Here is a 106,712-nt window from a genome sequence, read left to right as displayed (position 1 = left end):
TTTAATAAAATATTTTATGCAAAAGTAAAGGGTGGGCGAGGACGGGCACATAATCTCTACCCACTACCATTACTTCATGAAATGAAGACCAAACTTCATACTTAGGTAAGTACTCGTTTAATATTTCCATTTCATCTCGTAATACGTGGTTACGAGATTATTGTGAGATATTGAAAGCTACTCTGTGGTCATCTCACCAACAATAACCCGTAATAGAAAAGCACTATATACAACTTTTCGTTTTTTAATGAATGTCCATTTCAATTTATTCATCAAAGATCAACCAATTCAAAACAACACTAAAACATGCTTCAACAGAAATCTGTATGCAAAACCAAGTGACTAAACTACATCTTAAGAATAGCCTCCTGAAACTATGCATTTTCTACCAAAACTGGTTTATTATAAAATTTACGAAACGTGTGTTGACTTGTCCAGCCCGCATTAGCATAATTTGGGTAACTGGCACATTCTTAGTATTAGCGGCGGACGCCGCCGCTGCCCTTACTGAATGTGGTTTGTATTTACTATCAATTCCAGAGTTTAATAAAATTGTTTTTATCCACCTTGCTATGGTATCTTTTGAAACCTTATCATGAGGTTTTCTATAACTAATAAGTAACTGCTGTTCATCTTTGCGTAACATTGCGGTCTTTGCTTAAGGCCGGTGCACACCGAACGCGAAGCCGCGAAGCGTCATGCGTCACGCGTCATTCGACGGATCGCTTTGAAAGTTGAATTGTCATGCGTCTATTAGTTTTTCTTGTCGGTTCCCACTAAACGCGTCACGATGTGCTGATTCGTCGCGATTGCTAGGCCTAGGAGATAGTGGGTTGGCCAATACAATGCTACATTTAAAATAATCAGAGAAGATGACTCTGAAGTATTTCCTATGTAAGTTTAACCAGAGAAGAGTTAAATTAAAATGTAATTTAACTCTTCCCTGGTTACACCAATCACAGTGTTTGGTTTTGGTGGGAAAATGTTATTCTTTTCAAAAGCCTGAAATGTGCATGATTGTATGTATATATCAGAAGGAAAGAAGATGTATCCAATATCAATACAGTTACAAGAATTAAAGCATTTATTTCATGTTGACTACACGTACATGTGATCTGCTGACTGTATTTATTAGTGGTGTTACAAATATCTTTCAACAGAGGTTATTATAACCATATAAAAGATTTCATATAAACACGAACTGGGAATCTTCATGAGTTTGTCACTTTCGAATATAAACTATAGGCCTATATATTAATGTAAAGTTTTCACATTCATTTTCTAATTATTATTAAATATTATATTATTCATGACAAAACATACAGTTTTTTTCTCATTTAAATGTAATAAATATCCCAAACTCATATTTACACTGTATATTATCTTATGACTTTTTTTTCAAATAAATACACTTATTTAAATAGTGAATCATTGTTTTTAAAGGTATCATTAAATATCAACCAGATTTTCTTTTTTACTACTCCTGAATACTTTCGCAAAATAATAAATTTAAAATGTATCATCCAAAAAAAAAATGAAAATTGAAGAAATATTATTATTGTTAAAAGTGAAACTAACCCTAAAGTGTTATACTGTATTACACACAACGAAAATGTTTTAAATTATATTTTCAGGAAGACAATATATCTTGTCCAAAAAATGACACTAAACTTAAAGATGTATTGTCCCATAGAATCATGAAAAATGAAGATGATTAAAATCAAATTTGAATAGGACATTTTGTAGTTTTAGCTGGCAGCCAATTTGACTATTTTTTTAGTATTGGAGTATAACAAAACATATATTTCCATGTGTTCTCTGTTGCTAAAAAAAGACATTCAGTTCAGCTTTCCTTCTATAACCACTTAATAAATACTAGTTACAGTCCAACTCCTCCTTAATCTCTTCCATTTTCTAAAAAAAAAAATGAAATAAGTATTAAAAAATTGCTATAGTAAGGCATATTGCTCAAATAATTTTTTTCTGGCCAATGTATGTCACCAACTGACATACCCATTTGAAAAAAGTCTATACAAACCTGTATCAGCCTCATAATTGCCAGTCCACGTTTTTGAGGAGCAATTGCTCTTAATTCCATGGCAATAATATACTGGCCGCTTAAACTACTAGCTTGGTCATTGGTGGAGTTTGTAACACTGGTAATAGCCTGAAGGATCCCATTTATCAATGTTCATCTAATTGGCCTAAAAGAAATAAAAACAACAGTATTTATGTATTAATATTACCACTAGGCCTATCCTAGCCTTACAACACTAAATCAACTAAATATTAGGCCTATAAATATTAATTAATAATAATAAGTAGGCTAGGCCTAGTTAGGCTAGCCTAGCCTAGTACTGTACTCATATTTAGTAGTAGGCTTAACCTAGGCCTAGGCTAGGCCTGGCCTAGCACATAGTAGACTAGTAGGGATTAGTAAGTATTATGTAGGCCTATAAGTACTACTTGGCACGGCCTAGCCTACTAGGGTATATGTAGCCTAGCCTAGGTAGGCATAGCTAGGCGCTAGTATGGCCTAAAGCTAGGCCTATGTAGGCTAGAAATAGAATAGAAGGCTTGCCAACTCACTTTACAAATTGATCTCTGACGCGTTTTAGGCCTAGTTTTCCTGGCATTCTTCTACACAGATGTTATGTTTGTCTGAAATTATTGTCTTCATGCAGTAATCCTTACGTTTCTGTCTGTGTATGACTTACTTCCCTTATCGTTAAGACAAGAAGGGTAATGACAAAGTATTTCCATAAAGACCTCGCTCGTCAGCCACCATTTTTTAGCCGTCGGTGTCGTCGATGAGAGATATTCCTGACTTCTGATTGGTTGACGAACGCGAACCGCGCTCGCGACGCCTCAAAAAGTTGACCACGGTTCAACTTTTGAAAATTCGCGTGCGAAGCCTTCGCTGCTGTCGTTTTCAACGCGTTGAAGTTGAAATTCGACTATCGTTACACTGTTCGCTTGTATGTTCACACTGGAAGCGTCCTTGCCTGCCGCGTGCGTCACTTTTTAACGCGAAATTCGCGGCTTCGCGTTTGGTGTGCACCGGCCTTAAATAACATTGCAACACATTTACTATGCACAAATTATCCTCAGCCTGATAAGCATCTAAACGAATCCTTTGGCCATGGTAGCCTGGTCTACTTTGTTTGATTAACTCATTTATTTTAAATTCAACATAATCATTCTCAATAATCATATTATCTATACGTAGTAAATGAACTGTCTGGATTCGGCTAGCTGTAATCAGTGTTATTAATGCTACAAGTTTATAAGTTAAGTCCCGTAACCTGAGCTCACAAGTAGGCTGTAATGTTCGAAGATATTTCAGCAAATCACCTGCATTCCATATATCATTATATCTTGGTTGGGGTGGTTTAAGATTAAATACGCCTTTCATGAATCGAGACACTAATGGATTATTACTAATTGGGATATTCCCCTCAAGAGTAACAAAAGATGATAATGCACTCCTTGCTGTATTGAGTGCACTATAACCTATCCCACTTTCAAAAAGATTTGTGAGAAATAGTAATACATTATTTAAATCTGGTTGCAACGGATTACTCTGTTGTTCACTACAAAAGTCACACCATCTATTAATGTAGGATCCATATTGTGATTTGGTTGCTGTCCGCCAAGATGCCAGTAAGATGTTGACTGCTGCATCCGGTACGCCTCTGCTTTTGAATGATCCCCTGATAATCTACAAAATAATAGTTGTAATTTGTGTGATAAAGGATAGGTTTTGTTCACACCAAATAATGTAAGGAGGTTCTTTGATTTTGGTACTACAATAGGATTATCAATTAAAATCTTCAGTAGTTTAGCAAACCATGCCTGGGTTGGCCAGTTAGGGACAATTAAAATTCCCTCTGCTTTATCTTTGATAATTTTTTGAATACACCTTCCTACGACACAAAATGGAGGAAAGGCATAAAAGTTAAGTCTATTCCAATTCAATGAGAATGCATCCACTTCTATTGCCCCTGGGTCAGGGTACCAAGACACATATTTTGGTAATTGTGTATTCAAGCGAGAGGCAAACAGGTCAATATCAGCCTGTCCCTGTAATTCATTCAGTTTCAGGAATATTTTTGGATCAAGTTTCCACTCCAATTCATCTTCAAACTGTCGGGACATTTTATCTGCCACAATATTCTGCAGGCCAGGTAAGTGCACAGCACTTACCCATATGTTACGTTGAATACACCATTCCAATAGATTTTTTGCTAAATCATTACATTTTTTCGATTTAGTGCCTCCCATGTTATTAATATATGCAATTGCTGTAGTGTTATCTAGTTTTAATCTTACATGAATATCTCTTTTTGAATTACAAAATGATTGTAGCGTTAAGAACGCTGCTTTTAGTTCCAATTGATTTATATTAAATATAGAGTCCTGGTCAATATCAACTGGTCCCCAACGACCTCCAATATGAGTAATTCCATTAGAACCACCCCATCCTAATCCACTAGCATCGGACTCTAGTGTCAAACCTGGATTTTGTCTATGAATATTTCTAACTACCTGGCCGACATTCATATACCACCATCTAGCTTCTTCTCTGGCACATATACTGATCTTTATTTTTGCTTCAAAATTACCTCTATTTATGGCAAGATATTTAATTTTCTCTCGTTCTAATTCTCTATAATGTAACTTCACATACTCTGCCCCCGGTAATGATGCTACTACTTTCCCAATATAACATGCCAATTGTCGAATTGTTATTCTCTTTGACGTCATTGTTTGTTTGGAAAATTCAGTAATTTGTTCAATTTTGCGTCGAGTTAATGTAATTGTCATGAGACTGGAGTCAATGACAAACCCAAGAAATTCAATTTTATGAGTAGGAATTAAAACAGATTTGGTAGGATGAATTACAAAACCCAATTTTTGTAGCATCCGAACAGTATCTGATACTGCTTGTTTAGCAGTAGATTGCGTTTCTGCAATGATGAGTGTATCATCTATATATGCTACTATCTCGTGACCGATAATCCTGAGGATGGACATTGGCACTTTAAGAATTTTATTAAAAATCCTTGGACCTGATGTTAAGCCATTTGGCAATGCTTTAAATTGCCATTTCTCTCCCTTCCACAGAAAGCGAAGGTATTTCCTAAATGATTGGTGAATTGGTATTGAATAATAAGCATCTTTTAAATCCAAGGAAGCAAAAAAGCAATTTTTTGTAACAAGGTTAATAGCTTGTTCCAGGGAATCCATCTTAAAATGATGGTAAACAATGTGCTCATTTAATTTTGATAGATCTAGGATCATTCGGATTCCCCCATCTTTGTTTGTCTTGTAAATATGTTAGAAATGAATTTGTGGTCCTCAGGAGTGGCCCTTTCAATCACCTGTTTTTTGATTAGGGATAATATCTCATTATCCACAGCACTAACCTCATAGTAGTTTAACTTATAGGGATATGGAATCCTCTCCTGAATTGGTGGAGAGCTAAAAAATTCCAACTGGTATCCCTTGATAATATTAAGCACAATCTGATCAGAATTGTATTTATTCCACTCTGATTCATATTTTCTTATCTGTCCCCCAATAAACTGATTGGGATTTAAGTATATACTTACCTCATTAGTTATTTCTTTTCTTGTGTTGTCAACGGGGCTTTGGATTTTGTGAATGGTTTCTTGTGGCTTGACCACTGCCCTCTCCTGAGAGGTTGTCCTAAAAAAAGGACCCCTAGAGTATCCACGGCCTCTAGTTCCTTCATAAGGGTTAAACCGCAAAGTTCTTCTACCCCTGTTCATGACTCTTCCTCTGAAATGGGAACCCCGGTACACATTATATGGTTGTCTTTTAGTTACGGTTTGGATTTTGTCTTTCATGTCTTTGACTCTTTTTGCCAAATCATCTCTAAATAACAATGGAGGCCCTACACAGCGCCTGCTTGTATTTTTCATCCAATTCAGGTTTTAAATTCTCGCGTCTGATTAGACTTAGTTCAAAGTTGGCATGTGCCATCAATGCTATTATATCTTCCTTTGTTGAGGAAGGTTCGCGTTCTTGTTGGTTCACCATGGCTGAAATAGCCCCAATCATGCTTCTCTGCACCCGTTGTATTTTCAAGTCCGACGACTTTGATGCAGCTGAAATATTATCCCATATAATAGGGTTAACCTTTGGTACAATCAGGTTTTCTAGGTTGGCTGGTGGTGGGTATTTATCGATTGTATCATTAATTTTATCATCTTCCAATTTTTCAGAAATCAGTAACTAACACTTAGAGCCTATCCTTCGTTAATATTTGACCCTGTGGGTCTGGTCGCCTTAAATTGCAAATATTGGGCCAGTGGCCTTGTTGCTTTCACTCCCTGTGGGAGACAGGTGCTGGTCACCATCTTTATCTTTAGGGTCAGAATTGAATTCACTCCCTGTGGGAGGACTCTCATCATCATCATAATCATAGTACTGTGTACTACCAGTGTTATAGGCTATTTCCTGTAACATGTGACATAGATTCGCATTTGAATCTTCTTGTTTTTCTAACGATTTTTCAATAGCAGTCATTCCGCTTTCCAAACCGGCCACCTCATTATTCGACCGTTTCACTTTTTTCGTTTTAGACACACTGCCACTACTGCTGGCATTGCGTTTTGTATTTGACTTTTCTTCAGACAAAAACTCTTTCATGCAAGCATGATTATATTGTTCCACCTCTATAGGTGCACCTAGGTCTAAGCCAAGGTCTAATTCATCTGTCAATACAGACTCTTGTCTATCGTCTGCCGACATTTTTGATACTGACTGTACTTACGTGTACGCACACAACGGCCTTGGTTGGTGCTCCGCGGAACACAATTCCTTCCCCAGACGATGACAGGGAGTGTTGCCAAAGTGCGAGTCAACGAGGCACGAAATGCACGCATAATACACGCAATGCATGCAATCCACGACGGTAATTCAACGGAAAAAATACCAACAGCGAGCGAGCCTTCGAATAATAATAAGCCTTCGTTTTCGTTAATATTTGTGTACAATTCATAAACATTTATGAATCACCTACCGTTAATGTAATTATGTTAACAATTTCGAATATCCAAATGCGACCTCGATGTTTACAGTTAGTTTTAGGTGGTGCCTGGTCACCGTCTATGAAGCCGTGCTAGCTAGCCAGCCTAGGCCCTATATAGTATACTGTAGCCCCAGTGGTGGCGCCAGCGGGGGGGGGGGGGGGGCTACGGGGGCTCTAGCCCCCTCGTCGGGGAGCCTAGCCCCCCCCCCTCCGTCGGGGAACACGGGTACTTTTTGTCGGGGAATAAAATATACAGTAAAAAACGTTCGCGTTCACTTCATATAGCTTCAGCGCCTAGAAAACCACGACGTTCCATTGACCGTGAGAGTACAGTACGTCAGAGGGCTATTTATGCACTTTTATCGCTGGCAATAAATGAATGCATAAAAGTGTTATGCATTCATTTATTGCCAGCGATTTAACTTACTACTAAACATTAGCTAGGTACGCACTTGTCTAGCGGTATCCCTTTGAACGAATCGTTCAACATTGGGTCGAGACGCGTGATATCAAGTTCCATCCAGGGACCAAAATGTGTAATGTAGTTATTTTCCAGGCGAAGTTTACCGACGGTTACCGAAGGGAACACGGGTACTTTTTGTCGGGGAATATAATATACAGTAAAAAGCGTTCGCGTTCACTTCGTAGCTAGCTTCAGCGCCTAGAAAACCGCGACGTTCCATTGACCGTGAGAGTACGTCAGAGTGATATTATGCACTTTATATGCATTCATTATTGCCAGCGATCTAACTTACTTCTAAACAATAGCTAGGTGCGCACTTGTCTGGCGGTATCCCTTTGTACGAATCGTTCAACGTTGGGTCGAGACGCGTGATATCATGTTCCATCCAGGGACCAAAATGTGTAGTTATTTTCCAGGCGAAGTTTACTGACGGTTACGTCGTGTACTGCGTCGACGTACGCTACACTACAGCAAAAACGAATTATGTTAATTGTTCGTATGTTCACCAATTTTTTAATTTACAAGTAACCTTCTGTACCGTGGGGTAATACATTTTTCAACCATTACTAAACAAAAAAACATGCCATTTTCGCTTAGCCAACATCTGATTATAGCTAAGTTATTACATTTTCAATGTCCTGTATGTCATGAATTTCTCACCACTCGGAAGTCCAGATGGTACGCACGCATACACTTGGGAGGAAAAAACTTATTTCCCCGACTGAAAAAGGTCTACGCTTGCGTTTTTTAAGCCTCTAGGCCTGATGTTTCCAAAGTATAAAATGCAATTTTTTGAAGACCTGCAGGTCTAGTTTTAAACATTTTTAAACAGTATAAATTATACTTCAAAACATGAAACAAAATATATAAGTCCCTATCATTGTTGTGACTGAGCTAAGAAATGTTTGAAAAATAAAGATGAATTAGGTCCCGGAAAATGCACATCTTGTACTTCGAAATATGACCAGCTTTATTGTTGGGGCTAATAAGTCCAATTTCCGGGACCTCCAACTCTATTTTTCTAAATTTTCTTTGAACTTTTATTTTTTAAATTGAAAAATATGGATTGAAACAGTCATCGCGCATCGTTTTTTTTGCACGCAGTTTTTTATTTATGCATTATAAAAAATGGAAAAAATGGCTACCCTAAATCTGATTAAAATGACCTCAAATTAATGACGCTAGAACGCGTTGCTTCCGGGGGCTTCGCCCCCTGGACCCACACCGGGGGCCCTTGGCGGCCCCCTGGCCCCCAGCCTAGTGATGCTCGCATAGCCCCCTTGTCGGGGAATGTAGTCCCCGCGTCGGAAAGATCCTGGCGCCACCCCTGATAATTTAGTATGTTTTATGGTGCCTCGCACTTTTGGTACAATAGTGTAGTTACACTTCGTACTTACTCGATTGAATTGCAATTAACATGGTCACGTGGGCCGTTGACTCCACTGACTCCAATGAATCCATGGCTTGCAGTTTGTCAATACCCGATGACAGGCCACACACTGGGTGTCGAATGGCGCGAATTGCCTGCCACACTGTGTAAAAACCAACCTGGGTATCGACAAATTGTTTTGGATTTATGTCAGCTAATTGAGCGTAGAATTTATAAAAAGACTTCAGCAAACAAACCCAAAAGTTTAAAGTTGTATTGTCCCCCAAAACATGAAAAATAAAGATGAAAAAAATCAAATTTTGAATAGACCATTTTGTAGTTATAATAAAGTTATTCACTTTCGCCGAAAAAAAATCCGAAAAAAATATTGATTTCGCTTATAAAAAATCAAAATAAGTTTACCATTTTTTCGAACTCATAAGTTCAGAAATTCCAAAATAACGATGGTTAGCTAACAGCTCATAAATATGCATGATATGTTAATGAGTATCCAAACAGGGGAGATCCGATCTGTTCACCACGTAAACAAACATGTGCGAAGAACAGAAGAAAGTGCTGGGGTTTCCCTGATCGTATGATGTAAAAAGCTCTGCCGTTAATTTGCTGGTAAGTAGAATTCTATTTTAGATGAATGACACATCCTCCTATAATAGTTTTTGGCGTATAGTTATAGGCTTAGCTATCTAGGCTAGGGCTATAATATAAGCCTACTTCTACTATCTAGTAGGGCCTAGGCCTAGTTAGTTACTACTGTGTAGGGTAGTGTATCAGCAGCTGTAGGCAGGCAGATAATCGGGTCAGAAAAGTAGACGGGAACCCACTTTGAGGCCTAGCTAGGTCCTATATGTCGTACTCACCTAGCTAAGCCATCACTCCACAACTAGCTACAGGAAATAGACCTACTATGTTGATGTACCACTGATATACATTTGGAGCTCGAATTAATTTTAAAGTCTAAAAAAGACTAACTGATGACAAAAAACGAACATTTGGAAAATGATCAGCATACAGTACCAAAGAAGTTGACGGTAGAATAGATTGTTGTTGATAGCAACCAAAACGAAAACACTAGTAATTAGACTAGGCCTTTTTTAAGGAGGAGATGCACTTTTCAGGGATTCCTTACTGTACATTAGTACCCCAAATTGAAAACTTCAGATTCATGTACAGAAATAATAATTATATGTATGCAATAAATTGTGAAATATTTAACTTTTCTATTTGACTTTTGTATTTATACATCATTGTTTTTCAATTTATAGACTTAAGCTAATAAAGACTGGAACAGAAGTTACACCCATACAGCATTTTAAAGGCAACTGGCAGTAGACTCGGTAGTGGAACACAAGATAAATATTGGATGACTATCATAAAGCATTAGGCAAATGTGTTGGTTGTTTTCCAGCTTTTAAAATGTTGTATAGTTTTCATAATTAGAGCAATAACATTTGTATACAGCATTAAATAAATAAAAAATACTACTACAGTACTGTGTACATGAGATAAAATCACCATAATTTTAATGTGTGAAGATTTACAGTACAGTACAGTAAAAAATGAGTTATTAATTACTAGTATATTTCATTGAATTTCTGCATTATTGTTGACAATTTATTTTCAACTATTAATTGATGTGTTGATTGTGGCATTACAGCAATAGCTTGTCTTCTGTGATTGTTCATCCATTTTAAAGTGTCATAGTAAGAAACGTTCAAATAAATATTGTGAATGTTGCTACCACATTTTGTGTTGATTTCTTCACCATTTTCCACTACTTGCTCATATTGTTCATTCAAGTGTGTTAATACCTATTAAAAGAAAGACATTATTTATTAAAATATGTACATAAAAAGTTTAATTGTGTGAATGTTGGTTTGAACGTTATTGCTTTGGAAGAATTTTCAACATAACGGTACTAAGTACTGTAAAGTACACATTCCAAAAAATATTCAACTTAGATTATTTGGTCATTTTCTCTAAAATAATTACATTATTGGATGTACAGTATAGGCCTAGTTACAATTTTCACAAATTTATATTAGCATTAAAATCTAATTAATCATGAAGGAAAAACCAAGCACCATAATCTCTCCTGGCCCTGGTGGTGACCTTATTTTCTATTTTTGGCAGCCATTCACAAGTTTTCGCTTTTTGAGTTTCGCTGCTCTTATGTATAATTTTTTTTAATCACAAACTCCGTACATAGAAAAGAAAATTAAATGTTTTAAAATGAATGAAAAGTGATATGAATAATGATAAATTAAAGACTATTATTAATATTATAGTATTATACTAAAAATAAGACGAGTTGGTGGTGTCGAAATTCACACAAGTCACAATAAAACCATGGAGGTATAAAATATTTTATTTTTATACCTCCATGCTAAAACCTTATTCCTTACTCCATGCTCACAGATGAATGTTATAGGCCTAATCCTATTTAAAGCTAGGTTGGCAATAACTATTAATAAGGCTTACAAGTTGTATCTATTAGTATTAGCTAGGCCTGCTACTCACTCAGGGTGAACCCTCACTCAGGCCTACAACTAGGCCTAGTACTACTACCACTACTAGACTAGCTACTACTCTAGTAGGCCTAGCCAATAGATAGGGGATAGTACACTAGATAGCCAGTACAGCTGTAATGGGCTAGCTAGGCTTCCTATACTAACTAACAAAGCTGCACCATAGAAACTACAGTTCTTACTTACCAATCTGCTAGGGCCTAGCCATAGTCTTTTCTTCAAGTAGGAGTTGTTTTTTTTGTTGTTAAACTACAGAACTTTCCCACATCGTCGTCTCGCCATATCACGTCGTATTTTTTTTCTGATGACCTAGAGGTCACATACACGCACAAGAATCATACAATATGCATAATTCATAAGCTAATTCAGGTCAAGGGTTAAATTAAACCGGAAGCCAGCTGGCTGCCAGCCAACCGACTTCCGGTTGACTATTTTTTACTTTAAATTACGATTTTCTAAGGTAAATAATTTTTTTTTTTGATCCAATTTTTTTTCAAAGTGAATAACTTTTATGTATCATTAAAATGGCCTTTAAAAAAAAAAAAATTTTTGTTCAGGGGGACAATACATCTTTAAACCTGTTATTGGTCCGCAACTTCGTTGATTTCCCACGCTAATTATGTATATTTTGTAAGTTTCTTCCTCTTTGGAGTGCAAGAAACGTTCAAGAAAACTGCATGTACTTGCTCACTGCTCTACGCAATCAGTCAATAAAGTGAAGTAAAATAAGACACCAATCAAAACTAGGCCTAAGCCAGTCAATTCAATCAAATCAAATCACAACCAGGCAACTGTACCACCACCAAGGGTGAGAGAAGGTAGTGAAGCAGGTAAACAAAGCAACACAAACAATAGATACTGGGCCTAGCTTACAGCACAGTTTTGATACCAATTTTTAAGAAAATAGTTAATTAACAAAATAATTAATTAACAAAATACTCCACAAGGTGTAGGAAATGATATATATCAACTCCAGAGGAAAATAGATACAGATACAATCAGCTACACCATTATGTTAACATTATTGTGCTGAAAGAAGACTCAAAGGTTATGTAGCTAGGCATATGCCATTCCTAGGGCTAGGCCACTAACTCATAAGTCACACATTAGACCTAATTAATGTAAATAACGCCCTAGCCCTGTCACATGATTAACATTTTGATATTGATATACATACCTAATTAATATTATCAACATTTGTACCAATCACCTACAATACCATTCTACAATCTCGACCCACAAATTCTGTCAAACATGTGATTAAAAACTTTTATCCTATCAGAGCAGACCTTTGACTGTCACTTGACAGCCAGAAATCCACATGCATAATTATGTTAGTATGGAAAGCTAGTAGTGTCAAAATTACTTCTAGTTCAAATAAAAATATATTATTAATTATTGAATCAGCTACGATTGTAATTATAAAGCATTTATAACTTGTGTGTATTGTCTAGCTATTATAAATATAATATATTGCATATTTAAAAAAATAAAAATGGTGGCCATTTTGGATTGAATGGCGGCCATTTTGGCTTGTTCTGTTACAAGAATGATGTGAAATATTATTACTTATGCGAGTGATTTGTTTTCTCAATAACATCATTTACTTACAATATTTACTTACTTGTATAAACAATGTTGTTAAAAATGGCGGCCATTTTAAAATCTCCGCCAAACCCCCTTATGTATGAAAAAAATGGAGCAAATACTTTTTGGATACAGTGATGTCTATTCTACAACATATCCAATGTTTACCAAATATATGTAAATAAAAGTTTAAACAAAATTTTTGATTGATATATGTGGCCATCTATATATAAATTTACGTAAGGGCAAAATTCGGTAAATCGCGCCTTACTTCTAGAATTTTCACTCGATGGTATGTAAAGTTGGTTCGTACTTTCGGTACTTATTTTAACCGCCTGATGTAACCCTGTTTACTAATTAAATTGAGTTAGATAATTAGTTATTGACGATTAAAACGAATTTAGGTTCAAAGATTTGCCCCAAATAGGGGTGTTTTCCGATCGTGGTATACACTGTCTAATGGATGTCCATCTTGAAAAATACCCGCCAAAAAAATGCGAGGAGGCTTCGCATTTTTCTATCTCCTCCTACGATAATTGTTTTTAATAGCTGAAAACCGGTTGAACAGCTAGAGTACACCATCATAATGTTGAAGACAGGCCGATTTTCTTTAAAAAATACTATTTTGATAGATTTAATATACGATTATACAAATGTATTGATTTGCGATGAATGGAACATCCCAATCTCTCAGTCTGCCAGAGTTGGTTTAACACAAGTACTGTAGGTAAATTTATGAGCCCTTGGTTTAACACATACGGTAGGTAAATATATGGGCCCTTTGAGAATAAACTTGCAATACTTTGACAATACTGTAAATACCTATTAACTATTTTTCATTTGAATCGAACATTTCTTACTGTGAATGTTCGTACTGTTAGATGTAATATAAAAATATATACAAATAAACTTTATTACTGAGACTGTGGATAGGCTCTACTGTTAGATATACAAATAAACTTTATACTGACAGTTCCTTCTCAACGTTTGTATTAATTAATAATTACCAAAAATATAAACGTCGTAGTGGTGTATCGTGACATGTACTTTAATATTTCAATCGATTATGACAGTGACAATTTTAACAAAGTATTAAATCGCAAATGTTTTAGGCCTACTGTATTTAGAGGTATATTATTTATAGGCCTATAAAACATGAACAAAATATTTCGTTACTCAGTGGATAAAGAATATATTTAAAAATTGTTCCTCTTTGTACCTATCTGCTTTCCCATCCCTCAACCCTAATGTTACATAGCGAGAAGGCTTCGCATTTTCCTATCTCCTCCTACGATAATTGTTTTTAATAGCTGAAAACCGGTTGAACAGCTAGAGTACACCATCATAATGTTGAAGACAGGCCGATTTTCTTTAAAAAAATACTATTTTGATAGATTGCTAGAGTACACCATCATAATGTTGAAGACAGGCCGATTTTCTTTAAAAAATACTATTTTGATAGATTTAATATACGATTATACAAATGTATTGATTTGCGATGAATGGAACATCCAGTAGTTTGGTTTAACACAAGTACTGTAGGTAAATTTATGAGCCCTTGGTTTAACACATACGGTAGGTAAATATATGGGCCCTTTGAGAATAAACTTGCAATAGGTTCGGAAAATGTTAAAAACCAATTTCTATTATTTGAATCGGTAAACAGTTTCCATTTATTATACATTGATAATGAAACATGAAATATTCCTATTTATGTCCCTCGAGGTTCATTACAATTTATATTTAGTAGTCCCACGGACTTCATCTTAGCCACTCCCCCGAGTGCTAAGGCCAAATTTATGATACCCTACTTTCTATGTAGTTACAGTTAGTTCTAGACGATAATAATAATACAACGAATTTAGGTTACACCCTTCGGCCGCGAAAACGTTTCTGTACAAATTAGTACCAATTGGCTTTATTTCATTCAACAGCGACCATAATCTCGGCAATTACAGGATAGATAAACTATTTTATTATTGATGTGCTTATAAATTAAGACTCATGTAAACAGCTTGATTACATCATTTTACAGACAAACGAAACTTTTTTAAACCTACTGTTTCAATAACTGAGTATAATACTGTATACGTTTTCATAAGTAAGTGCATATACATTTTCGTGTTTTCATTGACGAGATTGTAATAGTAACTTCAGTAACTATTACAGTACTTATTTATTATACGACACAAGACAATTGTATCTGACAGGTACGTACATTATTCTAAAAAATAAGTCTAGATAGATCCCTTAGGCGTCATAAATCACAGGCCAACAAATCAGTACTCATGACAGAAATTCGACCCAGTTTGGTTCACACAAATGTTTACAGGAAGTTCAACACCACAACCGATGATTTGCCCTAAATATTTAGGTAGACTACAGTTTAATTTTTCACTGAATAGGAGCTTGAATTTCCGATTTCCATTTCGCAGAATGTCTAGGTCTATTTATTTAGTTTGGTTCTTATAATATATAAATACAATCAACTTTATTACTGCGGTTCCATCACCACCACCACGTGCTGCCGCCCAATTCCCGTACATACATTTCCATTTCTCCCTAATTTCTTTAATCCACATAAATTAATTGTCCTTTATGGAATCCAGTATTGGTTTTGTTGTCTCTATTTCTGAATACCCCAATTAGGGGGACACTTCCGTTTTTGTTTAGTGTCCCAAAAAAGTCCCCGTCCGTGGATTCTACTGTATTCGAGAACCATCTGTGAGCACCCCTAGATGGTACGCGAGCGAAGCGAGCGTGCCATCTAGTTTTAGATAAAATGGCAGCCATTTTGGGCATAATGGCGGCCATTTTGGCTTGTTCCATTACATAAATGATGTGAAATATTATTTGAACATTTGTTGTTACTTTTATGATTGAATTTCTATCTCCATAACATCTTTTAATGTCATAAACTTAAAATATTTTTTCAAAAATGGCGGCCATTATTTCATAAAAATGTTTAACGTCTGGTTTATTTAAGCTTGCCTCATTATTATCATACTCTACCCTATAATAGTTTCGAGCCACCACATGTTCCCTTCTTTCCTGACCCTCAACTTACACTTTAAAGGTAACAATTGCGTGGTCACTTTTCCCTAAAGGTGGTTTAATATTTATATCTTCTACATCATCTGCATTTTTGGAAAAAATTAGATCATATAGACTTGGTTATTGGCCAGATCGAGTGGGTACTGTAATGTGCTGGTACCAGAACAGATCTTTAATAATATCAAGAAAACGTTGACTTTCAATCTTTTCGCCTTAATAAATTTTCTCGTCTGGCCAACAAACGTTACCAAAATTGAAGTCACCGGCCAAAATTAAGTAATCACATTTGATCATATTCACTCTGCCAAATTGCTCTCTAATTTTTAAATTATTTTCCATGGTGCTGTTGGGGCTTCTGTACATGCAACCGATTACCATTCTTTGACTGCCATCACAGTGATTCTTCAAAATCGCTCTCAAAGTCAATAACAGAAACTAATAAATAACTTTTATTCTCAGAATAAAACAAATTATACTTTTCAATATCCAATTAATTTTTTTTTACTTGGTACAGAGAGTGTTTGGGCAATATTTCGGTTAGCAAAATTATATCTGGACTTAAATTCATCTCTCTTGTTTAAAATTGAGTCGCAGTTTGTATACATAAATGTAATGTTACTATTTCTTTTTCTCTTTTCATTAAATGATATTTCTTTAACAAAAATAGTATTTATTTTTTCTTGACGGTTTTGTGATTTATGAGAGTTGAGGTCTGTTTTTTCCCCTCAGAACTGTTTGTGGTACTTGAAACATTAAAACTTAAATTTTTCTGTAGATTTAAATTTCTTCTACTCGGCTCTGTCAGTGGTCCGAAAACTACGATGAACTATTTTATAGTTTCTAATTCCGAGATTTTTTTCTCCACTATCTAATCTCTCTTTAAGTTCCATTCTAAGTGCTTTATATTTCTCAGTTTTGTTAAGACTTCATAACATGTACTGACTTGATCCATCACTACTTTCAACGGTCTGCATTTTTCTGAATCTCTTTTCCCAAGTCAGTAAACTGCTTTAACTTCGTACTTCTGTAGGCCTACATCTAATTTGCGACGCAAGGTCTCATTCAACTGATCTGTGTCGTCCTGTTTTCTTGTGTCTGGGTTTTTACTTTGGGATTCCTCAATTCAATAAAAATAAGATTATTCTTCCTTCTTTCTCCCCTCTTGTATTCACTTATTTTTTCAAACACTATTTCTTCTACATCAGGTAAATTTCTCGGCCCATCATGTATTATCCTGATACAATTCTTCCCCATAGTTTCTTAGTAATACTCATTACTTTACAAAATCCATTTCTTTTTCCTGACAACAATATTTCTTTCATTCATTGTCATTGATAATTGGAAAGTCTTCTCTTATCTCACGGCACTTCAATGTCCTTATGGACTAAACGGCTAGAAAAAGTTGGAATAATTTATTTTAATTTAATTGATTTCCACATTATAATAACGTACAGGATAATAAATACAATGAAGTAATCATGTGTCATAAAGACTTTAAATTTGACCCACCCCAAGGTATAACATTAAATACGAAAAAGAAAAAAAAAATTAAATAATAAATAAAAGAAAACAAAGCTACAATATTTATTTAAACAACTTCGATCTGATTCAATCTTAACTGGTCTTATGAAATATATATTTAACGTTTGTACTGTCGCACTTTGTAATATACCTGTCGCACTTTGTAATACCTGTCGCACTTTGTAACAAAACTTTCTCACTTTGTAATAACCTGTCGCACTTTGTAATACCTGTCGCATTTTGTAACAAAACTTTCTCACTTTGTAATAACCTGTCGCACTTTGTAATAACTGCTGTAGCACTTTGTAACAATCGAGCTGTCGCACTTTGTAATAACTGCCAGTCGCACTTTGTAATAACAAAAGCTGTCACTCTTTGTAATAACTGCTGTATCACTTTGTAATAACTTGTTTAAATTAATTATTTCATAACCTTTATGAATGAATAATCATTACCGCAAAACTATTACGCGTTTCATCAATTTTGTTGCGACTCGACTTAACCCTCCGAGATGCGCTATATGTGCTCGTGCATCATAATACACTATGAGAGCTAAATATTGTAATATAATGTTTGGGTTGTTGAGGTACTAATGAAAGACTCTAACTCGCTTGACTGTCGTAACACATATATTATTTATTCAGTATAATACTTCAGTACAATATACAACTATAAGTATAGATAAGGAACGCGGAGGATCAATGATGCTGTCGGTGAGGTGTGAAGTGTGTTAGTCTGCTTCTGGAGAAGTGGCTGTAAGGTGTGTGCTCCGTGAGGTGGCTGTAAGGTGTCTCTAGGCCCTTCTGAAACTTGGGAGTATATTGGCTCAGTTCATTTGCATAATGTCATTACATCATCTGTGAGGGTAACGATTGGTCCTAAGTTGATCCAGGGGTGTTTAAGTGGGAGTGATTAACGGTATAATAAGGTATTTCTGTGATGGATGACACTGTCAAATCTGTACTTAAATAGTGTCGATCACTCCTGGTTTAACGATGGGAAAGTCACAAAATTAAGCTAAGTGTTTTCTTTAGGGATTCTATTATAAACTAAATGGTCATTAAAACATCTGGACAAACTCTCCTTTGGACTTTCTGGGTCAAGTTTGTGAACCTACTTAAATTCCGATACAAAGGTCAATTTCTTAAATATAAAAGTATATCTTTATATCACATCCCTCTGTTTCCCTTTTTTTTTTCTAATCTATTTAACATATAAAAATGGTTATAATAGTGGCATGCAAAATTAAAGTTATATAAAAGAAAAAAAACATTATACATATATGCAAAAATTGAGTTAGCCAAAACCATTGACTCTGAAGTGTAACCTTATCACTTTCACTCTCTCTCTTCTCTCTCTTAAAAAAAATTAAAATCAAAAATGAATTTGGTATAAAATTCGCGTAAATCAAACATAAATCAGTTAAAAATAAAAATACAAAACTTAAAAAAATAGTATGTTACATTGAACATACATCAAATTCGTGCGACAACTTATCGCGTTCTAATGGTCTTCAAACATAAATCATCAAATTAAAACATAAAACTCAAGAAACTGTGGCTGATTAGCCTAGAATCAAAATATCAAACTTAATCACTTAAAACTTTAAAGAAACAAATGTGTGTGTCCCGTTGACACAAACTTATCCACAATATATCGTTATCGTCACAACTTTATCGATTTAAGCATTTATATTCACAGGTAATTATGATTTCAATCGGTCGGCAAATTCGACCTTTGTACTCAATGTCAAAAAAAATTACAATTAAAAGTACTAAGAAAATCTCCTGTTATTGTATATCAATTAATTAATGCTTGAGATTAACGACTCAAAGGTTAAACAAAATATTTGTTACAAAATGATTGTCGTTCCTTTTAATATCTCAATATATCGATCATTCAAAATTCAAAATTAATCATTATCAAACTCGTTACAAAATCAATACTTAATCATAATTTCAATTCTCTTTTAACTGAAATCACATCATTACTAAACAAATCTCATCAAATACGTAGACTATGCTATCACTAATTTAGCAAATGTCGTAATTTAAAAAAATCTTGCAAAAAAAATTAAATCAGTAATTCGTTGCATTATACAAACGTTTTATGAATCGTTTTGGCGATCCACTTATCGGTATCTGTTTATCATTAATGATCTCTTTAATCAATTTATCTGTATCGTTATATCTGTCAATATTCCACCAAAATTTGCGATCATTAGATTCGTGTTTTGTTTCATCAGTGTTACGTTTGGCTGAAGTCGGTTTAGAATATGAAACTAAAACTTGGAAATGTCCTGCTTTAAATCTACCTCGGTTTAATGTCATATTTGAATCATTAGGTGCTGTCATAATTAAATTAGTTTGTTCCTTAATTTGTTCTTCTTTCATTTGGAATGGAGCTGCTAATCCCATGTTATTCTCTACACAATCAATGTAAGGTTGCAAGTTAAGGGGTTCTATCTTAGTTGGATGTGTAAGGGTATCTGATTGCAATCGGGTGGGTGTCCTATCATGTTCGTCTACAAATTCAACATTGATTTCGTCATTTACTACATTAATGGTGTTTTGGATTTTATCGTTATTATCATCAGTTGGTTCATTCAACAATTGTTTAAGTTTTTGGAGATGTGTAAAATTTTTGCGTTCTTTGGGTGTTCTCATAAAACAGGGTTTCAGTCTGTTATAATTGAATACGTCGCGAAGTATTTCTCCTTTAATCGTCGCTAGGATGTAGTGTGTTCTGTCTAGTACTTCATGAATTACTAATGGTCCGACCCATTCTGCGGCGATTTTCTTTGAATTTGCTGTTAGTGATGATGATGTTGGCTTGTATAAATATACGAGTTGTCCTACTGAGTAAATTGGACTTTTTTCTAAGCGTTGGGAAATTTTTGAGTGTTGGACGTTTTGTTGTGTTCGCTGTAATTGTAGCATTGTCTGTGAAATGTTTTGAAATTTCTTCTTGAGATGTTCAAAGTATTCTTCATAGGAATGAGACAATCCTGAAATAGGGTTAAATGCTAATGAGGTCAAACTTGGAGGTTGGCGGCCAAAAACTAATTCGTAAGGGGAGTGGTTTCCTAGATGTGGGGATGAAAACGAGTTATAAGCATAACATGTTGTTGATACAAATCTAACCCAATCTGTTCCGAATTGGTTAAGGTTGACCTTTAACAGGTCCGATACGGTGCGGATATGACGTTCAACTTGTAAACTACCGTGATTGTGGACGCTGATGATTTTCCTATCAATATTAAGGGTGTTACATAATAGTGTTAATAATTTTCCTGTAAGGGAGGTTGCTGCATCTGAAATAAGACGAGATGGGGGTCCAAAAATACTGATGACCTTTTGAATTAGTGCTTCACAAATTGTTTCGGCATCAATGGATTTCAAAGGTACACAAATCAAAAATCTAGTTATCTCATCACATACTACCATAATATGTTTAAAACCTGAAGGTGATGTTGGCATACTCTTAAAATCTAGACTGAGTGTATGAAAGGGACGGTAAGTTGCTGGTACTCGATCGTGTAAAGGACGTAATTTATCGGTTTTGGGACGAAATTGTTGACATCTAAGACACGCTTGGGTATAATTGTTGACTTTCTCAAACATAAGGGGCATGTAAAATAATTTCCTAATAGTAAGGTAAGTACGCATCGTACCTTGGTGGCTACTTAACAAATTGTCGTGATACTGAGAAATAACAGTCTCTGCTAAGTTTTCAGGAACAGCTAATTGCAATACAAATTCTCCACCTTTATCTTGGAAAAATAAACGGAATAGTAAACCGTTGCACAATATGTACTGCTCTGACTTATTCTGAACTGCACGAGCTGCTTTCTTATCAGCTGGAAGGATATCATGAACTAAATAATCGTAAACTGGCTTAAAAAATGGTGAAGTTTCTTGTTCAACACGTAATTGTTTAACATCTACTGGGAGGTTATAATCTCTAATTATCTTTCTTTGAATAACATCCATTAATCTATCCAAGTCTTGTTGTTTTGGGATGTGTGCTGACTTAAATTCAGTTATGTTTGGTACTAGTGGTTTGGGCGATGTATACAATTCAACTGGTACATTTCGATGTGTAGTATCTTTGCTTTTCTTATTTTTGTCTATTAGTCGTTTCTCTGGAGGTTGTCGAATGTTTACATTACGTATTGGGGGTGGTGTTACGATAGGTGGCGTTATGATAGGCGGTGATCGATGTGCGTTTGTTTGTTGTCTCGTGATTATCTGTGGTGTAGTGGTAGGTTGAGGTGTAGGTCGCGTGTTTGTTGTCACTGGATTTTGATTAATGACGGGCGTTTGTACTGGTTTGGGTTTATGTAGGTCAGGTATATTTATTCCCATTTTCTTGGCGTATGACCTTGTTACTGGTCTGCTAGTAGATGTGTTTGTAATCGGGTTAAGAGATTCAGTTTCTGTAATATTAAATGCAATGGGTACAACTTGATCAATTTCGGAATCGTCGTCACGAGGGGCACGGGAGAGAAAATCTGCTAGAACTAATTCAGTTCCTTTCTTATAACCAATTTGGAAAATGTATCCGGACAATCGTAATATTAGCTTCTGTAAACGGGGTGTACATGGCTGATCTTTTGAATTCCAAATTTGTACAATTGCTGAGTGGTCTACGAATGCATCAAATTCGCAACCCTTTAGTAAATGTCGAAATGCTGAAACGTTAATGTAAAGTCCAAATAACTCTAATTCTGTGACGCTATATCGTTGACAGGCTTGTGGTAAGATTTTGGAATAATAACCTATTATGTGTTCTTTACCGTTTACTGTTTGTGTTAAATATGAACCTGTTGCGGTTCTTGAAGTGTCGCTATATAGCGTAAATCTACCTTCTTTTCTAGGCATTTGAAGAGTAGGTGGTTTAACCATTAATTGTTTAATTTCGTCAAATGCTTTCTGGTGTTCAGTAGACCAACAAAATTTTCGGCGTTTGCTTGCGAGTGTGTGTAACGGACGTAAAATTGATTGTATTTGAGGGAAAAAATGGGATACATAATTTACTGCACCAATAAATCGTTTAGTTTCTTTATGGGTTCGTGGGACTGGCAAATTTCGGATAGCTGCACACCTGTCGCCTAATGGTGTGATACATGCGTGTCCTGAAGAATTAATCAGGATGGTGTGTCCCATATATTGCACTTTATTCTTGAATAACTTACATTTCTTTGGACAAATTCTAAAACCATTTAATTGTAGGGCTTGTAAAACGGAAACAAGGTGCTGCTTATGAGCAAATTTGTCTTGGCTAAATAAAATAATATCATCATGATGGGCGATACAGAATTCTCTAGAATTTGGGATTTCATTTAAAATTTCGTCAATCTTTGCTTGAAATATACCTGGTGAAACGTTTAATCCTTGTGCTAATCTCTTATAATAATAATGCTTTCCACCATGATATGAAGCTATACCTGTAAATTGTTGGGCATGTTCGGCTAATGGTACACAGTGGAACGCTGATTTCAAATCAATTACGCTAAGAATCTGTGCATTAGCGTTACCTATTGTTTTCAGAGTTTCGGCTAATAATGGGAATGGGTGATTAATACGTTTTATCCTGGAATTTAGATAGCGAAAGTCTGTGACAACTCTTTTATCTTTTGAATTTTTCTTTGAAACAAGAAGGACAGGGGAAGTATACGATTGGTGTCCTACTGCTAAGATTCCTAATTTGACTAATTTGTTCAATTCGGCCTCAATAACATGTTTGTCTTTGTCTGTCGCGAAGTATGGGCGAATAAAAAATGGTTCATCGTTAGAGAGGTGTATGTCAGCTTTGAAGTTTGGGCAGCTAGATAGTTCACCATAAAGTGAAAATGCGTTTCTGTTTTGTTGTAAGGTTTTATACAAATCTTCTTTTTCTCTATGTGTTAAAACGCTGTCTGTTAAATCAACTTGTTTTCTAATTATTTCTTCCTCGGTTAAAGTTAGCAATGGGTCTGTACGTTCTAAATGTGGGTACTTGTTTGCGTTGTCATTGGTCAACTTTATTCTATCAATTGGTAGGTCGTTAGTAACTGTTACAAGGTTGGTTAAGTGAAGGCTCGCGATAGGTTGATGTGTATTTAGAGATACGTTTCTGTTTGTGTTGTTAGTGATATCAATGTTGGTTTCTCCTCTATGTAATTTTACTAACATGTCTGATGGACAAAGTTTTGAAATATGGGTGGTTGCATGTAGAACGACATCGGAATTGCGTACAAAGGCGGGAACCCTTCCTTTTAATTTAACTGTTTTAGTATCACCGGGTTTAAGAAAAATCTTGTGTACTGGACGAAAGCTAAAAATTTTTGGTCTAATGCGAAATGTGTTTTCCTTAAAATTTAAAGTACCGTCGAGTTCAGACAATGTTTCGGTTCCAAGTATCAGGTCAATACCTGTCAAATTTTTAACGATTAATGCTGAAATTTTAAATTTGTGTCCTTGGATAAATAATTCGAATTGCACTAAGTGGTTGGCATATAAGAAGTCACCGTTACCTAATCTAAATTTAGTTGTGTTCACTTTAACTGGCTTTAAACGCGATAAATAAAGTGAGGAATTAACGTACGATTGTGAGATTATAGTTCTAGTTGAACCACTGTCAAATAAAGTTAAAACATTTCTACCATCTGGTAAATTTCCTTTAACGTAATTTCTGTCGTTAAGTAACAAATCAATATTATCTGAATTCCCTAAGTATTTTGCCTTAAAATTGTCGTATTTAGTATGGGAGGCCAGATTATAGGCGGCATCTAGTCCCCTTTTTAAAAATCCTGCTGGTGGCTAGGGTAGTAATTGTTTGACTGTTGGTATGGGTATGGCGGGGGATAGTTTCCGTAAGAGCGGTTTTGTTGTCGGCAGTGCCTTGCTATGTGGCCTGGTTTCCCGCAGTAATAACAGGTTGGGGGAGGTTGTCTATATCTTGGGGTCGGTGGGGTCTGGAATCGGGGTTTGTATGGGCTTGGGCTTCGGTTTCGTCTTGGGATATAATTTCGGGTGGGGGAACGTGAGCGTCGAGTATCATCATTAAGGGATCGTTTTGTTGTGGCCATGTCTAACTTGAGAGAATTTATCTCATGTTGGAGCGATTCGAGACTATTAGGCCTATCTGTTTCCTTATTGATATTGAATGAAACTTCCCGTGTGGCATCATCTACGGAAAGGTCAAGGTAATTTTGTGTGCTATTTACGATATTTTCAATAGTGGCATCGATTGGGGTGGACATGGCTACAGCTGCTCTACATTTTGGTGGAAGGGTCGAAATAAATTTATTCTTTATCTGCTGGTCAGCGTATCCAATTCTGTCTGCGGCTTGTTTGATTTTGGTTAAGTGCTTTTCGGCGTTGTCGCCAGTGGTGTATGTAATTGAATCGTATTCTCTTATGTGCGCATAGATTGATTTGTTTTTACTAAACCTGTTGATGAATTGGGTTTTTAAGGATTCCAGAGAATCGAACTGCTTTCCCTCAATCCAGAGTCTAGCTTGGCCCTGAAGGCTACGTTTAAAAATACTTATTACATTAATTAATTGGGCATTGTTTACTGGGTTTTCTAACGTGTGGGCCTCAAGGTAGTCGGTAAACGATAAGTAATGTGCACTACATTGGTCGTGATCGGTTATGGAACCGTCATATCTTTTGGGAAGGAAATCGGTTTGTCTTAGGTGGGGCACGGGGTGAGGATTGACAGGCTCATTTAAAATTACTTCGTTATCAACAACGTCGACCATACTTTATAATATTAATTATTAATCAAATATCAAAAACAATTTAGTGTATATATATGTAAACTCTCACTTTTTCAATCAAGGTTACAAATCAAAATTCAAAATGGTTTCGACTTACCCCAAATGCTTCGGATCCAATTAAAATGAATTAAAGGAATGCAAAAAGTGTTCAAAAATGTCTAAATGTTCAAACAACGAATTAAAGAAATGTTAAAGGTGCTCATCAATGTTCAAATTTTCAAACAACGAATTAAAAAAATGCGAAAGGTGTTCATCAATGTTCAAAAAAGTAAATGTTAAAAAAAACGATCGAAAAAAAAACGGCGTGAAGTTGAAAGTCTCTAAACGAAACAGTTCTTGTCCGCTTGCTTCTGTTTTGATTCTTCTTGGGTCTTCCTCGATTATCTTCTTTGTCTTTATCCAATGGTTATAATTTCATAAAATTTCTGCTTGTCTCGATTTCATTCAAATATAATTTCAGCTTGTCTTTTGTGTCTTCTTCGATTATCTTCTTTGTCTTCATCCAATGGTAATAATTTGATAAAATTTCTGCTTGTCTCGATCTCATTCAAATATAATTTCAGCTTGTCTTTTGAGTCAAAGTAAATTTCTCTCCTTTCAAACAAATATGGTTATTTTTGTCTTTGTCTTCGTCTTCGTGTCTTGTTAAGTGTTTATTTCTTGTTTTCTCACTCCGTTCCTTATGAAATTTGGGTCTTCCACCATGTAATATAATGTTTGGGTTGTTGAGGTACTAATGAAAGACTCTAACTCGCTTGACTGTCGTAACACATATATTATTTATTCAGTATAATACTTCAGTACAATATACAACTATAAGTATAGATAAGGAACGCGGAGGATCAATGATGCTGTCGGTGAGGTGTGAAGTGTGTTAGTCTGCTTCTGGAGAAGTGGCTGTAAGGTGTGTGCTCCGTGAGGTGGCTGTAAGGTGTCTCTGGGCCCTTCTGAAACTTGGGAGTATATTGGCTCAGTTCATTTGCATAATGTCATTACATCATCTGTGAGGGTAACGATTGGTCCTAAGTTGATCCAGGGGTGTTTAAGTGGGAGTGATTAACGGTATAATAAGGTATTTCTGTGATGGATGACACTGTCAAATCTGTACTTAAATAGTGTCGATCACTCCTGGTTTAACGATGGGAAAGTCACAAAATTAAGCTAAGTGTTTTCATTAGGGATTCTATTATAAACTAAATGGTCATTAAAACATCTGGACAAACTCTCCTTTGGACTTTCTGGGTCAAGTTTGTGAACCTACTTAAATTCCGATACAAAGGTCAATTTCTTAAATATAAAAGTATATATATCACAATATGCTCCACGAGGAGCTCATTCGTTATTTCGGTGTTTGCGTTAAGATAAAGTACGTGTTATTAAATTACCGTTCGTTCTAACGCGCGTGCATGAATTTCAAGGTCATCTAAAAAAGTACTTGAAATAATACCATTTTAAACTCTTAAACTTAATTTAACTTGTATATAATTAAGGATCGGCGTTGTGCGTGTTGCAAGATACGTAAGGGTAAAATTCGGTAAATCGCGCGTCACTTCTAAAATGTTTACTCGATGGTATAATAAAAGTTGATTCGTAGTTTCGGTACTGATTTTAACCACCTAATATAACCCTGTTTAATAATTAAATTAGGTTAGATAACTAGTTATTGACGATTAAAACGAATTTAGGTTCAAAGATTTGCCCCAAATAGGGGGTGTTTTCCGATCGTGGTATACACTGTCTAATGGATTTCCATCTTGAAAAATACCCGCACACAATAATACGAGGATGCTTCGCATTTACCCATCTCCTCCTTATGTACGATAATTATTTTTGATAGCTGAAAACCGGTTGAACAGCTCGAGTACAGCATCATAATGTTGAAGACCGGCCGATTTTCTTTAAAACATACTATTTTGATACATTTAATAATACGTTTATACAAATGTATTGTTTTGCGATCATATTGAAATGGCGGCCATTTTTATATAAAATGTGCATAAAATCAGATCTAAATAAGGTAGATACACAATCTTGGTGTCTAAACACATGTACTTCAGACACGGAATCCATTAGGCCTTGTTGACACTTCAGTTTTTGCCTCGTATTTTTATATAAAATGTGCATAAAATCAGATCTAAATAAGGTAGATACACAATCTTGGTGTCTAAACACATGTACTTCAGACACAGAATCCATTAGGCTTTGTTGACACTTCAGATTTTGCCTCGTATTGAACTGGCGGCCATTTTTCAAAATGGCCGCTAATTGTTTATAAAATGTGCATAAAATCGGATCTAAATAAGTTTTTTGGACAAGTAGTTCTCGATAAAATGTAGTTTCAGTTTTACTTATTTCTTTAAGACTTCTCGCCGGCTTTTCAAAATTCTCTCCTATCTTTTAACACTAGCAGGTCTGAAAATAATACTAAAAAGTGGTCGAAAATTGGGACCGTGGTCCGGATTGCCTCCAAAATGTAATGGAGTGGAACTTGACCACATATCTATCTAACCCTAATGTTGGTAAAGATCTTGCAATAACTTTTTGAGTAATCCTGCTAACAAACAGACAAACAAAATGAAAGTACTCAGAAACTGAGTGAAGTACTTGGCAAAATATATCCACTGATAGGGAGCATGTTGAATGATACATTTTTTTGCTTTAGATATTAGCTGTACATAGTTCAAATCCTGCTGGGGTTTATAATTTGGGTACGCCATAGACTACATATATCTCCTTAGCGGAGGTAAATAATATTAGTTTATGTAATAGGAGGGCCTACAGTCAAGCTGAAACATCTGCGAAGTTACATGCAAATGAATTCAACAAAAGCTGAGGCTTTAAAATCCTAGTCATGGCTCTATACAAACTAAACATTTACCAATTTGTAATACAAATTACAGATTTTTGATTTCATGAACAGATAAATTAGGTAACCATTTTGAAAAATGTTAGCTACTGTGCATTTAATCCTAAATAAAATTTAACTTAAAAAATTAATTAATCAAACTATCTAAATTTATTTATTATATATTTAATGGATTCCTTGCCTGAAAAAACATGAGTTTAGACACCAAGATCATTTATCTAGCCTAATTAGTTCCGCTTTTAAGTACTTTTTAGAAAAATTAGGCAGCCATTAAAAAAGTTAGCAGCCAGTTAGGCCTAAATACAATTAGCTTTTAACCTAGTCATATTTATTATAAATCTAATGGATTTCTATTTGGACACCAAGATCGTGAATGTACCATATTTAGATTTTAAGCATATTTTATATAAATAGGTCGCCATTTTGAATCCAAGATTGTGTATCTAGGCCTACCTTATTTAGATCCGATTTTAAGTACATTTATATAAAATTGGTCGCCATTTTCAAAAATGGCTTCCATTTCATTATAAAGGGAAAAAGGAAGTTTCAACAGGGCCTAATGGATTCCGTGTCTGAAGTAAATGTGTTTAGACACCAAGATCGTGCATATACTGTACCTTATTTAGATCCGATTTTATGCACATTTTTATAAAATTAGCGGCCATTTCAATACGAGGCAAAATCTGAAGTGTCAACAAAGCCTAGTGGATTCTGTGTCTGAAGTACATGTGTTTAGACACCAAGATTGTGTATCTACCTTATTTAGATCTGATTTTATGCACATTTTATATAAAAATGGCCGCCATTTCAATACGAGGCAAAAACTGAAGTGTCAACAAGGCCTAATGGATTCCGTGTCTGAAGTACATGTGTTTAGACACCAAGATTGTGTATCTACCTTATTTAGATCTGATTTTATGCACATTTTATATAAAAATGGCGGCCATTTTGAAAAATGGCCGCCATTTCAATATGAGGCAAAAAATTAAGTGTCAACAGGGCTTAGAGTGATCAAAAGGGTTTAATTAGGATATCTGGCTATGTAGACAGCCTCTAACATTCCACTCCCCCTAACTAATTTTTTTCACATTTTTTGCCTAGACTAATATGTGAGCACGGCCTAGATGATACGCGAGCGAAGCGAGTGTATCAATTGTATATTAATCTTATAATAAGATAAGATAAGATAAGATAAGATAAGATAACTTTTATTGATCCTCAAAAAGGAAATTCATTGCTCGTCATAATTACAAAGAAAACACAATAAAAACAAATATAGCATAAAACCATTCATATAAAAACATCTAAAAAAATACAAGATAAAGTTATCTTCTTGACTTCCTGTTGTACTGGATAGTACTAATAGTAATAGTAATAGTATTTTTGTATTGCGTTTTCTAAAATTCTAATATCGGTTTTACATAAGGTACATAAACAATAATGTAGAAGTCCTAGCTACGATATCATCACCGTGAACTTTACATTTTAAATCATTACTAATTGTTACGTATAATAGTTGAATGTGGCTAACCTTCTCAAACTCAGTGGCATAAATGAAGGAACCGGGAGGCGAACATCTCTACGGAGAAAACTAATTTGCATAGACCGACATTTCCGTAATTATAATATATGTCCCAATTTGGCTCCCGAATAATATTAACCATAAATGAAAATTCATTTCTATGTTTAATGTTAATAGTGCGATTACTGAGAGGTAATAAAATGTCTTGAGATGGCTTGAGATTACAACATTTCTAGAGTTTGATATGCCACCTCGAAGCATCATTAAGTTTCAGGTTAGCAATGGAATTAGTATAAAACGAAGCCGTAGCTTGACTGATTGTTTCTGAGCTGCGTTGCGAGATTTCCTCCAATGTTCAAGTTATTTATTTATTATTATATGATTATGTGAAGCAAAAAGGGGTCTTTCCATTTAACTTCTTCAATTTCGTGAATCCATTTGACTTTTGACTAAATAAGGTGCAGTGAGGCATATTTAGACTGGCTTCTTCTATTGTGCGGAAAAGAATGCTTCCTTTAATTCTGTCCGGGCAGTTATTTCAAACAAACCCATATAGGCCTATTATTTTTATTTATTTAAAATCAGGGGGTGAAGGTAATGCAGAGAATAAATGGTTGGTAAAATTAAACTTTTAACAATAAAAATGTTTCCTGCGAATTCTACTTTTTCTTTTGCTTTTCGAAATACAAATTTTCAATCGAATTTAGTTTGGTTGAAAAAATTATACCTATATTCTGTATATTGGAGCCATTGAATATTGTTAACAGTTTGTTTTTTGCTATGTTTTAAGAGAGCCTATCCATACTGCTTTTGTTTTATCTAAGTTACACTTAACCCTTTGAAGACGTGGCCCGTATGCCATAAGAGGTAATTAATTTACTGTCCCAGGACGCGAGGCCCGTATACGGGTTGACTTTTTGGGGCTGAAAATGCACTTTTTGAGCATTTGACCTTTGACCTGGGTCAACAAAAAATGACATTTTTCGGTAGGCAAAAACATTTCACATAATAACAATGAAACTGACAATTGCAGAAAGTTACAGCCATAAATATTTTTTTGCATTTTTCGTAAACTTATTTAAAATACCTTATTTAGCCTCAGTCACTTGGTGTTTAAGACCGGATACTGTATACAAATTTGTAAAAACATTAAAACACAAAAATCCAGCCATTAAAACAGGTGCAGTTTAAATACCCTTAGTGTATGTTAAAATTGATCTAAACACAGATATATGTATATAGACTAGGCTATGAATGAGGTAGGTGCCACCCGGAGAGGTAGAAATTCTCATATGACTTTTCTAGACCAGTTTTTTCTGGGGAATCCAAATATATTGGGTAAACTGGCTGTAACTTGAGAACTTTCGCGTGAGGGCGCTTTTTTCAAAATGGCTGCCAGTTACAGTAGACTATGATATCTTGGCAACCACTGGTCATAGAGAGTTGATTTTGGTGTCAAATTGTTCGGAATGTACATGTTCCTATTTGATGTAATAGAACATTTTGTCAGAAAATGGCCGGAAATACCTCTATTGACCTTTGACCCAATATCTAACAGATATCATATCTTCGTAACTACTCGACACAGAAAGTTGTAATTGGTGTCAAACTCTCCAGAATATAGATGTTTATATTCAAACTAATAGAACATTATCTGTAACAATGACCGGAAATAACGTTACTGACCTTTGACCCAAAATGCAAGACATTTCTCCCATCTGATCACGTTAATCTTGTCAATTAATTCATTTTGTGCCAATTGGAGGTTGAAATTCTCATATTATTTTCTGGACCAGTTTTTCATGTGCAATCCGAATATATGAGATAAATAAGCCATAACAAGGCCAAGAATTTAATTCTCTTTTACTACATACATGCTTCCCTTTAGTGTTTCAGACTGTATGTCGTGTATTAATCTTCAAGATCGCTCACATCACTGCAATCTGAAAAGTCTTCATATTCATTATGTGTAAACAGTTCCTGGACATCAGTGGGAATCACTGTCTCAATCCATTTAGGCTCCATTTGTTCGTTCCATCCATTGTGTGTACTGTTGTTGACAAAATCATTGACGTCTGCTGATTGCCATTCTTTAGTAATAAAGTTTGCTCTAAGTATATGAAACTCAAGGGTCTGCTGACATAGTGGCAGTAATGATATATCTGTAATCTTGTTGTGTCTGGAAAACTTTCTGTTGAAGGTATCATATCTTGCTTGATTTACACTTTCCCCCTTCACTCCATACAATAGTGAAACATACTCTTCAAATTCCTCATACAACTCTTTTGATGGAACATCTGACACTCCAAGGTTGCAGAATGCGTCAAAAAATTTTGCTTTTGATTCCAGAAGCTTCCAGCAGGTACGTTTTCCTTTCCGAAAGAAAGCGGAGTTATAATCGTTACCTGTGAAAGCATGGAATCCAATAAGGGATGATTTCTGCGCTTTTGTTAAATCAATGTCACTCAATTTCAGTACCTTTCGGTATTTCCCAGTGTTTGTATCAATAATTACCCTCTGCCCATCATCTATGAAATGAGATAGTGTAATGACTGGAATATCAATGTCTCCAGAATGGGAACGAATTATTGCTACGCCTTGATTGTTATTTGTTAAAGCATGCTTTGCATGCAGGATGACTTTCGTGTAGGCTTCTTCTTCCGGCTACTATTAAGCCCCGGAACCAATACAACATCTCAGTTAGTAACGTAGATGCATTCTTTGTACGATGAAAAGTAGGTAACATCAATCCTCATATCTGTTGGAATGCTTTCTTTCTTTGATACTAGTACACAGCGAATAAGCTCAATCAATCTGGTCTTGTTCTCGCCGTTGGCAAGGGAATTGTTGAAATCACGGCCAACTTTAATATTGTTGAGCTTACAATTACTTTTGGTGCAATACCGCGTATGTTTCTCTCAACAGACTTAATGCTTTTTGGCAGGTATGCATAGGTAACAATATCAACACGCTTGTATCCTTTAGGGATGCTGTTGAAAACCTTTGCTACAAGATCCTCGTACGTATCAGGGTAAGATGTAAATGTTCTGATTAATGACATCAAGTCAACAACATAGGCAATGACAGTAGCCTTTGCTGGCAGTGCCCGACCAGGATCTATAACATCTGTTGAACTTTCGATGAGAATTTCCATTAGGACACTTTTCTGAGTTGTTCGTCTTGTCCCATCTGCATTAGCAAGGCTTAGCGGGACAGGGGTAAGTGGATACTCAAAGGCTTTCTTAAAGTCAATTATTCTACCATGCTTTGTTGAGGTGGCAAGAAGCTTTCCTAAAACATCCCGATTAGCTTATATTACTTTTACTTTCCCATTTGCCTTGATTTCTAGTTTCTTCCCACTATTCGAAAATAAAGTGAGATGATGTTATGGATCCTGGTCGAGCACTGCGAGAAACAGACGCGGTATTGCAACAAAAGTAATTGTAAGCTAAAAAATATCAAAGTTGCCCCGTGATTTCAACAATTTCCTTGCCAACGGCGAGAACAAGACCAGATTGATTGAGCTTATTCGCTGTGTACTAGTGTCAAAGAAAGAAAGCATTCTAACAGATATGAGGAGTGATGTTATTTACTTTTCATCGTACAAAGAATGCATCTACGTTACTAAACTGAGATGTTGTATTGGTTCCGGAGCTTAATAGTAGCCAAGAAGAAGCCGACACGAAAGTCATCCTGCATGCAAAGCATGCTTTAACAAATAACAATCAAGGCGTAGCAATAATTCGTTCCCATTCTGGAGACATTGACATTCCAGTCATTTCACTATCTCATTTCATAGATGATGGGCAGAGGGTAATTATTGATACAAACACTGGGAAATACCGAAATGTACTGAAATTGAGTGACATTGATTTAACAAAAGCGCAGAAATCATCCCTTATTGGATTCCATGCTTTCACAGGTAACGAGTATAACTCCGCTTTCGTTCGGAAAGGAAAACGTACCTGCTGGAAGCTTCTGGAATCAAAAGCAACATTTGTTGACACATTCTGCAACCTTGGAGTGTCAGATGTTCCATCAAAAGAGTTGTATGAGGAACTTGAAGAGTATTTTTCACCATTGTATGGAGTGAAGGGGAAAAGTGTAAATCAAGCAAGATATGATATCTTCAACAGAAAGTTTTCCAGACACAACAAGATTACAGATATATCATTACTGCCACTATGTCAGCAGACCCTTGAGTTTCATATACTTAGAGCAAACTTTATTACTAAAGAATGGCAATCAGCAGACGTCAATGATTTTGTCAACAACAGTACACACAATGGATGGAACGAACAAATGGAGCCTAAATGGATTGAGACAGTGATGCCCACTGATGTCCAGGAACTGTTTACACATAATGAATATGAAGACTTTTCAGATTGCAGTGATGTGAGCGATCTTGAAGATTAATACACGACATACAGACTGAAACACTAAAGGGAAGCATGTATGTAGTAAAAGAATTAAATTCTTGGCCTTGTTATGGCTTATTTATCTCATATATTCGGATTGCACATGAAAAACTGGTCCAGAAAATAATATGAGAATGTCAACCTCCAATTGGCACAAAATGAATTAATTGACAGGATTAACGTGATCAGATAGGAGAAATGTCTTGCATTTTGGGTCAAAGGTCAGTAACGTTATTTCCGGTCATTTTTACAGATAATGTTCTATTAGTTTGAATATAAACATCTATATTTTGGAGAGTTTGACACCAATTACAACTTTCTGTGTCGAGTAGTTACGGAGATATGATATCTGTTAGATATTGGGTCAAAGGTCAATAGAGGTATTTCCGGCCATTTTCTGACAAAATGTTCTATTACATCAAATAGGAACATGTACATTCCAAACAATTTGACACCAAAATCAACTCTCTATGACCAGTGGTTGCCAAGATATCATAGTCTACTCTAACTGGCAGCCATTTTGAAAAAAGCGCCCTCACGCAAAAGTTCTCAGGTTACAGCCCGTTTACCCAATATATTTGGATTCCCCAGAAAAAACTGGTCTAGAAAAGTTATATGAGAATTTCTACCTCTCCGGGTGGCACCTACCTCATTCATAGCCTAGTCTAATACGGCCATACTGCGTTGAAACACCGGTTCTCGTCAGATCACCGAAGTTAAGCAACGTTGGGCCCGGTTGCGTTCTGGATGAGAGACCGTCTAGAAATCGTGGCGGGTGCTGTATATACTGGAGAGTGATGGTGTAATGGTAATATCGGACTAGCATGTGATAGGCATTGGTTCGAGGTTATCTGTACCATACTAATTGCATCCTTAGGCAAGATGCTTTACTCTCATTGCCTAATCTGGTAGGCGCTGCACTGCTGGCTGCCGTGGGTCCGTGGAGGGCCTAATCCTAATTTCCTCACTGAGGACAAATATTAATACAAAATACAAAAAAAAAAAAAAAATAATAAGGTATATTAGTATTAAGTAGCAGAATTTATTAATATTTTTATTATACAATTCTTTAAGAAATTGATATCCGCGTCTGCTTTTGCGACCTTCTTGTTATGTTTCGTCGTATTCTTATCAGTGAAGTGAGCTGTACGCATTTTCACTTCACTGATGATGTCGTATAAGAATACGACGAAACATGTCTGACATTAAAAGTTGTTATGTCGCTATCAAATTCGTGTTAATTTTACATTCTGTTCGGAAGTTTGGCCACATCATTAATGACTTTGCTTCGACTAGTACAGTAACCAAGCAGGACCTTAGACAGTTTGAGAAACTTAACAAGAAGGTCGCAAAAGCAGACGCGGATATCAATTTCTTAAAGAATTGTAAAACGTTCGGCGTGTTTCCCAGATTTATTTTTATTATAGTTATAAAGCAACTTTATTTCTGTCAGAACGTTGACTTTTTCATCTTTACTTCAAGGCAAGGCAAACTTTAAATCGACTGGATAACACAGATCTTCTGATAAATCTTTTGAATCCCAGCATGATGAATAAATCGTCTGTTAGTTCCTGAATAAGATGATCCTCCACTTTATGCTTTGCATTGATGTATTGTGTTAGACCACCCTTTGTTTTTCAGACTTTCTTGCATATTTTATATTCAAAACTACCATTTTCAACCTGTGAACGACTTTCGATAAACAATAATTGTTATAGCGAAACACATCAAATGTGACTGCCTGCTTGATTGGCATTTCGAGCGTGTTTATTTTGAAATTAATTTAACATGTCTCTCGAACATAGCGCGCCTCGATCCGGTAGACATGAGAGATGGAAAATCCCTCTTTACTATTTAGTAGGTAGCGGGAAGATTCTGCCCTGAGAGGATTCGGCCTTGGGGCGATTCCCCTCCTATAGCGCGTGGTTTCAGCAGTAACGCAGACTTCTCTCTGAGCGGCGTGCCAAAGATATTTTTCACATTCCATTCTCTAGGAAATCAGCATGTGTACCTCTCTCGCAAATAAAGTGAACAGCGATGGCCAGGAAATGTTCAATAACTGGCGGTGAATAAAAGGTAACTGTTATGCCGATCAAATAACATGCCGCAAAGAGACTACGTCCGAGAATCGTAATACTAAGCCAAAAATTTAACATTAGCTAATATGCTTAGCCCCAACCTAGAGGCCTATGTAGAAAATATTTAATCAATTTTGATATAATAATAATTGGTGTAATATTAATAATCATACACTATTGATTGTGCTGGTTTGTGACTTTAAAAAATAGTCATGCTCCTCTAGGTGTTTGAATTTGGCATCTTGTGTGCCTGTGTAAAAAAGATAAACATATTAGCTAATCTGTCTTTTACTTTTAAATATAGGTACTTTTCCTTAATAATACTGTACTTGCAATGAATTGGTCTATTATAGTTGTCTGTGATACCTTTTACCTCTGAACAATAAATGCCCGGGGCGTTTATTTGTTATAAGTTACTTCTAGCATTCTGAAAAGAACTGTTGAGTTCGACGTTGCTATCAATATTTGATCGTCCTCGGGGTCAACAATACTTTCTATCATTATTATAAGCAAAAATACAATTACAAACAGTAAAGGACTTGTTTTACATCCTATAATGAAACAATTTAAAGCAAAAGTTATTGCATAACATTACTGTCCAAGGATAAGTTTCTCAATAAAATGCCCAATTAGACTGAATATGAATGCATGCCTTCTGAATATTTTGAGACCACAATTCACTTGCTGCGACCAGTGGTTGCCGAGATATAAGTACCTATTTAAGATCAAATAAGTTAAAACTGCCTCAATATAGATTTATTTTAACGACATGTTTCGGGCATAGCCCATCATCAGGTGAAAAGAATTGTAACAAAGGATAACATATATAAGTCACAAAATTACATAATAAAACAAATCAGCCAATCAAAGATGTTAACAAACAAAAGGCATAGTTATAAAGGCACGCCTCCAAAAGCTATGGTGTACAAAGCAGGAATGGTTGCTTATCAAGCAGGAAATTTAAAACAAAGACAAAAGCTTCAAGTGTAAATAATTGTTAATATGTGAATGTCTCTGGCAAAATTAATGTTTAAAGGATCTAAATTGTACATTTATGCCGGTAGGGGCAAGAGTGCCAAGCTTTTCAATTATTCTTTCTTCTATAATTCTACGAGATGTCTCAGAACCATTACATACTTTAACACCAGAAATAGTAATATCCGAAAGGGAATGTTCATTATTACAAAAATGGGTGGCTACAGGTAATCCGGGAGTCTTTAGTTTAATAGACCTTAAATGTTCTACAAACCTATCACCTAACCTGCGTTTAGTTTCACCAATATAAAGCATATTACATTTAGTACACGAAATACAATAAACTAGATTTCTAGTGGTGCACGTAATACGATCTGTGATAACATAATTACCAGAAGGTCCTACTATTTGGTTTGAACATGAAACGTAATTACATGTCGAACATCTATTTCTATTACATTTGAATGTTCCAGTTGATTCATTACCTTTGTTTTGTAATTTAGATTTAACTAAAGTGTCTTTAATGCTTTGATCACGTCTATAAGCTATCATGGGTGGTTCTTGAAAAATATCTTTTGTAGCGGATTTATCTTCAGTCAAAATTGAAAAGTTATCGCGGACAATGTTAATAACCTTCTTATTCATAGGATGATACGTGAGGACTAGAGGTATGCGGTCACAAGCATTTGTATTATGTGTAGGTTGCAATGTGTCCTCGTGCGTTAACTGGCAAACTTTTCTTAGAGATTTCACAGTAATGTCAGATGGATATTCGCGTGCATTGAAAAAATCGATCATCTCAGATGCTTTGATGTTAAAGTCATCATCATCGCTACATAAACGTCGAAGTCTAACAAGTTGCGAATACGGTATAGCATTCTTACAAGCTGGAGGATGCGAAGAGTTGTAATTTAGATAAGTGTGCGCGTCAGTATCTTTGTAGTGGACGGATGTAGAAAGACCAGGTTTATCAATAGATAAACTAATATCAAGGAAAGGCACACACTTGTCAGAAATTTCATGAGTAAACTTTATAGCAGGATGAAAATTGTTCACAAAGTTAATGAACTCATTAAGTTCATCTAAAGTTCCCGACATAACACCAACACAATCATCAATATACCGTTTGAATAAATCTGGTTTCTTCCCCTTATAATCTCGTAACACATTCTGCTCAAAATACCCCATAAAGAGGCAAGCAAAGTTAGGTCCCATTTTTGTACCCATGCTTATCCCAGAAACTTGCCGAAAAAACTTTCCATTGAAGTTGAAGGCTGTAGTATTAAGTACAAGTTCAGCGAGACGTAGTATTGTCGATGCGGGATATTTAATTGAAATATCTAGTTCAATAAAATGTCTCATTGCGCTAAGTCCATCTTGAATAGGAATTGATGTGTATAAGGCCGTAACATCCATTGTAAAAAGATAAGCACTCTCAGATGAAAATGTATAATCTTTAAACAAAACTACAGCTTCTTTGCTATCTTTGATGTAGGTTGGCAAAAGTACCTATTTATATTTGTTCATATAACCCTTGACCCTGACCCCTTTGACTTTTTGTAAATATGTAACAAATAACAAAAATGTATATTTCGAACAATTTAAGACCCAATTCTAGTGTCTAAGACCAGTAGTTAGGAAGATACATATATGCCCTGGGTTGTGGGTCAAAGGTCAGAAATGGCATTTCCGGTAATTTTTGACTAAAATGTCCCATTAGACTAAATATAAATATATATATTTTGATCAATTTGAGACCAAAATTACCTTGCTGTGACCAGTGTTTGTCGAGATTTAAGGACGTAGTGCTGTTTGGTCTTATAACTTCTCACCCTGACCTTTTGACCTTTCGCCACATTTTCAAAATGTGTAACCAAGCTAAAATTGATTGTTTGACCACCCTAAACTAATTTCTGAAGTCAAATTCTCTCGACCTCAAAGTGCATACGAAAGTTGATCAAGCTACTAGAGTACATACAAAGATCGTTCACAAAAATGTTAAAATACGACTGTACATAACATTTTTAATAGCGTTTATCGAACGTTAAAAGGACAATCACAATCAATGTAAAGGTAACTATTAGAGAACACTTTATAAAAATTCATCTAACGTTAGATTAACATTCATAATAACGTTAGAAGATTGAAAAGAGCGGCAATTAGAACCTTCAAATATAACATTTTCATTAACATGCATCTAACGTTATAATCAAGCTGTGTACACAACTTCGGTAATTCGATAAACGGTAATAGAATGTATGGAAATGCACACATATATAAATGTAACTTTCACAGAACTTTTATGATGACGTTTATCTTAAATTAAAATAACGTTCACAAACATGGGACATTAAATACTGTATTACAGTAGGGTATATTGAAATGTTGCAACAGATTAGAAAATACTACAGTTTTAAGCTATGACCTACAATAGTTATACAACTACATTCTTCCCGGGGGGTAAAGTTTAATGATGCGTTACGAGGCCTAGCCTTGGGTTCCCACCAGTTTCCATCTCTTCATTCACTCTCCTACAATCACTTCCAATCCTTTATCTCCTGTACTGGTATATGGCGGATATATTACTGTAAGTCCATTGGGAATGTATAGACTCTTTTTTACAAGTCCTATTCCACAACCTTCCTGTGGTACCCGCCGTGACTAACTAGTTTTGAGACTGGTGAAACCGATGTGGAAAGGGCTACGGAGGAACAGGGAAAAAAACAAAACAAAAATACAGCTAAACATCGACACGTTTCAAAACCTTCTTATGGTCACTTTGTAACAACTAGGCCTAGTTGTCCAACATCTGCTTGGTCCCGGCTTCGTTTAGCACTTACAGATAGTGCTCTTAGTGCTTTTAGACAGTGTTCACGTAAGCAGCCACATTGGTTCATTGAAAATGCTGAAATATTACTACCAGCTCTTCATGTGAAACGCAGAGCAAGAGATAAGATGCGGACGAAAAACAATCGTTCTGCAAAAGCTGATTACAAGTCAGCAAAGAGCATGGTTCAGCGTCTTAAAAGAAATGCTTTACATCGCTACTGGACTAATCTCAATAAACGAATCCAGATGTGCTCGGATATTGGTCCTATTCCAAAGAAAAGCGCACCACTTCTTTCAAATGATGGTGTTGTGCTCACCGAAGCTGCAGATCAACTTAAACGATGGTTGGAGCACTTCAGCTCTATTTACGCTACAGACACATACATAAACCCTAGTGCACTTCAGGAAATGCAGCAGCTAACAACCATGCATGACCTTGGCAGAAATATCACCAAAGAGGAGGTAGAACTAGCCATTCATTGTTTGAAGAACAAAAAATCTCCTGGGCCTGACGGTATTTCACCAGAGGTGTTTAAAATGTTTTTATTTATTACACCTTATTTATAGAGGGTGACCCTAAACAGCGTATACTGACAATCAAGGTGACCTCTTGATGAGCGACAGTGGCTGTGTGTATACTAGTTCACCGGGGTAACCCCCCTACTCGTCTCGAAAGGTGTACTAGGTTCTTTAAAGTGCACATGAGCCAGATGTGTACACTGGACCTACGGTTTATAGTCCTTATCCGAGAAAACTCGTTCTACCACCAGAACCATGGAGCGAGTGAGGCTCGAACCCTTGCTGATGTTAATATGGCAAGGTATTGCGATTCCACTGTCTTAACCGCTTGGTCACTCATACAAAATAGGGGGGGATGTCCTGACAACTGAGCTTCTTGAATTTTTTAAAACTTGTTGGCATTCAAGGTGTATTCCGCAGGACCTAAAGGACTCCAACATCATTACACTCTACAAAAACAAGGGCAGCTGTTCAAGTTCATGTTAAAAAACCCCATTTATTTATTCAATAATGGCATATTATTGTACAGTATAACATGGGTGTGTATTTAAAAGAACATGGTAATAAACCATCATTTGAAACCGTCACCATTGCAATAATTATAGGGGCATCTCCTTGCTTAACATAGCTGGTAATATACTTGCACGTGTACTTCTGCCTAGGCTTCAAATTATTGCATCTAGAATTCTACAAGAAAGCCAATGTGGTTTCCGACCATCCCGTTCCACAGTTGACATGGTATTTGCTCTGCGACAACTTCCAGAGAAATGTGTGGAACAGCAACGACCTCTGTATGTTGTCTTTGTTGACCTGTCAAAAGTTTTTGACAACGTTAGTAGGTCTGTATTCTTCTCTATCTTAAAACATTTAGGCTGTCCCGATATTTTACTCTCATTATTGATTGGGTTTCACCAAGATATGAAAGCCACAATCCAATTCAATGGAACCAGATCTGAGGCAATTGATATCAGCCGTGGTGTGAAACAGGGCTGTGTCCTTGCACCCACGCTCTTCGCTATTTTCCTTTCTGTTCTTCTCAAATATGCTTTTCCAGAACATTCTGGTATCATCCTGCACTCTCGAAGCACAGTAGTTTTTTTAAACTTGTCTAGACAAAGAACTGTAATGTTTTTGAACTGTAATGTTTTAATGATAATCAATATATCACCATAGTTGATGAATTAATAAAATAAGAATTATTAGAACAATTAGTTCTATTTCACCAATTTCAATAGTACAGTATTATTAACCAAAACATTTTAACTTCACAGACTGGACCACTGATATAGTTGGATAGAATAGGAGCCATGTACAAGAAGTTGAAATATAATACAATTGCGAATAATTATAATAACTAGATGGTCGTACGTGCACACAGACACCCGATTCTCGTACGGTTTATGTCTAACAACAAGAAACTGCTGCGCTGTTCCATGTCAAGCGACGATAACAGGCCCATCCATATCACGCATGTGTCACTGTTGCATGTCCCAGTACTGTACTACAGTAAAACTTCATTCATCTAATGTGAAATTGTCCGCCGGCAACCAGAGTTGAGTCGTAGGCCCAACCAAACAATGGAACTCGCTCGCATTATAATTATAGACCTAGGTTATACTACTAGGAGGCAGTGTATGCAATTCTAGGATTTAGATTTTATTTTTGTTTAAGTAAACTATCGGGATATTTCAGTAAATATTTCGATGATTTTCCACCAAGAATTTTATGCCCAGTCATTGGTAATTAGTTATACCAAATTTGGTACGGGTTGACCTGATCGTCTCTAAAATGGGCCCGATATCGTCTTAGACGAGTCCTCCTAAATACCAAGCCCCCCCTATCAATAATTATCACTGGAGGACCCTCTTGAACCATGGAGGTAAAAAAATAAACCTCCATGCTTGAACCGACCCGATCGATCTAGCCTGCCTAAGGAGACCGTGCAGTTTTGTACTAAGATAAGTATAAATAAATATATATATTTCGTTTTATGTAGGCTAGCCTAGCTAGCTAGGCCTAGCCTTTTGTGCAGCCAGTGGTGGCCTAGCTTGACCTTATCTAGTAGTAGTAGTAGGCTAGGCTAGCCGTGATTATTTACCCATCCATGCATCCGCCTCAGGATGCTCTAGCTGATTGCTCTACGAGGCCAGGCCTTATTATACCCCCTTATTATAATGATTCATACCCAAGTTGTATTAAATGCTAAAAAATGCCTAGCCTAGGCTAGTATAATGTTCGATTCGGGTACGAACTGACCATACAATTTGGCATGGGTACGAGTTTGTTATGGTTTGTGTGAGCCAGTATCACCTCCCCCACCCACTAGCTAGGCTAACCAATGGCGATCCACCTATGGCATGGCTAGGCCCAGTATCAACCATCATGATGTTCAACTACATTTTTGCTACAAATTACAATTATAATAATTGTAACTATACATTTCTACTAAATACAGGTCAACCCCGTCCCGTACCTATACCAACTCGTACCCATGGCAGCTGCTGACGCGTATCCAAGTAAAGTTTAATGCTATGTAAAACATTTATTTTATTATTAATTTTCTTGAAATGGGACCCTCTGCCCACTTTACTTCACAGCATTTTTCTCGCTCTTCTGTGGTCGATCTATAAAACATATGATAGAATTCAGGATTTCATATTCTAGATAACAATTTTTTAAAATAAAAAATGTTATTGGTTAGTGTGATTAAATTTATATTTGTACGTATGTTTCCAAACCAAATACAGTAGGCCTACAGTTCTGTATCAAATTTAAAACATTATATTTCCAGATGGTTGTAGCTGTACTTTCAGAAATAAAAGATATCGTCATGAATTTTTCCCACCCTCGTACCTCCTAGAATTTGATACTACGGTATTAATGCTGTATGAAAATGTAAGAAGGGCATTTCCATGGTGAGAAATTTCAGTGCATATTTATTTAAATTACTTGGATCTGGGCAATGTCATCAGATAATTATTTGCACGTACAGTAGTTACACTAACCCTATTATCAACTAATAATGTGATTTAATAATATTTTTTACAGTTATTTGAAGAAATACATGATTCATTGTGGAAATCGAAGTGATTCAAATACAATAAAAGAAGATAGAACAAAGTTGTTAAGAGTGTGAAATGATGTCCACCATTATTCAGATGTACATTGTGCAAAAAAAATATCTAGACAGTAGGGTCGTTCTATGCAAAGTTTGATTTGTTTATTTTCAAAAATGAAGTTTTAACTGGGGTTAGCAAAAGTCACCATAATGTCACATATTAATAATGCATACAAAATAGAAAGTTGTTTGTTGTTTCATATCAAATATAATATGGTACTTGGTTCGTATATGATTGAACAAATATCTTGTACAACTTTAACTTTATGTATTGTCCATGTGTTCTTTTTTTAATGTAGAGTGACACTGCCACACCCACCTCAGCCAAAACATAGGTGAAGTTACAATTGTAACAAAATAGCACCCTTAGAAATTATAAATGCTTTTTCAAGTAAAAGTTTTAACTATGAATTATTTTACGTTCATAAAGTTAGGGGAGACTGTACTCAATAAAAATATGTAGTTCCCCATAGTATCTCAATTGTATGTACTTTTCATTACCCAAATGATATCGGACCTATATTTTAATGTATAATGATAATGCAACTAATGTACATTTACACAATGTTTATGCAAAATGTTTTACCTCTATAATATAATTTCAAAAGCTTTTAATTGATTGATACATAATAAATATTATTTTATTAATTTTGATTTCATTTACTTTACAGTAGTATCTTTTGTTTTTTATTCAATATGTTAATTAGTAACCAATTGAAATAAAATTTAATACATGTTGCGATCCGTGAAATACTAATAATGTATTTAACTTGTTTGCTTTAATTAATTATCAACAACATTTACACTAACACCAAATTGCATGTCAGTCAGCCATAACAGGTAATTTTATGATGGTACGGTACACTTCGTTCAGCTACCATATAAAGGGAGAATTTTCAGTATACAGAAAATGCCACTGGTAAACACTCTAGACTAAACTAAAGCATTTTGAAGAATACAGTAAATAGGATGTACAACAAACCAAGTTTAATTGTTCTAGATAATTATTCATTTAAAATACCATTTACATACGGTTATATACAATAAGGATTTAAAAATATTACATACGCTATGACTATATAACTACACAGGCTTTTGCCAGTATTAATGTGCAGCAATCATACCAACTCACCCAGCCTGATGAAGTCATGTTGATAACATAACATATTACAAAATAATTAATATGTACAGTAGTGTATACAATATTAATCATTATAAGTTACCAGAGACAACTTTCAAGTTTGTCTGAATTGATCGGGGCTGCAATCAGATAAGTAAACATGTTCCTGCTTTTTTTATTTCTTGCACACCCCCTTAAATGTCGTGGAATGTTTTGCCATGGTTCCCAGGTACACTCGGACTCGGGAACCCAATCCACTTAATACCAAGTATTCCTTCTTTTTTCTTCTATACCGAGTTTTGACAATGTGCTCCAAATCAAATACACCTGAAAAAATGCAATTAATAAAATGTCAATTACATCATATACATGTAGTCTGTGTGAAAAAACAGTCCTATTAGCTCCTAAGCAAGTCCCCTTTATCTTAGCGGCAATAAATTCTGGCTTTCACCCACACCTCACAGGTTCAATTCCCCGTCCAATAGGAAAGTGAGTGGCAGCGGTTGGATGGATTTATCTGAGCTAATAATTAATGCTCATATCAATAACAATGACCAGATTATTTTATTGTTGATCAACTTCACAATTTACAAGTTAAAGGGCCAATTTCATTATTGACTGATCTGGTAAAGGGTGGTGGCACACCAATAACTGTTTCTACCTATCTTAAAGATGCATTGGTTTTATAGTAGATTTATTTGGATGATGCTATAATATTGTACAGTTATGTATATGTTATTCTACATATATGTTACTCTACATATACAAACACATTACCTGGATTATTCTCATTGATGGGTACCCACACTTTTACATAAATTTTCCATATCTGTAGCTGAAAAATATAAATACGTCACTGCATTAGATATTTTAGTAATGATACAATAAAATTAGCTTTTAATGTTACCATGCAGCAAACAAAATATATATATATATTTCTCACAGAATTTGTTATAAAGTGTAATAAGTACTTTTTAGGATGAGAATTAAGGTATAATCTCTGAGAAGCTACTTACCGCACACAAATGATGTGAACTGATAAAAATTGCTTTGCTTTGGTGGTATTGTACCTCTAAATCATGCCGCTCTCTGCGAGTGGTGCTAAACCATTCTAAGGTTTTCAAGAGACCTTCTAAATCATGAGAAATTTGATTTGATACACTAATAAAGATGCTTAATAATATTGGCTGCTACCATCTTGACTGCAATGTAGAAATTGAGACGGACAGTGAATTTTTTATAGGATTAAACATTTCATAAACTGTAACATGGCTTTTAGTTTTACAGTGGTCGTCCGGTGGTCGTACAGGTAGGCCTATAGAATATATAATAATGGATGGTTTTAAATTTGTATAACGCATACTAGTACAGTACTAGTATGTAGTAGGCTAGGCAGCCTTCATCATTAGGCCTGTTTTTAGTATTCAAAGAAATTATTTAGACTCAAGCTTTCTTTGAGACAACTTTGCTGTAAGTATAAGAAGAGTTAGTTTAGTTAGTTTTTGGCCAGAGACTCGTCAACTTTATTGTTGATATTTTTTATTACTCCATGGATAACATATTTTCCCGTAACAGTAGGCCTAACTATTATTTCATTTCATCACATTTCATAATTTGTTTCTGTTTAGGTAGTATAAATAAGTGTTATTATTTGATTTATTAAACTAGAAATAAATGGAACTACTAGTAACTTCCCTATTTAAAAATGGTCTTGTCTAGCATCGGCCTTGCCTTCTGGGATGCTAGTCAAGTCGCCCCATCGCAAAGTCGCCCCATACAAAGTCGCCCCTTACACAGTCGCCCCATCGCAAAGTCGCCCCAAAACAAAGTCGCCCCGACACAGTCGCCCTATCGCAAAGTCGCCCCATCGCAAAGTCGCCCCAACGCAAAGTCGCCCTATCGCAAAGTCGCCCCATCACAAAGTCGCCCTATCGCAAAGTCGCCCCAAAACGTTAAAAAATAGTTTACAAGTGCGTAAAATGTTGCAATGATACACAAAATAACACAGAACGTGTAGGCATAAAAGGGGAAGCCCCGCCATGTAGTCTCAGGTCACACGATCGGCACGCACCCCCATATCAGAGAGGAAGCCCCCGACTAATCACTCGGTCGCACTCCGCGGTCGCACACTCTAACGTGCTAGCTTACCAGAGGGAAACCCCCGTAATTACTCCGCCGTTGCCGTTGTCGCACTCTACAACGCACCATCTGAAGATGGGGAAACCCCGCCAGAGTTTTACGATGATATCATCAGTCGCGTTCGAAATCGGTCGCGATAAAATGATGTTATACGATCTAGATTATTTTTACTTTGGTCGATGAATATTTATTATTATTATTAGGCCTATATTAATAATTGATTTTGTTTTTATTTTACAGGTCAGTAGGTCTATGATGAGAAAGATGTGTGGCTTAAAAAATGACAATTTGTAAACATAGTTTAAGATATAGTATTATCCAGCATAATGTCATTTAACAGTACATAATTATTTAAATGTGAAATATTTTATAGGAAACGTAGGCTACGTCTGTGTCTTTTATTTTATATGCAACAAATTACGTAAAACAATTCATTTATAAACATTCAGTTTACTATTATATACATAGTATTACAGTGAACATTGATTGTAAGACTCCTGGAAAGGCAATCCCATCATTATATCCCATTATAAAATTGCATCATATCACCACTATATGTCGTAAATGATAACGTGCGTGTGTGTATTTGTCGTACGTCCGTGTACGTATTATTCCGTGCCTCTTCACTGTCTTGTTTAATTTAAAATTAAATAAACACCTGATATGAGGATATTTATTAGGCATTATAATTAGAATGTTCTATAACCAAAAGGATTGAAAAAAATTTCTTCAGTAAAATGATCATTGTGCTGTTGAATAAAAGGCGACTCGCCATCTGAAACATTCTCTGAATCCAATCGGAGCTGCGCCTTCTGGTATCTGTTTCCTCACAGCTGCTACGTCTTTCTGCTGACCGTCGGGGATTCCCCTTTTTAAAAAACACGCACACGATACTGTACGATGGTTTTTCCATGGTCAAAATGTCGCGTTTTAATTTTACTAATACTTGCATGTAAAACAATCATATTCATTTTGAAAAGTCATTATAAAATTAAGACACATAACTTGTCAATAAATGCAAAATGATCAATAAGTAGCCTATAACACTCGTCTTACAACACTGTTATTGTTTTAACTACTGTAAATCTATACGAAGGCCTACTACACATTTATACATTTATTATAGGCTATTATCCTAAAAAATGAGCTGGTATCGCGTAGGTTGAAGAAATTGTAATTGTGGCTCTGGTAACTAATTTTAAAATCATATTAAATTAACATTTTCGAAACTATAAATCAGGGATAATCTTTTTAAAACTTTCAAACAAGGGACTATTTTTTTAATGATTTTTAAAAAGCACATCACTCCATTAAAACCTGTAAAATACAAATTAAAACACATATTATGTATATAATAGGATAAACATTAATGTATACGACATTCAAAGTAACAACGCAATCGATGTCAAACGCAACCGATATGATTAAAACCGTGGGCGACTTTGCGATTGGGCGACTTTGCGTTGGGGCGACTTTGCGATGGGGCGAATTTGCGATGGGGCGACTTTGTAATGGGGCGACTTTGAAATGGGGCGACTGTGCCGGGGCGACTTTGTTTTGGGGCGACTTTGCGATGGGGCGACTTTGTATTGGGCGACTTTGTATGGGGCGACTTTGCGATGGGGCGACTTGACTGGATCCCGCCTTCTGCTGGGTATAGGTAGGAGGTAGAGCCCTCAGAGCCCGCCGAGGCACTCTGGTAGACATGAGCTAGGCCCCCACTAAAGAAGACCGGCCAAAAGACCTACTCGTAGGCCGACCTCTCTCGCGGAGTGACTAATAAGCATACGCGGCTAGAGCGAATCTCTTCCCGGTTCCCCATACACTGAACCACCACTAGCTAGCCTACAATATTTAGTGAGACTCGTCAATTTACTATTAAGGCATGCATTGCTAGATATTTTACACATTGATAATATATTTTCTCATATTGGAAGTACTTATTATTTTAATTCATTATGTTTCATACTTTATTTTTTTAGACATTAGTTTCCTTTCTTGATTAAATGAATTGAAAATAAATAAACATATTGCATTAATTAACGGTTCCTTTAGCAAAATGGAATATCCTTTCCTGTAGTGTAAGAATACAAAAATAATTGGGAGCTCCGTACCTGTGCGATGAAGTCTGTGAGTTAAAGAATACTCGAGCGGAAGAATAACACACACACTAACCATATCAATTTACCAGCAAAACAGCGTCCTCTCCGATTTTTTCGCGTAGATTTTAAATAACGAAAAAATAAATGTCAAATAATAGCTAATTAATGACTAATTAGTACACATACTTAATATTTAATAGTGTAAGTTTGTTCCACACATAAAACAGCATTTAATTCCAAAATTGTAATACAATTATATTGGAAAGTTAGATTTGTATTGGTAATTGAAATTTATATTATTTGGACTAATAATAAAACTGTAAAACAGCATTCAAAAACTATCGCGGAAAAATACTTAATCAATTGCAATTTTGTTCAAATTTGGTACAAGCATTTTATATGTATGTGTTCATCTTTGGTAGAAAAATTGGGTAATTTACTAAGATTTTAGATTGTTTGGACCATTTGTATTTTCAAAATATGATGCCTATGAACACACTATGCAACTTGAACTCATTTTTTAGTGAAAATGCTCCTATTAATAATGTACAATTAAAAAAACAAAAAGAATGACACAGTATTATTCTTTTACAATAATAATAGGTGAAGGCAAATCTTACAACTTTAAGTGACACAACATTTTTTTTTACGGAGACAGAGTATTATTCTAAATAAAAAAATATGTTACTATTATTAGGCCTAATGCCTTATTTTAAAATGTATTAAACTTAGTTGATTGAAATTGACCCTTTCAGGTGTAGCTACACGTCTAAATGAACTACCTAATATCATTTTATTAATTACACATAAATACGGGTACATGGGAAGAGGATGTTATCAAAAACAGTTATAACACCCTACATAGTGCACCCGTGGCCATTTTTTTTCTTTAAAAAGGGGAAAATGCAAGCAACTGAAGAAAAAATATATTTAAGTCTACCTACTGTAGTAGATGAAAAAAATGTCTGGCTGGCTAGGAGAATTGGCCATAATTCTCATGAGTTAGGCATTTACTAGCAATTTCGCTGATGGTCTCTGTGTGAAAAGGGCACTTTGTGGTGGGTGGAGTTGGGGGGGGGGGGGGTAAGGGGTTATTCGAACCCATTTGTCGAAATAAATGAATGAATGAATATTCGAGTGGCCATTATGACGACGTTACAACATTTTTCATGAACTCTCGATTTTCTTCATTTCAGCCTTTTAGTGGAATATTTAACAGTAACATGACTAATAATGCTTATTATAACCATTATTATTTCGCATAATGTGCAACATCCATCAATTGGTACAAGGGTATTACAAAGTGAACATTACTAAAAGTAGGCCTGTAATAATGCATTGCTCTGTTGCAAAATATACTCTCAAGAAACTAGGAGTGTTGTATACATTTTATTGCAATACCATATAAATCAATAGTAACAACAAGACGTGTAATTTATTGTATTGTTAATTGATAAAACAAAATATTAATTTGTACTATAAATATCTAAAACATCTCTGCGAAATACAAAATTATTTTATTAACAGTAATTTCTTTGTCACACTAAAATATCACATACCACTAAAATTATTTGATATTTATTTTTGAAATGTTTATTTGATAATGCTTTTTCATAATTAAGGAATATTTTTAGGTGCTAAATTCTGTCTTGGACGGGTGATGGCATTTCATCCTCAAACCATATTTCTTCATATGTCTGTTTATGTATTCACACGACACAATCCTGTATTTTATCCTGTAACAATAAATACAACTGTAATTACATGATCACCGAAACAACACATTAATAACATACAACATAACATAAAATGATTAGTAAAAATGATAATGTTAAAGAAACCAACTATTTAATTGTGTAAAATAATATGCCATGTACAATGTTGCCGTTGCAACTAAATAAAAACACAGAAATGAATACAAGTGTATCTACACATTAACACAAACAGTGGATAGGGGAAAATCTGGCTTTGTACTAGGCTGCTGTATTGTAGACTTACTTTTAATCTGCACAAAAATATCCCCATCCTCATGATATTTCATATGGACCACTACTGTAGCTTTAAAGATTGATTGAAAATAATTGTTAAACATATCAGCCTTTTGTTAAGCATCTCAGCTTAAAAACAGAAGTACCTCCAAGATTTAAGGCTGACGGTTAAGAGTAATTAGATTTATAAGACTTCTTCATCCAAGACCAAAATTTGTTGTTGTTACATTTCATTTCATTAGCAAGTGCTTGTAAGTAAGAGTAGTACTTGCTCCTACAAAGGTTTTTTGAAATTTGCAAGAGCAGTAATACAGAATCAGTAAGATACTTCTTCTTGAATTTAAGGATTTTTCTTTGGACTTAACACTAGCAAAAAGTTCAGCATCAAACAATGGAGGTAGCTTCCTACGAGGTTTATACATAGGAACAAGATCGCAAGCAGTAGCTAAAACAAAATCATAGAAAAGGTCACACAGATTCATCAACATTATTGCACAATTCCAAGAGAATACACGGTATATGATACAAAGTATCAATTCAGTCAGCATTATTTAGAAGGTCACACAGATTCATCAACATTATTGCACAATTCCAAGAGAATACACGGTATATGATACAAAGTATCAATTCAGTCAGCATTATTTAGTCTTTAAAAATTGAAAATTATTCAAAATGATCAACATCACGTATGCTATTACAATATGTATAAGTACGGTTAAAGAAGAATGATCAGAATTAAAAATGTCATCATTACAATTAACACTATTAGAAATATCCTTATTGCAACAAATCAGGTCTAAAACATAAGTAGGTTCTTTATTAATTACATTGAAAAAAACCAAAAAGGATTAAAAACAGAGTCCAAGAAACTTAAAATCGACAGCTAGTAGACAAACCATGTAATCATTATGTTAGTTAATATGTACAGCAAGTTGCACTGGCAATGCAACAAATAGAAAACACTGGCATCAATACCAATACAACTACACAGTACAAACAGTGAATAGAGGCAAATTGGGCTGTCTACCTGACTGTGCACAATACCACAAAGTGAATAAGTGCAAATTTGGCTTTAAACTAGACTGTGCTGTAGACTCATAACTTACTTTTAATGTGCACAATATCAACATCCTCATGACATTTCTATGGGAATTTTTTCCAATAGCATGCATGACAACCTGTGGATAGAAGCACAATGACTGATTAGGACATATTTCTTAGTTAAATCATGGACCTATAAATTAGATTAATTTATAGGTCCATGGTTAAATTATGAAGTTAAAATAGACAGCTAGTAGTAGACAAATCATCTAATGATATTATGTTAGTTGATATGCTATGTAGGCCTACATCAAGTTGTACTGGCAATGCCACTAATATAAAACTACAAAGCACAAACAGTGAATAGAGGCAAATTTGGCTGTACATGGCTGTTTAGTAAAATCACAACTTACTTTTAATATCAACATCCTCATGATATTTCTCTGGAAATGCTGCAAGTTCAATAGGAACAAACTGTGGACAGAAACAAAATGATAATGCCTAATTAAGACATGTTTAGTAATTAAACTATGAAGTCTAAAATAGACAGCTAGTAGACTAGTATTTTAGAGCTAGTATTTTATCTTCAACAAGTTGTACTGAAAATGCAACTAATATTAAAAACCCAGCAATTTATAGCTTGTTGACAAACCATCTAATCATTTTGTTAGTTACATGGCATGTACAAAAAGTTGTACTGGCATTGTACTAATATAAAATAAAACTCTCAGGTACAGTTACAATGATATACTGTAAAATCTTTTATTTTCATGGCACTAAATTTTTGCAATATCATGATTTCAAGCATTTCGCCATTTTGATTTTTATAGTGGAGCCTTTTTCGTCCATAAGTTTTTCAACATACACTTAATAATTGTAGCAAAACCATAATGCTAAGTTTTAACCAAAATATTTTGCTTAGATTAAAATTGTTATTTGGCTAGGGCTAGCTTAGCAGCCATAGCCTGCCTAGTTTTCAAAGCATTTTAGTTAAAATTTTACTCACTATGCCTAGGCCTATGCTGGTATAATATTCATAACAATACAGTATTTCCCTCGATTTGTTTTAAAAACTACACATCAACCCTACCATATATATTAACTGTCAATAATTACTGTTTAACAAGAGGTCAAACTATAGCCTGAGAACACATCAACACGGTATCGGCTAAATTTATGATTCTTTAACTCGCTTCTTTTTTTCAGAATACCTTTTTTTCAGATTTTCATTACACGTAATCTGTGTATTTTTAGCGTGTTAAACATAACTGTAACCTCAAAAGGTTTAGCAGAAAGCCTTAGCAGCAAGTAAGTTGGTAGGTCTAACAAATGTTCCATACATTTAAATGTTAAATCAGATTATGTGAATCAAATTTGCTGGCTTATAATTAAACACGATAGTTGACATCAGACATCAGCCAACACGTAAGTTTGGCACGTGTAAACTTGGACACTGGGGAAAAACAGTAAAACTGTCATAACTTGTGAATGATTTTACTTACTTTACAAATTTCAAGAACATGAAGAATTTTCTGCCGGTGTGTTACCAGCAGACATGACTGGCAGAAATATACTTTGGACCACAGTCCAAACATAAAAAAAAATGTTCATTATTAAAATCTGCACCACATGAACTGTGGGCCCGCCGGCCCATCATCTTCAGTTTTGGGTCAGTCATAGGCGTTGGGCACAATAGTCTTACCGTTGGGTCTGATAGTTCTAATGTTTAGCTGGGCTTGGTTGTTTTATATTCTGGTTTGAAAATCTTTTTCAATATTTTAAATAACCAATATTCCATGATCAACTGTTTTATGAGTTCTTATACAGTACCTACTTTTCGACATGCCATGGATAATAAAGAGAGAAACAACTTAAATTTATCGTTATAATAATAATATTCATTTTTTACCTAATTTACATTTGCAATCTTCAATTTAGTTGAGTACTGCGTTTATTTATAACATCATTTGACCTCATTTTTCAAAACTGAGGGGAAAAAAAATGTGCAAATTTGTTTAATACAGTAGTACAAATAATCATCTGTTTTATAAAATGTTGTTATTATGAATGAACTGATTGTCTTTTCCCATTTAAAAAAACAAATTTGCGGCCCAAACGTCCTGAATTAGTACATTAATTAGTTTGTCATGATCGTCTTGAAATGACCCTCATCATCTGTGAACCTAATTATTAGTTTGACAACCGGCTATGCTTAGCTACTAGCATAGGTTTAATAGGATCCGTTACGAGTAAGCCAAATAATTAGGTACTGGTTGATTTGGGTACGGGTTAGCCAAAGTGAGTACGAGTTGACCAATTTGGCCCTTGTTGGGTACGAGTTGGCATCCGGGTACGAGTTGGTTTGGATACGGGTTCACCAGCATCCTTCCTACTAACCTTTTTGGGGCTATGGCATAGGGCCTGTGGTAGGCGAGAGGGTCTAGTAGGCTAGGCCTGGCCTACCTACCTAAACAAGGCCCAAAGGCCCTAGACTAGGCCTAGCCTAGCTAGGCTATATAGGCTAGTAGTAGTACTAAACTAGGCTAGCCTAGTAGACTAAGACTATCTAGGGGATTCTAGAGAGCTATCATAACCTACTACCAGATGGTCAGTTTATTCAATATTTAATGTACATTTAATAGAATTTTAAGGGACAAAGACAACCAAGTAGGAATTGATCAAGCAGATAGATCCTAACTAACATTGGTACGAATGAGGGACGAATTGACCAGACCGATTCAATCCAGCAATTGATCTAGGTGCACACGGCACGTACGTAATGTGGTAGCTGGTTGATGGCCAGCAGGCGCGACAACTTGTTAACACAGTTTTACATCGCTATAATATACAATATCTACTATACAATTAAGTTTTAATATAACTAAGCTTATATAATATTATAGGCAGGATAATGCATCACTTGATATTTTTTATACTTAATTTAAATAGTTTATACGTAAGTATTATTTTTAATTTATGTCAAAAGATGACCTTTTGATACGCGATTTTTAAAATAAAATATCACTTAATCTGTCAATAAAAAATTAATAGATATAATATGTCAGGCAAGTAAAAAAATATAATAATGCATTTAATAAAAGTGTAAATGAAATGTCCATGCAACTGATATTACAATATATTAACAAATATGATCAAAATAATATCAATTGAAATTATTCATTCAGTCTGCTGGTTGCCGGCGGACAATTTCACATTAGATGAATGAAGTTTTACAGTAGTACAGTACTGGGACATGCAACAGTGACACATGCGTGATATGGATGGGCCTGTTATCGTCGCTTGACATGGAACAGCGCAGCAGTTTCTTGTTGTTAGACATGAACCGTACGAGAATCGGGTGACACAGATTGTTCTCGAATACACAGTAATTTCAGCGTAAAAAAACTGGCAATTTAAAATGTACGTACCGCCGCAGGACTATAATACATTGTCGTTTACAGAAACGAATACATAGACAATGATTTATGTACTCAACTGAAATTAGCACCATGGGAATTACTTCCGAAAAAGAAACTTGAGTCTAAATTTGTTATTTGGACTCATTTAAACAAGCCCAATTTGTGTTTTGTATGTAACATTAGGGGTGAGGGATGGGGAAGGGGATGGGTACAAAGAGGAACAATTTTTAAATATATTTTTATCCACTCAGTAACCAAATATTTGTTTCATGTTTTATAGGCCTATAAATAATATACCTATCACTAAAATACAGTAAAACACTTGCGATTTAATACCATGTTAAAACTGTCACTGTCATTAACTACTGAATAAAGCATAAACTTGAACATAAATGTAAGCAAAGGTTTTTTGTTTTTAAATGAGTGTACATATGGTCCTGATCACACACAGAAAATCAACCCTCTGAAATCTGATGCCTTCATATGCAAATTAGCATAAATATGCAAATTAGGTTGAAACATCCTATCTCGGTAACTACTAGGCCTATTTCAGCGATTTTAAACTACTCAGAAGACCCATATTCATATTTACTATAATGGAAACATTTGACCAAAAATGACCGGAAACCATTATTTTGACCTTTGACCCATCATCTTTACCGAATTCATATCTCGGTAAAGGCAGGTCATATAAAGTCATGGTTGGTCTTAAATTACTCAGAGCATGCATATTTATATTTCCAATTTCAATTCAATTCAATTCAATTTAATTCACATTTATTTACTCATCGTTTATAAATACAATTTCATAATATAAAAGCAATGAGCAATTTGCATAATTAGCATAAACAAAATGGCTGCTGGACGTAGTGAGATCATTCTGGTGTCAAATTGTTCACAATGTATACATTTATGTTAGCTCTAACAGAAATTTCTTTGTAAAATTGACCGGAAATACCATTTTTAGCAATTTTGACATTTGACCTCTTTTCGCTATATCTAAGTAACGGCAGGTAGGAGAGAATTAAAAATAGGTTCAAATTGTTCCCAAAATATACATTTATATTCAGTTTAACAGATGATATTGCTTGAAAATGACCGGAAGTTTAGTTATTGACCTTTGACATAATTTAATACGTTTATTCTATATTATAATAACATAAATTATTAAATATTTCTCGTAGGGAGCCAATTTTGGTGTAAAATTGTTCACAATATATATGTTTATACTTGTCATAGTGCAACATGTTTTCCAAATGTGACCGGAACATGCATTTTTTGGTGTATTAGCATTTGACCCGCTTTTCTCATCTAAATAACGACATGGCGTAGAGAGTTGAAAATAGGCGCACATTGTTTATAATAATATATCTTATATACTTATATTCACTCTAATGGATTATAATGTTTGAAAAATAACTTGTGTGATTAGTGACCTTGTAATACTATAGAACCTATTGATGGATTGACCTATTGACTGTAACACTTTGGTACTGTATGAAGAGCCCACATCGAAAATAATTATGTACAGGAAAGGGTACCTTCTCCATATGAAGGAACCTATAAAGTTTTCCCGAATAATCTCGCATGCCATATGGGATCCTTTTGGGATTGGATCTTTTCTGTTCTGTATGGGTCATACTGGCTCTGTAATGGAAATGGGTAAAACATTTGGTCCCAATAAGTTGGCCCATACAGGAAAGAGTTGCCTGTACACAAAGGATTCTAAAATAACCCATGTGGATTTGTCCGAATGAACCCTCTAAGGACCCTTTTGGGATTTCTATGTGGTGTGCTACATAAGGCCCTGTATTAGAAATTAATATGGGGTAAATAGTTCATAGATGAACTATGGAATAAAATTAAATGTGCACCCCCAAGCTTTAAAAAACATTTATGGATTTATGGATGGAAATGAACCCAAAGGGCCGATCCTTCATGGACCTTTCGGGGTTCTCTATGTGGGGCTACAAGATACCCTATATTGGAAATACTGTATGTGGGGTGAAAATGTGGGTTCATAGATAATCTGAAAAAAAGGAACATTTATGGATTTGACTCCATGGATGGACATTCAGCCCCATAATGGAAATATAAGGGGTGACACTGTGGGTTCATATAGACAGGCGCGGCCCATGGAATAAAGCTGCCTGTGCACTCTCGATCCTTAAGGAAAATTTATGGATTTGCCCAAATTAACCCAAGGGCCGGTCCTCCATGGATGGACATTAAGCCCCATAATGGAAATTTAATGGGTGACACTGTGGGTTCATATAGACAGGCGCGGCCCATGGAATAAAGCTGCCTGTGCATTCTCGATCCTTAAAGGACAACTTGACCGAGGACCATGTTTTTACAACGTATTAGGGATGTACACATATAATTTCAGAACAATCGCGAGATTAAGGATATCGCCACACGTGCTCGCCGTTGCCGTAAATTGCTGTGATGTCATAGGTGCATCGCAAAATCTATTTAAGCCATGGGAAAAGCCTGTCTGTGCACCCTGTGATGGGTTTTTCACATGGAAGTGAGCCCTCTAGAGTAAAGGGGAGAGAGGAATAAAGATGGACGACAACTACAACGTGTTTTGTTATGTTCTTGTTGTTGGTTTCAGCCTGACGAGCGAGCCCGTAACAAATTGGGGGGTCATCCGGAAACAAAGTACGGAATTGTAGTTGTAGATCGAACTGATGGTAATTTTAGTTACTTATTCTAAGCTGGTTTTAGGTTTAGAGGCGTTTTATAACGAACGAGGTTTGGCGGTCGTCGAGCCAGTACACTGTGTTGTTGTTTTAGGCTTGTGTAGGCTTGCCTGTGATACTAGAAGTCGGTTTGGCTTTGATTTTAGGGGTCTAGTTATTGAGACCACGGCGCACGGTAGGTTTAATACTGTGTGGGCTTAACTTGGCAGGTAATTTATTACTGGTGCCTTAATTATCGTCATATTGGTTATTATTTTAACCTGTGTTTTTGTTTGTTTGTTTCAAATAGAAACTATGTCAGAAAGTGATTTTGACGAGGAATTTTTGGATAGAATGTCCATTGAGGTGGTAGCTCAGCTATCAGAGGAGCGTTTGCGACTCCTAGGTACTAGGGTTGGAGCATCTATAAATGTTTCCATGAATAAATATGACTTGATAAATGTGATTGGAAGTCATGTTGGTTTAATAGAGAGAAATGGCGAACCGCGATGACGTCACTCAAATTTCACCGAGTGGGTATAGATTGTAAACAAACCATTTCGCCACATGTTTTTGTATGGGAAATTCCGATGGGTTGAGTTAAAAAAGTAGGTAGAAAAGAACGTTTAAAACACACATAATAGCAGTATCTTTTTTTTTTTGCAACCCCTTAACAATTTTAATGTTATATGGGCAAATCTTAACATATTTTATTTTAATTTGGATTGAATTAAGACGCGTTTTTGTTATATACTGTACCCAGCTCTAGGCCCTAGATAGTTGGCCTGTATATGCTGTAGTACCTCGAGTACTCGAGCCTAGCACGGATTATCGGTTATTATAATAATAATAATAATAATCATAATAATAATAATATTGGAAATTCGTTATTGCATACTGTACTACTACTACTACTACTTTAGCTAGGGTGCTGCTAAGCCTCTCCTAGCTAGGTAGTAAGACTAAATAGAGCATCTCTAGTAGATGTAGGCCTAGCATTAGTTTCAGCTTGACAACTGCCATTTTGTTATGTGGCTAGTGATGCTTCCTTCCTGCAGGGGGCTATCGCCAGTAATGAATACTTGATAACACCATGTTATGCGCGATTTGAACGATTTGCGCAATTTGAAATTGCGCAAAAAAATCCTTGCGCAATTTGAAATTGCGCAAAGAATTCTTGCACAATTTAAAATTGCGCAAGGATTTTTTTGCGCAATTTCAAATTGCGCAATCAACTTGCGCAATTTCAAATTGCGCAAGAAAATCTTTGCGCAATTTTAAATTGCGCTGCACAATTTGTAAATTGCGCAAGATAGTTCTTGCGCAATATGACACCTTTGCGCAATTTGAAAACGAACTGTAAATTTTCAAATTGCGCAACAAAATTCTACCAGACAATCGGTATTATAATAATTTATTGGAAACTAAATAACTCAAAATAAAACATAATAAATGCGAAGATGTGTGTAATAAATACATAACTATTATTATTACAATTAAATAATATTATCACTGTAACTTGAAATAAATCAAAATAAATGTAAAAATTAAGTTTTTAATATTAGTTTAAGCTAACCTAGTCAGTATCAGTAGTCCAGACCCTAGCTAGGCTAGAGTAGTATAGCCGGCCGCCCGCGCCGCGCCCGCCTGGTGGAACACCACCGCTTCGTTTTCCTTCGTCGGTTCTTCGACGGTATGCTAACTTATAACAATATTTGCACTACTAAAATAAGAAAATGCAAATATTTATCTTTAATTTTGAATCATTCTTAGAAATTACTATAAAAATATGGGTATGCATGATTTCACAATCTGTCGAAAAACCTTGCGCAATTTGCAGATTACTTGCGCAATTTAATACGTTGCTTGCGCAATTTGAAACACATGTTTCAATTCAAATTGCGCAAGGATTTTTTTTGCGCAATTTCAAATTGCGCAAATCGTTCAAATCGCGCATAACACACCATTCTACTATAATATTATAGGCCTAGTCTAATGTAGACCTACAGATATGAGATATTTTTAGGAATATGATTGTGAATGATGGATGACTTTTATACATAACAAGAATTATGAGCGTTACAGCAACAACATTGGTTAGACGACGCCATATTCACGTGTATAAACATAGGAAATGTGCCGCCCTCAACGGTTTGTTATGATTTTATACCCACTCGGATTTTAGACGCCGGTTCGCCATTTCTCTCTATTACTCATGAATCCGTTAAAACTGCGGGGAATGAGGTCGAGTTGGCTAGAATCGAGTTGGAACGTGAAAAATTAATTTTTGAAAGAAGAAAAATAGAGATTCTAGAGATGCAAACTCAAAGAGAAATGGAAAAAGAAAACATGAGTTTGAGTTAAGGAAATTAGAATTAGCTAACCAAATGGGTCACACACGGGTTTTTACACCTAATTATTCAGAGATTACTCAGAATATTAAATGGGTTCCCAAGTTTAATGAAGACGAGGTAGAGACATTTTTTTTAGCTTTTGAGAAAATTGCTAATAGATTAAAGTGGCCTGCTAGACACTGGACTGTGTTGTTACAAACTGCTCTTGTGGGTAAAGCCCAAGCGGTATTTTCTGCATTGGCTGATGATCAATGTGAAAGCTATGATGCGGTTAAAACTGCTGTTTTGTCAGCTTATGAGTTAGTTCCAGAGCCGTATCGTCAGAAATTTAGGAACTTAGGTAAACCTTATGATCAAACGTTTACAGAATTTGCACGTAAGAAGCAGATTCTTTTTGATAGATGGTGTAGTTCGGAAGGAGTAAACGGTGAATTTGGAAAGCTTCGTGAGCTTATGTTAGTTGAGGAGTTTAAATCTTGTTCCCCTACTGAAGTTCGTACGCATCTAGAGGAACAGAAAGTGGATAATTTAATGAAAGCGGCTTCTGTTGCCGATAATTATGTGCTCACGCACAAGGTAGTGAATACCAAATCGGTTTCCAAATCTGTTGATTCTAAGGTCCAAAGTCAGAAAACTACAGTTAATAGTAGTAGTAACTACTTATTCGTTCATTCATTTATTCCTTCCCCGAAACCTTGACTCAGAAATACCGGGATGGTGTCCGGCGGGCGATTTTTTTTTTCGTACATAAGTTGGGGACCCCCTCATGAAACGTCACAAAATAATCAGTTAAATTTTCTTGTTCCGTGTCGTGTGCACGCAAGCGTATAGCAACAAGAAGTGATTACAGTTTACACAAGTGCGGTACGATTCTAGGCCTATCTCCGCTGTGGTTGCCGCGTGCGATTTCATAATAGAATAGCGGCGTTTTGTGTGGATTGTCGAAATAATCAGCCTTTAGTTTATGGTGTTTTTAATTTATTACTAAAGAATTACGTGTTAAAATTATAGTTTCTATTGATACTATTAGGCCTAATTACTAGTCTCTAAACCCATGTCTATTCTATAGTAGCTGTGTTGGTGGTGTGTGTGACGTGTGTGTTAGTTAGGTATGACACAGTCCGAGTAATAAGTCAGCAAAATTAAACAATAAACATTACACAAAAATACATTTTTTATTCTCGTGGGTCTAATCTTCCCATCTCATGTGTTCATATACGCGCATTTTTAAAGTTCCTTTGAGTACATGCATATTGTTTGATAATAAAATAGCAGAATTAAAAAAATACAGTACACAAATTATACACATTCTTTATTCTTGTGGGTCTAAGCTTTCTTTGGGCTATGTCCAATTACTACTTAGTTTAATGTCTTGCCTAGCTGTCGATTAGCCTCGACACGTTTTGGATAGTGGACGTGTGTGTGAAGAAGAGTGCGCGAAGGCAATCACGTGAATTGACCTAGAATCCTAGGCCTATTGTAGATAGAATCGTATCGCAGTTGTGTAATCACTTCTTGTTGCTATACGCTTGGGTGCACACGGAACAACAAATTTAACTGATGAATTATTCATGTTTATTTTGTGACGTTTCATTAGGGGTCCCCAACTTATGTACGAAAAAAAAAATCGCGTCCGGCGGGGGATAGTTTAACCCTAGCTTAAGTTGTGCATGCTTCATTTACTCTCTATTCTTAATTCTGGCCCCGAAACCTTGACTCAGAAATACCGGGATGGTGTCCGGCGGGAGATAGTTTTACCTTAGTTAAGCATATTTTTTTTTCACATTATTGATTGTCTCCATCCCCGAAACCTCGACTAAGAAATACCGGAATGGTGTCCGGCGGGGGATAGTTTATTACCATTAGTTAAGGTCCTATGTAAAGCACCTAGAGGGGTCAGTGATCCATTAGGCGCTATATAAATACTGTTTATTATTATTATTATTATTAGTAAATTTGTCAGAACTTGTTTTTACTGCAAGAAAAAGGGTCATATAAAGGCAGATTGCTGGCTGTTTCAAAGCAAAGCTAAAGGGGATAATAAGAAACCCCAATCACTTCCAAACACGTTAGTAAATACAGTCCCGTTGGAAGTGACAGAGAGTCATGACGTTGATGAAAGTGAGAAGTTGATCCAATCTTCAGGTCCGGAAAAAGTGCGAAAGCTATTTAAGCCTTTCCTCTCTAATGGTTCTGTAGCATTGATCAACGATGTGAATCTGAGTAAAGTTCGTGTCTTAAGAGACACAGGGGCGTCACAATCCCTGATAATAGAATCGGCATTGTCATTTTCAAACGAGTCTTCTGCTGGAGCAAGTGTGCTCATTCAAGGTGTTGAAGGGGGTTATAAGGAAGTCCCACTTCATGTAATTCGGATTGAAACAGATATTGTTAGCGGAGATTTTGTTGTCGGTGTCGTTCCGAGTCTTCCAGTATGGGGTGTCACACTCCTTTTGGGGAATGATTTGGCCGGAGACAGAGTGACAGTAGAACCGGTTGTGTGCAAGACTCCTGTTGAAGACGAAAGCACGGTGTGTTTAGAGAAAGAATTATCACATGTGTTTCCATCGTGTGCGGTGACGCGATCTATGGCAAATAAAACCATAGATGAGGATGACAGTATTGACTTATGTGATAGTTTTTACGGAGACATTACGGATCGCGTTTCCCAAGAGGCTGTCTGCTCAGGTCCCGAGTCACACACTGCCCAAGCTGAACAACAGCACCCAAAAGAGGAAATGTCTATTGTTCCTGTTTGTTATTATATAAAGGATGGTATACTTATGCGTAAGTGGAGGCCACCAGATATTCCAAGTAGTGAGGTTTGGAATGAGATTCACCAGATAGTTATTCCTAGTGGATACCGTGAGGATATTATTGGTATTGCGCATGATGATCCTCTTTCAGGTAATTTAGGTGTCAATAAAACGGTAGACAAAATTCTCAGGCATTTCTTTTGGCCAGGTCTTAGAAAAGATGTGTCTAACTATTGTAAATCCTGTCATGCGTGTCAGGTAGTGGGGAAGCCTAATCAAAAGGTTCCAGTAGCCCCACTTAAGCCTATTCCGGCATTCGGTGAACCATTTTCAAGAGTTAGTGTTGATTGTGTGGGACCATTACCACGTACTAAAAATGGAAATGAGTATCTATTAACAATAATGTGTGCATCAAGTAGGTTTCCAGAAGCGATTCCTCTTAGGCGTATTACAGCTAAGAATGTAGTTCAAGCATTGGTGAAATTCTTTACATGGGTAGGATTGCCTAAAGCTGTTCAGTCCAATCAAGGATCAACATTCATGTCAAAGATATTTAAACAAGTCTTAGAGCAGTTAGGTGTTGCCCATATAAGTTCAAGTGCTTACCATCCACAGTCTCAAAGGGCACTTGAGAGATTTCATCAAACACTTAAGAATATGATTAAAACCTATTGTTTTCAATGTGAAAAGGAATGGGATGAGGGAGTTCCCTTATTGTTATTCGCTGTTCGTGAAAAAGTGCAAGAGTCCTTAGGGTTTAGCCCATTTGAGTTGGTGTATGGTCATTCGGTCCGAGGCCCTCTTAAAATAGTCAAAGAAAGGCTGTTAGGGAATGCAGAAGAGTCTGTATCGATACTAGATTATGTGTCTGAATTTCGTGATCGATTAAATCGTGCTCGTGAGATGGCTAGAAAGAATCTTGTGAAGGCTCAGGGTAAAATTAAAAGATTGTTTGATAGGAAATCAGAAAAGAGAAGCTTTAATTCAGGTGATGAAGTGTTAGTTATGTTGCCTCTTCCCAGTCAACCATTATCTGCAAGATTTGCTGGTCCTTACAAAGTATTAGAAAGAATAGGAGAAGTTGACTATGTGTTAGATACTCCAGATAGGCGTAAAAAGAAGCGACTGAGTCATATAAACATGTTGAAACCATACACAGCGAGAAATAATAGTGATACCTGTACGTCAACACCAGTTACGTGTGTTGTTGAAGAGAATTCTGAAGAGTTTGGGGATCCTGATACATGTGTTAAGTTCAGTAATTCAGATGTCCTTGCAAACATTGAAGAAAAAGTTAGTCATTTATCTCGTGATCGTAAGGTTGAAATTGTTAGTTTGATATATGGAAATCTGCAGTTGTTTTTGGATGTTCCAGGTCGAACGAACTTAGTGGAGCATGACGTTAAGACAGCTGATTGTTCACCAATAAAACAAAATCCATATAGAACAAATCCGTTCAAGATGAAGATATTACAAAATGAGATTGATTACATGATTAAGAATGATATAATCGAGCCTAGTTGCAGTGCTTGGAGTTCTCCATATATATTAGTTCCGAAGCCAGATAAATCGTATCGTTTTTGTACTGATTATCGGAAGGTTAATGCTAAATCTACTGCAGATTCATATCCCATACCGAGGATAGACGACTGTATTGATCGTGTGGGTAGTGCTAAGTTTGTCAGTAAATTTGATCTTCTAAAGGGTTACTGGCAAATTCCTTTAACAGAGCGTGCGAAAGAAGTGTCAGCTTTTGTAACTCCTATGGGTCTTTATCAGTATAAGGTCATGCCTTTCGGTTTAAAAAACGCACCAGCCACGTTCCAGAGATTGGTTAATGGTATAATTTCAGGGTTGGAGGGCTGTGAAGCTTATATAGACGATTTGGTTGTTTATAGTGATACATGGGATGTCCATGTGCAGAGAATTAAGGCATTGTTTGACAGGTTGACAGCTGCAAAGTTGACAGTAAATTTGGTGAAAAGCGAGTTTTCATGTCCAGAAATTGTGTTCTTAGGTCATAAAGTTGGTTGCGGAAAAGTAAAACCATTAAGTGCTAAGATTAAGGCAGTCTGTGATTTCCCAGTTCCAAAGAGTAAGCGGGAGTTAATGCGGTTCCTGGGAATGGCTGGGTTTTATCGACGTTTTTGCAGAAGTTTCTCAACGCTTGTAGCTCCATTAACGAATCTACTGAAAAAGAATGCGAGCTTTGTGTGGTTGGAGGAATGCAATAATGCGTTCATTAAAGTTAAAGCGATGGTTATCAAACGAACCGGTGTTGATGGCTCCACAATTTGATAAACAGTTCTCGTTAATGATTGATGCCAGTGATGTTGGTTCTGGTGCTGTGTTGGTGCAAACAGACGAGAATGGTGTTGACAAGCCTGTGTGTTTCTACTCGAGAAAATTCAACCAGCATGAGAAGCGTTATTCTACTGTTGAGAAGGAAACATTAGCTTTGATGTCAGCGTTAAAGCACTTTGAAGTGTATCTTGGATCTACTCCGTTTCCAATTGTAGTTTGGACTGACCACAACCCATTAACGTTCTTGGCAAGAATGAAGGACAAGAATCAACGCTTGTTGAGATGGAGTTTGGCATTTCAAGAAATGAATCTGGAAATTCATCATGTCAGAGGAAAAGACAATGTTGTAGCTGACGCTTTGTCAAGAGTTTAGATAAAACATGCATGAAATGATTGTAAAAGTTTTGTTGATTTTAAGAGTGTTTATTTAATTATAATATGTTAGTTGTGATAGAGTGATGCATAATGGCATACACGGATTTAAAGTAAAGTCATTAGAACTTGTGAAATTTTAAAGAAGCAGTTGAAGTAAATTCATATCAACGACCTGTTAAAATAACTACTGTATAAGAAAAGATTTAAGATGTTATAGTAAACAGTTATAAGTTTAATCATATCAAACTTTCTTTAAGTGGGGGTGTGTGATGGGTTTGTCACATGGAAGTGAGCCCTCTAGAGTAAAGGGGAGAGAGGAATAAAGACGGACGACAACTACAACGTGTTTTGTTATGTTCTTATTGTTGGTTTCAGCCTAACGAGCGAGCCCGTAACAACCCTCAATCCTTAAGGAACCCATATGGATTTGCCAAAATGAACCAAGGGTAACTTCTGGATTCTCTTTGAGCCGTACATTCCGTTTATGGGAGATACATGGATACCTGAATGAAATTGCTCAATTTTTTCTGAAAAACATTGTACTGTATAGTAGGTAGTATTCCCCTTCATAATTTACATATTCACCTGTTATGAACAGTTTATGATAATTTTTATGTTTGTATGGTGTGTGATCAGGACAACATGGCCATTCAATTAAAACCAAAAAACCTTTGCTTACATTTTTGTTCAAGTTTTCCATATTTATTGATTAAATGCAGTAGCCTATCATAGTCGATTGAAATAGTAAATGTAACGATACACCACTACGACGTTTATATTTTTTTTTGGGAATTATTAATTATTAATTAATACAAACTTTGAGAAGCAACTGTAATAGTAATAAAGTTAATTTGTATATATTATGTGTTTATAATCTAACAGTAGGGCCTACCCACACTCACAGTAATCAATTTTATTTACCTCCGCCAAGGAGGTATATGTAATCGGTGGCGTGTGTTTGTTATTTGGCAAAATAAAATTTTGCCAAGTATAGTATTTACTTTGTTTGTATGCATGTTTGTTTGTTAGCACGATAACGCCTACAGTTTTCAAATATCAATTTGAATTTTTGGGTGTAGATAGGTATATACTTTCAGACCATGCCTATTGAAAATCAACAAAATTGGTTTATTAATAACTTCACAAATAACAAAAATGATATTATTTTCAGACCGGCTAGTGTTAAAAGATTTTTGGACAAGAGGCAATGGTTATAATTTGTGATTTGTAATTTTAAAACATAACTTGATTTAATGTACCAGATTTTTAATACGACTAGTTTTAAAAAAACCTTTTTCTTTGAAAATCCACCCGCTTGTTTTTCGCGTTGCTGTTCCATTGTTAGTCAAATGAGGCTATTGTTAGTTTATAATTAGTTTTTTTAGTCACGTTTTATTTAATTCTGTGCATAGGTATATACTTGCTGTCAGAACATGCCTGTTGATTTTCAGGAAAATTGATATATTGGTCATGTCACAAAAGCTTATCTTCCATCGATATATTAAATAGCACACTCTGTATTCTTTTAACATGGACATTCTTTGACATGGACCTAAATATTAGTCGACTGGCCGAGCGGTTAAGCTTACTACATGGGTTAAGGCAGAGGCGCCGAAAATCGGCACAGCTTCAAAACACTCCTCTACCATTATTCTGGTCAATCTTGAGTTTAGAAAGGTCATTATTGCAATGCCGGGATTGTTTGTATTAAAAAGTATTTAAACAAATTATTAACACCAGCAGGCTTTTAACAATGTAAAGCTATTACATAAAGCAAACAAATTTATCTTTCAACATGCTCCCAATCAGTGGATATATTTTGCCAAGTACTTCACTCAGTTTCTGAGTGTTTTCATTTGTTTGTTAGCAGGATTACTCAAAAAGTAATTACAAGATCTTTACTAAAATGAATATACAGATAGATATGTGGTCAAGGACCATTCCATTAAATTTTGGGACCACTTTTTAGTATACTTTTCAGACCTGATACTGTTAAAAGATAGGACAGAATTTTTCAAAAGCCGGCTTGTAGTGAAATTAGCCTAAATCACAAACAGCATTAAGACACACACAAATATATATATATTTTTTTTTTACCGGAGAAATCTTATGTAGGAGAATTTTACAGTAGGCGGAGGTATGCACTCTCGGAGTGGCTTTCTAGTTTGTATATGTGTTTATATATCTAACAGTACCAAACACTTACAGTAAGACATTTTCGATTCAAATGGAGACCAAAAATAGTTAATACGTATTTACAGTATTGTCAAAGTATTGCAATACTATATCTTACGGTTTTAAGTTTATTCTCCAAGGGCCCATACATTTACCTTGTTACCAAGGGCTCATAAATTTACCTACTTGTGTTAAACCAAACTGGGAGACTGAGAGATTGGAATGTTCCATTCATCGGAAATCAATACATTTGTATAAACGTATATTCAACATTATTATGCTGTACTCGAGCTGTTCAACCGTTTTTCAGCTATTAAAACAATTATCGTAGGACGAGATAGGTAAATGCGAAGCATCCTCGTATTATGAAAGATGGACATCCATTAGTGTATAGCCTACCACGATCGGAAAACACCCTATTTGGGGCAAATCGTTGAACCTAAATTCGTTATAATTGTCAATGACTAATTATCTAACTCAATTTAATTAGTAAACAGGGTTACATCAGGTGGTTAAAATCAGTACCGAAAGTACGAACCAACTTTATATACCACCGAGTAAACACGCGATTTAGTGAATGTTGCCCTGTAATATGGTGGCGCTAGACCCCAATTTGCATACACACTTGAGTGGTGGCGTGCTAGGTATTACTGTATATAAAGGACGTGTTGTTTTGCCATTAAACACTTGTACTTATCGTAACTTACATGGTTGTCTCTCTGTCTCATTTCTTTCGTTTAACACCAGACTTTACATGGTGTCAGAAGTAGGATTACGTATCTTTACTTTTTTTTTAAACATAACCAGTGAAGACAAAACGCAACAATTAATAGCCGTTTCTGTGCATGCTAGGCCGAAATAAACACAACACAGCCAGCATACCACCACGGTAGTACAGCCGGTATTGTATATATCTCGTGTCAACAATGACTGAACACGTTCCACGTTTTGATTGGAGCTCGCCAAATGCGGCAGATTCGTTTAAGTTATTTCAACAACGTGTTGAATTATATTTCCAAGTCAAAGGTACAGACGCAGATCGACAAGTCCCTTTGATACTTCTTGCCGTAGGCGAAGAAGGTCTTCGCAGATATAATACATGGACATTAACGGAAGAGCAGCGAAAGGAGCCAGCTACTATTTTCAAGAAATTTCTTGAGCAATTAGAACCTTCAGAAAACTTTCGTATTTGTCGATTGAAGCTAAGGAAATACACACAAAAACAAGGGGAGTCGTTGGATGAGTTTATTAACCGATGCAAATTGCTTGCTCTGAAACGTGATTTTAACGATAGTGAATTGAATGAGCGATTGATAGAGCAGATAATTGCCAGTACTCCCATACCGGAATTACAGAAAGATCTAATGAACAAACCAAAAGGATTTAATGTTCAAGACGCGCTCAAACTTGGTCGGAGTTACGAAGCCTCCGCCGCCCATATAAGTGAACTACAATCTATGCATGGGCAAGGACAAATCGCTAACGTTTCATCACTATTCTACCAACAACAAAAATGTAGGAATTGTGGCACAGATCACCGTTTAGACCGTCAGGACTGTCCTGCTCGTGATGACGTATGTAGAGCATGTGGTAAGAATGGCCATTGGGCTAAGTTTTGTCTAACCAGTAAATTTAAAGATCATCGTAGTCGACCAAAATATAGAACTAATTATGCTCAAAACCACCAACGTTACCGACGGGGTCAATCCCCAAGACAACGGGGTGGATACCAACGCAACCGCCCTTATGGATATAATAGAAATGTACATTATTTGGAACAGTCTGAACAGACGCATACTGATGATAACGATACTGATTGCATGAATACGCAATTTGAATCATTTTCTTTCTCCTCTATACAAGTATCCAGTTTCTGTTTCCAAGACGGACCGAAACCCCGAGACGAAGCTTTCGCAAATCTCAAAGTAAAACTTGACGGCAGACCAGGCACGCATAACTTACAATTAAAAGTTGATACTGGCGCCACACTCACGTCATATTGCGAATTTTGGACAAAAAGTGTTTTGAGAGCGCTTTTGATTTAAACATTAGCGCGAGCCTATCTTACCGCTGAGAATTGTATTGAGAAACCCGAAGACTTCACGCGAGCGAGACGAACTGACTAAGAACATTATTACTATAGATTTTCACTTCATACACGCTTATTATTGAACAATAGTTAGTATAAATAACTGCTAGTTAATTAGAGACATTCGATGTTACTAAGAATACTAAAGAAATTACTTATAATACAAATTTAAAAGATTTATAACGATTCTAGTTTAGGTAACATTCGCCCATTAACAATGAAAACAAACAAATCCTGCGTAGGAAATCGCGGAACTCTAAAAAGTTTGTTTTAATATCACGCTAAAATTGTTTCCGAATTTTTAAATACATATTTGTAAATAGCATGTTAAATTTCAATATCTTTACTTTTAATCCTCAAAAAATCAAAATGTTGATATTTTTTAAAAGAATTTTATGATCATTTGAAATCGGGTATATTTACTTTCGATCGCGCTCCGCCGGTGCCCGAGTAGGTGTGTACGCGTCGCTTTTGCAGGCTCTATTCCCAGTAGCGAGTTTCGGTCGCGCTAACATAAGCAATGTTTTCTACATTTACATGCATTAGGGGTAAATTATGTTTAATTGTTTTTACCGCATAACAAAATTCCCAAATTTATTTCTTTTCTTGCCTAACCGTTTCTGTCACCCTAAAATCAAATACTTTAACTGCATAATTTTAAGCGACAATAACATACAAATAGGCCTACTATAATTTGATCACTTCTTCGCAATACTTTAAAGTTGTTGTATACAATTATTTTAAGAATATAAATAAAAACACACAGAAACTAATAAAATGGCAACTAATTGAAAAGTCAAACTCATTTATTTCATCAATTAAATATTTGAAAAAAATCAAATCAAGTAAGGTACTGCTGTGTAGGCCTTAAATATGATTATTGTATTTTTTAGTTTTAATTTGTATAATGGCCTAGGCCTAATAATATAGTACTAACAACATGTTTATTTCTAAAGGCAAGAATAACAAACAGCTTTATTTATTTACCTTCAATATTAAATCTATGAGAAACCTCAATTATGAGAATCATTTAAATTTCTGTCACCGTACATTTCATTATAATGAAAACCTTTAATTTAAAAGACATTTAATTAATAAGAGCTGGTCAAATTTTTTTGAATGTCAACATGCTGTCCATAAATAGCCGCTTTCAAGTGATGCACATGTTTTCTGGAGTCAGATCCTATAAAAAATATAGAAATATAAAAAGTATCTTAATTTAAATATGTATTTGAAAGATGGGCTAGAGGTATACTGCATGATAAATTAGGCTGAAAAACCTAACATGTGGTCCTAGGCCTACTACGAGGCCTAGCTTAATGTTTTAAATCCCATAAAACGTTTGAATTTAATACAAGTACAAAATCTAATTTATATAGAGTTGTAAAGTGTGGTACATTCAGTACATTAATTAAAATAAATGAGAATGGGGCCTAATATTAATAAATAAACATGTAAAAAATTGGCCTAAACGACTACGTGTGTATCTATACGCATTGATTAACACACAGTACGCGTTGGACCATCAAGGCTAGGCCCAGCTTCGCACAAACCACCGTTATACATGTGATTTGTTTACCTATTTAAATCGCCATTTAAAAAATACCTGAAAATATCAACATGCCCATTTTTTGTCAAACGAATATTTACATTACATAGTAACTTTTTATTTAGTCACTCGTTTACTCAAAAATTGAGGAATTTTTTTATGGTCTCGTAAAAATGTACAATATTATTATTGATAAAAACCGTATAAAATCTAACAAAAAGAAGAGCAAATTCAATGATTACCTGACACGATCATAACTGCTATCCTGTTCCAAAAACCAAGTCACATGCTTCTTCAACCCTTGCTTTAATTATTGTCATGAATTATTCATAAGGAACTATAATTTAAGGCTTTCAATTGGTTAAAAGAGTTTAACCCTATTAAAATTTTAAATTCACATCATTTCCGGGTGATGTTGTCGCGCTTCGATGAATCTCAGAAATCACAAATGACCGCTAGAGGGCTCACTACTTTTTGTCTAGTCTAAATGAATGTGGCGCACAAGCAAACACGCTCCCACTTAGAACATACCGTCACATGTTCCCGTACAATTTGAATACAAAAGGCTACCCACAACCAAATGCATTGGAAGCCACGCAGAACGTTTTGACGGCTTACAACGATACAAAAATAAAATGTTTTGGTACAACAAGAATACATTGCTGTTACGAGAACTCTACATGGTTGAATACCACATTTTTTGTTGTTGATGTTCCAGGCCCAGCTGTAATCGGTCTTCCAACATGCGAACAACTCCGCATTGTAACACTGCACTGTAATATCAACAACATACCAACCAAATACAATCCCGTAGTTAATAACATCGAAGAACTTATTAAACTTTACCCTGACCAGTTTGATCGTATTGGTGAATTCAAAACGATACACAAGCTTGTTGTTGATCCTAACGTTCCCAATCGAATGCATGCACCGAGACGTACACCTATTGCTTTAAAGGAAATGATAAAGGCTGAACTTTCAAAGATGGAGCAGTTAAATATCATAAAGCCAATTGAAGAGCCAACAGAGTGGGTAAGTTCACTAACGTATGTGACAAAAACAGATGGTAGCATTCGTGTTTGTTTGGACCCTAAATATTTAAACATGGCACTTGTCCGTCCGCAACACAGAATTCCGACACTTGAAGAAATAAATCATAGATTCGCCAACGCAAAGTTTTTTTCCAAACTCGATGCCAAAGCTGGTTATTGGTCAGTAAAGTTAGATCACGACAGCCAGAAACTTACCACTTTCCAAACACCCTTTGGACGCTATTGCTTCCAGCGTTTGCCTTTCGGATTGTCTGTGAGCCAGGATATATTTCAGCTTGAGATGGATCGAATCATTGGGAAAATGCAAAGGTGTTTGTGGAATTGCAGACGACATAGCAGTATTTGGTTCCACTGAACAAGAACATGATGCTAACCTGATTAACTTCATGAAAGTTGCAGAACAAACCGGCCTCGTTTTAAACTCGACCAAATGTCACATCAAACAAGATAATATAACATTCTTTGGTAACGTTTATACCAATAAGGGAATTAAACCAGACCCCAAGAAAGTTCAAGACTTAAGAGCTATGCCTGAGCCTACAAAAAAAAACAGAACTTCAACAATTTCTTGGAACTATGACTTACCTCTCGTGTTTCATTAAAGACTTCAGCACGAAAACAACAGTGTTGAGAGATCTACTTAAGAAGGACGTTGAGTTCCTTTGGGAAACACATCATGCAAAAGCATTTGAAGCTTTAAAACGCGAAGTTTCCGAAACAACGTTACTACAATATTATGATGTAAACAAACCTGTCATCCTTCAATGCGACGCAAGCATACGTGGATTAGGGGCAACACTGTTACAATATGATTGTAACGATCAACTCAAACCAATTACTTATGCAAGTAAAAGCCTTACAGACACTGAACAACGTTATGCATGTATCGAGCGAGAACTATTATCCATTGTATTTGGAGTACAACGATTTCACACCTTTTTATTTGGACGAAGTTTCCACGTTATTACGGATCATAAGCCATTGATAATGATAACAAATAAACACTAACATCTGCACCTCCTAGATTACAACGGATGCTGATCAGATTACAAGGATATAATTTTACTATTGAACATTTACCAGGAGTCAAAAATCAACTTGCCGATGGCTTATCACGTTTGCCTAATATGAATAATAATCAAATCATTGATTTGGATGTACGTGTTGATCTTGTTCGTTTCTCCACAAAAAAAGTAACTCAACTTCAACAACAAACCACCGAAAACCCAATCCTAAACCAACTTAAAGGCATCATCACCAATGGTTGGCCGGAAAACATCAAACAGTTACCAACAGATATGCGACCATATTGGAGTTACAGAGACGAGATGTCAACCGACAACGGCCTTGTGCTTAAAGCTCAACGCATCGTAATACCCTCAACTATGCAACGTGATATACTGCTACAATTACATACCGCCCACCTTGGTCAAGAAAAAACAAAACTACTTGCTAAGGACACTGTATTTTGGCCGAACATCAATAAAAACATTGACCAATTAGTTCAATCATGCTCTATATGTCAACAGCACCAACCATCACAAATGTCCGAGCCTCTCCTGCAACATGACATACCAACTAAACCATGGAGCGTACTTGGAGCTGATTTGTTTACGTTCGACGATCATCAATGGCTAATTATATCTGACTATTACTCGAAGTATCCGATCATTCGCAAACTACCTGAATCTAGTCCAAGCAGAGTCGTCATCGATGTTTTCAAGCAAGTATTTGGCAAACATGGCGTTCCATCTAAAGTTGTAAGCGATAATGGCCCGCATTTTTCCAGTTTCGTGTTCAAAGAATTTGCTAAAGCCTGGAGTTTCGATCATACAACTTCTTCACCCAGACGACCCCAAGGTAATGGGTACATCGAACGTCAAATACGGACGGTAAAATCAATATTAAAGAAAGCTAAACAATCGTCAACCGATTATGAACTTGCACTTCTTCACCAGTTAGTCAATCTCTTCCCAGTCCAGCTCAATTATTAATGGGAAGAAAATTGAAATGCAGTCTACCAACAAAGATAAGCCTAACCAACACCAATGACTCTGACAACACATCCGAGAAATACCAGTCAGTACGCCTGTACTACAAGAAGCAACCGTACCTAACAAACCTCTCAACCCAGACCCACAGGATAAACCAGATGTGAACAGAACTGAGATCGAACCAGAACAACCTATAATTCGTACAAGGTCCGGACGGGAAGTGAAAATCCCTGATCGATATAAACCATGATACGAACTACGACTACCTCAAAATTGTAACGATATTGCGAACATTTATAACTTAATTTTTTTTTTTTTACTGTATGATATTTTGCTAGTATGTTGTTTCAAGTTTGCTGTGAAGGGGATGTTGTTATATATTCTAAATGTTTATATTCTAAAAATCTAAAAAAAAACTTTCTATTTTTGTCGATAAGGGGGATGTAATATGGTGGCGCTAGACCCCAATTTGCATACACACCTGAGTGGTGGCGTGCTAGATATTACTGTATATAAAGGACGTGTTGTTTTGCCATTAAACACTTGTACTTATCGTAACTTACATGGTTGTCTCTCTGTCTCATTTCTTTCGTTTAACACCAGACTTTACAGCCCTTACGTAAATATATATATAGATTATTATAATATGATACTAAGGTCACTCATACAATCAATCACGTTTTGCTTTAAATAAACATTTAACTAAATAAATACTTAATTGGCTATTATAACGACCTCAAAAATCGGAGATAGCATAATGTATATGCTTTACCAAAGGTTACCGATAACAATTGGGGTAACTAACGCCCAGTAAACACCCGATGACATGCATACTTCTTAATCCTAATCATATTCCAGGAGCGAGACATTCACATGCAAAAAGGAAAAGAATTTGTATTGGTGTTGTTTGAGTTAAGAGAATAAAAAGTAAGTGTACACTTTATTTGAGAGGCCGACTAATGTAATGAAATTTAATTTTGTTTTTGTTGTTGCCAATTTTGTCTTTGGTGTGAAAACGTGTTTTTTTTTTGTAAAAGTTATATAAAAGGCATGGTTTTACGCTCCACTATTAGATCAAAAATACGATAAACTTTTAATATATTTCTTGTTTATTTTGATTGTATTGTTTTATGTATTTGTATTATTGTACGTTTGTAAAAGCGTCAATCCAAATAAAGAAGTTAATATTCTAAAAAAAATGTAAGGAGGTAAAATCCAAGATGACCGCCAATAATAATATAAATAATAATAAAATATATATAATAATATTAAATGTTAACATAAACATCATGCCATGAAAAGCAAACTGTAGGTTATAATCTTTTGTTTAGGGTGACTATATTTCTTAAAGACCCCTTCCCTACAATTTGTGACGTTTTGTGAAAATAATACATATATATTACTTTATTATTATTACTTTCCTTGAGAAACAATGCACTACCTAAGTATCTCGCGACGAATGACCTCGTGGACGGTCTTTAGGCATAGCCTAGCTAGGCTTAGTTTTGTAGGCCTAGCTGGTAGACATCGGTAATGTACGAACATCGTATGCTAGCTATATACCTAGCCTGATGTTGTATAGTTGCTGCATTAATTGTCTTTCTATTTTTGCCAGACTCCGTTGATACAAATTGGGGAAAATCGGTATTTTCGCTTTTGTTTTGGCCTCACGATCGATCGAAAAGTGGGTGAATTACAGAAGAAAAACTAAATATCAATCCGCGCGCAATGCATTTTGGAATTTATAGCGGGCCGCTATAATTATTAGAATCGACTTATTTTTTCATATTTTTAACCGTTTAAAGGCGAAAAAAGGTTATCGCAATTGGACCATATAGTATTATTTTTACATTAAATGTAGTTTGTGATCTTAAATTAGATCTAAAAAACGTAGGGAAGGGGTCTTTAACTAATAGAACCCAAGAATATCACCATACGTAATGAATGTTAACATGTACACTCTTAAACTCCTCTAACTAGTATAATACGATATGCTACTAAACTAAATAATTATTGGAAACATTCCAATTTAGTTCAACTGTAGAAGGCATAAATACATCAATACAGTTCGTCCATCAAAACACCGGAGGTTAATTGCACACATTGGGTCGTCAACTAATTGTTTCGTATGGTGTGTTCTATTTTATAAAATGACCAAATAATTAATTAATTGAAATTATAGATATGACCGCACCATACGATACGCAAGACACGGATATTGAAGATATCTCAGTAAATGCTCATGGATCAACGGATTTTGCAAAACCACCAATGAATGATGAGGAGGAGCCGTCAACGTCTACAGGAAAGGACAAAAGCCCAGAGAAGGAATGTGAGCATACCTCTGAGAATGAAGAATTGAGCTGGGGATGGTTCAGGTGTCGTCCACCTTGGCTTCAAGGATTTAATAACGCAAAGTGGTTGCTTTTTTCATTATGTTTGTTTACTGCCGTTCAGGGAATGGTGATCAATGGTTTTACAAACGTTAGTTATACAACGATTGAGAGACGTTTTGAGATGCCAAGTAGAAATGCAGGATTCATTGCGAGTTCATATGACCTTGCATGCGCAGTTCTTGTACTGTTTGTAACTTATGTTGGAGGAAGGGGTCACAAACCGCAATGGCTTGCAATAGGATTATTGATAATGGGTACAGGATCGTTTATTTTTGCACTACCTCACTTTACTACAGGCAAGTATGAGCCAGTGGTTGGAACGGAATCGGTTCTATGTGGAGATCCGTACGAACAAGATTGTGATCAGAACACAGACTCAAAGCTTTCAAACTATATCTACGTGTTTATTTTTGCGCAGCTTTTGCATGGTACTGGAGCTGTGCCCTTATATACTCTAGGAACAGCATTGATGGATGAGAGCGTAACAGCAAGACAATCAGGTCTTTATTTAGGTGAGATTATGAAATGAATTGGTAATTCAAAATAAACATCTTGACAAACAAATGTGTTATTATATTTAGTTTGGGTACGCCCAGGTAATCATAACAAATGGTTAATTTCGCTAACAATGGTCGTCGCAAAACATTATATCAACCACTAGGCCTATTCGTTAAAAATAGTAATGAAAACTATTCTTAAGGTATCTACCGGTCATCAAAATCAATGATTGATCATCGTCGGTCTGTCTCACTTTGTAATGCATATCTCACTTTTGTAATAACTTTTTATTTATTTAATGTGTCATACGATAAGTTTGTTACAAATGCGACAGACATAAAAAAAAATACTACAATTATTACAAATATGACATGGGAATACATATAACCAACGATTATTACAAACAGCAGATTTACCGGTGGTACTAATCATCAATTATTATTTCTATTGGTTTACAGGAATATTTTATGGTTCTAGTATCATAGGACCATCCATTGGATACCTTATCGGAGGGTACACACTCGGATTTTATACAGACTTCAACCGAAATAGTGATGAAGAGTTAGTTTGCACAATGTCAAGATAATACATTTATCCACAACATGATCATCGCTATCGCCATCAACCAAAAATCATCAACAATAAAATCATCTAATTATCATATTCGTATTATTTAATATTGAATATCATCATAACTAATCGTAGACATCATAAATAAATTAAATAACTGTATAATACAAAGAACGTAGCGCATCTTATATAAATATGATTTTGCAAAACAAAAATAAATAGGCCGGCACCACATTGAATACAACGGGAATTCTCTGTTTACGTTACGTTCCTTGTTATTGTTTTTTGTATATTAACGATATAATAATCATAACAGTAATATTTATTTATTTCAACAATATGAGGGTCGTCCATTCACCCAAAGCTGATAACTAGACCCTCAGAAAACAGTACAATCGTTGGGGTAAATCATTGCATTTGTTCAAATGATCGATTCTCATGGTTTTGTTACTAAATGAGAAAATGTACTATAATGAAATTTGTCTAATAAATTTGTAAACATATTGTTGCAGTCTTGAAATTGAACCTGGAGACCCGGCTTGGGTTGGTGCCTGGTGGATTGGTTTCCTACTTGGAGGTGTGTTGGCTTTCCTTGCGGCCTTACCATTAAGTGGTTTTCCTAGAGAGTTGCCGAGTAAGTTTAGTTCTTAGTGTTACACTTATAGCAGTAACACATATTTATGAATAATGTCAAACCATTGTTGCAATGGAATTAATTATTAATTTGGTAATTTTAATGACAGTATAATATATTCTCTCTTCTGAAGCAACTGAAAAAATCCGGGCTGAAAAGGTATCTGAAGCACATGCAGATAGTAAGGAAGAAGAAACTACCCGTGAAGGATTTGGTTCATCTGCAAAAGATTTTCCAAAAGCAATCAAGTATCTTGTTACCAATCCTACTTTCATGTTTAATACCATAGCAGCTTGCTCTGAAGGTCTGGTTCTTAGTGGCTTTGCAACATTCATGCCAAAGTTTGTCGAAAACCAATTTGTTCAGACAGCCGGTAGAGCAGCAGCACTTGTAGGTAGGTACCTACCACTAACACCACCGGAAAAAGAGGTATAAACAAGTTCACCTAATATACGATTTAAATACATACATATTTTTGAACATTTTCTTCCAGGTATAGCTGCCGTTCCAGCTGCAGGAGGTGGTACCGTGTTTGGTGGATATTTAGTCAAGAGATTGAACCTAAAAGTCCCTGGAAAACTTAAATTCTGCATGCTCAATACAACGGCAACTATCTTAATTGCATTTATGTTACTTATTTCTTGTCCCCAAGAACTTGTAGCTGGAATCAATCAATCATATTATGGCAATGGGTAAAATACACAGTTTGTAATATTAACAGCCTAATGTCAGCAAGACAAGTCCTTATGTAAATCATAGAAAACATATTATTTGAATAATGATGTACTTAAAGTATGTTTCTTAAAACATTAATTATTATGGGTATCTACGACAAACATGTTCAACCCTCCACACATAACGGGACATCAGTATCCATCAGTAGCCAAAACTGGGTTATACTGCTCCATCTGATGTTTATTTGTGGAATCGCTTGTAAGCGAACACCTCCCATACTACCTGTGTGTTATTTAATAAGTGAATAAGTTTGTTATCGTTTTCCGGAACGGTTAATTGACAACGAATACAATTTCTAGAAAAAAACACTGAGATTCGTATTTCTGAACCACCATATTTTTAGCGCCAAATGCCTTACAATAACTATATGTAAATACAATATCTAATTCAGATTTTAAAAGACAAGTTTCTAACATTAACATGAATGGTAAATTACTGGAACAAATTTCCCATAATAGGACATCTTTTCCGGATCTGAAGTTATATGTTTCCAATAGTATTTTTAATATAATGCGTACTAAAATATAACTTATTTATCGGTATTTTAGATCTTTCCTACAAAAATAAAACTGTCCATAAGTATTTAATGGATTTCAATAGTTATTAATGAACTTTTTCTACAGAACGCTCATGAAAGACCAATCTAATCTAACTGCATCTTGCAACGTTAACTGCGGGTGTATTGTAGATAGCTTCTCCCCAGTTTGTGGAAGCAATGGTATTGAATATTTCGATCCTTGCCATGCTGGATGTAAAACGTCGATTGATGAAAAGGTACGTTTATATAATATATACAAATGAATCAAAACAATTTTCTCGGGCTTAATATGCATGATTTTACGGTATACTGTATATAACTTTTTTAAAATAAATAAATATATATAATACTATCAAATTTGTACTAAATGGTCAATACGTGCATCTAAAATTAGATGTAAAGCGTAAAGCATAACACAAATAGTCACTGCTGCTCTTTTTTCAACTATAGGCCTACGAGACTATCTATCTATTAGGCAGCAATAACCGGTAAACCGTCTTTAAACTATACAACTAACTGTACTAATATAATGCCATTAAATAAGATAACTGAATTGTCAGTGTATGCATTGTGTGCTATTTTACAACCTGTAGACATTTGGCGAATGTTCGTGTGTTGCTTTGACAACAGGTTCTATCGATCTTGAAGTGAATGTAGGAAAGTGTGCATCAGATTGCAATGCATTGCCATGGTTCATGCTAGGTTTTTTTGTTATTATGGTATTTAACTTTTTTTCAAGTATTCCAGCAACATCAACGACGTTAAGGTTCGTAACTTTAATATTTAATACTTGATTCTTATCAATCAAATTAATTCATTATTGTCAAATAATAGACAATCATATAAAGAATTGGACGATGTGAAATAAGAATTAGTTACTAAATAAACCACTTTTGCTTAATTATATTATTAAAACTAACGTTAAGTCTGAAATGCATTTTATTTGCAAAATGTATTGTCAGTGGTTCTTTTAATCCCGACGTCCTAACCTAGTTTCAAACTTAGTATCAACCTGTCGGTAGGACGTTCTTGAAATTGGGGGTCCCAGGGTGATATGTGAATTTTGTGACCGACCTTACCAGCTGGTGATCTACACCCCCCCCCCCCACACACACACACGGACTAAGGTTAGCAAATTTCCCAGCACTCCAATAACCACTTTTTATAACTTGTTATTTTTACCTAGTCGTAATGAATGTGGAATAATACACACACAAATCAATATGGTGCTAATAGATTTCTTTAAACAAAATTATACGATTTAAATGAGATTTAATGTCATTGTCTTTTGTAAACTTTTTTTTTGCAATTCAGTTTATACCGCAATAAAATTAAGTTATGATTATTGATAATTTGTTACATACATCTGTTTACTTCCAGATGTATACCTGAAAACCAGCGTTCTTTTGGTATGGGAGTTCAATGGATATTTGCTCGGATATTTGGTACGTGAACTTCCTTATAGACGATATGCGGACCGTTTTCCTGGTTTTAACTTAATTTAATTTAGTATAGGGCTAAACCAATCTATTGTTTTTAAGTATACCAATTTGCTTATTGTTCAAATAGAAGCGTAGAGGATGCTACTTTGTGTCTCTTACAACCAATCTATGAGCACTTAGATAAGATCATTGTTTATTGACTACAGTTCCGCTTTCAATACTATTCGGCCAAGTGTACTATTGAGGAAGCTGATGAAAATGAATGAAAATCCTTATTTATGTTCATGGATAAGCAATTACTGGTAGAAGTCAACGAGTTACGGTTAACAATTTTTATACAAATTATATTGACTCTAATACTGGAACACCGCAAGGATGTGTGTTATCCCCACTTTTATTTTCAATATATGTTAGTGATTTAAGATGTAATGTTAATTCATGTAACATTATCAAGTTTGCGGATGACATGTGTTTGACTGGTCTTATTACAGGAGACGATGAATTTGTATATAGATAAGAAGTAACAAGGGTTTTAGATTGGTGTAATACTAATTATTTGTGTATTAATTCTAAAAAAATCAAAGAGCTTATATTTGACTTCAGAAAAAATGTTAATCACATTCCACTTGTTATTGACGGAAATTATGTTGAAAATCCAGAGTCTCATAAATATTTAGGGGTTTGGATAGATACTAATCTAAGTTGGGATACACATACGTGCAAAGTGTATGTTAAAGGTGTTCAATGACTGTATTCCTTAAGGAAGTTGAAACAATATAGTATAGGCCGTGATTGATCCTTTATTTCTTTTTTATCAAAGTGTTATTCAATGTTTTAAGCTGTTTGGGTAAATGGTCCAACAAAGAAAAATTTGAGTAAGTTAAACAGAATAGTTAGGAATGCAAGCAAAATTACTGGTGTCGAAATTAAAGGTATCACACAAATGTGTAATGATGGAATGATATCTAAATTAAATAGTATTTTAGCTGATGAATCTCATATTTTCAATAATAAGTTAGCAGTTACCAGATCTGGAAGATTAACAACAATTTCAGTAAAAACAAATAGACATACATTTTCATTCTTACCTAGCGCTATTAGACTATACAACAGTGAGTTTCAAAGATAGGTCATTAGGTCTGTTGTATTTGTTGTTGTTGTTAGTTCCAAGTTGATCACGAATGTAAATATTATGTATGTATTGTTTTTCTTGTGTTTTTCTGCCAAGAAAACAATTATCATTATACTATGTATGTATGAATGACTTAATAAATCGAATCTGATCTGATCTGATCTGATATTCTCTATACATTTGTTTGTATTACAGGTACAATTCCTGGCCCAATCCTGTTCGGTCTTGCTATTGATGCTAGTTGTCTGATGTGGCAGTATGATTGTGGTAACAAGGGGTCTTGTTGGCTATACAGTAACACAGACATGGGTCGCAACTTGCTACTTATTGGTCTGGCATTTAAACTAGTCAGTTTAGCAGCATTTACGTCATCGTTGCTACTTTATAAACCTCCTCCTGATACAGATGATTATGAAGACACTCCAAACGTTTTGAAAGATACGGAAACCTTGGTTTCAAATAGTTATGGAAATGAGAAGTCTGTTGAACTATATAGTTTTAAACATAACTAGCCAAAATAATTAGTGTTTTATTTTTTGTTTACTTCTATTACTATGTTATTTCTAATTATACAAAGAATTAAATCAACAATTAAAGTTTTATTAACCTGAAAACATCAAAAATGAAGGTGAATAAATTATTTTCATATAATATATAAAAATTATAAATGTCATACTGAAATAGTTGTGGACTGCTTTTTACTAAGGCGTATTAACCGTCAAGCAATACATTTGAAAAGTATATTCTAGCTATTAAATATTGTTTATAACCTAAAATTGTAAGTTAACAAATAAAAACAACTATTGACGGAGATAGAAAATCATTGTATGATTGTATGCGGGTATATTATCATCATAAACAGTATGTACACATCTCGAAAACACCTCTACTCAACTAAATTCGTTTTAATTCGACAAAATCAGTAAACAGGTTTCTACAAAATATTTTAATCAATTTTGCCTTTAATATGTAAAACATATCTACTAACGTGCATTTTCAAATCTATTTTAATTCTATCTTTATGTATTCAAAAGAAAATAAAACAGCATAAAATCATGTTGTTCACAACTTCAATAGGCCTAAACTCTCCACTGTTTGTATGAGTAACTTCTTAACACACATGTGTGCAATAAAGGCAATCATAAATACTCAGGTTGCATGATAATATTCATGGTATTGTAACTAATTTTTTAATGGAATACTAATTAACCGACTATTTCAGTATTTGTTCAAAATTCTGGAATTTAAATTTGAGCTATCCTATTTTAACGCGTATCTTATGTTTATTAATTGGATCGGCGGATCGGATTTTAGTAAAATTCACATTCTCTGTTTAAATTTAAATGTTGTTAGTATTGGTGTTGGTACACGAATTCGATTGATTAAATTATTGAACTACAACTACACAACGTGTCACTAATAGGCATACACTGTCTAGAAAATTCGAATAAAAGAATGTTGGACTAAATGCTTTAAAATAAATCTTTGTCTGTTCTTCCTTTTATATCTCTTTTTTGAAACTATACTGTATAAAATTCCTCAAGATTGTGAGTACATTCTTATTAGTGACATGAATATTAACTATTCAGACAACGGCTCTGTTCTCTTGATATAAGTAAAAGGTAAAGATAAAGTCGAAACCTAAGCTAATGCTAACGGCCGTGGTGCCCATCTCCATTTATTTAGCGTTTGGGCCAGACTCCACTAAGTGTGTATGTTTGTTGGGGGTACGCCACTCCTCCCGCACAAACGAGTCTGATTTACCTTCCCATTACTTTTTACATACCGGTACCCATTTCTATCATCTGGGTGGGGAGGAACAACGTGGATAAAGAATCTTGTTCAACGGCTCAACACTGCAGTGGCTTGAACCGGCAACCTCTTGATTGCAAGAAGTCCAATACTCTAACTACTGTGCCACAGTGCTGCACACTTAATAAGTACGATGAATTTATTCAATGGTCAACTAATAAACTAATAATACAAGCACAAGTGTTGCTTCTAACTTGGCAATACTATCGTTACTAATCATTTAAATTCGTTTTTTACAAGTGCTGCTGCTCCAAACTAATAGTACTACTAACAGTATTAAGACATTTTAACAATTTAACAATCGAATTTGAACGGTACTGGTATGAGAGAAAGAGATTAGATAAAGAAGGAACTAGAGGGCACTCCGAAAGTGCATACCTCCACCTACAGTATAATTTCCCTACACTAGAAGGTTCGCTCGCGCACCCTCTAATGGGTGTACCCGAATGGTTCTCGAAAACATGACCAATGCCTCTGGAAATTGAAACCCGGGTGGCACCTATGCATATGACTGATGAGTAATGCATATTTTTTTTGTGATGCATCTTGTTAATTTTGGAACAAAAAGATCAAATAACAACTTTCGTAGCCTACTTATATATCGGTCGTAGTATTTGTTTGTTTGTTTGTTTTATTCGGTACTCAATACAACAAAAATACCAGGATGACCCATAAAGCTGAAACAGCTTAATTCCAATGGGGTCCTTTAAACAAGCAAGTTAGATAATAATGTGTACATTATAAATGCATATTAATACAATAAACAGAAACATCCATATACAAAATACAATCATCAGCATGGTTAATGCACAATACCAAAGTGAACCTTTAACGCACGTTTATATTCAATTAATTTTTGTATACTCTTGATATCGGAAGGTAGATCATTCCAGTCTTAAATAGCATTATAATAAAATGTTTTAGAGGCTTGGCCTTTAATATTTGGAATTACAAAGTTTACATTGGATTTCCTTGTACTATTAGTTCAGAAATCTTTGTAAAATGTTCATTAAGATAAGGAGCGTCAATATCGTGGTATATTTTGAAAGCGTGGATTAGTCTAATATACTTAACTCTATCACTTATTTTCAGGTATCCAGTAACGGAAAGTTCGGCCTGACCAACATGTGCCCTAGGGGCGAGATCGAGAATAAATCTCACAATTTTGTTTTGTGTTACTTGAAGCTTATTTTTCAGGACAGTACTGATACCACAATACCAGGACGAGACAGCATAATCAAGAATACTTTGAATTAACGCCGTGCATAACAGCTTACGACTTTGCATGTCCAAACAGCTAGCTTGTCTGTACATGAACTTTAATCTGGAATTTGCTTTTTTAATTATATTGTTAACATATTCTTCATTAGACACACAATTATCTATTTGTAAACCAAGGTATTTAATGGAATTGCAACTATGGATGGTATGTTCATTATAGAGGACTTCGAATTGTTCGATATTCTTTAATTTCTTTTTGGATCCAAAAATGATGCACTCCGTTTTTTGTGGGTGCATGGACAATTTATTTTCAACCAACCAGTTATTGCATACTTCCATATTATGCCCTAGGTTATTAGAAATATATACTGGGTCACGATGGGCCACCAACATTGCGCTATCATCAGCGTATAATAACAATTTACAGTAATTCTCAATGCATATTGACATATCATTAATGTAACATATAAACAGAAGCGGACCTAATATGCTACCTTGTGGAACTTCATGTGTACAACGTTTGGGTTCTGAACAAGTTCCATCGATACAAACAATCTGTCTTCTATTAGATAAATAAGACCGGAACCATTCTACCGACCCAACCCCCATAGCTTCTAATTTTTTACACAGAATAGAATGGTCGACTGTGTCGAAGGCTTTTTGCAGGTCAAGCATGACCATGCCAACATAATTGCCTTTTGAAATCTGTGTTCTAATAAAATCGTTTAAGTGAATGAGGATTGAGTCGGTAGAGAAGGTTCTTCTGAAACCACTTTGAAATTCATAAAGTAACTTATTTTCAAACAAGTACTTTTCGAGTTGATCATAAACCACTCTTTCTAAGAGTTTAGACATGCTACTTAAAATACTAATGGGTCTGTAGTTTCTCACATTATCTTTCGAACCTTTCTTGTGAAGAGGCAAAACCTTCGCCGTTTTCATATCACTTGGAACTACTTTTTTACTTATAGATTGGTTTACAATATAGGTTACAGGCTTCTTAAGGATAATTGCGCCATCTTTTAAGAATCTGGCTGGAAGATTATCGAGTCCTGGTCCTTTATTAGCGTTTAGTTTGTTTAGTTCATGAAATATGGTCTCTTCATTAACTTCGGACAGTATAAACTTATTCGGCAGTACATTTCTAGAATTATAAAAAGATTTAAAATGCTCAGAATTAGTATCAAAAATATAATTATTGCACATAGGCAGTTCGGATACAAGGTCAGATGCAATATTTGTAAAATAGTCATTAAAGTAATTAGATATAGTACAATTATTAAAACATGCGTTACCATCAATATCTAAAAAAAAATGTTTACATTCTTTCCTCTTAGTACTATAGCCAATGTCCTTAAGGTATTTCCATAGCTTTTTAGGATTATTTCTGTTTTCTTTAATTTTTTTAAGATAGAAGTTAGACTTAGCGGTTTTTATATCACGTTGGACCTTATTTCTTAGTGTGCAATATTGTTTATAAAGTTGAGGATCCCTATTTTTATTAAATTTATTTAATAGTTTATTTCTATTCTTTATGTTTTCTAGAATGTCAGAGGAGAACCACGGTTCTGTTTTGTGTTTAATTCTTACTTCTTTGACAGGGGCAACTTTATCAATAATATTAGTCAATGTTTCTTTGAAATGATTCTAGGCAAAATTAACATCAGGAATACTTTCAATTCCATTACATGAATCAGGAAATATTAAAACGAATTGATGCTGCATCAATATCGGCCTCCCTTTTTTCCAATCATGGCGTAGTCTAAGAGTAAAAAAAGTCTTAATCCAATAAATGTTATAACGAGACTCGGAATATTATAGCTAATTGACAAGGCACTGATCTGATATCTGATCTGTCGACAATAAAATGTTCAAGGATTATGGTCTGGAATATCTAAAAAATATAGTATATCGTACAATGAACTTTATCCGATGTTATCTAATTCGTTCCTCTCTAATTATTTATTTCTCCACACTGGTTCTTTTATTTTATTTAGATCAGCTCCACCTATGGATTGAATTTCCATAAGGTAATTTGTAGTGATGATATTTTTTGTAAGAGAATCACCTAGTACTTTACCGACATTAAGTCTCTCCTCTTCTCTGGGTAACTGTTTTCATGCTTAATGTCTTCAACTATGCTGTTCTTACATCCATGATAGTGGTAAGATTATTTAACCAAGTAAATTTCACGTGTGTAATGCAGATCTTTCCAAGCTGGTCTAACTTCTTTAGTTTACCGGTAATTGGCATAGCGAATTTCTTTATTTTGACAGAAATGAACTGTCAAAGTCGAATAAAAGATGTAAAGAATTTTAATCTTACCAATTTTAACTTACATAATTTCCTTTTTCAAAAAAATGAAAATGTTCGTAAAAAAATCGGAACTGTAGGAATATTCTGTTTATACAAACGTAAAATACATCAGTATACAATATGTTTTTAAATGAAATAAAATTCAGGTTACATCTCAACATTTTCACAAATGAAGAGAAGGGCATTAAAAAACAAATACTTAAAAATTAAAAATTAAAAGAGGCTTGGTTAAAAGGAAAATGATTTAGTTAAAATAGGAAACGAGAAAATTGTGAACATTATTAACTAAATTATGTATGTGTATAAACTTTGTAAAATGGAGAATATATATTTGTTATATTTTATTATGCTATAAAAAAGCTAATTCACATAAAACAAATTCTATTCTGTATGATGTATAGAAAAAATGTGCATGCAAATAATTTAAGAAAAAAAAGTGAATATTTAGTGTAGAAAAGAATTAAAATTATAATAGAAAATGAATATAATGAATGGAAGAGATATCAGTTAGACACTGATAGTATACTAACCCTATTATATTTAGACTGTATAGTTTATGCATATGAGAATAAATGTGGGACCCCCCCCACCCCCCCCAACAAAGAGAAAAAAAATATAGACAACATAACAGAAAACAACACCATATACATGGCTGCAGTCGCGTGCTTTAGTTAGTGTTTACCGACCAACCGTCCTACCAACTGACCGACATAGACGTGAGCTGTAGAGTTACGTTGCACGCGACTAAAAAACGTCCCAGTTTAAAGATACATAAACAAGTTAAGCCATGAAGCTTTAGAGATTGTTTATCAGTTCGGTCATAAATTAATTACAATGGTTCTCGAATATATAAAGCTTCGAAATATTTACACATTGCATTACAGAACCTAATCCACTAACAAACCATTATCATGCTTTTAAATCCTAGCCAAAATTAGTTTGGGTACGGAAAGGAATGGGACAAACAGTTCAATTTAACATACTCAATTAGTAGGCCTAATGACTTTCAATTGCTGGCACAATTTAGTACGGAAAGTATGAACCCATGGTCTGAAGCACTGAGAAAAAGATTACGCGCGACTTACTGACATTTGTCCTTTATACAAATACGAATACAATTTGTCCTTGAATAAAACCTACGTCTTTACGTATACGTACGCAATTGCAATTGTCCAGATGGCTCTCGAATAACAGGAAATTATCAAAATATAAACAGAGCGAAAGAGTACAAACGCGATGTAATTCTGTAGCCAAATATTGTCACCATCAGAATTTTAAAATGAAAACTGTAGGCCTTGACTACTGCATTTTGTTTATTGCATGGTATTGGCCTAGATTGCAACTCTTTGGCGCAATCTAGCTAACTGTTTGTATTTGGAACTAGACATAGGCCTACATAACAGTAATCCAACGAGTTAACAACCACACACCACAAGTAACAATGGTATACATGACCTTGTAGTGTCGTGTACGCGCACAACATACAACATCGAATCGAATATCGATTAGGAACTATACGTACATATAATAGTAAACCAACGAGAAAAACCAAACATTACAAGTAGCAATGGCATGTATTACCATGACCTTGTGGTATCGTGTACGCGCACAAAAAAACATCGAATCGAACATCAGCTTGGAACAATACGTATATAAAAGTAAGCCAACGAGTTAACAACCAAACACTACAAGTAGCAATAGTATATAATGACCTTGATCTTGTTGTCTCAGCCTACATTTAAAATTACAAAATCAGCAAGGATAGTAGGCCAAGGCCTTCTAGGCTTACTAGTAAACCCTATGATTTGCCGACAATGATATAGGCCTAGTAGATGAGTGGAAATAGATGAAAAATAGGCGTTGAGTCAAACAAATTGCAACAGTTTGTTTTTTTGCTTAAATATGCTCAACTATATGTAGATATTATCATATCCAAAATCTACCCTGATCTGCCCATTATAAATTACCTGATTTGCATAAAATCAAAATGGCTGCCATTTTACAACTTTGATCCCAATTATCTCTTAAACCATAAAGAATTTGGTATAAGAATGTATTGAACACAAATATAAACATGACCCCAAAGATTCAGAATAATATATTTGATTTGTCTTTGGGGTCAAGGTCAAAGGTCATTTCAGTTTGACATCTAAAATATGCTAATTATCTCTTAATCCATTAGGTATTTTGAATAAGAATGTATAAGTACAAATATAAACATGACCCTTAAGATTCAGAATAGCACATTTGATTTTTAATCTTACCCTGGGGTCACTGGGTCAAAGGTCACAATATAAAAAAATTCTAATTATCCTAGTCTTACTACTACTAAAAACATAGCATATACAGTACAGACATTGCAGCAGATTGATGTCTGCACACTGCGCCCACCCAGAGATTACTAGGTCAATTTTGAAAAAATTGTTTATTTATAAATATTATAACTACTAAATTTACATAGTATCAGTAGGTCATTTACTTTATACCATACAGTATAGCTTATTTTGACATTTACTTTTACATTTAGGCATACCTACTTTAGTAGACCTACGAAGCTTATAACCTTACATTTCTGAAACATTGGTCACAAAAATGTCTAAATAATTCTTGGGTCGGACTCGATCGTCAATGGAGTTACTTTTTAAGATGTTTTTGCCATACTTTGGACAATTCTCGGTTCTCTGAGAATTCAGTAAAATTACGTCAGAGTAGACCAATAAACTTAGCTTTCTGATAATTAGTAATTTATCATCATCTATAATTTTTTTTTTATCAAATTATCTACAGTTAAACTAAGCAACAACAGTTGCAAAGAACTAGTTTTGTTAAAGTATACTTTAGTAAGTATCACAATGACTTACTGTCTTACTGTATTCATTACATTCTCAATTGAAGCATCATTTTGCTAATAAAAGTATTAATAAATACTGTTACTTAATCCTAATATATACTGATACTTTAAAATGTTTGTGTTTAGATAAATTTTAACATACACTAAGGGTATTTAAATATGAATACAAACTACACTTGTTTTTAATGGCTGGATTTTATTTAATTTTCATCCATCTCAAACTTAAAAATTTAGGGTGTTACGAAAGATTCTAATTTTTTTTTAATGTATCTTTATATTTGTGTCATTTGAGAGCAGAGGACTCGTTCTTATACTAAAGTAAACTATAGACACTTGTTCTAAAGATTTTTAGTTCACATAGTCTCTGTATTCTTAATACTGCACCCACTTTGGTTAGTACAACTTAACTTTTCCCAATGTTAGGGTCAGGTTTTACTGTTTCAAGTGGTCGGTAACTGCTTGAACCACATGACCTCCATTTTCACAGTTACAAATTTTGTAAGGGTAAAGGTGTTTCCACACTTTCCCATAATTTCAGTTTAAACACTTCACACAACCAGCCAGGATTGACAGTTTTTGTGTGACATATTTTAGCATAGTGTACTATAATCTAAAAAAAACCCAAATATAATAAATGTAATTCCTTACAATTAAAACACCTTTCCTAATAGTCTGATCCCTGAAGTTAACTCAAATCAGATTTTCAAAATAGATATGAGTTGTTCATAAGTACATCCCCAACCAAATTGAAATGAATTCACTTCATAATTAGAGTATTTTATATTGTAAGATAATGACATTTTATCTTGACCCAATACAAATCAAATGCAAATCATAAGAACATATTATTTTTTTTTTTATTTATTTATTCGGTATATAAAAATATATTACAAAACGACAGTCAAGGACTGAAATGAAATGTATTACAAATGACTAAAAATTAGTTAAAATTGCTATAAAAATAGAAACATCTTAATAAAATTAGATATCGTACCATACAATTAAAAACATACATGAATAAAAAACCTTAAAACATTCACTTATTACATATCTAAAAAAGAGCTAGTGGTGCCTATTAATTATATCCACCATGGTGGGAACTGGAGACGACCTAAGTCTGCTGGTTTTACAATGAGGTACTTCAAGAAAGCGGTTGACTCTGAGAGACCGAGCTGGCTTATGAAGAGGGGGAAGTATTTCTCTAAACAGCTCGGATTTTAATAAGCCTTCCCCGAAAGACAACACAAGTTTGTTTCTTCTCTCTACAAGAGTAGGTAAACCAGTAACAGACAATGCATGATCATAGCACAAATAGTTGTTACCTAGCATGATACGCAATGCTCTCTTTTGTACCTTTTCAATAGACTTGGACATGTCCTTAGTGATAGCGCCATGCCAAACAGGGGCAGCATATTCTAAAATAGGTCTTATATACGCCATATAAACAGTCAACAGATCATTAATTAAGATTCCTGCTTTCTTCAAAATGCACAAGGAAAATAAACGTCTAGAAGCTCTAGACACAATATTATTAGTGTTAAGTTCCCATTTCAGGTCATTTTGAATGATTACACCAAGAAGCGTCATGTGATCAACTACTTGTAAAATGGAACCACTCAGACTAAAAGAAGGCGATATAATATCATCCGACTTGTCCTTAAGAAAATTGACAACCAAGATATGGCATTTGGAGGGTTTGGGTATCATATTATTGGATGAACACCAAACACTCAGATCATCTAACAGGGATTGCATGGAAGGCAAATCACCTTTGCGAACGACCTCCCCAAGGGTGAGGTCATCCACATATTTCCATCGTCTGCAGCAATCAACACAAGCATCGTTAATAAGTACTAGGAAAAGTACAGGGCCAAGCAATGTCCCCTGTGGGACACCACAAGTCAGTGACTTTGAAGATGACACAAAATCCCAGCAAACTTGGTGTTGAGAGAACGGGAAGTGAGAAAGCTGCAGACGATGGGAATTATGGACGACCTCACACCCAGTTCAATCAACTTTATAATAATAAAATTATGATCAACACGATCAAAAGCTTTAGTAAAGTCAGTGGCACATAGGTTAACATAACATTTACCCTTCTCAACATCTTTGAGTGTAGAGTCAATAAGACTAACAAGATAGTGAGTTGAGGAAGCCTTTTTCCTACTACCAAATTGACGAGAATCTAATTTACCCTTAATATCTTCAAGAATCCACTTAACAATAAAAGATTCAAATACCCTGGCAAGAACATAGGTAAGGGAAATAGGTCTAAGGTCAGAGACAGAACTAGCATTCACTGTTTTAGGAATGGGAACTGCAGTAGCCCTTTTCCAAAGGTCGGGGAAAACTATTATTATGTATATTTCTATTAAATACATTCTTGTTCAAAATACCTGATGTTTTGAGAGATAATTAGCATATTTTATATGGCATAATTAGATGACATTTTACTTTGACCCCATACAACTCAATTGCATCTTTCTGAATATTTAGGGTCATATTTATATTAAATACATTCTTGTTAAAAATACCTGATGTTTTGAGAGATAATTAGCATATTTTATATGGCATAATTAGATGACATTTGACTTTGACCCCATATACAACTCAATTGCATCATTCTGAATATTTAGGGTCATATTTATATTAAATACATTCTTGTTAAAAATACCTGATGTTTTGAGAGTTATTTTCAAATTTTATATAGTGTAATTAGATAACCTTTTGAACCTTGAACCCTAATACAACTCAATTACTGTACATTATTCTAAACCGTTAGGGTCATGTTTAGGCCTATATTTGTACTATAGTTAAACCAGGGAGTTGTCTTATTTTACATTATTTAAACATTCTTATTCAAAATACCTAATGGATTAAGAGATAATTAGCATATTTTAGAGGCCATACTGGAATGACCTTTGACCTTGACCCCAAAGACAAATCAAATACATTATTTTAAATCTTTAGGGTAACATTTATATTTGTACTTATACATTCTTATTATTTATTTATTTATTTATTTTATGTCTTTAGGCACTGTGGCCAAGGATTACCAATAGTGAATTAATCACTGTCCTATCAGATAGGTGGTAATCCCCCTGATACAGAGGCTATTGTGTGAACCAGTTCACCGGGGTAACCCCCTACTCTTTTTCGAATAATGAACTGGGTTCTTTAAAGTACACACAGGTTATAACTGTGTACACTGGACCTACGGTTTATAGTCCTTATCCGAGAAGACTTGTTCCACCACCAGAACTAGGAGCGAGTCGGCCTCTAACCCTTGCCGATGTTGTTGTTGGCTCTTTAGGTACGATAAACGGCGCCCCTGCCTTAACCGCTCGGCCATATGACTCACTTATTCAAAATACCTAATGGATTAAGAGATAATTAGCATATTTTAGATGTCAAACTGGAATGACCTTTGACCTTGACCCCAAAGACAAATCAAATATATTATTCTGAATCTTTGGGGTCATGTTTATATTTGTGTTCAATACATTCTTATACCAAATTCTTTATGGTTTAAGAGATAATTGGGATCAAAGTTGTAAAATGGCAGCCATTTTGATTTTATGCAAATTAGGTAATTTATAATGGGCAGATCAGGGTAGATTTTGGATATGATAATATCTACATATAGTTGAGTATGTTTCAGCAAAAAAACAAACTGTTGCAATTTGTTTGACTGAAAAGTCTATTTCCACTCATCTATAGGTAGGCCTATTGGTTGGCTAATCTTAAGTGTAGTAGCTACAACGTGTAATCATGATCTATACTCATCGTTGTCTACTTCTTGTGGGAATAATAATCAGTAATAGACAAGGTACTTTTATGCTTCGTTTGTTCATGGTTAAGTTTGCCTTGCGTCTACTTTTCAAAACGAAACGAGCGCTAGAGAGTAGTAGAGTCAGTGGTGACGTATCGCAACTATACATAGCCAGCCAATCCCGGATCAGGGATCGCAGTTTTTATTCAGTTAGGCCCGGTGATTGGATGTGATGTGTATAACATAACGACTAGCCAATCACCAGGCACTACAATTTAAATATAATCACATCGATAATTAAGGAGATTTATGAAGAAACCACTGCTTAGCCATATATTAAAAACACGTTTGTTGTACTTGAGACCACAAGACACGGTAACAACATACATGGTCAAATGCATAATTCTAATATTCTATAGATGATTAACACAATTTTCAATGGCAGGAGGTGGCAGGCCACTATGATAATTCAAATATAAAAATTGCATATTTTATTACTATTACCAACTACTTAAAATTACCAGTCGTAAGAAAGTGAACTTTTCGTAGTCCGATTGTGATGAAATTAAACAGAATTGTTCAGCAATATATTGTTGTCAATTAATCATCGACGCAGACATGTCAATAGAAAAATCAGTCTGCGCATACGATTTCTACATGGCTACGTTTTGTTCTAAAAATGTAACAGTTGATTCGCAGCGTTGTATAGAGGGCCGCGGTTAGAGACACGGAGTTCAATGAGCGTGTTTGTTTGATTGGCAGCAGTGCTTTAGTATAGGCAAACGAAAAATCGTTTGTTGTCACCGTCGATGCATATCCTTCTATTCCTTAATCCATGGTAACAGTAAGCCAACGATTTAACAACCACACACTGCAACTACCAATATAGCAATAGTATATGTTTCGCTTAGAAACTAAGTTGTTTATCTGAACAGAGAGGGCGCTATATTGCGTGGGCAATTCAGAATGTTCTGCTGAATTCATCTACACGTCTAATGTTTCTCTGATGTAATTACTGGGCTTTTCTATTTAAAACCATAACTGATGTTTGATAATTGTCATTATGATGATATGTAAGTATTTAAGAATCACATGATTGTTCGTAATTAAGTAATTTTATTACGTATACCGAATTATGAGCACATTTTAGGTTGATCACTCTAGCATGTGTTTATCATTAGCGACGCTCACATGGTCGGCTTGCTATTGCACTCGTATCGGCAGACTTGCTGTATGTATAGAATTGTCGCTGTAGTGGGGCAGTTTTTGCCTACATTGATCATAACTTAGATAAATTACAATAACTGAATTATCGTATTAGATATAAGTCAAGTTTACCGTTACGTTGATGACTTTAATGTTTGTTTGTAAGAACTAATTTATTGCGCTTGAGATATTTCCTTTGTTTGGAGGTAGAACACCGTGGTTTGGTGGCGCATTGATATTTGGCAGGACTAATGATGTAATTAGGCTTGTTATCTTGCTTAGTGTAATTACGAAGCTGTTTTTTAGGTTACATTGTTTAAACTTACTGTATTTTAATTCTGTCTATTCAGAATGTTTTCTGATGTGTATACTGTACTGAACTGATTTGATGTGTGTTGGGGAGATAAGTTGTAAGTTAACTTGTTGTGTATTATTAGTATTGTAACAATTTAATCTGTTAATTTTCGTGAGACTGTCATTACTGTTTTACTGATACTGTCATTTCTGATTTGATTCTTTAGAATTGAATAAAAGTTCATCTAGTATCTTACACTGGAGTTTATCTCAATACAGTCTCTCTGCGCCTGCGCCGATCCCTCGCCTCGCCACAATTCAATTAACTTTTTCGGAACAGCAACCAACTAGAATTATGGAGGCACAGGATTTGGCATCACTGAGACGAAGCAGAGGTCTTCGCAAGGACAAGTTGACGATGGCCTTAAACGAGTTGAAGGCCGAGTTAAAAGAAGAAGACGTTGTACCAGATCAGATACGCCAGCTACTGGAGAAGTCCAAGACTCGTCTAGATGCTGTGGAAGCTGCACATGATAATCTGGTCGACGCTATTAAGGAACAAGAGGAAATCGAGCAAGAAGAAGAGTGGCTAGGACTTGTTGTGAGAGAGTTTAACCAGGTTACAAGGGTATCAAGAAAGGTGTTAGCTACAGTCGGTAAGACCCCGATCATTAACGTAAACCCTGCAAATATTGAAGTTATAGACGGGTCAACAGATAAGTCGAATGAAAATTCAATTGATAATGCATCTAATAAATCAGTAGTTAACATAGACACCCAAAGTGGTAATGATGTAAAGGTAGATGCTATGAAAGTTAATTTAGAATTAATTACGACTCATGAGAATAGCCTAATAAGTATGATGCAAGCCATGGCTCTACCCAAAGCCCACGTAAGAAAGTTTGAGGGTGATGCGCTGTACTACTACACATTTATCGCATCCTTTAATAACAGTGTTAGCTGCATAACTGACCCAAGTATAAAATTAAATGTTCTAAGGTCTTTATGTTGTGGCCGAGCACTTGACGCCACTGAATTCTGTGTTCTTAAACCGCCTGCTGAGGGCCTTGAATCTGCTTTGGCCACCCTGAAGAAACGGTTCGGCAACAGCTCAACCATAGTACAGGCTTGGATTCGAGAAATAGTAGCTAGGCCTAAGGTAGAGCCTACAAAAATCAAAGGTTATGCTGACGACCTAACCAATTGTTTCCAAGCGCTGGAAGCCCTAGGATACCTACAAGAGCTAAACAACCAGGGAAGCCTAAAAACAATAATAGGGAAACTGCCTAAATTTCTGCAACAGAGATGGACTCGCGAGGTCTTCAAGATGCGAGAGAGGGATAGGATACCATGTTTAAAGGATGTTGTTACATTTGTAAGGTCATCTGCAAGCGAAATGAGTGACCCAGTGTTCGGAACTGCCCTAGAGAGTTACAAACCGTCGAAGCCCGGTGAGAAGACCACTGGACGCGTGTTGCAAACAGAAGCGACAATGGTCAACCCAGAAAACAAGATATCTACCAAATGGAAGAAGTGCTGGAGATGCGAGACAGACGACCATTGGCCAGACCAGTGCCCTGTGCTGCTGCAGGTACCTGCTGAAGAGAGGATGAAGCGAGCTAAGGAGTGTCATGTATGCTTTGCTTGCTTTAGGCTGGTAAGCAGCACTCAATGGTAAACTGCCGCCGAAGAAAGAAGTGTATACATTGTGATAAATTTCACCACCCAATGTTGCATATCGCCCATAAGTCGACGACACAACTGATGACCCTTGATCTAGATTCAAGTAAAGATGGAGATGTCGTCATGCCGATGCTGACTGCAGTTCGTAGGTTTTCACCAATCTCGGATACATCTGTAATGCTTGGTACCCCAACAGCACTTAAGGAGTGTGATGTCCCTTCCTTAGATGTGACGATGACGTTGTACACCCTGGTGTGAAGCAATGATTTCTCAGAGCCAATAGAGACTCCAAAATCCTGTTTGATACTTGTGCCACGTTGACCTTAATAAGAGATGATCTGGCCAAGAAGTGCAAATTTCTAAGCAAGCCTATTACAGTTGAGATAACGACGCTTGGCTCTGAGAAATCATTGCTTCACACCAGGGTGTACAACGTCATCGTCACATCTAAGGAAGGGACATTACACTCCTTAAGTGCTGTTGGGGTACCAAGCATTACAGATGTATCCGAGATTGGTGAAAACCTACGAACTGAAGTCGAAGGGAAGCTGGGAGAGCCCATCCATAGAGGCAGCGATGATGTTGACATTTTGATAGGGGTCAACTACGCGAAGATGCACACGGGTATATGTATAGTTATGGGTGACTATGTAACAAGAAAGTCTCTGTTAGGATGGGTTGTGTTTGGCACAAACGCCAGAGGGTCAACAAGGCAACAACAAACCCCCATGCTGCTTGTCAAGTTAGCTGAACCTGTAGATATTTCAAAATGTTGGGCCACAGAAGAGATGGGGGTAAAGCTTTCACACTGTGTCTGCACAAAGGAGGATGTGTCACTAAGGCCTGATGATAATAAGATATTCTCAAGGATGTGGGACTCGTGCACAAAGAGCGAAGATGGTCGTTGGATGATGCCGTACCATTGGGTTAAACCCCCAGAAGCGCTGGCGAACAATGAGAAACAATGCTTCGCGAAGCTATGCTCGTTAGAAAAACGTCTCCAAAAAACACCAACTTCTGGAAGTCAATACAACAAAGCTATTGAAGATCTAGTTGAACGTGGATTTGCAAGAAAACTCTCAATCAAGGAGAAGAATGATTATTCTGGGCCAGCGCATTTCATTCCGCATCATGCTGTAGTCAGACAGGAAAATGCTAGTACACCAATCAGAATTGTTTTTAACTCATCCAGTGTATACCAGGGCGTATCCTTAAACGACTGCTGGAGTAAAAGACCTGACCTGTTACAGAATTTCATGGGAGTAATTATGAGGTTTAGAGAATTTAAGGTTGCCGTTGTGGGAGACATCAGCAAGATGTTTTATCAAGTGAAGATACAACTGAGTGATATGCGCATGCACCGATTTCTATGGAGAAATTTCGAACAACGTACTCCTGACACGTATGTACTGACCATAGTGACGCCAGGTGACAAGCCAGTGCCAGCCATGGCAATAACTGCTCTCCTGAAAACTGCCAAAGGAAACGAAGCCAACTATCCGCAAGCTGCGAATACACTTTGCAAAGACACCTACATGGACGACATCTGCACGTCTGTCAAAGACGAAACCAATGCTGTCTACCTTACCAAGGACATAGATAGAGTTCTGTCTACCGCCAAGTTTAAGGTCAAGAAATGGGTGTCAAACATTAATTTGCACGGTGACCAGGATTATTCTGAACAAAGTGTCATGACTGAGAAGGATGAGCAAAAGGTATTGGGGGTTGTATGGGAACCAAGAACAGATGTGCTTAAGTACAAGATGGAGCAGGACGATGTTAATGTTAAAGTCACTAAGCGAACAGTATTAAGCAAAATTTCTAAGATCTTTGATCCTATCGGATTTGCAGGTGCATTCTTAATTCGAGCTAAGATCATGATGCAGCGTCTTTGGGCAACTGGAGTCGGTTGGGATGATGAGTTGAGTGTTGCGGAGAAAGCCAACTGGGTTAAGTTCTTTGCTGAAATGAAGAGTTTGCATGGTGTTGAATTCATGAGATGCTTGATTCCTGAACCAGATGCTGAATTACAACTAGTAATATTCTGCGATGCGTCTGAGACTGCATTCGGTGCCGTTTGTTATACGAGATGGATAATGCCTGATGGTTCAGTTGGTGTAAGGTTCCTGACTGCGAAGTCTCGCGTTGCACCGCTTAAAACTTTGACTGTACCAAGGCTGGAATTACAGGCAGCTGTGTTAGCAACTAGACTGTATGCGTCGGTGATCAAAGAAATGTCTGTGAAATTTAAGAAGGCTGTCTTTCTGTCGGATTCTATCATTGCTCTATCCTGGATAAGAGGTCAATCACGTCAGTATAAACCCATCAGATTGGAGACACATTCCAGGAGAATTCAACATAGCTGACAAGATATCTAGAGGAGTGAGTGTTGACGAGTTAAGTGGCGATTGGAAAGAAGGTCCATCATTCCTTAAGTTAGCAGAGAATGAATGGCCAAGATCCATTCCTAAGGCAAATGAAGCAGATGTAGACTTGGAGAAAAGAAAAGTGAAAACTGTCATGCTGGTCCAAGACCACGAGGAAGCGATAAACAGTAACAAGTATTCAAGCTGGCGAAGACTTGTTAGAGTTACCGCTTACGTTTTTAGATTCATCACGAATTCTAAAGCCAAATGCTGCGTAGATGATGGTGCGCTGTCTTCACATGAACTAATGGTAGCATAACGACATTGGGTTATTGATGCGCAAAAGTCACTAAGGAAGCTGAAAGAATATAAGTCTCTGAATCCTTTCAGGATGAATGGTGTTGTTTACGTGGGAGGACGTACTAGGAACGAAAGACTGTCCTATGATCAAGCCTATCCCATTTTACTCCCTAGATGTCATCCTGTCTCATACCTTTTAACAAGACAAATACATGAAACCGGACATTATGGCGTCGCAACGACTGCTGCAAAAGTAAGGCGAAAGTTCTGGATTATTAAGGGAACTACTCTTGCGAAAACTGTCAAGTTCAGATGTACAGCATGTAGAGTGTTTGAGCACAAAACTGAAACCCAGATTATGGCTGAACTACCGGTAGAACGTGTGACACCATTTACACCACCCTTTCACTACACTGCATGCGACTACTTTGGACCATACCACGTCAAAGTTGGCCGCAACAAGACGACCAAGCATTATGGGGTCATCTTCACCTGTCTAGTGACCCGTGCTGTTCATTTGGAGCTTGTGGTTGACTGTTCGACTCAGGAATATATTCAGGTGCTAAGACGATTTTTTTGCTATTAGGGGACGTCCAAAACTGATCCAGAGTGACAACGGAACGCAATTTATTGGAGCTGAGCGTGAGCTAAGGGAAATGGTTGCCGGGTGGGACACAATAAAGCTGAAGGAGTACTGCGCTGAAGAGCAAGTCACTTGGAGGTTTACGACACCATTAGCTCCACACCACAACGGCTGTGCAAAGGCGCTCGTCAAAACTTGTAAACACGCACTAAAGAAGTCAATGGGTGAACAACGTCTGACTCCATTTGAGCTGTTTACTTACTTGCAAGAGGTGGCGAATTTAATAAACGAGAGGCCTATTGGTAGAAAGCCGAACGATCCTGATGACGGTGCATATATTTGTCCTAATGACATCTTACTGGGAAGGGCTTCTAGTCATGTGCCGCAAGGTCCATTTCGTGAAACTAAGAACCCTCAGAAAAGAGTGGAGTTCGTGCAGAGGTTGGTCGATGCCTTTTGGAAAGCCTGGATGAGGGACGTTTTTCCTTTATTAGTACCGAGGAAGAAATGGAGTGTTCAAAAAAGAGATGTAAGAGTTGGTGATGTAGTTATGTTGGCAGATCCCAATGCCGTAAGAGGAAAATGGACCATAGCCAAGATCACTGATGTATACCATAGTTGCCATTTCTGGCATTATTATGCTTTTTGGCATTATTTGGAGGCCCACGGCATCTGGCATAATGCCGCGGCATTATTTAGCCGTTTTTAGCATAATCTGGCATAATTTTGTGTTTTTTGAACAACCAAAAAAATAATATACCACAGAACAAAAATAAAATATTTTGTTAATACATATCACCTTACACAATATCATATCATACAAAACAGATCTGTTCGGGTTTTCCGTACAATAGTTCTTCCATCCTTTCGTTTCGGACTTATCGACTCTTCGGATAGGAAGGCTGCTCAAAAACTACCGTGTCTGCGATATAGGCAGCACAACAAATCCGAAGAGGCTAGTTATTGGCCAATTATGTTGCTCTATTTCAGAGACCATGCAGGTTATTGGATCCCCAGCGTAAGGGCAAAATTCGGTAAACTGCGCCTTACTTCTAGAATTTTTACTCGATGGTATATAAAGTTGGTTCGTACTTTCAGTACTGATTTTAACCACCTGATGTAACCCTGTTTACTAATTAAATTAAGTTAGATAAGTAGTTATTGACGATTAAAACGAATTTAGGTTCAACGATTTGCCCCAAATAGGGTGTTTTCCGATCGTGGTATACACTGTCTAATAGATGTCCATCTTGAAAAATACCCGCCACAAAAATACGAGGAGGCTTCGCATTTTCCTATCTCCTCCTATGATAATTGTTTTTAATAGCTGAAAACCGGTTGAACAGCTAGAGTACAGCATCATAATGTTGAAGACAGGCTGATTTTCTTTAAAAAATACTATTTTGATAGATTTAATATACGTTTATAGAAATGTATTGATTTTCAATTAATGGAACATTCCAAATTATTGCATACCTCCATGGTTTAACACAAGTAGGTAAATTTATAGACCCTTGGAGAATAAACAGAAATAGTATTGTAGTGCTATACAATACTGCAAATAGGTATTAACCACTTTTGATCGCCATTTGAATCAAAAGTGTGTTGGTACTGTTAGATATAATATAAACAAATATACTAATAAACTTTATCACTGTGAGTGTTGGTAGCCCCTACTTTCAGATTATAAACACATAATTATATAATACTTTATTACTGTTAATTGTTTCTCAACGTTTGTATTAATTAATAATTACAAAAATATAAACGTATTAGTGGTCTTTAAATGTACTTTACTATTTCAATCGACCATGAGACAGTGACAGTTTTAATAAAGTATTAAATCGGAAATGTTTCACTCTATTTAGTGGTATATTATTTATAGGCCTATAAAAAAATATTTCGTTAATGATTGGATAATAAAGAAATATAAAGAATAATTTAACAAAATTGGGTTTGTTAAAATGAGTCCAAATAACAAATTTCGACTCATTTTGTGACAAGTTTCTAGGTGCTAATTTTGGTTGACTACATAAATCATTGTGTCTATTTATTTGTTTCTGTAAACGACAATGTTTTATAGTCCTGCCGTACGTACATTTGAAACCGACAGTTTTTTTACGCTGAAATTACTATGTATTCGAGAACCATCTGTGGGCACGAACTAGATGGTAGGCCTACGCGAGCGAAGCGAGCGTACCATCTAGTAGAGACAATTGAACGAAAACATTATGAAAGGGGTTTTGTTTTTTCAGTTCATAATTATAAGCGGCCACACCCCTACCCCAACCCTTAAAATGGCAATTTCCGGTAACTAGAAGCTCTAATTTTAAAAAGAATTTCTTCTAGAGAATTTGTTTTCCATATTTCAAATTATGTTCCATTTGCATCGTCGTAGCAACCCTATATTTCCAAATTTTCTTCACCTCTCAGTGACCATGATGGGGCGAGGTCCTAGGGACTCTTATACATTGTTATTTAAAATTAAGTGCAATTTCCGGCCATCTAGCAGCTCTATTTTTCCAATTTGTTTTACCTCAGCCCCAACCATGGTGGGGCTGAGGTCCTGGAAACACTTAATATATATTTTTATTTCCTATTTTAAATTATAATTGGCACTTTCAAAACTATCATGGGCTAAGATCCTGGAGGTACTAATAAATATATTTTTATTTTATATTTGAAATTAAGTGCCATTTCCGGCCATCGAGTAGCTGTATTTTTCCAAATTTAAGTTGGTGTTGGTGTCATTTGCAATTACCATTTTCGCACCCCAGATATTTAGAATTATTAGTTATTACTCACAAAACTAAAAATATAAATTTTGTATGACATGGGGATACAATTTTAGGCCCTATTTTGTGTCAGTTGGGGTTTACAAACGTTTATTAGACATACAACCGTTGGTGGCGCTGTTTAGGGCCACATTTTGGGGATCTGGCATTATTTTTCCCAATCTGGCATTATTTGAGACAGGATACGACATAATTTAAATTTTATCGCTAGCAACGCTGATGTATACCCCGGAAAAGACCAACATGTGCGAAGTGTAGCGTTGAAAACATCGAGTGGAAATTATACACGGCCTATCACTAAATTGTCAGTAATCTTATCCTGTTGAGGGTTATGAATAGAATAGGTTAAGTTTATGTGATTTCCTCACATAGGGGGGAGGATGTTTCGCTTAGAAACTAAGTTGTTTATCTGAACAGAGAGGGCGCTATATTGCGTGGGCAATTCAGAATGTTCTGCTGAATTCATCTACACGTCTAATGTTTCTCTGATGTAATTACTGGGTTTTTCTATTTAAAACCATAACTGATGTTTGATAATTGTCATTATGATGATATGTAAGTATTTAAGAATCACATGATTGTTCGTAATTAAGTAATTTTATTACGTATACCGAATTATGAGCACATTTTAGGTTGATCACCCTAGCATGTGTTTATCATTAGCGACGCTCACATGGTCGGCTTGCTATTGCACTCGTATCGGCAGACTTGCTGTATGTATAGAATTGTCGCTGTAGTGGGGCAGTTTTTGCCTACATTGATCATAACTTAGATAAATTACAATAACTGAATTATCGTATTAGATATAAGTCAAGTTTACCGTTACGTTGATGACTTTAATGTTTGTTTGTAAGAACTAATTTATTGCGCTTGAGATATTTCCTTTGTTTGGAGGTAGAACACCGTGGTTTGGTGGCGCATTGATATTTGGCAGGACTAATGATGTAATTAGGCTTGTTATCTTGCTTAGTGTAATTACGAAGCTTTTTTTTTAGGTTACATTGTTTAAACTTACTGTATTTTAATTCTGTCTATTCAGAATGTTTTCTGGTGTGTATACTGTACTAAACTGATGTTCTGATTTGATGTGTGTTGGGGAGATTGATTGATTGATTGATTGATTCTTTTATTTTTCACACAACATTCATAAAAATATAAATAAAAGATTAAGTACAATAAAGTGTGAAAAACAGGATAACCACAAGCAAGCAAAGCTTTTAATCTGTGGCATCCTAACTTAAAATATACATTTACAAATATATTACAAAAATGTTTTCATGTAGTAAATAAATGAAGGAAAATACAACGTACTATAATATAATATATATATATATATATACATCAGTCTTAGAATATCTTATCTCAGAATATATACGAACATGTAATTAATTAAGTTAAAGTTAGACATATTTTACAAATGTTGTTTTCGCAAAGATATATTGTTTCTTTATAACTATTAATGCATTTATTTAGTAATAGTTTTTTAAATATTGATATATTTTCACTCTCTCTTATATTTCTTATAAGTTGATTCCATAGCTTAGGTCCTCTATATGCTATACTTTGCTGACCCATATTAGTTGATTTTAATTTTATACAATAATTGTCTTTATTTCGAGTGTTATATGTATGATAATTATCAAATAAACTGAATAAAGAATTAAAACATTTTGGAAGTTGTCCTTTTTGGTATTTAAACATAAAATTTAAAACACGGTTTTTATACAAATCAAATATATTAAATGTGCCCGTTTTCACAAAGAGCTGAGAAGAGGGATGATGAAAGTCTACCTTACAAATGATCATAAGAGCTTTTTTCTGAAGCAATAGAAGGCGATCCAAATTGTCTTTGTTTCCCGCACCCCATACAATAATACCATATGTCAACACTGGTAATATAAGTGTCTTGTATATGGTAAGTAACACTCCAGTAGATACTAATTTTTTTATATGACACATGGCACCAATTATTGAGGATGCTTTACAAGAAACTGCATTTGTATGGTGTCTAAAGTTCAGTTTCTCATCAATGATGACACCGAGAAATTTAGTATATGGTACTCTATCTATTGAAACTCTATTTATTGAAAGTACAAATTGGGATGTGTCAATGTTGGTATTCTTTCCACTAAATAACATATACGTAGTCTTGGTTGTATTAATAGTTAATCTATTAGTTTTACACCATTTCTCAATTTTATTTAGTTCATTTGTCATTATTGTAAAGGCAGTGACGATATCATTGTGTTGTAAAAACATATTCGTATCATCTGCAAACATTATTAAATCAACGACATTACTTACAGAAAACATGTCATTTATGAAAATCAAAAACAGCAGGGGTCCAAGGATTGACCCTTGTGGAACGCCTTGTTTTATTATTTTGGTTACAGACTGACACTTCCCAATTTGTACGAATTGTTGTCTTTCTCTAAGGTAGCTTCGGTACCAATCAAGAACCACGCCTCTTATTCCATAATGGGGCAATTTTGTGAGCAATAATTCATGATCTATCGAATCGAACGCCTTGGATAAATCCTAAAATACGCCAATCATAAATTGCTTGTTGTCAACGGCTGTTGTTATTTTATCAAGGACTTGTAGGAGGGCGTGGTTAGTTGAATGACCTGCCCTGAATCCATATTGAGATTCATGTAACATATCATATTTACACAAAAAAGCGATTGTTTGGTCATATACGACCCTTTCAAATACCTTAGATATACATGGTAAT

The 106,712-nt window shown here is 35.5% G+C and overlaps 1 protein-coding gene, 3 long non-coding RNA genes and 1 pseudogene across 9 annotated transcripts; 2 read left to right on the top strand and 3 right to left on the bottom strand.

Annotated features, from left to right (window-relative positions):
* Positions 1–10,411: 10,411 nt before the first annotated feature.
* Positions 10,412–12,008, bottom strand: LOC140054425 (uncharacterized). Its single transcript, XR_011846516.1, has 2 exons — positions 11,625–12,008; positions 10,412–10,721 (listed from the first exon to the last, which is right to left on the bottom strand). It is a non-coding gene; the product is annotated as an uncharacterized lncRNA (long non-coding RNA).
* A 32,407-nt stretch (positions 12,009–44,415) lies between these two features.
* On the bottom strand, positions 44,416–49,256 carry LOC140054652 (uncharacterized). Its single transcript, XR_011846544.1, has 4 exons — positions 48,597–49,256; positions 45,830–46,544; positions 45,591–45,648; positions 44,416–45,140 (listed from the first exon to the last, which is right to left on the bottom strand). It is a non-coding gene; the product is annotated as an uncharacterized lncRNA (long non-coding RNA).
* Positions 49,257–50,430: 1,174 nt separating this feature from the next.
* On the bottom strand, positions 50,431–54,941 carry LOC140055078 (uncharacterized). 6 transcript variants are annotated; one of them, XR_011846616.1, is made up of 6 exons: positions 54,860–54,941; positions 53,993–54,069; positions 52,497–52,557; positions 52,149–52,220; positions 51,053–51,112; positions 50,431–50,790 (listed from the first exon to the last, which is right to left on the bottom strand). It is a non-coding gene; the product is annotated as an uncharacterized lncRNA (long non-coding RNA). The 6 variants fall into 6 exon arrangements; XR_011846612.1 differs by having other exon boundaries at positions 54,786–54,870; XR_011846614.1 differs by lacking the exon at positions 54,860–54,941 and adding an exon at positions 54,818–54,858.
* Positions 54,942–77,018: 22,077 nt separating this feature from the next.
* Positions 77,019–83,291, top strand: LOC140054805 (solute carrier organic anion transporter family member 4A1-like). The gene is made up of 9 exons (XM_072099899.1): positions 77,019–77,742; positions 78,187–78,289; positions 78,811–78,932; positions 79,066–79,326; positions 79,426–79,624; positions 80,291–80,441; positions 80,799–80,971; positions 81,586–81,650; positions 82,975–83,291. Exons 1-9 carry the CDS (start codon positions 77,019–77,021, stop codon positions 83,289–83,291), a joined length of 2,115 nt encoding a protein of 704 aa, XP_071956000.1.
* A 13,315-nt stretch (positions 83,292–96,606) lies between these two features.
* On the top strand, positions 96,607–104,588 carry LOC140054804 (uncharacterized; annotated as a pseudogene).
* The last annotated feature ends 2,124 nt before the right edge of the window (positions 104,589–106,712 follow it).

This window comes from Antedon mediterranea, chromosome 7, assembly GCF_964355755.1.
Source record: "Antedon mediterranea chromosome 7, ecAntMedi1.1, whole genome shotgun sequence".
In the NCBI taxonomy this organism is placed as follows: domain Eukaryota; kingdom Metazoa; phylum Echinodermata; class Crinoidea; order Comatulida; family Antedonidae; genus Antedon; species Antedon mediterranea.
This window is presented reverse-complemented; position numbering and strand designations above follow the sequence as displayed.

What these genes read in the sequence shown, in the direction of transcription:
- LOC140054805 (XM_072099899.1), top strand. Translation starts at nt 77,019, where the DNA reads ATGACCGCACCATACGATACGCAAGACACGGATATTGAAGATATCTCA. An exon ending in ACAATCAGGTCTTTATTTAG is followed by an intron (nt 77,743 to 78,186) that starts GTGAGATTATGA and finishes ATTGGTTTACAG; the next exon opens with GAATATTTTATGGTTCTAGT. An exon ending in AAACGTCGATTGATGAAAAG is followed by an intron (nt 80,442 to 80,798) that starts GTACGTTTATAT and finishes TACAACCTGTAG; the next exon opens with ACATTTGGCGAATGTTCGTG.